This window comes from Glycine soja, chromosome 14 (assembly GCF_004193775.1).
Source record: "Glycine soja cultivar W05 chromosome 14, ASM419377v2, whole genome shotgun sequence".
Lineage (NCBI taxonomy): Eukaryota > Viridiplantae > Streptophyta > Magnoliopsida > Fabales > Fabaceae > Glycine > Glycine soja.
This window is the reverse complement of record NC_041015.1, coordinates 43,991,142-44,135,320: the sequence shown is the minus strand read 5'-3', so window position 1 is coordinate 44,135,320 and position 144,179 is coordinate 43,991,142. Positions and strand designations below refer to the sequence as shown.

The 144,179-nt window shown below is 33.1% G+C and overlaps 8 protein-coding genes, 3 long non-coding RNA genes and 1 pseudogene across 21 annotated transcripts; 5 read left to right on the top strand and 7 right to left on the bottom strand.

Annotated features, from left to right (window-relative positions):
• Nucleotides 1-12,111: 12,111 nt before the first annotated feature.
• On the bottom strand, nucleotides 12,112-16,573 carry LOC114383311 (agamous-like MADS-box protein AGL104). Its single transcript, XM_028342960.1, has 11 exons — nucleotides 16,290-16,573; nucleotides 15,160-15,213; nucleotides 14,960-14,992; nucleotides 14,840-14,858; nucleotides 14,187-14,248; nucleotides 14,053-14,080; nucleotides 13,796-13,857; nucleotides 13,568-13,667; nucleotides 13,428-13,478; nucleotides 12,705-12,802; nucleotides 12,112-12,560 (listed from the first exon to the last, which is right to left on the bottom strand). Exons 1-11 carry the CDS (start codon nucleotides 16,535-16,537, stop codon nucleotides 12,272-12,274), a joined length of 1,044 nt encoding a protein of 347 aa, XP_028198761.1. The 5' UTR covers nucleotides 16,538-16,573; the 3' UTR covers nucleotides 12,112-12,271.
• A 32,098-nt stretch (nucleotides 16,574-48,671) lies between these two features.
• LOC114384102 (protein MAIN-LIKE 2-like) lies at nucleotides 48,672-49,767 on the bottom strand. The gene is made up of 2 exons (XM_028343772.1): nucleotides 49,452-49,767; nucleotides 48,672-49,270 (listed from the first exon to the last, which is right to left on the bottom strand). The coding sequence occupies exons 1-2, from the start codon at nucleotides 49,765-49,767 to the stop codon at nucleotides 48,672-48,674; spliced, it is 915 nt and encodes a 304-aa protein (XP_028199573.1).
• A 2,553-nt stretch (nucleotides 49,768-52,320) lies between these two features.
• LOC114385438 lies at nucleotides 52,321-63,982 on the bottom strand (annotated as a pseudogene). The gene is made up of 10 exons (XR_003660874.1): nucleotides 63,282-63,982; nucleotides 56,738-56,876; nucleotides 55,840-56,081; nucleotides 55,501-55,728; nucleotides 55,252-55,390; nucleotides 55,107-55,174; nucleotides 54,925-55,024; nucleotides 53,869-53,935; nucleotides 53,303-53,374; nucleotides 52,321-52,741 (listed from the first exon to the last, which is right to left on the bottom strand). The product of XR_003660874.1 is annotated as an aspartic proteinase-like protein 1 (transcript).
• Nucleotides 63,983-71,137: 7,155 nt separating this feature from the next.
• On the top strand, nucleotides 71,138-73,450 carry LOC114383277. Of its 4 annotated transcripts, none has more exons than XR_003660451.1 (6): nucleotides 71,138-71,380; nucleotides 71,518-71,607; nucleotides 71,798-72,104; nucleotides 72,629-72,811; nucleotides 72,925-73,005; nucleotides 73,083-73,450. It is a non-coding gene; the product is annotated as an uncharacterized LOC114383277 (long non-coding RNA). The 4 variants fall into 4 exon arrangements; XR_003660452.1 differs by having other exon boundaries at nucleotides 71,518-71,678; XR_003660453.1 differs by lacking the exon at nucleotides 71,518-71,607 and having other exon boundaries at nucleotides 73,189-73,450.
• Nucleotides 73,451-80,782: 7,332 nt separating this feature from the next.
• Nucleotides 80,783-82,695, bottom strand: LOC114384101 (photosystem II protein D1-like). The gene is made up of 5 exons (XM_028343771.1): nucleotides 82,657-82,695; nucleotides 82,405-82,450; nucleotides 82,193-82,248; nucleotides 81,342-82,016; nucleotides 80,783-80,878 (listed from the first exon to the last, which is right to left on the bottom strand). Exons 1-5 carry the CDS (start codon nucleotides 82,693-82,695, stop codon nucleotides 80,783-80,785), a joined length of 912 nt encoding a protein of 303 aa, XP_028199572.1.
• Nucleotides 82,596-107,937, bottom strand: LOC114383431. Its single transcript, XM_028343110.1, has 17 exons — nucleotides 107,111-107,937; nucleotides 105,674-105,764; nucleotides 104,289-105,568; nucleotides 104,119-104,193; nucleotides 103,898-104,010; nucleotides 100,993-101,098; nucleotides 91,242-91,285; nucleotides 85,637-85,934; nucleotides 85,344-85,556; nucleotides 85,001-85,261; nucleotides 84,159-84,902; nucleotides 83,814-84,067; nucleotides 83,546-83,713; nucleotides 83,363-83,467; nucleotides 83,197-83,269; nucleotides 83,005-83,100; nucleotides 82,596-82,905 (listed from the first exon to the last, which is right to left on the bottom strand). The coding sequence occupies exons 8-17, from the start codon at nucleotides 85,919-85,921 to the stop codon at nucleotides 82,798-82,800; spliced, it is 2,307 nt and encodes a 768-aa protein (XP_028198911.1). The 5' UTR covers nucleotides 85,922-85,934; nucleotides 91,242-91,285; nucleotides 100,993-101,098; nucleotides 103,898-104,010; nucleotides 104,119-104,193; nucleotides 104,289-105,568; nucleotides 105,674-105,764; nucleotides 107,111-107,937; the 3' UTR covers nucleotides 82,596-82,797.
• LOC114383432 lies at nucleotides 87,373-88,872 on the top strand. The gene is made up of 2 exons (XR_003660506.1): nucleotides 87,373-87,511; nucleotides 87,874-88,872. It is a non-coding gene; the product is annotated as an uncharacterized LOC114383432 (long non-coding RNA).
• Nucleotides 89,434-90,979, top strand: LOC114384100 (probable disease resistance protein At1g61300). Its single transcript, XM_028343770.1, has 2 exons — nucleotides 89,434-89,518; nucleotides 89,817-90,979. The coding sequence occupies exons 1-2, from the start codon at nucleotides 89,434-89,436 to the stop codon at nucleotides 90,977-90,979; spliced, it is 1,248 nt and encodes a 415-aa protein (XP_028199571.1).
• LOC114384099 lies at nucleotides 93,243-94,790 on the bottom strand. The gene is made up of 2 exons (XM_028343769.1): nucleotides 94,346-94,790; nucleotides 93,243-94,276 (listed from the first exon to the last, which is right to left on the bottom strand). Exons 1-2 carry the CDS (start codon nucleotides 94,788-94,790, stop codon nucleotides 93,243-93,245), a joined length of 1,479 nt encoding a protein of 492 aa, XP_028199570.1.
• A 2,921-nt stretch (nucleotides 107,938-110,858) lies between the features above and the next one.
• On the top strand, nucleotides 110,859-113,978 carry LOC114384649. 2 transcript variants are annotated; one of them, XM_028344357.1, is made up of 2 exons: nucleotides 110,859-111,028; nucleotides 113,144-113,978. In XM_028344357.1, the coding sequence occupies exon 2, from the start codon at nucleotides 113,216-113,218 to the stop codon at nucleotides 113,726-113,728; it is 513 nt and encodes a 170-aa protein (XP_028200158.1). In that variant the 5' UTR covers nucleotides 110,859-111,028; nucleotides 113,144-113,215; the 3' UTR covers nucleotides 113,729-113,978. The 2 variants fall into 2 exon arrangements, with proteins under 2 accessions (XP_028200158.1, XP_028200159.1); XM_028344358.1 differs by lacking the exon at nucleotides 110,859-111,028 and adding an exon at nucleotides 112,462-112,793 and having other exon boundaries at nucleotides 113,153-113,978.
• Nucleotides 113,979-115,489: 1,511 nt separating this feature from the next.
• Nucleotides 115,490-129,540, bottom strand: LOC114383338. Of its 6 annotated transcripts, XR_003660492.1 has the most exons (13): nucleotides 129,108-129,540; nucleotides 128,894-129,020; nucleotides 128,036-128,233; nucleotides 126,324-126,373; nucleotides 126,170-126,239; nucleotides 125,681-125,746; nucleotides 125,118-125,481; nucleotides 124,869-124,932; nucleotides 123,209-123,393; nucleotides 123,043-123,127; nucleotides 116,043-116,480; nucleotides 115,782-115,848; nucleotides 115,490-115,574 (listed from the first exon to the last, which is right to left on the bottom strand). It is a non-coding gene; the product is annotated as an uncharacterized LOC114383338 (long non-coding RNA). The 6 variants fall into 6 exon arrangements; XR_003660490.1 differs by lacking the exons at nucleotides 115,490-115,574; nucleotides 115,782-115,848; nucleotides 116,043-116,480 and adding exons at nucleotides 122,119-122,958; nucleotides 127,707-127,903; XR_003660491.1 differs by lacking the exons at nucleotides 115,490-115,574; nucleotides 115,782-115,848; nucleotides 116,043-116,480 and adding an exon at nucleotides 122,119-122,958 and having other exon boundaries at nucleotides 128,036-128,293.
• Nucleotides 129,541-136,960: 7,420 nt separating this feature from the next.
• Nucleotides 136,961-139,894, top strand: LOC114385477 (F-box/kelch-repeat protein At1g22040-like). The gene is made up of 2 exons (XM_028345582.1): nucleotides 136,961-137,020; nucleotides 138,233-139,894. The coding sequence occupies exon 2, from the start codon at nucleotides 138,244-138,246 to the stop codon at nucleotides 139,675-139,677; it is 1,434 nt and encodes a 477-aa protein (XP_028201383.1). The 5' UTR covers nucleotides 136,961-137,020; nucleotides 138,233-138,243; the 3' UTR covers nucleotides 139,678-139,894.
• The last annotated feature ends 4,285 nt before the right edge of the window (nucleotides 139,895-144,179 follow it).

The following is a 144,179-nucleotide window of genomic DNA, read 5'->3' as shown; positions in this document are numbered from 1 at the left end:
GAGTGAGGGAAAAACTAACAAAAAAGAAAGGAAGAGGTATAGTATATTTTGGTGTGCTTGATACTTCAAAGAACTTCTATTCATTTTAGAGGTTTATTTACAGACATTTTTATCAATGAAGTGTATGGAGTAACTAATAGTCTTAAAATTCAAGTATTAAGTATATGGAAGTGGGCTAAATACTTTAAGCAAGAATTTTTCCACTTATAATATATGTATTCAATTTGACTTAATCACTACTAAAAGAGAAGGCCTTTAGTTTCTTCTACATTTCAAATTATTTGTACCCCTAATGGAGAAATATGAAATAATTAGATTTTTCCTTTCACAAAGAATGGAGAAATAGGCAACCAAAGCAAGATTTTAGAAACACTTCATTGTGATGCACAGGAGTTGAGAAACCTCCAAATCACCATACAAGATTTGATGAAAAAAGTAGACATAAATGAAAAGAGCACAAAAGGAAAAAGTGTTGAGTTTGGTGAGGTGAAAGGGCATCAATCAAGATTGACATGGGTGCATTTAATACCAACTTACTGTATTGCCAGTAAGATTGCTGAATCAACCCCATGGTAACCATTCAGTCCACATCTTACTGTATTGGCAGTAATATTGCTGAATCACTTGGCAAAGCATCAATCAAAATTGACACGCATGCATTTAATACCAACTTACCAATCAACAAAAAAAAATAAGATACACAAAGTTACCAACCAATAACAACCCATAAGAAAATTTTATATTTTTAATCATTTCTAAACGCACAAAGTATATTTAATAAACAAAAAGTACCTTGTGGTTGTGGCAGCAATAGATTCAAAAGCTTGTTCCGTCCTTATGCTTGTGGCAGCAATACGTTCAAAAACTTCTTGAGTAACTCTTCCAATTGATATAACTTCCTCTGAAAAAATGTAACGAAATTAATTCAAACCCACAATAAGAAGCTTTGTTCACTGCAGTTTCAAATTTCTGCTTTATTAGTCTTCTTTTTTTTTATCAGCAAAGATAAATTATATATATATAACCTGGAAGTACCAGAGGTACTGATTACAGAGTTAGTCACCATAAAAATGGTTCCTCAGTCAGACATCATAAGTCTGATTGGGAACCAAAATATGGGAAGCAAAGTATACATATATTGATCCCTACTCCCTAATGAAACCCCTACTACTGCAAAAAATGATGTCTCAAGTTACTAGACCATTGACTAAAATGTAATGTAAAGTCCTTCTCCAAATTATGGAGCCAAGTCCACATTAAGAAAGTCGCGTCTTCAAATTACCGAGATTGAAGTTCTTCTAATAATATCCCTAATCATATAACAATATTTAATTGTTTGTTGTTAAGCACATTACTATTTATACACTTTAAATTTATGAAGCTACAAAGTATAAGATTTTTATGATGATATGTTAAAAATAAATTCTGAGTCACTATATGAAAACAAAAACAATGGTATCAATTTTTATTTTGATCAGCAAAGATATTATTTTATAGATATGTAAAGAGTTACCAGAGGTACTATATTACAGCAGTATGGGTACCATAGAAATGGTTCCAAAGTCAGACAAAACAGGTCTGAGAGGGAACCAGTATATGGGTACAGTAAATGTACATCTATTAGTCAAAAATATGTATCCTCTACTGATGCAAAAGCCGTGTCTAATGCTACTTGACCATTGATTAAAATGGATAGTAAAATCTTTCTCAAAGTGCCTGAGCCACGTCCATAGAGTGAATATTGCATCTTCAAACAGTTTGTTAGCATTAAAGGTTGCATTAGAGAACACTATGTTGTTCCTAAGCTTCCAAGTGGACCAAGTTAGAGCCAACCACCAGCATTGCCATCTCTGCATCCTAACACTATGCTGTTCCTAACACTATGTTGTTCCTAACAATGGTATCAATTGAATAATAACTACAATTAATGACTCTAATTTGTTAGGACTAAGCTCAGACATATTTCTTTCTCAAAGTTCTATTCCAGCCATGACCCAAGAGCATTTCTTTTAGACTTTTCCAAAACCTAGTGCCAAATAATTATCCAACTCGAATAGCAGTTGTTGGACTCTAAGTTTCAGTTCAAGCTTAACAATCAGTGTCATACTATTGATCAAAACAAAGCAGGTATAAATATGCAATACTAGACTCAAAATATGCAACAAACACTAGACCTAAATCAGTGTCACAGAAATTGGAAGAAAATATTTTATCCAAGCACAAACTTCAAGCCTTATTCCATGTATTGGGGGGAAGTTATGGCTGGCCATATGGGTAGAGGTGTCATAGAGGAGCAGGTATGGAGGAAGGGACCTTGGACTGCTGAAGAGGACAGGTTGCTTGTTGAGTATGTCAGGTTGCATGGTGAAGGCAGATGGAACTCTGTTGCTAGGCTTGCAAGTAAGAAACACCAAACTTTTTTCATTGTTTTGTTTCTTAATATATATGATTGGATTTTCACATTTATAAGTGACAATATAGCAAAAAAACAATTGAAATTGTTTTCAACTTCTACTGTTCATGTTGGCTACATTCATGTTCACCGGAAGCTCTTCATTTTGAAAATTATACTATTGTCTGGTAGAAATTATGATATGATCTATGTATCTATAGTTTTAGTCAATCTCTACGTGATACGTAGTTGAGTTTTTCAATTCACAATAAAGACTAGATAAAACTCAATATGTATCATGGCTGAAACCATTAATCTGACACTATATATATCAAGACTAGATAATCCTTTTGGCATATTCAACGATGACATTGTTAGGGCAACTCAACACATTAATAATCACATTTTAAAAGTCTTACTTAAGTAAACCCCTAATACTATAACACATATATATCAGCAAACAAGAACTCTGAGTACTTCGACATCCTTACCTTGACAGTAGCAAGATCGCGACACCACTCCAAAGAGCACGACTTCGGCTATGGCGGTGGTGGGAACAACAGGTAGCTAGGGTGGGCACGACGGAGGTCAGGGAACGGCGATGTGAGGGTGGGCACAAAAGAGATCGAGTGGAATGAGTAGAATGTGCGCTAGGTTTTAGGTTTTCGTCGTACAGTTTTCGAATACAGGAGATGAAGTGTTGAATCAATGGAAAGACGAGTATATATAGTACAAAATTTAAGACGGTGTATAAGCAACACCGTCTTTGTATCCTTTTATTTCTACGACGGTGTATTCAAAAGCACCGTCTTCGATAAGTTGAACCAAACGTACAAAGCCGGGGTTATATTCAAACGTCATCGTTTACGAAATGTATCGTTTAAAAATCGTATATAATTACGTAAATGCCACCGCGTTGACTACTACGTCGGCTACTGAATGACCGACGTAGAATGTGCGTCGTAAAATAGGATATTTTTAGTAGTGGAAGCCAATTAGGAAGGATTCAAACTATCCACATATATTCGGAGAGTAGTGGATCACGAAACCACCAACCAAGTCTCTGTCGAAGGGAGGGAGAGATAGGATTAGTGCATCATGTGACCATATTAAATGAGCCCCCCCATCCCTGCCTCCTCCCATTTCTATCAATCTCACTCCATCATCACCACTCTAATTTTAATCTTAATAGTAACAAAATTCAATCATTTATATACACTTTTTCATGTCTCAAATAGAAAAACTATCTTTTCCATAATATTAATCTTTCTTTTTCATCAATATTTTTAATAACTGTTATTTTAACTTTTAAATTTAATATTAATATTATTTTCTTTTCACCTAGTTAGTTTTGTAAAATTATATATATATTTTTAATTTATTTATTAATTTTTCTGCATCTAAATAAAAAAAATTAATACTACACTTCTTTTTAAGACAAATGAAATAATAAATTAAAATAAATCTTAACATAATTAAAATTTTAATTTTTTTCCTTTTCTATAATACTATTACTAACCTTATACTTTCGCTTATAATATTAATGAGACAATTGTTAATCAATGTCTATCTTAAGAGTATTGATTAAAGAAGTAAAACAAAAAATATATGGATGAAAAACACTATCAAACAATATGTAACCAAAAAATATTTCATTCCATTTTAGGAATACCAGAGGTAAAACATGAAGAGAATTCTCTCAATAAGAGTAAAGCACGTATGAACTAGATACCGTACTTAATATTAGATATATAGGACCAGAAATAAATAGTTGAACATACCTGTATATCTTTCTGAAATTCTTATTACAGTTACATAAAAACAAGAAAGTTTATTCCATTAAATTCTATCGATTCAATAATAATAAGTATTTGCACGTGACAGCAATATCTATAAAAGTGGTGGGTGCACTTACAGCCACTAGCAGACCAACTTCCACTGACGCAAAGAGCACACCGAAGAAGGCTCCAACACAAGCAAGAAAATCAAGCTTATCAACTTTTCATATTTTGTAAGCTTCATTGATGTCAATGAGTCCCGGGAGAGCAGAAAAGATTATTGAAGTGAGAATAGTAGTTGGGGTAAAAGTACAATAGCTTTGTCAAACATTCTTGAAAGAGGAGGGAACCGCAATTGCAAGTCCAAGAAATTCTGCTACGCAATAGCACTGTAGCAGCTATTTAACAGCATTGCCTCCGGTTAAGCATATGTTTTTTTATTAATTATTATGATGAATAACTTGTTAGTCTCCAATTATTTATAACATAAAATACACAAGAGAGAATTGAAGACTACAAAAGAAAATAACTACCTATCTTCATAATATTATACAACATTAGAACTTACTTTTTCACAAATGATGAGTGAACCAAAAGAAACAAAATTGGTTAAGAAATTTTTTCTTACAAGAGGAGCATGGGGTGCAGTAAAATATAAGCAAAACCATAGTGTGGAGACTAGAGACAAGGAGTTGGCTCATTATGTTATATCGTAAAAAAAGTGTGAAAAAATTCCGAAGAATATTTTCTTTACACATGACGGCCAAAAAGAGCCTCTACTTCACTTAAAAGATCATGTCAAATGAAAGCCTTTCTTTGAATGACAACCTGTTGAGGTCCGAAACGGAGTTGCGAACCTGTTGAAGGAGTTGAAGGGGTTGAAGGAGCGGCACTTGACAACCTTGCCAAACCTGTTGAGGTCTGAAACGGAGTTGCGAACAGCCTCCGTGTTGTGTCCAATTTCGTCGGGGCCGTGCGCCTCCAAGAGAGCGTAACCCGACGCCGACTTGTAGAGGAGGAACAACGCTATTGCAACCCTAAAACGGAGCAGGGACACAATGTGGAACTAAGGAAAGTGAATGAAAAAAGAGTAATGTTCAATACCGTAAGCCTAAACCCCTCTTTTGCTAGGTATTGGGTTCATGGGCTTCACTGGCCTGTGGAAAAAAGATTGAAAAAAAAAAGTTGATAAAATATAATTAAGAAGGGATAATTTTTTTTTTGAAAGAAGGAGATAAATTCGTTAAGAGAATAACCTTTGAGAATTACTTTTTACACTATTTTTTTCAATTTCAAAATTATATCTGTGTAATTTCATGAATGATTATAAATAGTCCCTACAAAATTAACTTTGAGATCATCGGTAAATTTTTAAAATATAAAATTTGAGATTATCTATATTTTTTTTTTAAAAAAGTATGTTTAATAAAATTTTAGATCATCTATATTTTTTTTAAAAAAAGTATGCTTAATAAAAAATTTAGATTATCTATATATTTTCTCTCACTTGTATATTATAACTTGACTTTAATTTTAACTTTGAATTTTTTTCCAAAAACATTTTCATGAATCTATACCGTCAATGAATCTTGTAGTGAAGATAAAGCTGACCATAGATCATAGCTTGCAGTGGATATCCAGTTCAAAATCAGAATGTACGTACTTTATACATTGCGCCATTATGCACATCATATATATCTTGAATGTTATAGAGTTACTTTATTCTCCAAGCGTCACATCTTCCATTGATTCTTAATATTGGATTCACCATTTAATGTTACATCTTTTGTTGGCTGAACAAAAAAAAAAAACAAAACCATTTAATGTTACTTTATTCTCCGTTTCGGAAGCCTTTAGAAATACTATTTCAATTTTTAAAATATTTATTTACAGTATTTTTATCTATATTACAATAAATAACATAAATTTCTTAATATAATTAAAAAATGTTGTCATTAAATTAGAAATATTATTTTAAAAGATAAATATAATATAAAAAATAAAAAAATTTATATAAATATACACATGTGAATAATATTTTTTACATATATTAAGATTAAGATATTTTTATTATTTATTAGAATAGTAAAATTATTTATATTTAACTTTATTTCATCAAGTGGTTAATTTTTCTAAAAGAATTAAATTATATATTAAATAAATATAGTTAAATAAAATGAGAATATTTTTTATTTTTAAAATATTTATTTATGTAATTTATTGACAATATTTGTATCTATATTACAATACATAACATGAATTTCTTAATATAAATAAAAAATATTGTAACTAAATCAGAAATATTATTTTAAAAGATAAATCTAATATAAAAATAAAAAAAAACTTATATAAATATGCATATTCTAATTTATGTGAATAATTTTTTTCATATATTAAGATTAAGATATTTATTATTATTTATTAGAATAGTATTTTTTTATTTATATTTAGCTTTATTTAATCAAGTGGTTAATTTTTTTAAAGAATTAAAATAACCGATGTTGTTAAAATCGATTATTTGAAAAATTTATATTAACATCGGTTATTTGAAAACCGATGTCGTTAAGCACTTACAACATCGATTTTCAAATAACCGATGTTAAAATTTAACATCGGTTATTTGAAAATCGATGTTGTAAGTGCTTAACGACATCGGTTTTCAAATAACCAATGTTAAAATAATTCAGTTTTAACATCGGTTATTTGAAAATCGATGTCGTTGAACACTTACAACATCAGTCTTCAAATAACCGATGTTAAAATCACACTAAATATAGTTTTAACATCGGTTATTTGAAAATCAATATTGTAAGTGTTTAACGATATCGATTTTCAAATCACCGATGTTAATAAGGCGATATTAAAACTCATTTTTTTAGTAGCGTCTTTATCTCTTTTACAACTTGAAGACTTTTATGGGTGGAGTTTACATGACATGTTTGTACTCATGAAAAATTTATATGTATTTTTATTAATGAAACTAATTCAAGAGATTTAAAGGGACTAAAAATGATTTTTTTTTTTCGTGCTAAAGCCTTAGTGTTTCGTGTAATGGCATTTAGGATCATTACAATTGCTAACTTACTCCTTAAAAACTAGTGAAAGTTAGTTAACAATCTGCATTTTTTTTTTTATTTTCAAAACTGATTATCTAATAAATTGTTTAAGCAAAGACAAATGAATATTATTAAAACAAAAAACTCAACTAAGGCCACAAGGCATGACCAAATTGGCAAAAAATGGTACACGTGAAAAGTTCTAAAAGCCTTCGTAACCTTGCCCAACCAAAATATTAGCACCTACATACCTTTTATGTTACCCAACTACATATAGAAATAATTTCAGAATTTGAAAGCTTTATAATTCCTCAAAGAAATAACTACACATCCACTACGGCATTTCATATGTGCCTGATAGCCGCTTGGTTCTGGTCCCTTATTTCAAGTTACCATAACATCCATACTTTAATTTCACACCAAGAATATCTTAAAAAAAATTGTGAAGACACAGGTTAAATCTCTTACACATAACTAAAATATAATTTTTGTCCATCTATTTTTCATAATCCGTAATTTTAATCTTCTTATTTTAAAATAAAGACATTTAGTTTCTTTATTTTATCAAATTTAGGATTTGGATTCTCACATTCAATTACTAATGTATGCTAAGTGAAGGACATTGACTTTGACTTGACCAAAATTTGATTATGTGACACGAGATTATTGATTTATTTTTTTAATTAATGTCTATGAGAACCTATTCTTCTTTGTCCTTCCATTTGTGGTAATCGGGGTCAACCCCACCTGTAAAGACCCGCATTCATTACATAACTATCCTAGTTAAGGTTTAGATTTTATTTATTTCAAAAGTTCTTTCATTAATTTACTTATAAAAATATTGCGTGAACTTTTTTCTTTTTAATTCCCAAAACCAATAAATTAAACTCAACCCTCAACCCTTAACATACAACCCGTGCATTTACAACATAATACCTTAGGGAACTTCACCTACTAAAAGAATATAAACTTCACCTACTAAAAGAAAATAAAACTTTAATTACATACAACTCTTTCAAAATGTAGTTAATACAAACTTAAGTTGATCATATCTATACATGAAACTAAAACATCAAAAAAGAAAAAGAAGAACGTAGCTTCATGTTTCATGCTCGCTCTATCTACTATTCCTTCAAGAAGAACATTGAGTACAAAATCATCACAGACGCAAATCACACATGCAACATGCAAAGGTAAACTCACCAAAACAAACATATAAATAGCAATAATCCAAAACAAGTTATTGAAGAAAAGAAGAATCATGAGTTATAAACATCATAAATTACATAAAATCACAGTTGACATCAACTATCACAAATTCTCATCATACTCAATCATCACAATGGACAAACAGTAACAACCAACTAGATTATGGTCATCACTACCGACATACTCCAATAGGCAACTAGCCTACCCCAAACTCAGACATCAATACTGAATCTATTCCATGGAGAATCAATATAATAAGTTGTCCCCCTTATACTCACACTCTCACCATTCAGGGGGGGGGGGGGGGTTGGGTTGACCCTACGGAGGAAGTGTGGTTTTATCAAATATAAATAAGTGTTGCAAGACCATACATTTATAGGAATTCGTCCACTTATCTATTCTATAGATCCATTCCTGTTAGCCACCATGAAAGCTTCCAACACTAGGTTGAGAGCCCACATAGCATCCTCAACTTACATGCCTATTTATATGTTTGCACACCAATTGTGCGCCTGTCATCTACCTACGGCAACAATATATTTATGTGCACCCACCAAGTACTAGAGACAATAACAGTACATTTCTGTGCACCAACTAAGTGCCCACAGTGTACCTAACGACAACAACCGTACATTTTTGTGCACACACCGTGTACCAACGATAACAACAACCCATTTCAATTCTCAAAATATCATATTCTTATTAATATTTCATTCAACAATTAACCATATGTCATCATGCCAACCATGACATTTATTCACCTCCTCAAAGTATCAATATCTCAATAACAATATAATATAATGTTCTCAATAGTTAAAGAAATAGTCATAGACTAATAATCAATATATTTCAACATCAATTCCCAAACACATTCTACTTATCATCACCTCATCAATAATTTCATAACCTTCACTAAATTTATATAAATATATATGTATATTTCATCAATAAAGGCATTTCCCACCTAAAAATCTTGTCATTGTCTCACCAAAATCGCTTATTAATATGAATCACTTCATCTCATCTTCTAATAAACTTTAACACAATAATAAAAACTCAGAATCATATTATATGCACTTGGAATTGGTTTAGAGACTCTCTAGAAAGTTTTAAAGATAAATAAAACATTCTGTCTAAATCTAGTTAAAGCCACAAAATTTAGCTTACCCAAAATTTTTAGCTTGAGCTAAATTCATGCAAACCTCATTCTATCGAATTTTAGCTTAGTTAAAAATCTTAGCTCAACTAAATTCTTGCAAACCCAATTCTATCAAAATTTAACTTCAGCTACAAATTTTAACTCGGCTAAACCTTAAAATTTTGTAACAAAAGTTATTTAAAAATTTGAGTTTTTAACCCCATTAATGGCTACCCAAACATCCAAACTCACAATAAATGTATCAATAATTAACCCTTGGGCTTCTAATCAATAAACCCCTACAAAAGAATGCAAGATTTAAACCATACAGTCCACAATTGTCATAAAACAAGGAAAAAAGGGCGAGCTTCCCTTACCTATAAACATCTCCAATCTAGATTTGAGAGGAAGAAGATAAGGAAGATCTTGAGCTCAACCAAGGGATTTCCTTCAATCTTCAACACCACCAGATCATACTCATAAAACACAACAAAAACAATACCCATGAAGGTTTCCTCATCAAAACCCATTATGGGTCACTCCAAGGATAGGAAAAAAGAAAAGAAATGGAGCAAGGAGGTCAAAGGAGGAAAGCTTACCCAGTCCATGGCATATAAAGAAGCTCTAAGGAAGAAGAAAAAGGCCACCAAAGATGTAGGAACTCACACCTCACACTCAAGAGAAAAGATGAACTTGAAGAGGAAGAAGTGTGAAATGAGAGAATAAGAGAGAACAAGAAGCTTCCTACGTTTGAAATTGGGAGTGCCTGGGGTTTTACTATTTATCCCTATACTTTATCAACCACACCCCCTTTGCATAACTAAAACACACTTGTAAAGTTCAAATACCATCGAAACCTAACCATTAAACAACTTGTAAACCACTCACTCCACATAATTTAATTTTTCTTACATTTTAATTAAATCACTTATCATACATTGTGGAAACCGTACTGTTACACCAACGCCACCAACAACCAGATCGAGGAGGATGACGAGGAGCTTGAAGTGGTGGCTCACTTTGCTAGCTCCAACGACGATGATAAATCACTAGATGAAGCCGTGGAAGATAACGACAAGGACAAACATTCTCTTATTTTTATTTGCGCAAGGTTTCTCCGATTTTGCATCAAGTACCGCATTTATGTGTAATCGTTTGCACTAGTTTCGTGCGTTAGGTTTTGAATATTGATGCTTTTGTTAGCTACTCGTTTGGATTTCACCGATTATTTGGAGCTTGCCCGCAGAGCAGGACAGATGCAACACAGGTTGCCACATACATTCACAACCCACCTGGGCATAACCCCCATTTTTCAGTGATTGGTGTAGAGTTCGAAAACTGCCTCCACAATTCACATTCTAGCAACAACATAAATCTACATGTGTTTATCAACCGTCCTTGTTCATCAGGCTTAATGTTACAACTTAATTAAAACCTAGTCAAATCCAGAGTTCAAAAGGGTTAATGAATTTAGGCCAAAAAGAAAGCAAAGATTATTGAATTTCTCAACAATCCGTTGCATAATCAAGGCACTCTGTCTCTTTAGTCGCGATCTGGATTAAGTATTGAACTCTAACACAAAATTTCAGAAATCATTCCAATTTAAGGCTAGGAAAATGGTGGAAAACTGAAGCACGACTCTCAAATTCAACATCAAATTGAAGAAATTAAATGAGGAAATAACAAAGCAAAATAATCAAATATAACTAATCTATTCTTCTTCTAATAATAATGGCAATGTGTAATCTTACTACTGGCATTTTTGCTGTTTTCAATTGGATATTAATCTTATTGTAAAATAATGTTTTTCGTTCCACCAATAATTTTGTATCATGTGATCAAAGTTTGGCCAAGTCAAAGTCAATGTCCATGCACATAACAGTCAACACTAGTTTGATGATCAAAATCCTTAATTCGTTAAAATAGAAAGAGATTAAATACTTTTATTTTAAAATATGAGAATCAAAATTATATTTTAGTATTTACTCATGATAAAGATATGAAAATCCACCTCTAGTAATTAGCCATCTCCCTGACAAAACCTTCAACAAATCTCTCATATAACCATCATCTCAGTCAATTCTTGCTTCTTTGTTTGGAATACACAAGAGTTCCTGTTTTTTCATATAACCCAAATAATCACAAACCCAACAACCTCCCATATATATCTTTTCTTGAACTGCTGATAAGTCCCCTAAAATGCTGATAAGTCTCGTTCGTATATTTTAGTTATAATAAGTTATATATGTAACCAGTTTTGAATATATAACTGGTTTTATAATCAGTTTTTAAAAAATAAAAATTGATTTTATAAAATCATGATCGGTTATAAAAAAAATGTTATGGTTATGATTATTTATGTGGTTATTATATTGTTATGATTAAATTATTTAAATAACTAATCATGAGCACCCCTTATTGTCGTAGTAAAATTTGGTGCAGTGAATATAAAAAAGAACAAAAGTATTGCTTGTTGTTTCTTGATAGCTATTCTATTTTTTTTTTTCTTTGGTAATACAAGGACCATCCGAATTACAGTTTCTATGCACATGATCATCATGTACGTAATCTTACACATACCGTTAATAGGGCATCTGGCATGCTTCACTTTTATAACTAAAAAAATGAGTAAGAATGAGACTAGGCATCTCAATAGTGATAGCATGGGCCATTATGGTATGTGTCATTGAGCATTAAGTCAATGATGATGAGGTTGTTTGGACTGGTCATATTCTACAGGTTCATTATTCTTAGGTGGTTCCAAGGCAGTGATTGGGAGGTTCACTTGCGCATGTGGCATCATATCTGGCATGTCGGGTCCCACCATGTCATGCTGAATATGATGAGGATACAATGTGTACCCTTGAGGCCATGCTTGAAGGTTCCCATCACTTGGATTTGACACGTGGCACTCCCCCATGCCTCGTGGATCAGCATTTGAACTTCGCCCTTGGGAAAATGAACCATACATGGTGGAAGACAAGTCCCTGGATATGTATCATGGTCATTTTATTACTATATTAATAATATTATTCAAATGATATTTGTTTTTTTTGGTTAAGAGAAATGCTTGCAATTTTATTAAAAGAAATCATCATTATTCAGAAAGTATAAAAACATGAAATTGAAACCTCAAAGGATCTAAAGGAGCAGATGCATCAAAAATCTGGGCTTGGTTCTGACTCCCATCCTGCAACCACCCTACATTCTCGAAAGAGGTCGGTATCCCCTGCCATAATTATATCATCCTAATTAATTAAAATAGTAGAATATTAAGAATTTAGCAATAACAATATTTTTATATTGTAAATCAAACAGAAATCATTTTCTTTATTATTAAAATAATTATTAGAAAATCTAACAATCTTATTATATATTAGATAATTGTGTAAAAAAAATATATTGTCAACATATTTAAATTAAATCTTTTATATAATAAAAATATATATTATCAGTTAAAAATTGTACATTGTTAACGTAGATATCAAACATCATCCTTAGAATGACTTGAAATAGCAATTATAAAATTCGATTAACTTAATGACTGTATATTATGATAAAATGAATGTGTAAAAAAAATTATATCGTCAATACATTTTAATTATTAAATTTATATAAAAGAATTAATTTAATTTGAGAATGAATAAAGAATAGAATAACAGTATATAGAATAAATTATTAGAATTAAATATTTTTCTTATAACTACATGTTCACACAACGTTGTTTAAAAAATATCATATAAAATTTGTATTCTAAACTTACTTATTGTAAAATTAAATGGTTAATATTCCTTAATAATTTTGGCTTTTCCAAAAAAAAAAAGTATTCCTTAATAATTGAATTCATCGATTACCTGAATACCAGATGGATCATACGAAGATAGATGGTTGCTCAACAAGTATTCCTGCAACCACGGTAAACAAGTTTTCCAAATAATATAGATTTGTACAAAGTACTGAATTACTGCCTAAAGAATGATAGATTATTATAAACCTTTCTTTGTATGACACGTGTCAAGACATCTACAAGGTGTTTTTCACTGTTTTCAAGATCCGCCATAGATGACATCTTTAATGGGTCGGGTTCATATAACCTGTGTTTATCCTTCCAGCATTAAAATAATTATTGAGAAAAATAAAAGAATAAACAAATACTATGTGGGACAGTAATAATATTTTTAAAATGAAAATTAATTGTGGACTAATTTTATTGTCAAGGAACCTTATTTGCTCCTCGGCCATTTGAAGTTGCTGTTGTAACCTATTAACTTCTTGTTGGAGTTCCTGGTTAAGAAAAAAATTTCAATAATTTTGTAAAAATGAGAATAAAATAATATCTATATATATATATATATATATATATATATATATAAAGTCTTATTTCACAAGAATGAGTTGTATAAATCAATATACATCGCTATAAACATAACCCGATTAAGAAGTTAGTGTTTAACATAAAATATAATATGGTTTGTTTACCTCAATCTCAGAGTTAATGTCTCCCGGACTTGTTTGGAGCAGTAGGAAAGAATAAACAAAAATTAATACTATTAGATCATCCAAAATGCTTTAGAAAATGATAATTAAAAGAAATTTTAAAGATTTATACGAACTTAGCCAATTGAAGAGCTATGTCATTTTCACTCCTCAGTTGCTGAAGGGTCCTAAGTAGATACTGTAAAATGTCCACAAACATTTATGGAGTAGTCACGTTAGCAATAAAAAACAACTAGGTGTTTTAATTTGAAGATCTGTAAAATGTATCACATCCTACTCTAACTCATCATACAATAATTTCATTTTATAACTTAAAACAGGTGGTTGGCTAAACTTTTGAAAGTGACTCATTATTTTTATACAAACTCCTACAGATGATTTCTATTACAAAAAAAAATTATTAAAATAAATTATGAATTTACATTTAATGTATTTTCAGTATAGACATTGTGAATCAATTAAAAATCATTCTAAGTGTGACTTTTAAAATAATTATTATAAAAATCAATAAATTTAACATATATAATAATTTATAATTGATTAATTGTGAAAAAATTAAATTGATAGTGTATTGTAATTAATTTATAAATTATTAATATTCAAATTATAAGCTATGAATTTTTAATTAAATTATTTAGTCAAACGTCAAATATACCTGCTTGAGATATTGTTTTTTTTGGAGAGGATGCTTGAAATATTGTTGTGAAATAAATTCTATTTTTTCGGGAAAAGGGTTTAATTTTTATATAAATGTAGTAGGTGAAAATACCTCCTTATTCTGAATACTCCTGCAACAAATAAATATGTCATATCAGAAACAAATTAGTGCTTGGAACAAATTAAGTATTAAGTAGGAAATAAAGGAACAAGAGAATTCTTGAAATTATACCTGCGATAGGGTAGCTCAGGAAAACTTACAGCGCTGCACGAAACAAATTACAATAAATAATCAAATTAAAACCCGGAATGTGATATATATATATATATATATATATATATATATATATATATATATATATATATATATATATATATATATATATAACCACAATATCACGTGAGAAACCAAGTTGCATGTTCAGAGCTTACTTATCTCTTTCTTGATCAGGAAGATTAATGTAACGAGTGAAAACATCCTCAATCCTGATTACCAGAACAATAACAATATGATTATAGCTCATTATATGATCAAAGGATGAATCTCACATTCATTAATATGACCAAAAGCTGGCAAGATGTATATCTCTTAGAATGTTTAAGATCGTATCCGAAAGGCTAGTTGAATATAAATAAAACAAAGCTGCGTTTAGGTTGATGCCAAACTATATTTCCATCTGTCAAACATAAATATAAATATATCTCTACAAGGTTAATCAAGAGTTAAAAAAAAAAAACCTATTGGATAGTTTAGCCTTAAACTTTGCATATCCGGTTCCTTCTTTTAAAAGAATAATTACTTAACATTTTTTTTTATTTATTTTGGGAAAAAATATTAGTTGCTGTTTTTCCACAAATTGAGAAGGTCACGATGATAAGGGAAAGATTCAACAAAATATATCTTGGTCAAGATCCTAATCCTCAGGGCAGAGATATCCTCATTCAGCTAAAAATGTAGAACACAACTTAACAATCTAACTGCCAAGAAGAAAACAAGCTAACTATTCTTAAAAAAAAAAAAAAATCTAATTGTTCAACATAACAGGGACAAATATAACTATTTTTGTTATCTAGCCACGCGCCATCGCATCTAAAACATAAACAAGACATTGTTGAGGAAGAGAATTAAGAGAAATCCTAATTCCCTAATGGGCAATATAGAAGTTAGAGGGAAGCTTAGGAAAAGTTGTTGTGTTCAAATTAAAGACGAATTTCATCCTGCAAGTTAAAATAAATCAGCAAATACCATGACAAGTTATTAATTGCACTCATGAGTTAAACCTTCGAATGTGAGAAATATAAGAAAATGGAGAAAGAATAACTCTTAACTTTCTTTAAAAAAATGGATTGGAAGCAACCAACCCTTTCAGAAGCATTAGTTAATTTCCTTGTTATATTAATTCAGGAGATTTCAACCTATTTCGTTCAAAGGTCGACACATCATACATATCATTATACATAATTAACAAACAAAATGTAGGAGAAAGAAATCAAATCAAACCCAATCCAATGTTTGCACATTAGAAAAAAAGAGATTAACGTATGATCAAGGAGGAGCATACCTCCTCCTACCGGAAAAGTGGTTCAGACGTCCTGATGGAGAAAACATTATAACAGCAATATCAATGTCACATAGGATTGATAGCTCATATGCTTTCTTGATGAGGCCATTTCTACGTTTTGAGAATGTAACTTGTCGATTTGTGGGGTTCTCTATTCTCTTTATCTCGAGTTTAACACGACCCATATTCTTGATCGATGATTTATTATTATCTATAAACTGTAAAGTGTGTTGTATATATGCAAGCATGCAAAAAAAGGAAATGAAGAATCTGAAGGAGGAAATCCAAATTGCCCTCTCTTTTTTTGAATCGGAAAACATGAAAATTTTAATATATGGAAACATGCATGACGAACCTTAAAAGAAGGACCCGTTGGATAGGAGAGAGAAAGAAGGGAATGGCTATAAACGGGAGAGAGGAGAAAAGGAAGGGAGGCGGAGAGATTGGTGAGTTTATAAGGAAAGGGTCGTAGTGCTTTGGGTCATTTCATATTGTTTATCAAATATAGAGTAAAATTATGCAAAGCAAATCATTAGTTTGCAACATACTTTGGTTCATTAAATACGAAAACTTATCGCATGATTCGACATTATAATATATTTGTATGATTCGACTTTATAACACATTTATCACGTAAATATGTTTTGGTATCTTATATATACTTGACTTTTGTGTTTGATCTCTAATAAAAAAAAATCTTTAAATTAAGTCTTTGATATTTTAAAAGTTTTATTTGAGGTTTTTATCATTTAATCGGGATTCATTGATTGTTTACGTAACCGTTAAATGAACACGTGAACACGCTACATATGATGTCATGTGTAATCTTTGCCTGAGTGGGATTACACAGAAATTTTTTTTAAAAAAAAGTGAAAATAGCATCATTTGGATTTAGGTTAAAAAAACTTTTTAAAAAAGGTCATAACCATGGCACCGAGGCCGACGACTTCCTATTTGGGTACCAATTCAAGGCCCCCACTCCTAGCATCCAGCATCTACTAAAAAAGGGCACCAAGGCCGAGACTAGGCTCATCCCTATCTTTCTCACCCCTCACCTTCCCCAACCACTACTCCATCGTCAACGGGCTCTACCCTCCCCACCATGCATCGTCAACAACGTCTTCTTCGACCCCCTCACCGGCGAGAAGTTCACCATGAAATCCCACTCGTGAGATTCTTCCTATGATCCTTACAATACATCAACCTCAAAGTCTCAATGTAAACCTCAACATCGTTGCAATCGATGATTTCACCTTAGTATGGCACCGAGGAGCATTGTTGCTGCTAGTTGATCCAGCTATCGGAGAGCTTGACCAAGAAGAACCTATTGTGAGCAATCACTATTAGAAAATAGCCTTTTCACGTCATGGTATCTACATCGGTTATAAAAAAAACCGATGTAGTACATAATACGGTGGCATTTTTGTAATTAAAATCAATTATATATGGTTTTTATAAAACCGCCTTTGATGTTAACGTTATCAAGGCGGTTTTATAAAAACCGTCTTTGATCCCAAAGGTCTTTTTTAATTACTTTATTTACTTTCTCTTTCATTTCACAAGTGAACCTAAAGCTAAAAAGCTTCGAGAAATGGAATGCTCCTGAGGAGAATTATAGAGAAGGACATCGAGGAAGATTGAAGTTCTTTTCGGAGAAAGAAAACCAAGAAACACAACAACCACACCCTAGAGAAGGGAACGCTCCAGAGAAGAACCCTCACTATGTCGCTGTGGTGTTGCCAGGGAAGGACGCAAGGGGTCGTCAATTTCTTTTGCTGTTGTGGTGTTGTCAGAGCAGAAGCCCGTTGAGGCCGTGCGACACAGAGTGGAGAAGACCATGAAGCGGTAACCTCTCTCTCTATTTCCCCCCTTTACACTTTTACTTAGGGTTAGATTTCTCTCTCTCTCTCTCTCTCTCTCTCTTCAATTCTTTAGGTTTTTCTTTCTGTTTCTTCCTTTTCATTCAATTTTTAGGTTTTTCTTTGTGTAACTGTTTCTTCTCCGCTCCAAAACCTAAAGTCCCCCCCTCCTTTTCAATTTCCCCAATCTTTTGAAATCTTTCTTAGAACCCTAAAAACATCTTTCCCCGATTTTTGTTTCCCCTTTGGAAATTCACCGTTTAAATTTAATTATTTTGCTTAATTTTCAGGTTCTTCTGAAAAGATGTCTCGTGTGTATGTTGGTAACTTGGATTCAGGAGTCACCAAGAGAGATCTCGAAGACGAATTCCGTGTTTTCGGAGTTATTCAGAGGTAAATTAACACGCTTTAATATCTTACCCTCTCAATTTCGTTTTGGATACTTCTATTTCTCTGTTTTGGTCTATGATTTTTGTTTTGTTTTGCTGATTAGGTTTATTTTGAAAAGAATATTGATTTTGTGTTAAATGGATATTATGTTGTAGACACATTAAATTTTCCCCCTCAAATTTGTTTGGGACACTTCAATTTCTCAGTTCTTTGTTGAAGGGATTTTTCTTCTTCTTTTGCTATGTATTTTTTAAAAAAGTTGATTTTGTGTTCAATAGATACTATGTGCCTGGATCATTAGTGAAAGTGCAAATTCATTTTTAGTTATTATAAGATTGCATTCTTCTGTGCTTGCATTCTTGTGTGCACTAATGAGGGTTTGAATAGCCTGTCCACAAAATTTTGAAAGTGCAAATTCATTTTTAGTTTTTATAAGATTGCTTGCTGGTGGTACAATAATCTGCTAATTGCTTTAAAAGCTTCGGAAATGCTTATTGCTTCCTATATGATAGATATAAAACCACTAATGAGTTTTAGTTTATGAGCCTTATTATTTGAGTTGGTCATTGATGTGGTCTTAGAGTCTCCTAGACCAAGCAATCTACAGTTTAATTTAATCCTTGATTGAAATTGCAGTCTAGTCTGCCATTTGTTTTTGTAAATGGACTGAATTGCTAAGAATCTGTAAATCATGAAGATATTTGTTGGGTCATTTCTTTGTTCTGTTTTTTTGTTTATAATTTGTAATGACGAAAGGACATAAGTGCTTTGGGAGATTAATTTTCTTGGCTGGTTTAATTCTGAATAAGGAACTCATTGCTGCATGTTCTGAATAAGGAACTCATTTGTTTTTTGATTCTTCATACTTTTGTGAACATAAGATGTGCAAATAAAGTATAAGTGACAACTGACAAGTGCCCACGAATGGCATTGTTGCTCCTCTTACATAGAGTTTGAACCCACTCTATTATCCGGTTTTAGAGAAAATTGGTTGTGTTAAGTAGTATTTCAATTGACTAAAGTATGAGTTTTGCCATTGTCTTCATTTTACATCTTCATGTGTAGGAACTTGTTGCCTTTTGGCTTTGGCTCACTGTTGTATATTCACATGTTTTGGTTGCACAGATGCTTCTTTTAATTCTGTTATGAGTGGTGCCTGATGGAAGTCCATTTGGATTGATTGCTAAGTGTTTCTTATCTAGGCTACCTGACAGATGGCCAAATGGGGATCTCATCTTTCCAATAAGATTTATATGTTGAAAGTGTTAACTGTTAAGCTTTTCCAAAATTTAGTCCTTTTCTTTTTGTGATGCTTTTGCGGTGATTTTAAATTGGAATCGAGTCAATTGTTACTAAGCAGCCAATTAAGCGCCTAATTAAAGCGGTTAGTCTAGTGGATCTTAGGATGGCCTGATCAATGGCTATGGCCTTTAATTTCCCCTTTCAAATGCACATTTAATTTAGCGCTGGTTAATTGCCAATTTAGTAATTGTTCTTCCCATGCACTTGCCATTTTGTAATTTCCATTTTAATTTTAATGTTTATGTATGTAATTTTACTGAGCAATGAAAAGTCCTTGAGCCTTACTGAGTTTGAATGCAAACTCACTTCAAATTACTGCAAATTGTATGAAAAATAAAGAAAGAAAACCCGCCTGTAGATATGTTTTGTGCATTTTATATATATATATATATATATATATATATATATATATATATATATATATATATATATATATCATATGCTCTAGAAATTACATGAGTCTGTCATAGCTGATAATCTAACACATCTATTTTCATATTTTTAAATTGTTTGTAACCAAAGCTCAGTGAAATATAAATTCCCATGGTTTCCTTTAAAAGTTAATAAATTGAAGATTTATTAAAGTTGACCCGGTAAAATCAAAGGGAAAATAATTTTGTGAGTGGGCCAGGGGTGGAGGGATTAAAATTAGTCAAATAGACCCGAGGTTCAGTACTTCATCAGTTAAATTTTTTAAAGAGATTTTATCCAATGCAAAGCAATTCACTGTTAAAGCTTACATATTAGTAATTTAAGACTGATACATCTAACTCAATTGATTAATCTATGTAAATTATTATAATAAATATTTTGATTTTGATTTTTTTAAATTTATAGATAAAAAAATAAAAATAATAAATTTATAAATCAGGTATCTTTGTTCTTTCTATAAGAATGCTCGAATTTTTACAACCAAAATAATTATTGCACCTACAATTGCTTGTCAGGTTTTTATTTATTTATTTAAACTTTTAATTTAATTCTAATACTTTAAAAATTAATCTTTTTATACTTGTCTTGAATTTCTACTAATAACAAAAGTCAAGAAAAAATAAAATAAAAAATAATACTTGTCTTTTTATTTATTTATTTAACATTTCAAGTTGTAACAGGAAAAATAAAATAAAATGACTTGAAATTAGGACTATTGATTAAGATGTGGAGTATTCGTATTTGTATATCAATTGATTTGCATATATAGCTGATGATTTATGATTTATTTAAAGACAAAAAAATTAAATCTGATTAGAGCCAACATTAGTTAAAAATACTTAATTACAAAATTATTTCAATGTTTTATCTAGTTTTAATTGAATTTCTCCTTTTATTATTGATCATGATTTTTTAAATTTTTTAATTAGAATTCTTGTTAGTCCTTTTTTATGCTCTCTTTTTATTTTTTAGAGTATTTGTGCTTTATTTGCTTTATAGGCTTTATTTGCTTTCACTTTTATACTTTCCAGTGAAGGACTTGGGGAGGCCTATGATGGAGATATTGCATTTGCAAGTGCCTTGGAAACTTTTGGTGGTGGGCATAATGACCCAATTGGTGTGGCTTTGGGAGGTATGCTCCCTTTTTACATCAATATTATGATGGTTGATGAAAGGTTCTCTGTCCCTCTTGGTAGTTGATTATGTTTCCATTTTTAGCACCCCAGATGAGCTGTCAATCATAAAATCAATGATTTTTAATGATATTTTTAATTTTTTATGTGATTGGTTGTGATTCTTTTAAGTACTATCCAGACTTGCCAATAGCGACCTATAGCTGCATAGTAGTTTGTAACTTCCCTTGGCCGCAATATGCACAGCCATGGTGTTGCACTTCACTCTAGTGGTATTCTGCGGCACTATAGCATCCTTAATAATTATAATAGCTAGATCTTTAAAGTTAAATTTGATTGAAGAATATCAGTAAGAATACTACTTATTTGCAAATAAGTTTTAAGTCTCTACAATCATTCATAATAATTCATCGAATCTTAATGTAATTTCCATCGTGTGATACTATGAATCAAGCAATGTAATTAGTCACGTGCAGATAAATACATTTCTAGATATATAAAATTACATTTTAAAAATATTATACTTGAGCTTTTTTATAGTAATTAATGAACAAAAATTAGATATAGTTATTAGATAATTTTTTATACTGTTTTTTAATTAAAATTAAAACTTTACTTTGATAATTTATGGAATTTATCCTTATTAAATAACTTAATTCTTATACTTACCCCAGTAGCAATGATGTATTAAATTAGAGTATATTTGAAAAAATATATATTAAATTAGAGTATCATAATTTGTTACAATATAGAAAGAGTGACTTGTCAAATCCCAAGACGCAAGAACACAGTGTTTCCAATTTAAAAGTAACTTTAAATTAATTTAAAAATTTTGATCTAACCATTCATACAAATTCAAACTTCCTTTACATAGATAGATATATTAGATAGATTCAAATGAGTTAATTATTTTTCACAACTAATGATAATAATTTTATATCACTAGTTAACAACTCTAATTAATTCGTGTCATACACAAGTAAATAGTATTCATGAATATTTTAAATATATAAATATTTTTTAAATTTATAGTAGGAATTATTTATAATTAATTTTTTTAATTATTGATTGTAAAGTATAATATTTTTAATTATTAATTATTGTTGTCAATTATAGATATATAATTTATTAAAGTATATGGTAAAATATAGTTTTTAAAATACAATAAATGGGAGAAATAAAAAACATTTTAGTTATGTAAGGTAATAATATTTAAATAATTGTTGAAAAATAATATTTCAATCAATCTAAGATAAGAGTTCTTAGTTACAATATAAATAAAACAAATCATGAAATAGTGACATTTTATAGGGAGTTAACTTTGAGTCAAAAATTGTCAACTAAAGTTTGCTTTACTTATGGGAGTTAACTTTGGGTTCTAGTTCTGGTCATTGACACGTAAGTTGGGTAGTTGCTCCTATTATGCCATTAAATAATGACATTGGAAAAAGAAGTGATTGGTTGAACTAACAGATGGCAATTAAATTTAATTGAGACTTATGTAGCCAAATCATATATGTAGCTTATCATTTTTGGAGAGCATCATTACCTGCCAAAATCAACATGTTAACGAATTTGACTCAATTAAATAATTCTTATTTGACTCAATTAAATAACATGCTAACGAACATATATGTAGCTTTCAATTTGACAACAGGAATATTAATTAATTTATTTTATTCTTGGTAAGGGACTAAGCTAATTATTAATTATCATATATTTACTTGATGAGCTAATTCAAACAAGAATATAGGATTAATTAAAGGATGAATATGGTTAACTGATCGTAGTTGACTAATTATCAAGCTTAAATTAACTATCCGGTCAAAAACTGTATACGATGTATAAGATCAACACTGACAGACGTGGGAGCATGGAAGAATTAGTAGAAGTGTGTTTTATTGTTGGATGGGTTAGAAATAAATTGCATTGCTCTTTTGTAGGAGGTGTTTTTATGTATCAACTGAACACATAAGCATGTATTTTGGGGTTCTCTTTTTCCTCCTTGAGTCTTTTTCCCATAGGGTTTTGGCTCTTAGAGGTTTTAATGAGGCCCCCCGTTTTCTCCCGAGTACACCTTGTACTTTGGATGAATAAATCTTCGCTTATCTAAAAAAAAAAGGTGTGAGAATAATATAATTAGTTGTTTCATGTGTCTCATGAGTGATACTTCATATTGTTTCATGTACGTAGAGAATTTTGAATTTTTTAAACATTTTTTCAATATCTTTTATTTTATTTTTGTATCAAATAGTATTTGTTTTTAAAGCATTGTGAAACATAAGAAAAAGTTATTGAATAATTAATAAATATTAAAAAATTGAACTCAACAACTCAACCGTACGCGAAAACTTTTTTTTTTCTTTTTTGAAAGCTGCAGAAACTATTTTCTTAAAAGTGTAAAACTGAAAAAAAAATATTAGGAAAGAAATGAGATTTCACTTTTGAGACAACAAAATTGTAGACTGAGTGTGCATTTATATAGGGCATGCATTTTCTTTGATCTAAGTTTTTTTATTTTTTATAGAGAAATCTAAGTTAAAACCTGTTATATGTTTGATTTTGACTATCGAATATGGTACATAACTCCAACCAAGTGAGATAAGCTACATATATGATAACAATTTAACTCATAAGTCTCAATTAAATTTGATTGGCATCAAAATTAAAAGTGGGTAATACACAATGGTTCTTTAAATAATTTCTATATTTTTCTTGGAGAGAAAAATGATTTGTATCAGCCAAATGATTTGTTAGAACATATTTTTCTACATATATGATAACGAATTTGACTCAATTAAATAATTCATTCCATATATATTCATTTTTGACCGGGTTAGTGGGATAGTACTCCTATATTCAACCATCCCAAAACTTTCAAGATTATTCTTGTACTTTAATTTTGGTGCATCTTTGGTTAATTTTGGTGCATCTTTTAGAAGGATGACAATTTCTTATTACTTTGAGCATTGCTTGTAGTATTTAGAGGGAAAAGAGCTTGAGGAATTGAATTGGGAACAGATGAAGAGGGAAATGAAACAACACCTACAAAGTCAACCCCTCACATGTTTTGCAAAACTCTTACAGCCTCATATACCAGCACTCACAGGGGGTTCTTTGTCCCTCGCAGAGTTGCTGAAGACTGTTCATATCTATTAACAGTGTAAATTTTTTTACACTAACTGTTTATATCTATTAAACTCTTGTTTTAATTGGTATTAATATGTATGTTCTTTCTATACTTTTTTAATAATCAATGTTATGTTGTTCTTTTATTAAAATGAATAGTGTATACTCTTTATTGATTATTAATATTAAGGAAACTTCTTGTCATAACGGCTAAAATACCAATTAGCATGAGAAATTCGTAGGGGAAACAAAAAAAAAACTTGTAGGCTGGTAGCATTTACCGAAGTAGCATCTTAAATATGTATGTTTTTTCTTGTATTATTTTATGCATGGAGTTTTTAAATTATGACTTGTTATCAAATCCATAATTGTATTTTAATGTCTGATAATTTTAGTACGTACTAAATTGGATATCAATTTTAGTACCTAGATATCAATTTTAATGTTTGATAATTTGTCACTTTTGATGTCCTTTCTTGTCTTTGAAAGTTTATACTTTTGACATTTAAAGACGGTTATTATGAAATAACTGTCTTTAAAACTTTCTTCTTTTTGACAATTAAAGACGGTTATTTCATAATAACCATCTTTGAAAGTTTTCTGGTTTTCTCATTCAAAGACGGTTATTACGAAATAACCGTCTTTAAATGTAAATACTGACACAGCATACAAAGACGGTTATTAGCTAATAACTGTCTTTCAAAGATTCGTAGATTCAAAGATGATTATTATAATAACCGTCGTAAAAATCAATTTTGTTTTAACGACGTTTTAAACAACGACGGTTGAAAATCGTTGCTAAATACACTTATTAACCGTCGTCAAAAAACCTTTTTTTAGTAGTGAATGAGGATTTAGTGATGCACGTTCATCGAAACACTAATTTTGTGTTTGGAGCTGAGAGTGAGCTTGATGTCGCTAGAAACGATTTCATTGAACTGTGTGGTCTAGTGATCGAAGCACTGATGTTGCTGGTTGGTCCAACGATCGTAGAGCTTGACCGAGAAGAACTTACTGTGAGCAATAAGGATTTGGTATTGCACATTCATGGAAACACTAATTCCGTGTTTGGAGCTAAGAGTTAGCTTGATGTCGTTGGAAACGGCTTCGTTCAACTGGTTCTCGAGGCTGCGAGACCCTAGGAGCTCGCAAATCCATTGGATCATTAGGGCCTGTCGATCCAGAATTTGGGGTTTATAGTTAGCGTTGTTTGTGTTAGGGTTCATGTGGTGGACGTCAGGCTCAATTTGTGGATGCGGGTGGTGGGCCTATGGTGGACGTCGAGCTCATGTTAGTCGTTATTTATGACTAACTTTTGTAGTTAATAGTTTCATTAAATTAGCATCTTTCCCCCAATTTATGGTTCTTTTTGTAGGAACTGTATATATTTTTATGTTTAGTTTGATTTTACCCAATAGATACTCTCATTTTGTGAATTAATGTTATTATCACTTCAGTTTCAGGCTAAAAGAAGAGAAGGTCTAGCAATTGGTGTCTCATTAAGCGAGCCATATGCGCTTAGCGAGTGACATCCACTAAACGAGACACTCAACTCACTTAGCGCATTTGGAAACCCTAAAAGAGGATCAGTCACAAATGCTCGCGCCCAGCGTGCCGCCTGCTCGCCCACCGAGTCATTTGTCCCTTATCGCGCCCAGCTCACTAAGCCAGAATTCACTAACTCGTGCTTAGCGAGCCTTCAGAATCTGAAACGTCAATGAGCCTTTAAAATACTGAAGTGGGCATAAAAATAGGGAGGAGTCGAAAAATAGAGCAAGAGAGGCAGCTAGAATGACAGAGCCTCAGCCTCCAAGAGAGTTTAGGTTAGAGGAGTGATTTTAGGGTTCTAGAGGTTGGAGGAAACATCCTCAACCATTTGTAGCCTTTATCTTTTCTCAAAATCTATCCTTTGTGCTGAAAGTTGCTAACTTGTATTGGAAGACTAAATCTCTCGTTGGGGAGTTCTGCTTAATCTTTGATGTAATATTCTCTTACTATCTATTTAAAGTTGCTTTTATGTGTTCATTGCTTCTATCTGTACTTATTTTTATATGCTTGTGGCTTGATCACCCATTTGTATGCATATTTAGGATTTTTAGTACTGGGAAGTGCTTTAAAGCCTTAGAACTTGATAGAGTAGGCTGGAGAACTGTATGTTTGGGGACGGAGTGCAATGATTTAGTTTCTATTATGCTGTAATCTTAATGCGACTCGTTTAGACTAAGTTTGTTGAGGGATCAAGGATGAAGTTTAGATAGAGTTAGGCCCATTCACTCGAGGGATCTTGGTTTGGGTAATTTATTTTCAGTATAAGAACACTAAGATAACGTTAAATAAAGAAAAATATTTAGCAACATCAAAGTAAGTTCAGTAGAATAACCCAGCGCTTTCACTTGACTGTTTTACTTCCCAACATTTAGATATTTTAATCTGTAGTTAATTAGACTTTTAGACAAAAACCTTACTCAATATTTACTTGCTTTATACAAATGTTTGCTCATTGAACATATATTTTCTGAATGAAACAAGTTCCATGTGATTCGATACTCGATTCTTACCGTTTTATATTACTTGTGCGACTCGGTACACTTGCTAATTAGCATCATGGATTATTATAAAAAAAGATTACTCCCGAACAAGTTTTTGGCTCCGCGAACAGCTCACTGGCCATCATTTCGAAGAGGGTTGGGCTGGATCGGGTCTTGTCGAGAGGGGGGAACTTTGGGTTTAAGAGGCTCGTGGTGAGGGTGGAGTTAAACTTGGAGAAGTTGGAAGGGAACGGCTCATGGTTATGGTTCCCATTCGAGGTGGGGGGAAGAGTGAGTGAATTCCATTATTGGAGAGAACCAACCTGGGGAGAATCGGATCCTGTAGCTGGAGGGAGATTCGGCCAATGCTGTTGCGGGTTCAAGTTCGGCTGAAGCAGAGATGGCGGTTTCTAGATACTTGTGTCGTTTGGGCTTGGTGGGCTGGTTTTAAACATGGCATCACACATCGCATGCTTACATGTCCAATTAATAGCCACTTAAGTAGTTAACGAATTCCAATTAACGACGGAGACCTCAGACAAAACTTTTAAAATATTAGGGATTTGATTCGAAGGAAAAAATTATCAAGGATCAAATGTAAAAGTCAGATATATATATATATATATCAGAGATCATCATATATTAAAGCCTATATTTATTGTTTTGGCCAATTTCTATGTGTGATATAGAGAATGTCATGTATTTATAATTAATTTCATCGAAGTTTTATTAGTTTTTTTTATAAATTGAAAAACTCAGTAGCATATTTGATATGGAAATTGGTGGGAACTAATAAACAGATTATGACTCCAAGTAATACAACAAGGATCTCAATGTTTTTTTCAGAAGGTGTGTAATCGGAGATGAGAGGTTAAGCCTTAGTATCTTCATATTTGCAGTATTGTTGTATATATCAAGATTCTAGTGGAGTTTTTTCCTTTACTCGAGATATATAGACATTTGAACCCAAGATGGAATGCACATTTGTACTATCGCACTACTTGTGCTTATCTTTTATTCTCCCTTTTTTAAAAAAATACAACAATTAAGGAAAGAAAGAATTCACCTCAAAGTATTATAAATAAAAACATGCAATAGCAAAATATATTTTACATTATTTTTTTAGAAAACCAACATTCAAAATTCCTTACGTGTGCAACTGTTAAAAATTTTAATGAAATATTTTTAATTAAAACAAGATATTTTTCTTATTTTAAAAAGTTGAAGCACCTATGTTTAAATAAGCCATTGGTGTTTATTTACGCTTGAAAAGTGTAAGCCTGGCCTCAAACACAAATTTTGTTACATGTCTCAAAAGCGGGTTAGTCTTCTCTCAATTTACTGGAGATTTCCAATAAATGGAGAGGATCTTTATTCCTCAAAAGCATTGTCATGGGAATACTCTAACATAAGAAATCAACAAGATAGTTAATCGAAATCAAATTGGTTCATTAAAATAATTGTTCTTTATTCGAAGGATCATCTTTCATGCCAACCAAAAAAGCAATAACATAAGGTAAAAGAAAAGCAAACACCGAGACAGTAAGGCAAAAACCAACTAATGTGAGTCGCATAGAACAACAAGCGCAACAATTTTATTTTTTTTTTGTCAGCCAAAATAAATATATGTGTGTTTAAAATCATTTGTCTCATTTATATAGATTAAAATCGATGTAATATAAATATTTTAAAATAAAATAAAATATAAATTATTTGATTACCTTCACGTTGTTATTTAATTTTAATAAAATTTGACACAAATAATCTTGATAATATATACATATAATTCAATAGTTGAATTAATAAAATTCACATTTTATATCAAATTATAAAAATGATATAATAATTATTAAAGTTACATCAACATAATTTAGTCTCTCCAAAATATTATATATATATATATATATATATATATATATATATATATATATATATATAATAAAAGTCAATACCACCAATACCAAAAAAGCATAAGTGTCGACAACAGATTAAGTTACAGAGTAGAAAGGAGGCAACCTATGATACCATTCCCCACATAACTCAATCCTAGAATTGAAATCTACCAACAACAAAACACACTACCCTCGATATCCTCGCCACCAAAAGAAGCATAACATTACACATATACCAATCATTTCTTGTCACAACTATAAGGCATTCTCATTGGTGCACATGAGGAGGTTCATCAACCATGCATTCCACGAAGAGGTAAACTCCTTGTCCTTAGAAGATAATCACCACCAAGATTTGACTTTAACCAATTCAATAACCTTTTGAATATCCCCCTCTTCCCCCTTAAATACAATTAATGTTGTTCCTATGAATATTCCAAATGCTTCATGCCTTTGCATGCCAAATGTTTTTCCACCTTTTGCTTGAACTTGGGCTTCACGTGCTGCACAAAATGTTGTTGAAGCTCACAATGCTAAGGTTCAAAAATCCCAACCCATCTATAGCACGCTGACCAGACTTCAAAGATGAAATTGCAATTCAAAAGATGTTAAGTTGTTTCCATATGTTGAGAACAAAAAGGACATGAACTCTCTTCTAATAGCACAATCTTCTCAGCAAATTCTCCTTAGATCGTATTCTATTTAGCAACTCCCTCTACATGAAAGCCTTCGCATTTGAGGGAGCTTCTCCCATTGGAAGCAATTTCATCTCCATTTCTCCCAACACCACGCCTTTTCCCTCCAAGTCCCCATCTCACCAATCACACACTTTTTTTGTTTGAATATTGTATAAATTCTTGGGTATTTTCTAGGCAAAGCCTCAACTCCCACAATTTTATTATGCCACAACTCAACCATTCTTTCATCCCTAATTTTGCCCTCTATGTTGTTCTCGAACCACCCTACTTGATCTATGAGCCACAAGCAATTTCCACATCTCTCCACCAACTCGATGGTTTAGACACCAACTCCCTTCTCCCTCCTCTATGTCCTAACCCATACTTAGAAACAATAATCATACCCCAAAGAGCCTTCTCCTTAGAGAATAGTCTCCACTTCCACTTAACTAAAAGAGCTACGTTAAAAAGATGATTATTTTTTACTCTTAAACCTCCTTCCTCCTTTGGCAGACACATCCTCATCCACTTTAACCAAGCTACTTTCTCTCACTTCTCTCATTTCCCCCATAAAAACTCTCCTTGAAGCCTCTCCACACTTTTAACCACCACATTTGGCATTTAAAAGAAAAAAAAATGGTGACGCTGTTAAAACGAAACTAAGTAAGGCAATCCTCCCTCCAATGGATAAATTTCTATGTTTCTACCTACTAAGTTTCCTATTCATTTTTTGTATAATAGGTTCCCAAGTACTTTCTTTGGTCAAACTAGCCCTAATGGGCATACCCAAATACTCAAAAGGAATAGACATTACCTTGCAATTCAAGAAAGAAGGATAGATCAAAGCATCTTAGAATTCTCTTCAAAGTAAACACATTTTTTGAAGACAGTTTGGAAAAGAACAAAGTGTCATTTCACAAATTAGAGTAAATTCACCTATACTTGCTTCTTTCCTACTTTCACCCCCTCAAACATTTGTTTCGCTTTCACTTCCCTCATTAGGCACGCTAAACCCTCCACCACATAAAGGAAGAGAAAAGGTGAAAGTGGAACACCTTGCCTTAATCCTCTATGCATCCTAAACTCCTTTATTGGATGCCCATTAACCAGAACCAATAAGGAAGCTGATTCTCTGCATGCTTTCATCCACTTGATCCACACTTCACAAAATCCCAATTTCCTTAGCATGTAATAGAGAAAATCCCAAGAAAGGAAGTCATAAGCCTTCTCAAAATCCATTTTAAAAATCACGCATTGTTTATTTTTGTCTTTCTTCACCTCATCCACCACTTCATTAGTTACCATAACTCCATCTAGCATAAATCTCTCACCAAAAAAGGCACTTTGCCTTTCATCTATCACTTTCCCCAACACCCTACCAAGACGCTTAGCTAGTAATTTAAGACTTTGAACACACATCCTACTAGGGAGATAGGTCAAAATTTCCCTAACCCTTGAGGGTTGTCTCTCTTACGTATTATAGAAATAAAAGACGCATTCCTACCCTTCGAAATTACTTCATTTGAATGAAAATCCTTCAAAGCCTTAACAAAATCAAATTTAAGAATATGCCAAAAGGTTTTTATAAAGGAGAAATTGTACCTATCCGGTCCCAGGCTTTTGCCTCCTTCGCAATCCCACACCACCTACTTGATCTCATCTTTTTCAAAAGAAGCAATAAGAAAGCTTTTTCCGCTTCTTTAATGGATTTGAATTGCACACCATCAAGTTGTGGTCTTCTTCATTCTTCTTCTATGAATCTTTCTTGAAAAAATCTCTTTACATCTTTTCACCTTTGTTGGATCTTCTTCCCACACCCCCTCTACATGTAGTCCTCTCAAAGAATTCCTTTTCCTTCCACCTTCCACCATTGCATGAAAAAATCTAATGTTTTCGTTCCATTCCTTCAACCACTTACATTCAACATTTTGATGCATAATGGATTCTAACATATACAGATGAGACTTTCCAATATTCATTAAGCACATCCTTTCTTCCTAAAAGCACTTCCTAACTAGCACATTCCTCCTCATCCAATAAATCAAATTCATTAATCTTCTCCACCAACTCCTTCTTCTTCTCTGGAATTCACCAAATTGGCCTTTGTTCCACTTTTTCAACTCACTATTTTTCATCTTTAGTTTTTCTTTCAAAACAAATCTTGTCCATCATCTTACCCTTAGTCCTCTCCAAGATTCCTACACAAAGGATTTGAATTTTCCATCTTGTAGCCAACAATTAAGTATCCTAAATGGTTTAGGGCCCCAACTAACATGGAATTTTCAAGCACAATGGGGCAATGATCAAATACACGTCAATTCTTCACATTGGTGGTATTATGCTTCCCGGCCAATTCTCAATCCACTCTTTGGAAACAAGAAATCTATCAAGTCTACTCTTACAACAACTATTGAGTTTGTACAATGTGTACCTCCTCCCCACAAGTGGTATATCTTCAAGTTCCATGTTTTGAATGAAGCTATTAATCTCAATCATTTCCACTCCTCCTATTTTCATGTTCAAGCTTCCTCTTCTTTCCTCCATTTTTCTTACCGCGTTAAAATCCCCAAGTATACACCAATGCCCCCTACCAAATTGATTTTTTATTTGAAGCAACTCCTCTCATAACATCCTTTTTTTCCATCATGACACAAGGTGAGTAAACATTTGTTATCACACATGGAATGTTCCCTATCTTCCACACCCTCTTCACCCTTAAAAAACCACTTCCTAAGAAAGAGTCTTTCAATTAGAAACATTTTTCTTCCATGCAATAAAGATTCCTCCTGCTGCATTTATGGCCTCCCTCCACCCAAGCTCCTTGAATTACTCCTAACAAAGAATGAAAAAAATTGATGTCCACTTTTTTTAACTTTTACTTGCACTCAAACAACTTATACTCCTACCTCCTCAATTTTTTTTTCAACTCCCTTACTTTAATCCCCCCCCCCCCTCCTCATCCCTATGATATTGTAGCTTAGGATTTTCATAAATCAACTTCTTTTGCACCATTCACATCCTTCTCACTAAACATGTTCTTCCTGTCTCTCTTCTCTAAATCTTCCAAATTCTCTTCAGGTTCCATTTCTTCTCCATGTTGGTTACCCCTATATTCACTCCTAATCTCCATATCTTGCTTGCCTCTACTTTCTCCTTCTTCCACCACCTAATTTTTTGACAATCAAAGCTTTGTCATTTGAGTGATCACCATTCCTTATTTGACTTCCTTTATTTCCAGCTTGGTCTCCTATTTTTGTTGTTCAATCTTTCTGGTTTGTTTCCTTCCACTCTGTTCCCCTACATGTTTGATGCCCTTCATATCTTGAATATTGGTTTCACCTTTCTCAACTTTTCATTCTTGCTTTTTCGTTTCTCTAGTGGCTCCTACCTTGAGGGCTTTAGTATTTGTACCCCCAAAGTTTTTCTTTTCATAATTGTATTTGGGTTTAGTAGGCCCACAAATATTAGCATTATTCTTCAGTGATTACTATTGGCCCCAACAAAACTGCTCTTGCCCTTACGGCCAAGAGAAATTACCAAACTATCCTTTCCCACCTCCCCTATTTTCATTCTCCTCTTCCTCTTTCCCTTTCTTCATTCATTCTCTCTCTTTTCTCTTCCTTTTTCCCTTTCTTCATTCATTCTCTCTTTTTTTCTCTTTCTCTTTCTCTTTCTTCCCTCTCTTCAGTCTCTACACTCACACCCTATTGAGTATTTTTTTCATTTCAATAGTCAAAATAGAATCATGATTCCGTTGTGTAATTTTTCACATCGGAATCACAGTTCCATTTTTCAGTTTTATTGCTTAACGAAATCATGATTTTGTTATGCAACAAGTTTTATTACACAACAAAATCAAAATTCTATTTGCAGTGCAATATGTAACACAACAAAATTACGATTTTGTTGTATTGCACAGTTATTGCACAACTAAATCTTGATTTCATTATGTAACAAAATTATCTGTTGCACAACGGAATCGTGATTCTAGAAAAAAATGTAAAACAAAAGTGCGATTCTATTACACATCATACAGTGGAATTACATTTCCATTGTACTATCATCTTTTAACCCCTCCCTCCTTCCTTCTTGCACAATAGAATCATGGTTCCATTGTTCATTTTTTCTCCCACACCAAGATCATTACGGAATCATGATTCTATAATGCTTTTCGAGGATGGGTAATTTTGGAATTTTGATGGATTTAAGGGCCAATAACAACTTTCTTCTTATTATTATTATTGACTTCATGAGCCTTACTGTCTAGGCCCACGTGCATCTCCTTTCCTGGCCCAAACTCCACATTTTCAATTGTATTGTATAATGACTCACTAGGTTGGTCCCTTTGACTTCCAAGAACTACTATTGGCCTCTACCTTTTTTGTTGTTGGTCCCTACAAGTTTAAGAAAAGACCCCCTTACCCCTCCGTGCAAACCTTCCTTTTTCCCCTTTCCCCTTCCCCTATGCCACCAACCCTTCTCCCTTTTCCCCTGCGTCGGGCACTTAACCTTCCTTCCCCTTTCCATTCCCCGCGCATGCCACCTTTTTCCCCTTCCCCTTTCCCTACGAATGCGACCCTCATTACCCTTCCCCTTCCCTATGCGTGCCACCCTCTTTCTCCTTTCCTTTCCCATGCGCTCACAACCCCCTCTACCATGATGCAGCCACCACTGCTCTGCCACAAAACCACCTTTGTAACTACATCCAGGGCACACACCACCATCATTGAAGTAATAACGGAAATACGATTCCATTGAAATAGTACAATGGAATTGTACTTCCATTATTATTTTTTTAACATTCCCTCTCATGAACAATGGAAACACGATTTCGTTGCGCTGTACAGCAAAATCATATCTCTGTTGTTATTTTGTTTCGATCCCCTTAATACAACAGAAACACAATTCTGTTGTACAATTGTACAATAGATTGTATTTCCATGAAAAGGATATTTGGGGGGGAGGGGGGAGGTATCGGCCCCTTGGTAGGCCCATTAGCAATGACAATGAGGCCAATAGTAACTCCCGTGACTTCCCATACCACTTTTCACATCCTCCAAATTTCTTTTCCTTTCTACCAGCTGGTCCCTACCACAATTTGTCCTTTTTACCTTTACTCCACCTCCTTCTTGCTCTGTTGCCTCCTTTTCCCTAACCTCCTCTTCCCCCAACCCAATTGTCCCCTCAACAAGCACAACAATATTAATCCCAAAATAGTGTCGGCAATAAGGAAAAAGACAAAAATAAAACATAGCATGAAAAACAAAGAATGTGAGTGTGGGAGCCTTGTTCTTAAATCCTGCCACCTTAAGTATGCAAAACTAAAGACTAGTATACTGGGGCAGAAGGTTGCCCTGACTAAAAAAAAAATAAACTCTTATACACATCTTAACAATAACAAATTTTCTTTTTTATTTATTTACTATTATCCGATAAAAGAAATTGATGGGGAAAAAACCTTGTTTCAAATTATATTTGGACTTAACTGTTTTTAATTTAAAAAAATCATTTTAAAGTAAGTTTTTTCATATTTGTGAACTACTTGAACTTGGATATTGCTAGGCTTGGAGTCAATGACTAATCCTTGGATATGTTAAGAACCATTCAACATTGAGGATCAAATTCCCAATCACATACTTAAGAAAATGGATTATTTATCCATTATGACACACCATTGATCACTTTAAATATGTATAGTAAATACCAAAAAAAAGTATGTATAATAGTGCAATAACATATCATTTTTATATGTACGCAAAAAAATTTAAAATATAATCCAACTAGGGTATGCGATTAAACAAAAAGTTATCCATTTATTTAGTGAGTTTCAAGTTTTTATCTTTTTAACACTTTCTTTTATGTTCTACGAGCATTTTTAAAATCAAACAAGAAACAAATAACTTTGGAATATCCTGTTATTTACTTTTCAAAAAAATAAACGCACCCTTATTTTAACTTTCATTAGCTTTTTTCACTTCAAACTCATTTAGTCTAACTAAATTTGAAAAACTTAGATGCTTAAAACTTGGGTATAAATCAATTTGGAATTAACCTCGTTTATATGTACCTTATGTGAACTTTATAACTTAAGAAACTCATCAAACTTGTTTGCAAAAGACTAAAATAATACTAACAATGTGTTTAATCATACCATAAGCAAGCTAAGCTACTCTTGCTATGAATGGATTTGGCAGAAATGGTATTCAATAAGGTATCATATACGTTTTGAAAAAGATGAGATAAAAACATATATATGTTGAATTGTGTTTTTAAATCTTTTAAAAAAAATCGTGTTAAGTATAAAGTAAAAATATAAATTACTACTATCATTCCTTCGAGGATTTGTTCCTAGTACCAAATCATAAATTTATCATTATTTGAATTGATAATTGGTTAAAAGGGACATACGAAATTAAATGATTCCAAAAATAATATATAAAAAGATTACGAAAATAGAACACACAACACTACAAATCACAATGATCATAATTGAAGTAACAACAATGAGTAACAATGACTAGGGTTTAGGTTTCTCTATATTCTCCTCTCAGACAATTCAACTTAGCTCTCAATCCAAGTAATTACCGACCAATTAAAGAACAAATCCGTTGCTTTAGACTAAATCAATTCCTTCACATTTAACTCCTTTGCTTTAACCAAGAATCCTAATTTCTTAGGTGTTCTCTACTAAAATAAGCATTAAGCATGAGAATTCTAGATATCACAATAATTAAGTTATATTAATTAATAGGACATCAAAAACTATGGTCAAATTCCTTAATAAGATTCAATTCAATAACCAAGTTTCCAATTAATAGATTGAATCTAATTCCAATTATAAGGTGGCTCGGATAAACAATCAACATATTAATAGATTAAAAAAAAAGAGAGAGAGAGAGAGAGAATACGGATACCTACATATGAATAATACAATTAAATAAGAGGAATCAATCATTCTGCTTTCCCCAACCTATGAATTTAGTGATACATCTAAAAAGAACCAAAAACTAGATAGAAGAGATCATAAAGTGGTATCCATTAGCAATTTCATGAGATTGATCCTTTGATTTTTTTTTCCTAGTTTGATATGCAAAAACCTGTACCCCCGAAGCAGAGAATAGCAAGTGTTGTGTTACATAATGTTTTCTACCTATCAAAAGTCTACAAAGTTAGGAACAATTTTTTACATCAATCTACTGAATGAGTACGTTTAAACGCCCAGTCGGATGACATTTAAATGCACACAGTCAGTAGCTAGATCTTATCAACATAACATGGGACGTTTAACTGCACTGCTGAGCATTCAAATGTGCACTAACCAATAATCTCATCTTCAAGTCTAACCTGAAAATAACACTGTTGAACTGCGTACGTTTAAAAGCACCATAGCCTGTTTAAATGGCTTCCAAATCTTGTGTACTTGTGCTCCAAACCAAATAAAAGTCTGCTCAATTCATCGCCAATTAGTCTTTTAGTGACCCTCTAACATCTCATTTTTCGTAAGCTCATTTTAAAAAAAAATTATTTATAAATAAATAGAGTTTTCGAAAAATGATGAGATTTTATAAATAAATAAATATAGAGATATAATTATTAATTAAAATAATGATTTGAGAGAAAATAAAAAGGGTATTTTATTTATTTGTTTGATAGAGAATAAAATAGAGTTTGTTTTTATAAAATAATAAATAGAGTAAACCTAGCTATAAATAGCGTTAGGTCAGTTTTTACACTGACGGTGCCTCTTTGTCTCATTTTCGTTTTTCTTCTTCTCCTCTCAAAACCTTTTTTTTTCCGTCAACCAACCCTGTCTCAGAAAAACAACGATCTCGGACTCATTCACCGTTGGATCGTCGTGAAATTTGAGCACCACGTTCGCAACCCAATTCTAATCATTCTCACCGTTGGAAATTGCAAAAACATCTCAGAGCTAAGAGAAAAACCCTTCGCATCGTAGCTTTCTCTTTTCCCGCAGAAACTCAAAACGGTCTTAGCAAAACTACGATCCCGATTTCGTTAACCGTTGGATTTTCATGAAATTTTTATATGTGGTTTTCCATTCAATTCCACATAACTTCACTGTTGTTATTTGCGACATAATATTCATGGAGAGAGAAAATGGAATCGCACAAAGACAATACATATGGAGGCTTCAATCCCTTTTTTGTCTCTCTGACGTTTGGGAACTCTATCAGAACAGTCGGAGGAAAAACTGGAAGAATCTCAGGAAACCGTTAGAGATGTCGCTATCGCTATCGGAAGACATGTGAGTCCACTTAGAGGTAAGGGATGAGTTTATCGCAATTGGGGGTTAGAATGAACATGTGTAAGGATCCTTAGAGAACTAAATTTGGGTTTATTTTGGGATGTTTATTGAATTATAATTTTTTCTTTATGATTATAAATACAATATTGTTGTATTCTACGTACCAATTGATGTTCTGGTGAGAATTAATTAATAAACTTGAGTGCTCTTGATGTTTTTGTGTTTTGACCCATGATTTTGATATAATTGTGTGAAATTATTTGAAGGGTTTTATTGTCCATGTTGTGACAAACCTTTTGTATAAATTATTATATTGAGATTATGAAATGTTGATTCAAATTACGAGTATGTGATAAATTGAATCTGTGATAAATGATGAAATAAATGTATATTGATGTGTGTGTATTGAGTTGTGAGCTATGAACTGTGCAATCACACAATTATAAGACCCTTTAAGGGCGACGGGTATTGTGATGGGATCCACTATAGGAACCCGACGGGTTAAAATGATTTTGAAAACAATTGAGTAAATGTGTGTATTGCATAATTCATAGGTAAAGTGTATATGATTCATGAGGTGTGATAACATATTAAATTGAGATTATACCATTGTGATTGGGATTAAGTGTATGTGATAAATTGAGTATATATATGATTGAGATATATATGTGCATTGAGTTGTGAACTATGAATTGTACAACCACACGACCATAAGTCATTTTAAGGGCGATGAGTTAATGCTAAGTCCCTTTTAGAGCGACGAGTTAATGCTAAGTCCCTTTTAGAGCGACGAGTTAATGCTAAGTCCCTTTTAGGGCGACGAGTTAATGTTAAATCCCTTTAAGGGCGACGAGTTAATGATAAGACCCTTAAAGGGCGACGGGTTAAAATTATTTTGAGAACAATTGAGGAATCGTGTGTTTTGTACAGTTGATAGATAGAGTCAGTGTACTAAAATGTTTTTTGGGTTGGACCTGAATCAGGAAGGAGAGGCCCTGACGGACTCTTCGGAGTGTAGGCCTTGGGGGTCACCCGGTTTGAGTGCTCTTTTAAGCCTATGTTGATCTCATATGGTTGGAGCATTCTCGCAAAACACTGTGACCCTAACTGGTCTCCCTATGATATTACCCAATGAGAGTGACTTGACTTGCTAGTGTGTGGTTTGTCTTGTCATGTACTCCTAGGCGCCCGACGAGGTTTTTCACTGACATGGTACCACATTGCATATAAGATTGAGTCTTAGTGTATCTACTGCATAACGCTTGTGTATTGTTCTATATTGATTGATTTGATGATATTGTGTTTTGACTATTGAGTATGCGAATGTTGTGAAAACGAATGAGACGTGTGATGAAATAACGTGAGTTATGCTCAAGTAAATTGTATTTTTTTATATAATATTTATACTTATATGTTGTTTTATTTTTCTCTATTAGTTAGGAATGTGATAGCTCACTCTCTGTGTGTTTTTTGTGTTTGGATCCTGTGATGATCTTGAACCTTGTGTTCGGGGGAGTAGATGGCTAGGTGAAGTGCTTTAAGGAACCTTGTGTTGAAGGACGTCAGGACGCAATGCTCTGATAAGATGTGACAGTGGGGCATAAGTTTTATATTAATTGCATGATGTTAGTCTATTTTATTTTATTTCATTGATTCAACAAAATATTTTTATAAATTTTGACGGCCTTATTTTGAGCCGAATATGTTTTAATAAGTTTTAATTAATAATAGTGAAGTGAATGTGAACCTTTTATCCGTGTGAATTTGGTTACCGATATTTTTATATAATTTATTTATTTATATATATGTCGGGATAGAGGGTGTCATAGGCCCTACAATCAAGACTGAGAAAAGAATAAGTTTTCAAGAATTTTTTGGTGAAACTTTACTAACATACACAAATATACCAGCCATATGCTAATCATGAAACAACAATTTTTCTAACTATTTTATTTTATATAGTTTACAAATATATAATTATAAATATTACACATTTATCACACCACCAAATTAGCCATCAAGCAAATCACTTTTCAAGACCAAAATATATACACAAACACCATTGGCATCATACTATTAAAAAAAAAGGTTTGACAGAGACAGACATTTTTCGTCTCAGATTGATCACTTCTATCGCTAACTACATTAGACATAAAACGAGTGAATAGACAATTTAGTCCATGAGATTGTATCCATTTTGCATATTAGTCCCTAACTTAATATTCAATTCAAAATAGTCACTATCTTTGCATAAGTGTTGCAAAATAGTCATTCCGTTAAATTTTAAAGTAACGTCGTTAGTGAAGTCAATTTTAGTGCCACGTGGATCATCCAACGTGGCACTAAAGGATGATACGACATGACACGTGGACGTGCCTCTTAAAAGATGCCACGTCATTTGATGATAACAAAACGAGTAAATAGGCAATTTAGTCCCTGACTTTGTACCTCTGTTGCATATTAGTTCCTAACTTAATAAAAAATTCAAAATAGTCTTTATCTTTTGCATAAGTATTGCAAAATAGTCCTTCCGTTAAATTTTAAAGTAACGCTATTAGTGAGGTCAATTTTAGTGTCACGTCATTTGATGATGATAGAACGAGTGGCATTTTCAAATTTGATGGTTCTGAACCAATTGATGCATATATACAAAAAAGAACCCACACACACTTGCATAAGTAAAAAGAACCAAAAATCCACAGCAACAACCTTATCTCTGTAGCCGTCAACACCAATGGGCGAGGTATGCATAATCATTCTCTTTTCCTCTTTTTTTTTCTTCAATTACCATCAATGTATCATTTTGGGTTTTATTTTTTTGTGTGTGTTTTGAATAGGAAGAGAAAAAACCAGAGGAAAACAAAGTGGAGGAGAAAAAAGCAGAGGAAGAAGAAAAGAAAGAAGAAGAGAAAAAACCAAAGGAATCAAAAGATGACAAGGAATCCAAGGAGGAATTTGTGCCGCCAGAAATCATGCAAGGCACAACCTTTGCAATGCATGGACACTTTAAGCACGATTTCTGTCATCTTTTAAGTTATGGACTATTTTGCAACACTTATGCAAAAGATAGAGACTATTTTGAATTTTCCATTAAGTTAGGGACTAATATGCAACAGGGATACAAAGTCAGGGACTAAATTGTCTATTTACTCGTTTTGTTATCATCAAATGACGTGACATCTTTTAGGAGACACATCCACGTGTCATGCCACGTCATCCTTTAGTGCCACGTTGGATAGTCCACGTAGCACTAAAATTGATCTCACTAACGGCGTTACTTTAAAATTTAACGGAATGACTATTTTGCAATACTTATGCAAAGATAGGGACTATTTTGAATTTAACATTAAGTTAGGGACTAATATGCAAAATGAATATAATCTCAAGGACTAAATTGTATATTCACTCGACATAGAACTATAAATGGATTAATATTTATCACTGAAATTAGAATTGCATAATACTTAGAGACGAGAATATGTATCGGCGGCAAATTACATAAAAATATTCTGTCTCTAACTTAACAGATTCTGTTATTACAATTGAATGATAAAAATGGCAAAACATTATTCTATCTCCAAGAAACGTATCCATCAAATATTTAAAACAAGGTTTATTCACATTTCACACTAATCTCTAAATTCAGCCTCTAATTAGAGACAGAATTGGCATTCTATCGCTACCTACAGACAATCCTAAATCTGTCTACTTATATTAAAATTGGTGTTCCCCCTCTAATTTTTTTAAATTTTGCAAAAATAAATTGCTCTATTTTTGTACCTTTCAAACTGAATTGCATGTAACTTGGACAGCATACACACACACAAAAAAAAAAAAAAAACAATGTGTAAAAAACATGAAAATAGGACCAGTTAGTTACAAAGGACAGAAAGTGAATAAACAGTATATTAAAAACTTGTACACCAAATGACGGAAAAATGCTGTGACCCCAGGATCCTCAGAAATAATCGACAACCACATGATATTAGTCCACTGCTAAATAATGGCAATTTTTTTCCATTGCATCCCATTCTATCATTTAATTACCAAGACATCCCATTTAAAAGAGATAAAAAAAATTACCAATCATGATGGTTTTGATTTGCGTCCAGCTTTTCAGATCCGACGAAGCTCTTGGGTTCAACTCTTCACGTCACTACAACTTGCAAAATAGCATCATGAAATATTGGTGTAAAACCTTGAATGTTTAAATCACATTTAAAAATATAGAAATGGTACCTTTGTACCAAATAAAGAAAAAGTTGGAACACAGGAAGTAGCACCAAGATCAATGCTCCAGCAGCCAGGCGGAAGAAACTACTTTGATCCTGCAGAGGCAAAAATACCAGGATTGACAAATAACAGCTTTATTGATAGGTATTAACTATCATAATAAATTAGTTATAATGTACCTAAAGTCTTGCGAAATTGTGGCATAAAGAAATTAAAAGACATTATAACTTCAAGTTTTGATAGGTACTGTGAGTGCAAGTTTTGACATTAGAAGATAATCTGAGCTAGCCAAAAAAGGCAAGCATTAACCTGATGCCAATAAGGCTTTTTCTTTTTACCAAGGGACTTTGTGAATAGGAAAAGGCCAAAAACTTCACAAACAAATCATCTGAGAGGAAGTATAAATCTCCTTATACTAATAGAGTTAGCAATGACACATTTCTAATAAAAGGCATATTGATAATAACTTATCCCAATGAGTCAGGCTTTACCTTGCCTCCTCTAGAGAAGGGTTTATGTTTCTCTGAGCAAGTGTCACAAATTTGGTGCAGAAATAATTCTACCAGTGTATCAGGAAAATGGGTAAGAAATAAATCAACAAAGACCTCAATATAATTAAATTAAGTGGGAAAAAAGTCACAAGAAACATCATAATGGAACAATATGGGGAAAACTGTAAAAGAAAATACAAGTATACCGTGAAGGCAGCCTGCTGATGGACCCTCACTTTAGGAAAACAGTTGTCAGCAAGACTCTGAATAAAGAGTGCATATGGATTAGGTAGAATAGTTGACAATACAGTGAACAGTGAAATTGAAAGAAAACAAAATAAAAGCAACCTCACATAGACGACGGTTTCTTGCAGCAGCTACCGGATTGCACTTGCTTCTAGAGGATTTGAAATTCATCACAGCATCACAATGCAATGCCCCACATAAATCAGCCAAGCACTTACCATGACTCTGCATTTAAATCAGCCCACCCATGAAAACAACAATTTCTCATAAATAATAAACCATAAGAAAGAACTGCATGTAAAATTGATGTAAGACTCAAACTCATTGAAACTCCTAAAAAGTTTATTTTTGTGTCTATTGATTCCATATCCAATAGAGAAATTACTTAAATGATCATACAGTAAGAAATACTCAGATGAGACAACTGTATTCCCTCATGTTATTGGAAGCCATCAAAGAAATTAACTTATTCTCAGAGGCAAAGCATAAAATTATATCTATGTTGATGTTGTAAGAAAAATCTTTGTGAGGAGTTGGGGGTGGTCCCTGCCACCAACCCCCTCCCCCCCTCTCTTCTGCATTCATAACAGGCGGGACAAACTGAGTGAACAAATCAGATAGCTTAATGTGTGTTTGGGTATATCTATATTAGTAATTTAGTATATCTTGGATATTGACCTCATTGAGTATTTAGATAAAAACAAAAACTTCAAGTTAACAGGAACAAGGCATGATGATAACAAAAAGGACACTTAATTAAAGCTTCAGATTACAGAGCCAAATATACACATAATAGAGAAAAAAAACAAGAAATAAGAAGCATGACTCAATATGACATACATAACAGTAATAGCTGTAAATTGATTCAACATGAGCATTCGAGCCAAAAATAGGAAACGTGACACTTAATAAGAAGCATGACTCAATATGACATACATAACAGTCCCTGGAGCAACGCACTTCTTGAGCATGTTCCTGTTCCTGTTTAAGATCTCTATAACTGAAAACACAACTAAGCCATGCACAAGACCGAATCATGAGAGACAAGCTAAAGTATAAAGACTACTGGAAAGCAAAAACAATAAGTTCAATACTTATTAATAGCAAGGAATGAATCTGTATCTGTTAGATATAAAATCTAAATATCAAAATAAATCAAACCATCTAGATATTTGATTGGAGTGCTATTTAACAAAGAATAAATTGTGAATCCAGTACAATACCTTCCACCAAAAGACTCCTCATGCACCTAGAGCAAAATATAGAACCAAACGAGTATAACTTCGTAAATCGCGGCTCAAATGAAATGTAATCTTAAAATATTTTGTTTGATATTGAAGCTTAATAAAGATTCTAATTAAATAAACCAACACTTATAATCCAGCACTGAACTTGAACCATAAAATCTCGCTATTCCAATTTCCACATCCCAAACTCGAAATCCTTCCTAGTCAAGCTATTTGTTCAATTGCAAATTCATTCACTAACAAGAAACAAACCTCGATTCTTCACTATTAATAATAGAAGCACAATCTCACGCTCATCTCAATTAAACATAATGCGTACTCTCTAGATTTCATCTTAAAATCAATTGTCATTAAGTGAAGTTGCCCAATAGATATATAAGCTGCACTCCAAGGAGTGAGGCAACCGATGTGGGACTTGGGTATTTCCCAACACTATCATTATTCTTAGTTTATCTTTAAGCTTGTAATCCTTTATATAAGCTAATGATGCTTAACGAAAGGGGAGAGAAAAATATTCTTTCTCTCATCCCTTGAGCTAGCTTTTGGGATTGAGTTAGACCCAAACTCACATTCTAAAAAATACGTAGGCATGCGCCATTACTTGGTTTGCATAGAAGAAATGTGACGAATAAACGTGGACAAGTTCTTGGAAAGAGAGCATCGAGATCACGAAGATTGAAACGATTCTTGTGATCTTCTTCATCTGTTACTCTCTCTATTCGAACTTGTGCTCTTTACCAAGGTTATCGAGAGTTTACGTAGACTCGTGAGAGTTTCATAGACTCGACTCGTAGACTCATTTGGTATAATCTGCTTCATATAAAAATAATAACAAAATATTTATAAATAACATACTAATTAAACATTTCAACAATATAATAAAGCAAAACAGTAAATCATAAAGTTCAAAATATTTAAATAACCAAGTCTAGTAATACATCACCACTAGACAATAACTTGTAGAGGTTATAATAGTGGTAGATCATTCTCATCGAGGGTTTGATGTTATTAGAGAACAAAGGTTTGATATTATTAAAGGTGAGAATTTTGTATTTGAGAATAACACGCTAAATGAAGGTATATTGAATGCTAAACAAAAAAATAATAAAAAAGGACTTATATTTTGGTCTAATTTTTTTAACTTGCTAACTCGTTGACTTGGTGGTAAACTCAAGAGTCTACCGAGTTTATTTAGAGTTTATCTAGAGTCTATTAAAAAAAGAGTTTACTCAAGAGTCAACTCGTAGATGACAAGTGGACTCGTAAACTCGTAAGAGTTAACGAGTTAACTCGAGAGTTTGATAACCATGCTCTTTACTGTGCAAAACAAAACGTAAACGTGAAAGAAATTTTGAAAATGATTAGGCTTGGATGATAGCACAATGCATATTATTAAACTCCTAATTAGGGCGTAGAAATCGTTAATCACGTTGTTGGAGACATAGTTCAAAAACCCAATCAAACCGGTCCAACCGGAACCCGATAGCATAATTGGGTTGTTTTAGTTATTAAACTGGTCATACATCTAACTTGGGATGACTCGATCAAACTCGATCGGTTTAGAATAAATCCAGCCAGATCGATTTTTAAAATTTGTTTCGTGTAAAAAAAAATAAAAAAACTCTCTAAGACACTCCAGAAAAAAAAAACCGAAACTTTTTTAATTGTATTATTGAATTATTATTTGTAGACTTATGTTATCAACTTTAATACTTGAATTGTTATTTTAGATTTTGGAGTATAAATAAATTTTTCTTAATCCAATAATATTAATTATATACTTATGATAGATACATGTATTAAAAAAATTAAGGACCGTTTAACATCAAACTTTCCAACACATTTTTGCTAGCACTCTTTAATTCTTTACTATTTATAAACTTATTTAAAACTAAAAAATTATGAATTAAATTTATTAAATAGGAAATGAGACTGGTATTTTATTATTTTTAATAAATTTCAATGAATAATAAACAATAGGTTTTAAAAAATATGTTAAAAAATGTAGGTTTAAACTTTAAATACTCTTTTGATGCTTATAGTTGTTCTGACTTTTCAATTTAGTAACTATAATTTAAAACAGTTCATCCATCCCAACCTTCCATAATTGCAATCTACCACCACTCAAAACAATTGTCGTGGCAGACTAAAGACAACATTGATAGAACAGATGACGTTAAGGGTGATTTTATGGGGAGGACAAAATTGACAAGAGAAAAAAAAATGCAACTACAGAAATCAAATTGGGGAGGACAAAATTGACAAGAAGAAAAAAAAAACGCAACTACAGAGATCAAATTGACATGCTTTAAACAATATGTACCATATTGGAAATTACAACTATAGAAACCAAAAGAAAATTATTCTCTTGATTTTCTTTCGTATTGTAAAACAGAGCATCTTGTTAAGCTTGTATGTTCTTTTTTAGTACAATATACTTCACTCTTGGTAGATATTTAAATTACAATGTCACATTTTTTCCCTAAAAGTTAACATATTTTAATGTAAAAAATGTCTGTTAATAGTTATAAACTACTATGGATGGACCTTGTAAGTTCAAACAATATTTTTCTTCTTTTTTCCAGCTTCAAGACCACTAACAAATGTAGAGACAAAGAGAGGAATGTGGTGAAATGTAACCGTAGAAGTGAATTGACATATTGAAGGCCGATCCATAAACAGGAACAAAACCAAGTCAGTAAATCCGCAACAGAAATTTAGTGGAATTGGAATGAGTGTTGCTAGGTGCACCCAGCATTATTGCTAGTGCACCCAACATTCTAAAAAACTGGTAAAATTGTCCTTGTTTGGTTTTCCTCTTATAGATCAAGTTGATCTGTAAGAAGAAAAATAATAATTTATTAAATATACAACATATTTAAAAATATTGTTTAAGGTTATTTTATACATATTAATAAAAATCAATAAATACATAAAAGATAATAATAATTTTATAAAATTAATATTATCATCATTAATTTATTTTTTATTTTTATAATTAATCATATCATTAATATTATAAAGAATATAAAAAAATAATTAGTATTATATTAAAAATTAAAATACTGACTACTTTATAATACATTTTTTTACATGATCATTAGTATAAGTGGGAAAATAGTAATTATAAGAGAATTTAAAAATATTAGTATGTTATATAAAATAAGGATCTTAGATAACGAATGATGTCCATTTTTTGTTTAATTTTTTTTTTACACCCTTTTCAACTTCTTTATTTCAATTATATTTAAAGTTATATTTCAAATTATTTTTTATTAGTTGGTAAACTAAGTTAACTAGACCATTTATAATAATTTACATATACTATAACTAAGTTAACTAGACCATTTTAATAACACGCGTGTATATAGACACAAATGGAATATGCAATCAATGAAAATAAATAAAACTAACATTACTAATGAAAATAAATAAAACCAACAATACTCATGAAATGAGTTCATGTACAATATATGTATATACATGGAATATCAATATAAAATATGTACATAAACTACGCCTGATCTGTGCGCCGCCTGCGTCTAGACCTAACATATACTAGATGGTCATGTGTCACACTCCTGGCCAATCTGAGGCATTCTTCGATCACCTCATGTGTCGATGAGCCAGGCGTGACCACCCCTAGACTCAGATGGCGCTCCAACCTCTTAGCAATTTCATCACAAACTTCATGTTACATACAAAACAAACTGATTACACAAATTATTATGCAAATATTGAGGTAAATGACGTAAATTATTAGTATTACTTACCACTGCATGTTTAGGCTCCTCCGCAGATGTTGGCGATGCTCCTGGCTCCGACACGTGAGGGACGACTCGGGGCTGCGGGGCGTGAAGGACGACTCGGGGCTACGGGGCATGACCATGAGACAGAGGATCTAATGCGTGGCCTGGTGTCATGAAAGGATGGGAGATGCAGAAGAACCAGCTCATGTAGTCACTGGAATACGCCCCTGGCACAACGCACACCTCACCTGTTGGAACGATATGATCCTCATAGTGCATCCACATGTCATGTATATCATCATACGAGACCCATGAATCGACAGGAGGAGCAGGAATGATCTGCGTGTATCGAAATTGTCACACGACCCTCTCTGGTTGGTAATAAACAGCAACAGGCCCCCAGCGCGAGAGACCGGAATAGCACGATCTGATGTGGAAGTTTCGGACCTCCCAGTGCTCCCCATAAGGGATCCAACAGACATCCGGAATCCGAAGTCGGTCCAGGCGCTCCCTGTACGCCGATGTACGAATGCTCTTCACGGTCTTTTTGGTCGCAATCCACCTACACGCACGCGGAGAATCCTCTTCGTACTTCTGATCAACAATGGAGTCCGCGACCGACGGAAAGTGCTTGTAAATCTAGCACTACAAATGTAACATCAAAAGTATAAACATTAATAATGAAAGTGTAACAAAATTTAAAGTTGAACATTGTTGAGGCTGAACGAATAAAAAACATATTTGTTACCTGCAGCAGTGTGATGTAACCGCCAAGCTGTCAGTTGTGGCTCATAGATGCATCGTTCAGCTAGTCGTACATATGCACCAAAGCATCTACTCCCCAAGCGTACCTCTTTGTCATACTGAGGTCATGAAGGGCCTCCAAGTAGACAACATGGACATTGGTTGCACTCTTGTTAGCAAACAGAGTGCAACCCAGAAGGTGAAAAAGATATGTGCGAGCCGTAGCTGTCCAATGACCTGCATGGCATCGGCGCTCATATATATCACGTACCCATTGCAGGCGTACGTACAGTCCACGACACTGGGCTGTCTCAGCCCAAACAGACTCTAGAGAGACCATCAACAAGTCCACCAGCATCTGAACCGCATCGTCCACGTGCAAGGGCTCAAAAGCGTGTAAGTCGCCAATCACGGGAAGATGGAGAAGCGAGGAGACGTCGTCCAACGTGATGGTGAGCTCTCCCACCGGGAGATGGAAACTAGACGTCTCCCGGTGCCACTGCTCCACAAACGCAGACAAAAGTCCTCGATCGCCGGTGTCTACCGAACACGCGATTAGAAGACTTAGTCCTGTACCAGCAACAAGTCCCTCATTGGCAGGGACTGGCTGCCTAAACTGTGGACCTTCCTCCCATGAGAGGATAGCTTCAATTGAGGATACTCCTGAATTGAAGTATAAAAGAACGAAAAATTTGTTAAAATCATCATTTAAAGGAAAACTAATTTCAATCATAAAGTATAATTTACAAGTAACTAAAAATAAACAGTATAAATACCTTTCCCGTCCATACGCTGCAAGCAACGTGATCCGCATACAGGATCAACAGGGATGGGTCGCTCGGACCACCCAGAAATCCCTCATGCTCATCCTTAGCAACCTTTGCGCCTGTGTCCGCAAGAATGTCCTCTACAGCAGCTGGTGCCTCCATCGGGTCATCCTGAACATCTGGCGCAAGGATGACTAGCTCATCGTGCGCCGCAGTCACAGCGACTCGCTGCCTCCGTGCGGATGGAGTAAGCCGTCGACGCTGTGGAGCATCATCGGAATCATCACGATCTCTTCTGCCCACACCTCTGTCAGTGACCTGACCTAAGGCACGACCTAATCCTCTAGTCCTAACCATGATCTGCAAATGAGTACCGCAAAATCCATCACTCATTTCATTTTCTCAAATTTCAAGCATTTGGTTAACTCAATTCAATTACTCTAACGGCCACTTGTTGTTTTATCATATGTTTTACTTATTAGAGAGAAACTTGTTGAGCTTTATGAATCTGACAAACAATGGTCAACAACATCTCAAATGCTTAGTGGTATTGACCTTGATTCAGGAAGGTGTTGTTTTGTGGTCAACAACATCTCAAATGTGTGTGGATAAACAAACTAAGCATAAACAATGGTCAACAACATCTCAAATGCTTAGTGGTATTGACCTTGATTCAAGAAGGTGTTGTTTTGTGGTCAACATCATCTCAAATGTGTGTGGATAAACAAACTAAGCATAAACAATGGTCAACAACATCTCAAATGCTTAGTGGTCAACAACATCTCAAATGCTTAGAGAGAAACTTGTTGAGCTTTATGAATCTGAGAAACAATGATTCGTGAAGGAATGATGTGTGTGGATAAACGAAATAGAATCAAAATTGTGTTTGATGTGTGTGGATAAACGAAAATTAGGAATTAATGCTAAGATAGTGTTTGATGTGTGTGGATAAACGAAATAGAATCAAAATATACCATTTCTCAACACAATATTGTGTTTTGTTCTATTTTTATAATTCACCAAAGCTAGAATAGAACCCATTGGTTATGTTCCATTTTGTAACTTCTATTCTAATATGTTTACCAAATGCTACCTAAGAGTGTAACACTTACCAAAAATATATGATTGGATTCCTAGGATTCCTAGGAAACAGTATTTAGGACTGTGGAAGGTGTTGGTGGGGGTGGCATCTTTGTGTCCGTGCTTACTCTAGTTGTGATTTTTATCTTTGTAATAATGAGACTAGTTTTACTAGCAATATTTGGTTTGTAATATTTGGATAATTTCATACAAGCACTAGGTATCTCTTGGAATTTTTTAAATGAAGTAATTCATGCTAATCATTCAACGCTACTAAGCTGATGGATGATGGACTGTTTTTGCTATGGTCTTGGCTTCGAGCATCGGAGAAAGACTTTAATATGCACTTTAACTATTGGTCTACCAACCTAACAATATGTTTTTCAGCAGATTAGGAGGGCTCATTTTGTGGGGCATTAATTTAGGAGGGCTCACAAGCCAAGGGGTATTGTTGATGTATTCTGTTTTGTAGGATGGATCACATCAGTCTGAAAGTAGCATCACATGTGGATCCACTAGGATTTTTATAACACCTTGTAATTATAGTACCTCTGGTACTCTTTTATTAATATATATATCCTATTTTGCTGATAAAAAAAAATGCTAATCAATATATACTATTTGGATAATTCCCTAAAAGAGGATATATTTATATATATAGAAAAGTTTATCTAAATAGACCCATAAATGTAACCACTGAGTGTGTTTTATTCTATTCATCATATAAGGGGGAGCATCCTAACTAATATGTATGTCTACGAAAAAGAGATATTAGGTGCTAATCGGGACAAGATTTTTTTCTAATGTGTCCAAGAAACAACCAAAAAAAGCTAATTAAAGGGGGAGCATTGTCAGTAATTACAATGTTCAAGTTCAACAATATTGAAACAACCAAAAACAAAATAAGGCAAGCAAACCTAATTAAAGGGGGAGCATTGATTTGCAGAAAATGATTGTACAGTCTAAATTAAAATACCCTAATTTCAAAAAAAGCTCACAATGTATCAAATATTTGGCATTTTTTCAATTAAAGTGAAACTGTTACTTTTACGGATCAAGTGATCCGTAAACTGTTTGTTAGTAGTTTACGGATCACCTGATCCGTAAGCCTCTTACGGATCAAGTTGATCCGAAAGATGCTTACGGATCACGTGATCCGTAAACTACTAACAAACAGTTTATGGATCACTTGATCCGTAAGCCTCTTCCAGATCAACTTGATCCATAAGAGGCTTACGGATCAAGTGATCCGTAAACAGCTCAGCAACTTCCCGATAGCAGTTTCCGCCATCGCCGACAACAATGGTGGAAGAAGCAAAAACGTGAAAGAGAAACGTACCTCGAAGAAGAAGCAGAAATGCGAAGAAGTCTTCCTCCTAATCACGACAACAATGGCGGCAACAAAGATGAAGAAGCAGAAACGCGAAGAAGCCTTCATTTGGGAAGAAGATGCAGAATCACGACACGAAGAAGAAGAACGAAGAAGATGCAGAATCTTGAAGCAAAAGAATGAAGAAGCAGAAGCAAAACCATCCGAGGAAGGAAGAAGCAAGCACGGGAGAGAGGCGAGAGTTATTTTTTTAAAAAAAATACTGAGACTTTTAAGTCTTTTCCCACAAATTGCTGGGTGCACCAACAAAACTGTTGGGTGCACCTAACAGCACTCAATTGGAATTGACATGATTGGACATCACAAGTCCTACATTAACTAAGTTTAAACCTTATACTCAATATGATTATATATTTATTTTGCTTTATTGAAAGAAGAAAAAAAAAGGTTCTAACGTGGTTCTTTTTTATCAATTAAGTATTTTGACTATTTTTCCAAAAACGCTCATAATCAGAAAAGCCCAAAAGAAGAGGGAGTGCACTAGCAGAACAAAAAGATACATAGGAAAGAGAATAAAAAGGGACTACAACCGAAAGAATATACCAAAATAAATAAAAGTACCTCACTAACACACTAACCCCAATAGATACAACAGCCTACAAAATTGAAAAACTAAACCTCATAGGTTTTAAGTCTGGACACGAGATAAATTTACAAGCAAATAAGATAAGACTTAACAAAATAACCAAAGCCAAAGGTGACATATCAGTAACAATGAAACTAAGGAATGCCTAGAGGTAATAAGTTCAGGTGTGGCTGCAGAGGGTTTGGAGGACGTGTGTCCAGCAATGGCAGGCGGTATGCCATGAGCATTAGGGAAACTCTGCTGCTGATCCACCGGTAAAGGGTTTGGTGATCCAACACTGTAAGGTGATGAGAAACTTGCTCTATCTTGGCCTGCAGATTCTGAGCGATTAGCATGAAATACAAGTTCATATACTAGAAGCAAATGAAAAGGGTGGAGAGATAGCAATAGAACACATCATCGTGTGTTTTAGATATCAGTGGAGTTGATTTAAAAAAAATTGTGTTTTGAGAATGATATTTTAAAAGCAAAATGAGATGACATTTTATAATATCTTCTTTGAATAATATTTTTCATAAGTACTTATAAGAGAAGAAAAATAAATTGAACTTCATTATTTAAAATCAACTTATGCACTTTTCTTATTTTCTTTTCCTACAAGTGTTTATAGATAACAAAACATGATTGTGCAGAGTTTCCATGTCTATCAATTACTTATGTAGTTTATACCCCAAAACAGAACTTTTGAAAAATTATCAGGTCTATCAATTATTCTCATTCTTGTTTTGCAAGTCCCACTCTTGACTCTTCTATATGGCAAAACAAATTACCAGTAAAAAAAGAAACCAAATTAAACAAGCAGGAGATCTTTTACACTAAAGATTTGCAAAAATTATAGGTTAAAAGTTTTAAGTCAAAGAAGAAAGACTCACAATTCCATCTAGACCAGCTAAACCTTAGATTCTCCCGATCAAAGACCATTCGATAACCCATCAGGAAGTTCTCTGAAACAAAAGTATCAATTAAAAGGCAACAATCATTGTCAGCCAGCACAAGGATGTATGTTCATGTGCATATGATAAAAAGTGGAGCAGAATTATTGACAAATGGGGAAATTCCCCTGATTACAGTATGATTGCAGAACTTCAAGGGTCTGCACCTCACAATGCTCAAAGGCACTAACTCTTCTCAATTAACAGGATACAATCCCTCATTGGGCCTAATCAGTTGCAGCCACATTCCCCTTCTTTCTAAGATAACCCCTTGTGTTTTTTTTACTACCGAATTACTATAATAACTACCAACTGACCTATCAGCATACATATGTCAAGTCTGAGCAGTTACATGCATCTGCTCTCACAAACTTGTTTGAGCTACCAGACAACGAAAAGGAAAAAGAAATATTTTGAAAATTTGAACAGAAAAAAAAATAGAGGAGTTGTCGAGATAAAAGGAAATGTGATTAGGTTTCGCGTATGGCAGGCAGTGATATACTCACGTCCAATGGCAGCATAGTCGTCATCAGAAGGGCTTACAGGCAAACAAAAGATGGTGTATTCCTGTTCCTGCACCAGATGTTCATATTTCATCAAAATTATAACCAAGTCAGGAAAGACAAGAGAAAAGATTCTGCAAGGAAAACTAATAAATTTAGAATTTTAAACCACAAAAATATCCCTGCTGATCAGAGGAGAAATTTCACAGTGGACACTTGAGAATTGTTCATATGATATAATGGTCGCTTGTTCAGCACCATGACAACAGTTTTCTCCTCTAAGAGTAAGAAGAAAGACAAGAAACCATGTAGAAAAGCAGAAACTTGTTTTAGGACAGACCTAGAACATTTATATCCTAGAAGTATTGTAGAAAACAACCAATATCAGGTGAAGCATATATATGCTCAGTTAGCCATCATTGAATCAGAAAAGAGGTTAACATAAAATGTTTTCAGAATCCACTTCAACTTCTATACAACATATGTTGGAATTTGGAAGTCAATTTCTGATAGTAGAACATACTGGTTACATCACATTTTTTATTCACAAATGACCAATGTTCCATAATATCAGATCATTCAAAAGCTCAGTTTCAAAACCATACATCACTTTCTCTATATTTCTTACACTCTCTCCATGGATTCTGCATGCTAATTATTTGCTCTGAATTTAATAGAAGAGATTTTCTTTCATCTTCAAATTTTTAAGCAGCTTAGGAGTTAGGAATGGCAAGGTGGTTTTTCATTTGGGGTTTGATTTTTCTCGAGAATTCAGGGAAAACAAGGAACTTTATTCAAAACAATTTATTATTTTTACATAATTTTTAAGCTACAACCAAACTCAGACTCATCATAAAGATTCATTTTCTGTCAATGGCAGTCTCTAGATGCCAAAGTACTACTCATCAAAATACAAAAATCAACTATCACTGCCCCAGATACAAATGGAAGATTAATTTTTTTTACATTATTTTTTTATCAATATCTAAGATTCAGTCAAGTTTCAATCAAATAAACACACACACCAGAAGAGGGGGCAGGGTTGGAGGTTTAGCTCACCTGACTGGCAGGATCAATAAAAATAGGATTTTGAATTAAAAAGGTTTGATTCCTAGAGAAAGCGAGATTCAATGGGGGAATGCTAATCAACTCCTGTGAACTTTCACATGAAAAACAGCCATGAGTTACAATGAAATGTAAGATGCTTATATGCCTAAATGACTGATCATATAGTATCTTACCTGGCATTATAGCAGTACTCCCATGAATTTTGGAGAACAATCCTGGTTGCATTTACTTGTTTGTCAAACTGTATCCAGTGAAGATTTCTTTTAGACCAGTTTATGCATGACCATACACCACTAGATTTATGGTAAAAGGAATTACCTCAATTACAACTTTTTGATAAACTTCATTGGGAAGAAATGTGAAAGAAGATCCACTGTCAATAAGTGCTTGAAACCTAGTTTCCTTGAGACATAAGCTCCCAACACAAAAGCTCTCTACTCCAACAATATAAGCATTACTGCAACAACTAAAACAATTAGCATGCAACACAAAGCAATAAGATTTGGAACATGTAGAAATGGCATCTAAATTAAGCAGCAGGCCAAGGGCATTATATAAAATACATACAATTTCCCATCTATGGGTAAAAAGGGTGTTGAATGTTGGGTGACATGACCTTGGTCACCAAAGATAATTCTCCCAGATTCATTCTCTTCGAAACAGATTGAAAAGGAATTCTGAATAAGTCCTGCCTTTGCCAGTAAACTTGGGACTGAAATGTTTCCAGGTCCTAGCCCTAGAACACCATCAGGACCAGCTCCGCGTAAATATTCACCAGTTTGTTTCCTTCCACAACTGCACTCATAAAAATCAATTATCATTAGCACTTGAAGCTTATAAGCTTGACCAACACATCAAACCTCAAAGAACAAAAAACTACAAAATTTTAAACAGTAATAAACATACCCTAAAATGATAGAGGCTTGCACCGAATTTTGTTCTGCATGTTTTCCATTGGATGTCAAATGTAGTTTGTCTTCGAAGACATATCCAGAACTTGAGGTATTGGCTGAGGAATACTGAACTGCATAAGGGCAAGGATCCTTAGAGCCTTTGCAAACGGAATGGACATCACACAACTTATGACCACAAGGTAGATGTCTGCTGGTGTTGGATAATGATGGTCTATACTGATTCAGATCCCTGTCCTGCATTAGAGATGCCCCCATATAAAAGAGAGCATCTGCCAATCAATCATTGAAATTAACAGCTAAATTTCTTACCCCTCTTGCAAGAACTGTTGTTGAAGTCCAAATATGAACATTCAAAGTATATTATTATTTACTTGTAAAAAGTTTGATCCTATACTTTAAGGGAGAATGTCATTAAAAGATAGCTAAGAAGCATGGATGCAGTGACACAGGACATGGCACAGATACTCATACTATGATAGTGATCCTACAGTATTTCAAGTGTCATTAGAATTTTGAGTTGCTACATACAAAACAAGCCCTTGTTTTGAAGTGCTCTTGACTTGACTTACCAATAACAATTTTTATAGGGCACATTTTAATTGATAGCAGAAAAGATGCACATACACAGAATGGGCTTCTTCTGTTATCCCCTAGCATATTCTTAACCCTCTACCTCACCTGTGTCCGTATTAAAGGGCTGCTTTGCAGCAGAATCCCACACACTTATGTAATGAATGATTAACAAAATGAATATTTCAACAAGAACAACAAAGACAAAACTTGAAGCAAAATGAAGTGAACATGAAGGTCGTCAAAGCAATGAAATAACACAAAATAATTGAGAGATGAAAAAGTATTACAGGTAAATGGAAGTCATATCACAGACTTACCAACACATTGTAATTACCGGCAGACAGGGAAGCACATTCAATGCAGTCACAGGGAACCCAAAGCATGTCACTTCCAGCATCTAATGCTACAAGAAATGAAACATTTGGAGTCCCTATATCAATCCATGTGTAATGCAACCTGAAATTCAACAATGAACAAGTTCATACACACCATCCCCAACCTTCTTCAGCATCCACTCTGTTAGGAATGAAGGGAATAATGGTGGACCTAGTGGAACGATGGAACCAAATGATTCCTTACTCAATCATGAGGTGGGCCCTAGAGAATGGAAGGTATATTCTAGAAGGGGGAAAAGAGTCACAAAGGGGTAGCTGTACTCTGGTGACGTGTGGAGAGAGAGATGAGCTAGTAACTAATTTCCCTTGTTATAAGGAGTGAGAATGAGGGAGAGAAGGGGGGAATCTAGTGAATTGATAGAATGGTTAGGCAGCAATAGCTGGCCTATAGGAGCCACTGCTCTGTGTCAGATTTAGGGATTTCATTCCTCTTATTCTGTTAAATCTCCATTGTCATTATAATAAAGCTCATTTATACAGTATTACTGTTTCATTCCTTTACATTCTGCTAGTTGTGTTTTCTGGTTCCTAACAATTTGGTCCGACCTGCCGGATCCGTTAACAGGACCAGTGAATGCCACCAAAACAAAACCCACTCACACTGATCAGAAGAATGGATGCTAGAGTCGCATCGTTAGAAGAAGAAATCGTGGGAGTCAAAACCACGCTGTCATCCATGGAAAGAAACCAAGCTCTTCTCATCTCAATGATGGAGAAGAGCCTTGGGAAATCCATACTCACGGAGGAAGAGGGCGAAGATGGGGACGGAGGTCCAGCGGAGTCAGGCGAAGACGGGTCGGGGAAGAAGACAGCGAGTTCTGCTTCGCGAAAGATGCCGAGCGACGTGATTTCTGAGTTTCGACAATCGGCGAAGAAGGTGGAGCTACCTATGTTTGATGGAGAGGATCCGGCTGGATGGATCTCTCGAGCAGAAGTGTACTTTCGGGTGCAGGACACTACTCCGGCCGTGAAGGTAGATCTGGCCCAGTTGTGTATGGAGGGGCCAACTATACATTTCTTCAATTCCTTACTCAATGAGGAAGAAGAACTGACCTGGGAGCGATTGAAGGGAGCGTTGGTGGAGAGATATGGAGGCCATGGTGAAGGAGATGTGTATGAACAGCTGACAGCCCTCCGGCAAGTGGGGACGGTGGATGAGTATATCACCGAGTTTGAGTATCTCACAGCTCAAATTCCTCCATTACCGGACAAACAATTTTCCGGTTACTTTTTACACGGGTTGAAGGCGGATATTAAAGGGAAAGTGAGGAGTTTATCGGCGGTGGGAAATTTGAGTCGAGGGAAATTGCTACAGGTGACAAGGGTGGTGGAACGAGAGGTTAGGGGTGATGCTGGAACGGGTATTAGTAAACACCCCAAATCGGGTCATGGGTCACCCAAACCCGGGTTTGGTGGGTCCAGTAAGGGAGGTGGAGCTGACTGGGTGATGGTCAAAGGGAAGGAGAATGGGCCTAGTGGAGGTAGTAAGGGAGGTGGTTTTGGGCCCAGAAGTGAAAAAGGAAGAAACGGCCCACGTGATAGAGGTTTCTCTCATTTATCTTACAATGAGTTGCTTGAGAGGAAACAAAAGGGGCTGTGTTTCAAATGTGGGGGTCCTTTTCACCCAAAACATCAATGCCCTGATAAACACTTGAGGGTTTTGATAACAGAGGAGGAGGAAACGGAGGAAGGAGGAGGAAAACTATTGGCAGTAGAAGTGGAAGATGAAGAAGGGGGGTCTGAAGGAGAGATGAGCATATTGAGCTTACTCCAATTGGGCCAGTTGGGCACTGATAAGCCTCAGTCTATCCAGTTGAAAGGTGCAGTGAATGGGGTGCCAGTAGTAATTTTGGTGGACAGTGGGGCTACCCACAACTTTATTGATAAAAGATTGGTGCAAAAAATGAGCTGGGCTGTGGACAATTCAACTTCTATGTGTATCAAGTTGGGAGATGGGACTAAGGCCCAATCCATAGGGGTCTGTCCAGACTTGGGCGTTGAGGTAGGAGAGGTGCAGTTAGCAATACGAGCCCATTTGTTTGATTTGGGTGGTGTAGATATTGTTTTGGGGGTGGATTGGTTGAGAACCTTGGGAGATATTATTATGAATTGGAACAAGCACACCATGAGTTTTTGGCATAACAAAAAATGGGTGACTCTTCAAGGGTTGAATGATAACATGGAAACCTTGAATAGTATTGTGGGAGGCACCAACAGAGGAGGAAAAGGGTGGATGTGGAGTATAGAGAAGAAGAGGGGTGATGAGAATGATCTCAATATTGGGCAACAAAAGGAGTTGGAGGGGTTGTTGTCTAAATATGAGGACATTTTCAAAGAGCCTAGGGGGTTACCACCAAGGAGAAAGAAAGAGCACGCTGTCAATTTGAAAGGAGGGCTGGAGGCTGTCAACGTGAGGCCTTATAGATATCCTCATCATCACAAAACCGAGATAGAGAAGCAAGTCAAAGAGTTGTTGGCAGCAGGGGTGATAAGGCCTAGCACGAGCTCTTTCTCTAGTCCGGTGATTCTTGTTAAGAAGAAGGATGGTTCATGGAGAATGTGCATTGATTATAGAGCACTTAACAAGGCCACAATTCCGGACAAATTCCCAATTCCGGTGATAGAGGAGCTGCTTGATGAACTTCACGGAGCAACAATTTTCTCCAAATTGGATCTCAAATCCGGGTACCATCAAGTCAGGGTCCATGAAGAAGATATCCATAAGACGGCGTTTCGCACCCATGAAGGACATTACGAATTCCTAGTGATGCCTTTTGGATTAATGAACGCTCCCTCCACATTCCAAAGTTTGATGAATGAGGTATTTCGAGTACACTTAAGGAAGTTTGTGTTAGTGTTCTTTGATGATATTCTTGTTTATAGTAGAGATTGGACTACACACTTATGTCATTTAGAAGAAGTGTTGAGAGTCTTGAAATTACATGGTCTGGTAGCTAATAAGAAAAAGTGTCATTTTGCACAAAAATCTGTGGACTATTTGGGGCATGTGATATCTGGAAAAGGTGTAGCTGTGGATCCTAATAAAGTAGAAAGTGTGGTGAAGTGGCCAACTCCCAAGAATGTTAAAGGGGTGAGGGGATTCTTGGGCCTAACGGGCTACTATAGAAAATTCATAAGAAACTATGGGAAGGTAGCTAGACCCTTGACTACATTGACAAAGAAAGATGCTTTTACATGGAATGAAGAGACTCACAAGGCTTTTGAGGCTTTGAAAGAGAGTCTTACAACTGCCCCTGTTCTTGCTTTACCAGATTTCACTAAAGAATTCACCATTGAATGTGATGCTTCAGGTGTGGGGATTGGAGCTATATTGATGCAAGAAAAACGACCTATTGCTTACTTTAGTAAGGCATTAGGGGTGAGAAATGTGGCCAAATCAGCCTATGAGAAGGAGTTGATGGCTGTAGGGTTGGCTATACAACATTGGAGGCCTTATTTGTTAGGGAGGCGTTTTACAGTGTCCACAGATCAGAAGAGTCTCAAACAACTGTTGCAGCAGAAAATTGTAACAGTAGAGCAGCAAAATTGGGCTGCAAAGTTGTTGGGGTTTGATTTCAATATTGTTTACAAACCAGGAAAATTGAATGGAGGTGCAGATGCACTATCTAGAGTTCATGAAGGAGGTGAAGTATGTGTGATGACTTCTAGTTTGCAATGGAAGGATGCAGACATTTTGAGAGAAGAATTTGCCCAAGACCCACATTTACAAAAGATAGTAAATGATTTACAACAGAATAAGGACTCTAGGCCAGGCTTTGAATTCAAGCAAGGGGTGTTATTGTATGACGGACGACTGGTGATTTCAAGTAAGTCAGTTTTGATTCCTACTTTGTTGAAGGAATTCCATGAAACTTCACAAGGTGGACATTCTGGTTTCTACAGAACATACAGGCGGTTGGCTGTTAATGTGTACTGGGTAGGCATGAAAAATGTTGTTCAGGAGTTTGTGAGAAGTTGTGATGTTTGCCAACGCCAAAAATATTTGGCTAGTTCACCTGGAGGACTGCTACAACCTCTTCCTATACCAGACAGAATTTGGGAAGACATTTCTATGGATTTTATAACTGGACTACCCAAATCTAAGGGGTTTGAGGCTATTTTGGTAGTGGTAGATCGTTTATCAAAATATTGCCATTTCATTGCTTTGAAGCATCCCTATACAGCCAGAACAATAGTAGAGGTGTTTGTGAAGGAAATTGTTAGGCTCCATGGTGTACCTTTATCAATTGTAAGTGATAGAGATCCCATATTTATGAGCAACTTTTGGAGGGAGATGTTCAAACTACAGGGGACTAAGCTGAAGATGAGTAGTGCTTACCACCCAGAATCAGATGGCCAAACAGAAGTGGTTAATAGATGTTTGGAAACTTATCTAAGATGCTTCATAGCTAACCAACCGAAAACATGGGTGCATTGGGTTCCATGGGCAGAATATTGGTTTAACACCACTTATCATGCTTCAACAGGCAAGACTCCCTTTGAGGTGGTTTATGGAAGGACTCCCCCAACTATTACACGATGGATCCAAGGAGAAGTTAGAGTGGAGGCAGTACAAAAGGAGCTTTTAGACAGAGATGAAGCTATCAAACAATTAAAAGTTCACTTGTTGAGAGCCCAAGATAGGATGAAACAGTTTGCTGATAAGAAGAGATGTGACAGGAGCTTTTCCATAGGAGAATGGGTGTTTGTCAAGCTAAGGGCCCATAGACAAAAGTCAGTAGTCTCACGTATTTATCCTAAACTAGCAGCAAAATACTTTGGTCCTTATCCAGTGGTCTCATGCATAGGGGCAGTTGCTTACAAATTAAAGCTGCCTAAAGACTCCCGCGTGCATCCTGTATTTCACGTGTCCTTGTTAAAGAAAGCTGTGGGGTCCTACAATGGAGAGGAGACTTTACCAGATGACTTAGATGGAGAGAAGGACAATACTTTTGAACCGGACACAGTCTTGGCACAGAGGACTGTACAAGTACAGGGTGAAGAGGTAAGGCAGGTCCTAGTGCAATGGAAAGGACGAAATATAGAGGAGGCTACATGGGAAGAGGCAGTGATAATGACAAGTCAGTTTCCAAACTTTAGCCTTGAGGACAAGGCAGTAATTTCAGATGGAGGTGTTGTTAGGAATGAAGGGAATAATGGTGGACCTAGTGGAACGATGGAACCAAATGATTCCTTACTCAATCATGAGGTGGGCCCTAGAGAATGGAAGGTATATTCTAGAAGGGGGAAAAGAGTCACAAAGGGGTAGCTGTACTCTGGTGACGTGTGGAGAGAGAGATGAGCTAGTAACTAATTTTCCTTGTTATAAGGAGTGAGAATGAGGGAGAGAAGGGGGGAATCTAGTGAATTGATAGAATGGTTAGGCAGCAATAGCTGGCCTATAGGAGCCACTGCTCTGTGTCAGATTTAGGGATTTCATTCCTCTTATTCTGTTAAATCTCCATTGTCATTATAATAAAGCTCATTTATACAGTATTACTGTTTCATTCCTTTACATTCTGCTAGTTGTGTTTTCTGGTTCCTAACACACTCCAACTCCCTTCTATCGCATATTTCTACTCATTTAACCAATAAAAACACAAGCAGCCAAGTCCAGTGAAAAAAACCCATCACAGCAAACCATTTCAAATTTGACTCTTGAGCGTGCACCTCAATAACAACTCATAGTCCTAGTAAAAGCCAGTAATTTCAACCAAAGTTACCTTTTCAATTCTTTTTTTAAAAAAATACTCTGTAGTTTCCAGAGATTGCACACGATACCCGCCTTTTAAACCCATACATTAACTCCCTTAATTTTGAAAAATACATGACACCTACAACCCTGAAACCCAAGAAACTCATTACAGCATTTACCCCTGTAAGGGGTTCCTGTAAAGTGTAAACATAATAGAAAGACAGTATCGTGTACAATCTCAAAAAACACTGGGGAGTCAGTATAATTGGCTCCAAAAAAGAGTCTTTTCAAAAGAAACTTAGGAGTGTCAGTATAATTTTTTCTAAAAAACAAAGTCCTTAAAAAAAGAGTCTTCATTTGGTCCTACATTGTCTCCATTTTCAGTTTTAGTGAGAAAACCGCAAGTTTCAGTCCCTAAACAGTTTCTCTGTAGCGGTTTGCTAAAAATATGTTCTCTAGTGTTAACACTTAACAACAAAGACCAAAACTTAACACTTATGCATGTGCAAGACTAAATCTTACAGTTTTCTATGTAAGGACTACAACTTAAAATGAGGGCAACTTCAGGTAACAAAAGAATAGTTTAACCAAAACAATAAATCGAAGCTTGTTAATTTCATAGTTGGCATAACATTCTACACCTTTATAAGATCATACAACAACAACAACAACAACAACAACAACAACAACAACAAAGCAAGGAGGAACAAAAAGACTCAAACTTTATATTTTCCAGAGAACATTCCATGAGACCAAAACTCACTCACTCACCAATAAAGCGCATTGCCAAACAAAAAGGTCTGGCCACCTTCAAAAGGGTACAGCATCTCATACTGCGAGCCAAGCCTCATCCTCTGCCGTGTCACGTCACTTCTAAGAAGCAACCTGAAATACTCAGAGCTGTTCCTCTCAGGCCACGCTTGAAGAAGCACAGAACCGTCGCTGCCCCTTGAAGCCAAATGAGCCTTAGCCTCCTCAGAGAAACGGTGAATGAGCCTAGAAGAAAATGTGACCCCCACAGCACCCTCCATGGCAAGACCCTTGGCCAGTAACAGCCACAGAAGAAGCCCAATCGCCATGAAAAAGAAGGAAAAAAAAAAGCTAAACACAAAGAACCCAAATAAGGTAAAAAGCTCAACTTTAGTTCCAGAAGTAGAAGTTACACGAACCAAAACCCAAAATGGGTAGCGAAAAAGGATTTAAATTGGGGAAAAATGAGTTCTGGTCCTTGAAATTGGAGGTGGGGTGGTGCAAAGTTTGAAACTTTGAAGCTTGCTTTCTTTATTTTATTTTATTTTTTCTTCTTCAGGGGAGAGACTAGAGAGGGTGGTGGCGGGGATCGGGTGCGCAGTGTGCACCTTTGTGGGTTCCAATAGTGTTTTCCCGTGAACGTGGCGAAGGGATAGAGGGGGGAGGCATGTGTCTAATCTGTTGTATGTACTCTGTTGCATAGAGTTTGTTTATTATAACTTGGGATGCCTATTCTATGTGATGATTAATATTTATTATAAACTTATTATAAATTTATGAATAATAGTGGTCCATAGAGTGAAAGAGAGAAAATGCAAGGTACTAAAAGGCAGTGTGGTTAGTTGCAAGACAAATGGCTAGAGTTTCATTATAGATCATTCCAGAGTACATATGGCTAGGATAATTTATTCGAATTAGTTAGACGAATGTTGGTGCTTTTTAATTTTTTTATTAGATTTAAATGCAAATGTTTGTATTTTACTTAATTTATAATTTTGATTTTTTATTTTAAAATTAAAATATTTAGTTCTCTTATTTTTAAAAATATGTAATTTTAATTTTTCAATTTTAAAATATAAATATTTAATTTTCATATTTTAAAAAATATACAATTTTAGTCCACGTATTTTAAATAATTTATAATTTTTGTTTAATATTTAATTTTTTTCTACATTTTCTATTTCATTTTTTACTTTATAATTAATTAAATTATTTTTTGATAATATCTTAAATAAATAGGTTAAGTTTAAGGTTTGAACCAAAGGAAAAAAATAAAACATAAAAAAAATTCATAATTTGACGAATATTATAATTTTTTTTTAAAATAGAAGAATGAAATATATTATAAATAGAAACATCAAAATTACATAATTTTTAAAATAAAAGAACTAAATATATCAATTTTAAAATAAAAGAAATAAAACTATGGATGATATAAAATAGGAATCATAATTTCATTTTATTGTGAAGATAGAACTCATGTGAGGTTGTTGATGAAGAAAACTACATGAGAGCCAGATTTTATTTGCAGGTATTTATGGAGGAAAAAAAATAAGAAAATAAATTAAATTAAATTAGGATTTTGGGTGTAGAACTAAATTAAGTTAAAATTAATTTATTTAATTAACTTGTATAGAAAATTTGTATATAAATTTTTAAAAATTGATTTAATGTTTGATAATATAAATTAATTTTACATTATTATTTAATTATAAATCATCGTTTAAATAACTTTAAAATAATTATTTTAAAATTAATAAATTTATCATATAGGTGATATATTACAATTGAATAACTGTGTAAAATTTTTACATTGTGAACGTATAACTTTTTTTCTCTCTCTGATATATATATATATATATATATATATATATATATAATCTTTTTATTTGTGTTTCAGTTAGGAGAGATCTCCAATTAATAACCCAGAGATAACCTATGATTAGAGCCTTTAAAATCGAGACACCTTTAAGAACACTGTAAGGATTCATTGAGTTTCACAAGGAACAATTAATATCTAAAATGTGTTTACCTTAACAGCATTGATGAACTTGAGGTTAGAACAATCTTGCTTCTCAGCTTTGACTTTTTGAAAATTTGTTTTTTACACCAAAAAGACTATCATCACTTATGGATTGAGGCTAAGTGTGATTTATAAACACTCTTCTTCTTTAAAGCCGGAAGACATCTTATAACGATAAAATCATGATTAGCCATCAAGTGCCAAAATCCCAAAACAGATAATATATCCTTTGTGGTGATCCTAATTTTACAAGTGAATTTAAGGTTTAAATAATTTTATTTTCTTATAAATATTTTTGAAAAATATCTAAATAATACCTTATTACGTACATAATTTACTATTTTAGTAAATTTTATGAGAATATTATTTAATAAAATAACTATTAAAAATGTTTATCATAACATACATCATATTTCTCATATCATTATTGGAGAATATTTATGTGTTTATGTGTTTTTTTTTTAATAATATTTGGTGCAAAGACTTGTAACATTTTTGGATGAATTACTATAAGAAGTTAAAGATTAACTCCTTGTTATACTGAGATTATTTAAGGGATTGATCTTTTCTAATAAATAATATATCTGTTTTACACGCACAAATCAAATCAAGATGGAACTCCTTTGCACATGTTAAGGGACAAGGTTTTATAACATTAATTTATGTCATTTTTGTTTTTTTTACAGAATTTATGTTATCTTTGTTGGAGAATACTTTTGTGCTTATTATTTTAGTAGTAACATTCAGTGCATAATTGAGAAGGAAATAATTAAGGGATTGAAAAAAAATGAAATTTGAAATGAATAAAAATTTTAAAGAGATATTTTTTTTTTACTTTAAAAAAGTTATTTTTCCTCTTTTTTATCATTTTATCTTCAAGCAAATAAAGAAGTATGTAGCATTGTCGGTACTCAATAATTCTCTTGTCATATTTTTTATAAGACTTTTTATGATAGTTTGAATTTTAATAAATTTATATCGTAAGAATTTAAAAGATTTGAAAGGATTTTATAAAATTATAAGGTTTAAAAAAATTGTGAATTTTTAAAAACACATTCAAAATTATAAGAATTAGTAAAAAAAATTATAAGAAATGTTGAGGTTTGAATAAAAAAAAAAGTAAAATCAACAGAGTTTTTTTTAATCTTTTAATAACTACATTAATTCTAACTTTATGTCTTCCTATACTAATATTTATTGTAATAATATCTTCTCATTGGCAATCTTGAATTTGAATAATAGATTTAAAATCATACATTAGTTTTTCTAATTTTTTTATTACTACAATTATTTTATAATAAATATAATGAGATTAAATGGGGTGTAATAATAAATATATATAGGAAGGGGTAGTGATGATGTAAAATCGGTAGGAGGGTTAGTTGTATGGATGACGAAATTAAGAATGATAATCATAAAAATATTGTATTGAGCATACGATGAACATAGTTAATATAAGAAAATTATCATTAGTCTTATCACATGAGACAAACATTAGTTTAATTTAAAAAATAAAAGAGAAAGTACATAGGAAAAGGATATATTTGATATTTTTTATTACAAAAGAATAAGTGAAATATACAAAACCCACGCATCTTGAAAAATATTAATTAAAGAAAAGATATGTGAGAAAAAAATGGTCTAATAATTAATAAAAAAAGAAAAAAAATCTAATAAAATCTCAAGAATATAGGTGAGATTGTTTAATAAATATTTTATAATAAAAAAATTGATAAAATCTATCAAAATCCTTTTTAAAAAAAACAATTCATCTAAATTTGTATATTTTTTTAATATGAAAAGACTTTTTATAAGTTATAAAAAAATCTTAATTGAATATCATGGGATTTTGTTGTATACCTTAAAAAATCATAAAAATTTTAATTAAATACCACAATATTTATTTATACTATTTAAAAATCCTAAAATATCACAAAACTTTTTTTATAATTTTTTTTTAAAAATCCTAATTCAATACACCCTGCATACACCATAAACATAACATGTATTAAGTTCATATGCAAGATGCATAAAAAAAAAAAGTTCATGTGCTAGAAACATTTTTTTTACCAGCGGGTTCAAAAATTGGCTGTACTTACAAACTCCTACTAGGTTATGTTGGATATCACATTTCAAGTGACTTTTAGTTTTTTTTTTTTATGGTTAAAAAATTTATTTAGTTGTTTGATGAATTGGTATTTTTTTATCTTTTAATGTTTTTTAGACGTTATTTAAAATAATATTTTTTTAAATTTTAATTTTTATCTTTCTATATTTTTTTTGTTTTATTCTTAATATATTAATTTAATTTCTTAGTTATTTTTAAAATAAATTATGATTTTATTATATTTTTTATTTTTTAAGTTATTTTAATAACTAATTTTACTGAATATTTATAATTTAATAAGTTATTTTTTTAACTTTTAATTATTTTTTAACTTTTAACTTACTTTTTTAAGAGTTAATTTTATCCTATAAACTAGCATGACTTGCTGATCTAACCCTCCAGTTGTACATGTCTTTTTTCTTTCTTGTGGAGTAACTAATCGTTCCAATCTTTTATATCTACGTTTAAACTTTTCGTAATAATTAAGCGTTCTTCCTTAAATAGTATCTTATGTATATAAAAAGAAGTTGGTAATGATGTATATAGGTTGATAAATATGTAGAATTTGTTTTTATCATATTGATAGTTTATAGTTTTAAATATTCGTTATATAGCTCTATAATACTATTTAACAATTATCCTAAAAAAGTATTTAACAATTTCATAAGAATATTAACATTAAAAAAAGTATGAAATGCCATTACAAGTTTGAGGTCCCGAATTAGTTAATAAGTAGTAAGTAGCGAAATTTCGCAGTGTCAGTCAAGTACTATACAATTTAAGGTTAAGAATAGTAAATGCTGTAAAAAAAGGCTTAGAATAATAAATAAGATAAGATTTATATAAAATAATGCCATTCTGTTTTTTTTACACAAAAAATGATGACATTCTTAAAAATTAGTGAATAAAAATCGGTATTGTTAATTTAATTTTAAGTATATTATAATTATAAGTTAGGTTTAATGGCATTTTTAGTTCCTAAAAGATTTATAAACATTTACATATTTTCTCATGCAAAAGTTCAATAAGTATTTAGGTATTTAAAGAATAAGCATTCCACTATTATTTTTTTTTTATTTTTTCTCATCATATCATAAACTCTATTATATTTATATATTTTTTTATTTTTTTCTCTTTTTCAAGTGTAGAATAACTAATGAGATGTCTATCAAATATTTGCCTCAAAGAATACTACTATAAGGATTAGAATCAATTTTTTTAATAGTTGAAAACTAAAATTAAAATTATATTTTTTCAAAATCTAAAAACACGATAAATAATCCTTTAATTTATTGATATTTAAATTTAATATATTCATTTATATATAAAAAAGTATCTATTTTGAAACGAAAATAAGATGAATAAGACATTAGAGTAGGCAGTAAGTATGTTGGACAATGACGAAGCGGTTGTTAACGAGATTGAAAGCACGAGGAACGAGGTTCTACCTGAAAACACGTAATCGATGTCACCACGTGTCTATCTTAGAAAACAAGATGCTTTAGTTGGTGGGATTCTCATTGATTTTTCAATCGAGAAGAGGGAAAGAGTGGAAACTACCAACTTTTTTTAATTTCGTTTTCGAAGAGGAAAAGAAAAGCCCATAAACAACAATCATGACGCGAGAGGGAACAGAGAGAAGCAAAAGTTCTTTCTTTCTGCCCAAAGCAATGGCCACGATGCTCCTAGTCTCACACTTATCCTACGACGAGTAGAGGTTACTTGTGTTGAATCATAGGAATATAAAATGTAAGTGAAAGTGACTATTATTATGGTACTATTATTAGAGTTTGATTATTTTAGTTATTGAAAGTACGTAGAGTTTAACTCCTTTTTTGTGCAAAATAGAGTTTAACTTTTATGTATCATTAACATAAATAAAAAAAATCTATATTATTGTTAATAGTAAGTTTGCTTCATGATTTTTGTGGTAGTTTTGAAATGTGCTTGTGTTGATAGTAAAGTTTGTTTTAAGAATATACTGTTCTGTTTGAGTATACCGGGGACATAAAATAAAAATCTACTTTGAGTTCTATTATGTTAATTAGTTGTAGTGTCTAATTTTTAGTTGAATCACTTGAATGACATGTTTATGACTCAAAAATCTTAATTTTATATTTTGATAAATACTTTTATTTATAAATGAAAAATTAAATTTGATTTTGTTACTTCCTCTTATCTTTTTTATAAGAAAAAAATATACTTCACACTTATTAGGGAATTAGTTAATTTTATTAAATTATGTTAATTTTAAAACAAAATATTTTTTAAATTATTTTTTATTGGAATTTGATATTAAATATAAAAAATCTTTATCCGTATCAAATAAAAGATACTTTAAAGATAGTTTTATTAAATAATAAATATTTTATGAACATTTTTTTTTTATCATGAGATAGATATATAATCCATAAAGTTACTTTGTTGGCACTCAACTTCTCTTCTTTGAACTATTTGATCTGTGGCCACATCAATGAGGGTTACTTGCATCCAATCTCAATTCTTTGATATATTACAAAAGAAGCAATTTTTGTCCTCAAATTCACAATCATCAATCATTCCATTCCCTGTTATTGGGACTTGTCAATTTCATCTCTCACTTTAGTGATTATTCAATTTAGAGTGTGTTTGGAATATCATCTTCACATACATTACATTCGCAAGAAAAATCTTGTCATAAATTCAAATGACGCAGAAACTACTTCTTGTTACTTTTGATAGAGGTGGATATGAAGTATATAAACATTGAGAGAGAATCTCAATTTGCATTGTTGATGAAGTTCCAAATATGCACTTATAATCATTGAATTTGATGAGTATAAGATTTCTAACATTAGGAACCAAATTGGTTTATGCTTGTCAAATAATTTAGGAATCAAACTTACTAATGCATAAGTATTAGGGACTAATGTTAAGGGACCAAATTGGTATATAGTAGTCAAATTCAGGAATAAATTTGTCTGATGCAATTTTATTATTTAGGGGCCAACACTTGACTGGAGATTGTTAATTTTATGGCTAAATTGATTAGTGATCATAATTCCAGGCATAGTGTTTATTCTTTTTTCCCCCTATTAACTGTACAGTCGTGATGAGCATTGAGAGGGAATACCATATGTTGATCCATAAACAAAAATTAAAGCCTGCTATTCATATGTAAGAAGCCAATAATACTAAGTCCTACAATATTCTCAACTACATCATTAGATAAACGATACATAATTATTATTATTTCTGACAATAAACTTTTTCTGTTGCGTTTTCAAACAATCTCTGCCCTTCAGACACTTCTTGGGAATCTTCACCTCTTGTTTAACATCTTTACGAGTCTCTTATATGAAGAATGGAAAAGCCAGATTAAAGAAGTTCAAGCACTCAAGCCAAAACCATGGGTTCGATCAATAGCATCCACACACACACATATAGTGCACTCATGGTTGTGCCACTGCTACAAAAGGGTTTTTTTACGTCGCCGTATCTACATCAATTATAAAGAAACCGATGTAGTAAATGATACGGTGGCATTTTTATAAATTAAGCAAACTTTTTAAATATAACTACGACGGTTTTTATAAAACCGCCTTCGATGTGAACGTTACTAAGGCAGTTTTATAAAAACCGTCTTTGTTAGTAGATCTAACTCTTTGATGGAGGTTATAAAATTTTAAATTTTTATTTATTTTATTTTTCCCTCTGAATTAATAAAAACAAAACACAGTCAGGAACAACGCAACCCTAACGCGAACCGAAGGAACAACGCAACCCTAACGCGAACTGAAGGCCTTCGCAGTCTCTTCCCCTTCCTTTTTCTCTTCTCCTTGGCTCCTAATCGAGGTCCCTCCGCACTCTTACTCTGGGGCCTTTGCTCGACCTCGCTCCCGCAGTCTCTCTACTCCGTTGCCACGGAGGTTGATTTCGGCCACCATAAGCCTTATCTTCTGATTTTGCCCAATCCAAGTTGCGACCATCAAAGCTATTTCCACCCACAGAGTAAGCATCTTACAAATCTACTTTTTCAGTAACTCCTAATTTCAAATCTCGTCAAGTACAACACCGAAAGATTGTTGTATATCTCAAATCTATTAGATAGAACTACTATTGTAATTTTTATTTCCATTTTTATTTAGGGATTGCATGTTCTTTGGATTTGAGATTGTGTGGATGTACTATTGGTATTCAAAGCCATTGTATTTTGCTAAGAGATTGGTAGCACCAAGGTACAATCAAGGTTTGAAGGGTTTTTTTGCCAAATGACATTTCCAAACTTCATAATCTGCAAATCCTTTGAGTATGAAATAGTTTCCTTTCATGAAAACATTATGATTGTAATTGCAGAAAATGATATTTTTTTAGTCCTTTCGTTTTGCATTCATTTTGGATTATTATTATTATCATTATTATATGCAGGTTTCTTCTCCTACAATAATTGTTGAAAGAGCAGGGTCCTTTGCTTGGGCACATAAAAGCTGGAGAGTCAGAGAGGAGTTTACACGCAGCTACAATTAATCTATTTGCAGCTACTGAGCTTCCACTTCAACAAGCTATCCTCCCTCCTTATTGACTTTTACAAATAAGCAGTACATATCTTTTGTACATTTAAATATTGTTGGCATGTAATAATAACTCCTTCCAAAACATGATTGATTGTCAGGTTTTGCAATTGCTTAATGATCCAAATCTTGCTGTTAGGGAAGCAGCTATTTTGTGCATTGAGGTAAGCATGCTTTATCTTTCAGTCATTTAATATTTTGTATATATTGGCTAAAGGACTCACTTGCATTATCATGTTACTTGCCAAAAACGGGGTTCATGCCATAGCAATGGCTAATTTCAAGCTCAAATAACCTCTTTCAAATGTAGGAAGACTATTATTAAGTTACTGTTACAAGTTCAAATAACCTCTTTCAAATGTTTCATATTAAATGAATTTTTAATATAACATATTTGTTTGTTTATTTGGGAAAATTATCATATTTTTTTTCTTGTTTTCAAATTCATATGTACTGGAAATTTTGGATTTCAATTTCTATTTTCAATAATAACAGGAGACAAAAAATTAAATAAAAAAATTAAACTAATATGACATTTTATGTAATTATTCAAATAAAAAAATATTTTCTTAATTTCTTGTACATCTTTTATATCTATGAAAATCGGCTGTTAATTTCTCAAACTCTTCGAATTGTGCAATAAATTAAAATCAAACAAATAATACTAATCACTTTCTCTGCTTCACAGGCAATTCTAACTTGTTCTTTTATTGAGAAAGACTATAAGAAAATAACAGTAGCTGCAACAAGGACACTCCAAATGATCAAGAAAGCCAAAGAGCTAGCAATCTTCTGCACTACACAAGTTGGCCTTGTCATATTCTCCAGCACGAGAAAGCTTTACGAATATGCTAGCACCAGCTTTACAAAGGTCCCCGTTTTCCTTATTTTTTTAAAATATTTTTCCCTACATGAACTTGTGTTTTATTTTTAAATAGTGTATAATTGCTAAATGTTGCTCCTGTATTCCATTTTTTTTTTTAGAGGCCTATTGAAGGAAATGCAACAATGAATCAGGATTTAAGAAGCTGACTTCACATATTGGAATATAGTAAAGCCCTGCCTGTAAGTACTTCAATGCATTTTGTTTTAATTGTGGCATAATTTCAAAGACCTGTTTTTATACGCTTGTTTAATTTCAGATGCGACGAAGTGGACCACGAGAGAAACAATTCAACTGCAGTTATATTTCTTACTATTATTTTTAGCTAGTTCTTATAATTGAATTTGTGTTCAATTCTTTTGTAGAATGCGCCTTACTTGTGTAAAAAAGATGGGATTGTTCTTCAGTGCCTGCATGTAAGTTCTCTAAATTAAAGGACCAGTGTTTTGGAGTTTCGTTTCTCCTTCTATATTGTTCATTGCCAATGGTGTTCTTTCCCATTCAGGACTTCCTTCAATATTCATCTGACCAAAATACTTGTGTTGTTGGTTAGCTTGAGTACGTTGGATTATTATCTCAACTTGAAAACATCTAGCTGAAAATATTACGTGTTTAATAAAAAATTAACTTTATTAAAAAAAGTTAAAATATTATTGAAAATAAATATAATATATTTTCTTGATTATTCATAAGTATATTATATTAAATATTTTTAAGATAAATTAAAGCACCTAAAATTAAAGTACGTGTAAAATAAGACATGTGAAGTATATATAGAGTTAGGAATGGGTATTCAATATTCAGGATTGCAATGGATATCTTGATTACCTTCTACGTACCCAAAATGTATTGACCGCTAGTGATGACATCACTTTTCTTCCCTTCATTTTTTATAGAAAAATAAAAAATAGTAATGTGACTTTGTACAGATAAATAAACTATTATTTCGATTTTATATAGAACAACACTTTGTGTAGCTTTTGATTTTATATTCTAATAAACTATTATTTTAAGAATCTAAAAATTATAATAATTTTCTCTTAGTGCATAAAGAAGATATTACAACTTGAAGTTAAGATATGTTCATAAATCCTCCTTTAAGCCAAATGTATAAATAAATTGACACAAGATTTTAATTTAATTATTAGTTTTGACTTTGAATCTTTAGAGAAACATTCTCACTCACACCAAAAGCCTATGCCTTGATCCCTAGCTACGCAGCCAAAATGTGTTAATTCAAACTTCCATGCTCAAGGTAAATATTGTTTATCTAAGATGGAAAGCTATAGAGTTCTGGTTTTGCTATTTTCTTGTTATAAAATTGACAAAAGGTTATCAGGGTTGAATGCTTGGAATTTGGAAAGCAAAATAGCAAATATGAAATCTTGTCAAAGTAAAAAAATTAAAAATAATTAATAATTCTACATCGGTTCAGGCCATAATCGATGTAGAATGTCTAGCATTCTACATTGGTCAATGTTGAATGATGACTTTCTACATCGGTTATTAGGACAACCGATGTAGAAATCTGGCATTCTAAGACAGGTTTGGAGACCGACCCGTCTTAAAATGGACAGATTTCTACATCAGTTGTCCTAATAACCGATGTAGAATGTCAGAATACAACATCGGTCACTCAACCGTCGTTGTGTTTCAACGACACCGGTTACAACAACGCGTGATAATCGATGTAGAAAGACGCTGATAACCGATGTAAAAAACCTATTTTCTAGTAGTGTGCACTTGTGCTCTATAAAGGACCTACAATCTTAAATGTCGCATCTCCATCACAATCTCCTCCACTTAATTCTCAACTTGCATCTTCACAAACGGTATTAGGTTCTAGGAGGTTTTCTACTTATTGTTGCATATTTTCAAATAACATTGTATATCGTGATGGTAAGTTCACTAGACAATTATGCAAATGCACTAAGCATATATGTCAAGATTTAATTAGATTGAGAAATTTCCATAACTAAAGTTAAATTTGTTGCATTGAACATGCCCATATTATCAAATTGTATTTGATCATATCAGACTGTGAAATTCCTAGTCAACTTGTAAGAGGCTATCATAGCTGCCCTAGTATGTTTTTAAGCAGAAGAAAAGCTTAGATAGAAAACTAAAACTTGATATAACACTACTACAGTAGCGGCTATTTTATACTCAACAAGAAAATGCAAAAATTTTACAATGAAAAATGTCACATTCTTGTTAATTATTATTATTATTTTTGAAAAAGGAAAACCCGGCCATCAATGCTAAGCCAACCTAAATTTATTAATAAACCAGATAAAAGAAACACAAAACACATGGAGATTTTTTTTTCCCTAAACATACAATGTTTTTTTACCAAAACATATAACTCTTCTTATTATTTACCAAAAGATACACTTTTACTACTCACAGTGTAAATTCGGGTTAGGGGGACCCAAATTTACACTGTTTTTCAAAATTTTTGTGAAAACCCGTTGAGAATTTAGGTCCCCCAAATTCTCAAAGAGATTTTTTTTATAAAAAACTTATTTTTTTAAAAATATTTTTTAAAAATATAAATAAAAGAAATTAATAAAATTAGAAAAGATGTTTAATCTCTAATCAACACAAGTCAATCAAGAGTGCATACAAACGACCAGACAGTGGGTGGACAACAAACAACTCATCAAATGTGTTTTGTATTCGTTACATTGATCAAAATTACAAAAAAATAATTCAAAAGTGAGGACAAAAGAAAAAACGTCTTGAATATGAGTAAAATATTTTCTAAAATTATAATTCATATTATTTTATTATTTAAAATTAAATTGACAATCATATTTATATTTTATTTTTCAAACTACATGGTATGTCATGGCCTAACTAGAGTTTTTTTCGTCACTACGAGTAATTACAATAAGACAACCCACAAGACATTGCCTGACTTGATCGAATACCAAGAGAACAATAAACCTTGGCATAGGATGATGGAAAGCGGTGGGGACACATGACCACTGATTTTTCAAAATCACTCAACTCAATGCTAAAAAAATGAGAAATTTTCCAATTATTGCCTTGGTTAGAGCCACAATATATATGAGAAGTTAAACAAATATTTCGTTGACCGAGGGACTCAAGCTGATGCAATGATTGTCTCCGTACAAGTTTACACACTCATTGTGGTCAAGTTCATCACTGAAGAAGAAACTAAGTCCAACACTCACTCCGTTCAACAATTTGATCGCCAAAGATTTCAGTTTCAAGTTGAGAAAAGAGTGAATTTGAGAGAGGTGTAGAATGGAAAAATCACTGTGAAACTGGATTAAAGAATATGCAATTGTGGGAAGTCTCAAAAGCTACACATGTCATGTACACCTGTCATTGTTGCATGTAAGCACATCAATATAGATTACTTGCAATATGTTAATCCAATATACACATTGGATTACGTGTCAAGTGTCTACAAAGTCCCATTAGCATGCATGCGTCATCGTGATTATTGGCCACCATATGAAAGACCACAATTATGTGTCAATCCTGCCATGAGAAAAAATAAGAAAGGTCGACCAAAATCAACAATACATACTAATATGGATGAGAGAGAAATATGTTAACCAAAATGTTGTTCAATCCGCAAGCTAGTAGGTCATTCAAAAAATAGGTGTTCCCACCGTCTCGAAAGTTGTAGTCAAGCAAATTAAATTTCTTTTTTTTTGTTTACTACCAATGTATTTAATTTCATACTATATATAAATTAGAAAAAATTCTTCAACGGGAGTGTTTTTAACTAATTTTTTTTTTAACTTTATTATCTTCTATAATTTTATTAATTTCTTTTATTTATATTTTTCTAAAATCTTTAAAAAATTAATTTTTCTTATAAAAAAACATCACTTGAGAATTCGGGTTGGGGGAACCTGAATTCTCAGGAGGTTTCCCTAACCCGAATCTACATTGTGAATAATAAAAGTGTATCTTTTGGTAAATAATGGGAGGATCAGAGTTGTATGTTTTTTTTTTTTTTTGTATGTTTAGAAAAAAAAATCAACACATGAAGGGACCAAGGCCCATGTCAGGAAAATCTAAACCTATATTGAGGTAACATATGAGCCACCAAAAAAAATCTGCCAATAATCGGCAAAAAAATTAGCAAGATTATCAGCACAATAATTGCCTTTCCTGTAACATATTCATAAGACAGGTGAGAGGCTACTAGCCCTTGAAGATGGCTTTTTCTTAGATATCTTAGAGCTTTTGGAATTTTTATTTTTGCTGGATTTAGACACCACGGGGATATAATAAGGCGGTTCCTTTTCCGCTGCTAGATCTTCACCTTCTGATTCATCACTGATGGCATCTCCCCAAAATCTAGAGACCAACTTCATGTCATTCACCACCTCAATCGGAATGTTGTGAAGATTAGAACTAGAGAGGGGGATTCTTGTGAATGAAGTACAATAACATGTAAGAAAGTCAAGCACACTTCTTGCAGGCATTCTTTAGCACATTCTTCAACAATGTTGTTCACACATGGACCCCCATTTGAAAGGTCTTGTATTGTGTCAATCGTTAAGCCCATGCGATCAATTGCCATAGTTGCAACCGATGAGTGTTATATTCCTTGGAGAAGCTTTGTATCTAAGAAGGTAGGAATTAAAACTCAGTCTTTGTCTTCATCTCTCTTCATTATCTGTCGATAGAACTCTACTATTTCTTTGATTTGACTTCTCCACAACTATTCCTTTCTTAAATTTTACAGTGTAATTGGGCTTTATGCTGTCACATGGGGGAAAACAAAAAGACGAGGAATTGCATGAGGATGAGAACTACTGCTTAAGTAACTAATTAGGATCCACTACTAGAAAATAGGCTTTCTACATTGGTTATCGGCGCCTTTTTACATCGGTTATCACGCGTCATTGTAACCCAGTGTCGTTGAAACACAACAACGGTTGAGGGACCGATGTTGAAATCTGACATTCTACATCGGTTTTCAGGACAATCGATGTAGAAATCTAGCAGATTTCTACATCGGTTGTCTTGAAAACCCATGTAAAATGTCAGATTTCAACATCGGTCGTTCTAATAACTGATGTAGAATGTCAGATTTCAACATCGGTCATTCTAATAACCGATGTAGAATGTCTAGAATTCTACATCGGTTTTGGCCTGAACCGATGTAGAAAGCTAGACATATCTTTTAACTCTTCATGGTGTTTTGCCAAATTCTTTTTAGTGTTTTTATATGACTGCAGAGTAGCAGACACACAAAATTGCTGTCAACGAGTGTACTCCATAATATTTCACAATAAGGCCAAACATACAAGCCTTCATGTGACAGCAAATGCACAAATGTGAAAGAAGTGAAATTTTGTTATAATTAGTAAGCAACTCAAAGCAGTAAAATAATCAATTCAAAAAAATTATTTCTTTCTATGGTTTCTACAAGTTGGATTTTCTCTATATATCTCTGTCTCTTTGGTTTCTACAAGCTTCATAATCTCCAATGTGATGTATTTTGCTGGGTAGAATCAAAGAACTTGCCTAATAGAGGGTTAGTCCATAGAGGAGATCAAGCAATGATTTCTAAATAACTCTTAAAATGGATTCAGTTCTTCCTTTGTTTGAAGCATGGTATTCTTCTTTTTAAGTTTGAAAACTTCTCACTTGTCTTTTTTCCTAGTCCTAGATTAGATATTTTATGTGAGAAAGGTGTTCCCACCATCTGAAGCTATATAGTAGTTTACAAAAATATAATTTATTCATAAAAGAGAACAAAAATGAGAATTATCAATCATTGGTTCCATAATATTATATAGTAGGCTGATTTAATTTGACCGTGTATTTCGTCCTTGCTGAAATTCCAGAGGAGTTTATCATCATATGAATTGGCTATTATAAATTAGTTTCACTCACAAAACTAAGTTCTCTAAAATTTTTGAGAAATAAAAATAATAAAACAAGTAAAACTTAAGTTTTAGTCCTACCGAAAATATATACTTTTACTAGCTTTTATAAAGCAAAAGAAAATCACTTGACAAAAAATCTAATATATATCTTCTTTACCTAAAGTAAAAAAAAATTAAAATTCATTTTAAGCATCACTCATCATTTTATCAAATCATGGAAAGAATGACAAATCAGAGCAATTAAAACTTAGCTTTCATCCATTGTCATTATGTTAAACTTTTTGTTTTCCTAACCAAATCAATTATATGTAGCTTAAAAATGGAGATTCTAGGAGCTTAAAATCCACGTGTGAAGGTAAGTTAACGATGAAAGAAATAAAGAAATAAAGAAATGTTACACAAGACAAATCAAAAAAATTTAACGATGAATAAGATATATTATAACACAATTTATACTCATTATCTTAATTTGTTCTTTATAACATTCAGTGGGATCAAGAATAAATAATGCAGTACTTTGATATAAAAACACCATATAGATCAAGAAACCAAAAAATATTGGTGATATAAAAGCACCATATATTCATGAGAGTTTCACATGCTGGAAGCATCTTTTGTTGCATGTAACCATGTCCTATATGTAGATTCCATCCTTTAAAAGCACAATGATAACGAAGAAACTTCAAAACTTCAAGGTTCTCAATTCTTTGTATTCAATATTCAATACTTAAAAAGGCACAAATTTAGCAAGTTCTACTTCTATTCCTAAATTTTGTGTTCTGAACCAAATAAATTACAAATTACATAAAGGCACATTGTGTCCTTCTATGTAGGTATAAAACATGCCAGTGTGTAAATTAGATTTATGAGTCACCATAATGAATGAATTAAATCACTATTCCTTATAAAATTATAACTACTGCCCAAAAAGAATTATTTTATATGAAAATGAACTTCTTAAAACTTAATTGAGTTACCAACAATAGTTATAAAAACTAATTCCCTTTCAATGTTCATTTTTCTCAATCACAACTTAAATTAATTATTATAATCCAAACTCAAATTTCCTCAATAACATTAACAGTTTTCTCCCAATTAGTTATGTAATAAAAATAAATTTATTTCTCACATGTGTGAGTGACTACTACCTGAATTCAGAAATCATTTTTTTATGTAGTATTATCTATTTGTGCTTAATGGAAAGAATTGTGCTTATGAAAATAAATTGATGCTAATTCCTAGGAAAACATTAATTTTTAAGTGGTTCTCCCAATGTGGAGCAACGGAGATAGCACCAAATATATTACACAAACTGGATAGGAAGAAATTGGTTGAAGTGATTAGAGGATAGGACTGACACATGTACCTAGCAATTATCCAAAGTCCAAAAATTAAAAAATCCCAATCAATAATAAATTTTATACATGATAATATTAAATATAACAAAATTAAAGACTAAAATATTTAAGAGGTTAAAAAAAAGATATTTAAGAGGAAAATGAAATGAAACGTATCACTAATTAAAGATGCAAAGAAAAATATTAAGAGGTTAAAAAAAAGATAGTATATGTACATCCTGTATTTTTGTTGACTAGTGTATGTCGGTAGCAGAATAGTATTAGCTGTATTTTACATTGTTTATTAGCATTACTAATTAAAAGCAAATGGATTAAAATACCAAATAGAAAGCAAAGTAAACCATAACACTAATCTATGGGTTATATAACAGTTGATTAAAAAATTGCGATATAACAGTGACTTTAGGATTATTATAGACAATTAAAAAATACTAAGGAATTTGCATGCAATTGCTCTCACTTAATCAAACACTACTACAAAAGCAGAATTCAACGTCGGTTAAAAACAGTCTTCTACGTCGGTTGAAGACCGTCGTCGTCTGCAACGACGTAGTAAATTCGATTAATTTCAACGACAGTTATGCAAAACCGTCGTAGACATTCTACAATTCTAAGACGGGCTGCCGGACAGCCCCGTCTTAGAAATTAAGAAAGACTACGACGACCGTGTGGACATCACCGTCGTAGACACAACCGTGTTTTACGACGGTTATGTCCTAAGGACCATCATAGAATGTCCCTGATACTACTACGGTGTTTTGCAGACGACCGTCGTAGCTACTTGGGAATTCTATGACGGTCTTGTCCCAAGACTGTCGTAATAGATTGTGAATTCCATTGTGAATGGCCTTATTACTACTACGGGGTTCTGCAGACAACCGTCGTAGCTACTTGGGAATTCTACAACGATCGTATCCCAAGACTGTCGTAATAGATTGTGAATTCCACAGTTAATTGGCGAAATACCACTACGGTGTTCTGTCAATGACCGTCGTAGTTATTGTACATTCTACGACAGTCGTGTGGACAAGACCATCGTAATAGATTGTGAATTCCACTGTTAATTGGCGGAATACCACTACGGTGTTCTGTCAATGATCGTCGTAGTTATTGTACATTCTACGACGGTCGTGTCTCATGACCATTGTAAGATATGGTGAATTCTACTACGGTGACGTGGCAGTGACCGACGTAGAAATTTGCAGGTTCTACGACGATCGTGTCGAAAGAACCGTCGTAGAAGATTTTTTTTTAAATCAGCACATTATGCAGTACCATCGGATGCCTGTTCAAGTTATATATGATACGTGCACAATTGTGTTCTACTACAGGCCAAGCAGCTAAGAAGAAATGTAAAGAACGACAATTGTTGAAACTTGCATATTGGAAGATCAATCGGCCAAAATAACCATGAGTAGCTACAATATTATAGGTTTCTTCCTCTTGACCAAATCTGTAACCTTCATTAGCAGATTCATTTTCTGTGGTTTCCCTGATCAAACAAGAAGTTACCAAGGAACCATGCATATCACTGAATAGGGAGCCGCCGAATACACCAGCTACACCTAACATGTGAAATGGATGCATAAGAATATTATGCTCAGCCTGAAATACAATCATAAAATTGAAAGTACCTAAAATTCCTAGAGGCATACCATCTGAAAAGCTTCCCTGACCAATAGGATAGATAAAGAAAACAGCAGTAGCGGCTGCAACAGGAGCTGAATATGCAACAGCAATCGAAGGACGCATACCCAAACGAAAACTAAGTTCCCACTCACGCCCCATGTAGCAAGCTACACCAAGTAAGAAGTGTAGAACAATTAGTTCATAAGGATCGCCGTTATATAACCATTCATCAATAGATGCCGCTTCCCAAATAGGATAAAAGTGCAAACCTATAGCCGCAGAAGTAGGAATAATGGCACCAGAATAGTGATGAACATGATCCTAAAAATGGGGACAAATATACATTTAATTAGTCAAATTTAATCATAAGACCACATAATTAAGGAATAAAAACATCATCATAATTACTCATTATTTTAAACTCATTAAATTAGGACAGACAACTTAATTAAGGATCCCTAGTCACTACTCAAGCATTTCTCTATTGACCTGATTACCTTATAATAAGATATGTTGAAGGCCATGGTCATCACAGCTTGGTTGATGTGTCCCCCTGTAGCAACAACAACAAACAAACAAAAAAACCCATGAGAATTAAGATGGCAATTTAGAGGAACAACAAACTTGCCACAAAGTCAGCAATTCTAGCTCTGTAGAAGAATCATGATTTGAGCTGACCTGCAGGTTTAAACAAAGGAGCTGGGGGTACCTGCTAGCTTGTAGTCCTTGTCACCACCACCTTGAGCAGAAGTTACCTGTGTTTAAACTCAGCAATTCTAACTTTTAATGTTAAACACACCACAACATTATGATAAACAATTAAGTCCAACTTAAGAAGTTACTTATCAAATATTAAGTCAAACAAAAAGCATAGAGAAAATTAATTTCATTCTAGTTACTTATCAAATATACAACTCAAGTCAAAAAAATATTAAGTCATACAATGTACTGTTCAACGCACGCCCACAATTAAGGGCTGGATATAGGAAATTGGTTCCATCACTACAATTGAAGTTTAATCATAAAATAGATATGAAAAAGGAAGACTGCGCATTGTAGTTAAAAAAAATTCTGCTTAGAATGAAAATTGTTCTTAAGTTATCTAATTCTGTCTTGGTTCGCCTTTCTTCATTTGGATAAAATATGCCGCCCATTTATGCCGGAGTGTGGTCATGGTCTCTTCTGGTATCGGTGATCGATCAGAAAACCACTGCACATGTATATATGAAATTAGTAAATCACATTGAATCAGGTCAAAACTAATGATGTCTAATTACATTAACAAGTAAATCAATAATGAGAAACATACGTCAATCCAGCCATCCTTCAATCCACCACTTACAATGCACCATATCCAATGCATAACATAGTATTCACACTCGTAGTTTCCTGTTTGAACATGACTCTACAGGACATACGCACACACATAAGGTAGTGAATTCAGTCAACGCATGAGTGTAATGACATCCATATGGCATTTTGAATTTAAATAAACATGTACCTTTGCTTCAATCCACTGAGGCCCATGCTGAGGTGGCTTTCCCTCTGCAGTTTTGGTGACTGATTTCATTGCACTATTATAAATATAGAAACAAAGCATTACGATCATTGGTGGTTTGATTTTGGATTGCATTATGTCATTGAGGCATGGTAGAGGCAACACTAACCTGTTTACTGCACCCTTGATGGCAGCATCCAGCTTCTTTCGCAAAGAACAAAACCAAACCGCTACATTGTCACATGGGCACAATACAAGGAGCTGCCAATGGGCCCTGAACAGATAAAGGAACTTCATTCAGTCAATATGTTGAACATAACCGTAGTTGACCAACATTATTTGCTCAACTTACTGATTTAAATAAGGTGTTATATAAATTTGTTTTGCTGCTTCCTTCAACCACCTTCCAATGTAATTTTCACACTCTTGACGTCTAGTGTTTGCATTGTGGATACACTGAGGTTCAAGGAACCCATACAATGCTCCATAACCAATGCTCACACTCCAATCATGAATAAACCTATGTAAAACATTTTTTCATAAAATTAGAAAGTAGGTTATTTAAAGTAAGTGATTTGTACAGTGTAGAAATGTTTGACCTAATAAACATATACACTTACATAAGCCATAACTGTAGAATGGAGATGTTTAAACACTTGTCTCCTAAAATGATCTCGCTCACATCAGCGTGTGTGATGAAGAAGCCATCTTTGACATTATTGATCCCAAATTTAGCACCATCCCATGACACCTCAACAGGCCTTTGGTAAATGTCGAACAAGTTCTTCACCAACTGTCCTAATGGATCAATAACCTCAGCTAGCTTTTCCTCCTCAACAGTCTTCAATGGTGAGCTGACATCCTTATGTGGTTCCTTTTTGAATTACAAAACATTAAAAAAATAGTTACGTCAGTAAACATTTTAGAAAGTCATTAATGTTACTATCCATTAAACAATTACATACCTTAGCCAACATGGGTTTGACCAAGTGTCTTGGCCATGAAACAAAACTCCCTAAAGCTTCATTGACAAACTTTATTTCTGATGTAGGGATCGGAACCTCCGCATCTCCGAAAATAACTTCCACCACACTCACCCGAACAACATCATCAGCGTAGGGCACGTTGTGAATGGTGCCAAAGCTGTCGCACTGTATGCCCACTGCCACTAATTTGTTGGAGTTCTCGGCAGTTACATGCAGGCCGACGTTGTCGCCATTCAAGTGAGAGGGTTTTTTACCTAATGCATTTGTCTCTGCTGCTGCACAGCTTCCCTTCGTGCTTACCCTTGCTGCCAGAACTTGTATATCATGTGGCTGAAGTGAGGCTGAATGTTGTGATGCAATTTGAGACAACTCCAACTTGATAGCTTGTTGTATTTGTCCTTTAAATGTGTCCATAGTGCGCTGTTTTTCCTCTTCTACCCTCCTCATCCACGCCTCCTCTCTTTTAATGTTTTCTTGTTCAGCCTGTCTTTGCCATTCTTCCTTTAGGTTACCAATTATATCAGCCAACTGTTCTACAGTGATGGAGTTTGAAGAACTGGTAGACCGACGCGATGCTGGACCAAAGTACCGTGTAATTGTCACCCCTGTCCCAGCCCCACGTACACGACCAGGATGCTCCGGTCTTCCAATAGCCATGTTCAAAATATCATCTCGTCCCGAAGGCACAATGCTGCCCTGTCTGCTTTGCTCTTCCAAAGAGTCCTGTTCAAATAACACAAAACAAGATCAACGTATAAAGGAAGTTGTCATTGATGTATTTGATTTGTTTGTGAGTAACAATTATTATGTTAGTTGCTTACAATTTTGTCTGCTATTTCTTTGGCGGCTTGAGATGTCATCTGGCCATATTGTTTTGTGCGTGCACTCTTCCACTTCTCGTGTCTAGAAATTGGTGATGGTGGGAGGTACAATGAAGGGTCCTCAGTAAATGCTGCTTGTTCTTCTTGTATCTTCCTTTTTTCAACCATTAATTTTTTTTCTAGCAGCTCATAGCCTCCCCTAGACAACAAGTGTGGAGAGTCATTGTATTTTTGAATCTCTTGTGCCTTTTTTTGTATCCCCTTGAAATTAAAAAAGAAGCATTTGTCAACGATGATGCAAAACATGTGTTGCAAGGAAAAGCATGAACAGTTTGTAAGATACCTGCCAGGTAGGGGTTTGCCTAATTTTTGTAAACTCAGCCCAATCTTTTGCATCAATGCCATATTTAACCAAAGGATCATCTTTTGCTTGCCCGTCAGTGTTACCATACACATATTTTGTTGTCAACGCCGACTTAAATTGCCGCCAACGCGTTGCCACCGTTGACATCACCTTCTTTTTGGCATTATCACCCTCGGGGATGTCGAATTTTTCCTACAAAACATGTGTGCAAATAAAATGCATAAACATGAATGTTTGTAACAAATTTTAAATTACCAGCATGAGGGACTTACCAATATGTCATCCCATATCATGTTCTTCAGTGTTTCAGGTACATCATTCCAGGTAGAGTGAACAATTGGAATCTTGTCTCGTGCCACAACTCCAAGATAACTGTTAAACTGATCCTTGTGAGGTCCGGATCCTCTACCAGTGGCTGGATTCACACTCATTGTTGCCCTTGCTTGATCCAATGTTCTTGCTGTCAACCTTCTTAGCCGAGTGGCTTGTCTAGCTTTCCTAGACGTCCCATCAGAAGGAATCTCAGCCTGTGTGGGTAATGGCGGGGGTGTCGTCATTCGAATGACCGTGCTGAAACAAAATACATCAGGACAACAGTCAGCAAGTAACCATTACTGCACACAAATTATTACCATTGTTTGTCTATGCATTCAGTGATTATAGCAGCACTTATGATACAGATAAACACAAACACACAAATTGTTGCAAGTGTAATTGTCTACTATATTTGGAATATTGTACGCTGTCCTTTATTAGCAAATATGAATGTGCTTGCTGGTTCATCTCTTTGAAAGTAAACAAAGATTACAGTTCACACAACACAAGTGAAATTCAGAAAAAAGGGTAAAAACTATTTATAGAATATTTGGTTCCAGTTCATCTCAATCTCACATCATGCAATCAGTCCTGCTCTTAATTCAGATTTCAAATTTTCAATGCCCAAGTGATGATCAAAATCACAAAGTTAGGTCAATTCCAATCCCTTGGTAATTATACCTACCTGTTAATCGAAAGTCCTATTTCCTTAGGTGAGTTCAATTGACACATGCAATAGGTTTAGGAATTAAAAAAATCACATAACAATCAATCGCAATCCTTATTTTCTTTTGAAACAACCCCAATCCTGTTAATGAGTGTGTTGTTTACTTCAGACCCAAACAATTCACCAATTTTTCTATTGTGAGATAAATCCTAAAATGACTTTATGAATGACGAAAATGAATCAAATTGAACATAAAAAAACCATAGATTGAAATTGCAAGAATTGGATTACACGATTTCAACTTCAATTTGGTAGTGTTCTTCCCTTAACCTAATTATTTAGCAAAACATAGCAAAAAGAGAATAATTAACAGAAGAGAAGTGGAAATCCAGCACATGAATTGAAGATAAAATTTCTTATTTTCACAAGGTCTCAGCCTAAAAATTAAAGAGAATGAGTCTCTTGATTCCTGTTAAAGAAAATGACATAGGTGCCAAAATTTGAGGAAGACATGTATTTATAGGCACCGGGCATGTACATAATGAAAATAGGGTGTGTACACATGGTGATATAACAGTAACACTTCATGATTCAAGATTGATGCACAGTGAAGAAAAGGTGTGCTAAGTCAAATGCTGTTTAAGCTTGTTTAAGCTTCTTAGCAGATTTTAGACCTGGTTTCCAAAAGGAGTTTGGTGTTAAGGATGTACACCTTGATGCAGAAGACTCGTTGATTGGAAAGCAGTGAAGCAAGGACAGGGCTCTGCATTCCTCAAGATCAAAGAAAATACATGCATAAAAAATAAAACTATATAATAAATTAACAGATGGGATGTCTTGACAAGTATCTTGACAAGGATCACATTCCATGATCATATGGAAAAGACTATATTAAGACATAAAATATATTTCATCCATGGGATGTCTTGTTTTGAGCAAAAATAAAAAATAAAACAGAGAATATTATTTACATCTGTCACTTTTATGGATAATACTTAATAGACCTAATTAAACATATTTCGTAGGTAAAATGTTTACGAAAATACTATCATGAACATTAATTAGAGTATATGAGAAAAATGTTTAATTCATTTTCCTCCTCCATGTATAATAGGAAGAGCAGTGGTTTCTCTAGAGGGGCCTCTATATACAGAGGAGTAACGAGGTATTTGTCTAGTACTTTCACGTTTTAACGTTATGTGGCCTCTTTTTCATTCATTTTGGCTGCTAGCGGATATCTTTTTGATTCTGAATGAATAAAAATAAATTGATTCAGACACCACCAGCATGGCCCAAAATCAATATTTTCCATATTTTGTCATCAATTATTTTGTTTGTTACTTTTCCATCCTCTACACATGTGCTTTTTTTTAAAAAAAGGAAACAAGTCCCTTATTTTTTATACACAAAATAGCCCAAAATCCCTTACCACTAGTCCAATTTCATGTTTATTTATTTTAATAGTTTGTGATTTAATACTATTAGTAAAATTAACTTGGGCATTTTTTTTATTGTTTAAAAAATTAGGCACCCAAGAAGAAGCTGCTGAGACCTATGACATTGCTGCTATCAAATTCAGGGGATTAAATGCAGTAACAAACTTTGACATGAGTCGCTACGACGTGAAGAGCATTGCAAATAGTACTCTTCCTATTGGTGGTTTATCTGGCAAGAACAAGAACTCCACAGATTCTGCATCTGAGAGCAAAAGCCATGAGCCAAGCCAATCCGATGGAGATCCATCATCGGCTTCATCGGTGACCTTTGCATCATAGCAACAACCTTCAAGCTCCAACTTAAGCTTTGCCATACCCATTAAGCAAGACCCTTCAGATTACTGGTCCATCTTGGGGTACCATAATACTCCCCTTGACAACAGTGGCATCAGGAACACTACTAGTACTGTTACTACAACTACTTTTCCATCCTCCAACAATGGCACTGCTAGTAGTTTGACACCCTTCAACATGGAGTTCTCAAGTGCCCCCTCAAGTACCGGCAGCGATAACAATGCCGCGTTTTTCAGTGGAGGAGGCATCTTTGTTCAGCAACAAACTAGTCATGGTCATGGAAATGGAAGCAGTGGTTCCTCCTCTTCTTCTTTAAGCTGTTCAATCCCATTTGCCACGCCCATATTTTCTCTAAATAGCAATACTAGTTATGAGAGCAGTGCTGGTTATGGAAACTGGATTGGACCTACCCTGCACACATTCCAATCCCATGCAAAACCAAGTCTCTTTCAAACGCCAATATTTGGAATGGAATGAGCTCATGCACGAGCTGGGATGAGAATCTGTGCATATAATGATGAAAGGGGAAGAAGGACAATAGTGGCGATGTTGTTTTAGCATGCAAAGAAGCAAAGGACGGACTAGTCCCTTTAGCTGATGCAGTATTTGAATGAGTTGGACTGACAGTCATAATTTCATGAGAATCGTAGCTATACCTAGCAGCTGACACTGTACTAACTCAAACTTCCTTTGTTATGTTTTGAATGAATTTTCCTTTTTCTTTTTCGCCCCTTTATTAGCTTTTTGGTCCTGTTAATATACTGACATTATATCAAATAAGGATAATGGGAAGAAAAAAAAAATCCTTTTGTAATCCCTTTCATCTCATTTTTTGTTACTATCAACTTGCCATCTATGTGAAACTAGGCATTCAATGCCTATATATATTTATGTACCTTTGGTATGTTTTCTCTTAACTTTTTTTGGGTAAATTCGCATCAAATTTGGTTTGTACTTCGAACAGCTTTTTGGTTTCTAAAAATTATTTAAAGAAATAACAAATGTAATAATTTGCTAACGGATTTATTTTATGGTTTTAAATTTGACTCGAATTCTCAGTCCATATTTATCTGATGATCTATGCTTAAGTTAAGTGTTTAATCTTTGACTCGAATTCGCGTCATATTTTTTTTTTTCGGGGAAAGGGACAGATCTTTATCCTGGTTGCAATGTTTTTTGTCCATCTGGAGTGACTAATCACTAATGTGCCACGGAAAAAGCTGAGATTATATTCGTTCAGCAGCCTCGGGAGGGGGTACTGTTTTGAGAAGCAAGGAAGAATTGGAATCACAAAGACATGATTGCAAAGGAGATTCTTCAGAAGAATTGGAATGACAAAGACATGATAGGGTGGTCGTTCTCCAGAAGAATTGGTCAATTGTGTATATTCCAGCAAGTTGAGATGAGTGGAGGCACAGTGAGATAATTATTTCAGTTAAATTAATTCCTTTCAGTTTTTAAATATATTCTTTATTTGGGTAAAATAATTCCTTTATGAAATTCTTTTAATTTAATATATTTCTAAATAAATTATTTTGACGTAATATATTGTAAATCAATTTAAAAATAGGATTTTCTGTCTAAAGACTCATTAAAACACACGAGAGAGTTGTGTTATTCTACAGTGAAGGAGCAACAAAAAAAATTTAAGAATGTAGCATAACCAAAACAATGAAACAGGTGATGTAAAAGATCATACTGTGAACGGAGGTAGCAATGGTGATGATGCTTTGACTATAAATCAGTTGCTATCCAGACTAACAAGGGCAGAAGACAACATTGATAAAAAATTACAGTGGCTGGAGTTCCAGGGCAATAAGCGCAAGAGACAAGATGACGATTGGTTGGATAAACTAAAGGACCTGAAAAAAAGAGCTATTGATGTGAAAAACTCACTGCATCAGTCTGGGTCGACTAATGAATTCCCCGAGCCTTATGAATTGGGTGATGAGTTTGATGAATTATTGCTAATGAAGCCTTGGATGTTGCTAGATGAGCGAGATGAAAATATGGAGAAGATGTGGGATCTTCTGGAGCATGAGGAAGTTTTGATTATTGGCATAGATGGAATGGGGGGAGTTGGAAAAACATTCATGGCAACTCATTTCAAGAATGAGATTAAAAGAAAGGGGACTTTCAAGGATGTCTTCTGGGTCACTGTTTCCGATGATTTCACCACTTTCAAATTGCAACATGACATTGCAGCAACAATACAGGTTAAGCTTTACGGAGATGAGATGACTAGAGCAACAATTTTGACGTCAGAGTTGGAGAAAAGAGGAAAAACACTGCTTATTTTGGATGATGTTTGGGAATATATTGATCTGCAAAAGGTGGGGATTCCTCTTAAAGTGAATGGCATTAAATTGATTATCACAACTCGTTTGAAACATGTGTGTCTACAGATGGATTGCCTACCAAATAATATAATAAGAATGCACCCTCTCTCTGGTGAAGAAGCTTGGGAGTTATTTTTGCTAAAACTTGGACACCGTGGAACACCTGCAAGACTTCCCCCTCATGTACTAGAGATTGCAAGATCTGTTGTAATGAAATGTGATGGTTTACAACTTGGAATCAGTGTGATGGCTCGAACCATGAAAGGGAAAAATGAGATCTATTGGTGGAGACATGCATTGAATATACTTGACAGATTGGAGATGGGAGAAGAGGTCTTAAGCGTACTAAAACGTAGCTATGACAATTTAATTGAAAAGGACATTCAAAAATGTTTCTTACGATCTGCACTGTTTCCTAATGAGACTAGGAAAGAGGAATGGGTTATGATGGTTGTTGAGAGTGGTGGCACAGTGAGTTTGTTTGTGATATTCCAGCAAGCATAGCACAAGGGGAGAAGAAAAGAGTAAGAAAGTTGAGTGTTGAATATATTTAAAATATTATTTAAAATATTTTACTGGAATTTTGAATATATTTAAAATATTATTTATTTTATTCAAATAAATATTTATTAATAGAAATAAGTTTAAACAATTGTAATTTTATTTCACAGAATGCAAACACAAGAGCATGGTCTTCAGTGATAAAAAAATACTATTCGTAAGGAGATGCAAACACAAATAAAGTATGTTAAGCATGCATACTTACAATGAGCACTGTTTGCTGGTGATGATCCCTCACTTGCTGTAATGCTGCTGTTCCAAAAAAATCCATAGATTAGGAACATGGAATGTGTTACTTAAATATCAGAGTACAACACACAAAAAAAAAAAATTTTAAAAACATCATCTTAAAATTGACATTACAACTATGAACAAAAAAATAAGGAAAGCAACACCTTAAGACAAAATTTTGATACCCATTATTGGTTCCCATTTACACTATCCTACTCTCACTAAATTAGGCAGTTATGCAGGTTGAGTGTTATTGAAGGTGATAATTAAATCAAACCCATAACAATACAAAACAGTAGGTGGAGTGGGTTACCACATAAATGATAGGAAGTTAGGTGTCGTTATTTTCCCATAGCCCTTCGTGATGGTCATGTCTAGTTGCATGTTCAACATCATCTTTGTCGGTGGCCTCCATCCCAGGTATTTGGTCATTGACAGGTGGCATATCAGTCACATCGAATGCTGCATAATGACTATAGTCGGTCATATAAAATTTTCTGCCTTGTATAGCCACAGACCAAGTAGGGTCAGACGGATCTTCAACATAAAAAACTTGTATGGCCTGCATTGCCATTATAAATGGGTCATCATTGTAACCACCTTTTTTGAGGTCAATTAAAGTGAAGCCCATTTTGTCTTTGTGTACCCTTGTATTCGCATTAACCCATCGACATCTGAACACAGGAACTCTAAATTGACCGTAATCCAGCTCCCATATATCTTCGATGACTCCATAGTACGGCATTGACACGCTAATGGGATTGTTATCAGAAACGCTACTAAAGTGAGTTGCCTCACCCTCAACACTAACCCCACTGTTTTGCATGGTACTTCGTGCATCCTTAGACTTTGTGTAGAAAGCATAGCCGTTGATATCATATCCCTGCCAGGTGGGCACATTAAGATTTGGACCAAGGGCTAACAGTCGGAGCGTATCAGAAGTTGTATCATCCGCAAAAATACACTGCCTGAACCAGTTCACAAATGTTCTATTATGTTCCTGGAACAACCTCATCTTGTTCATTCTTAGGTTTTTAGCTGACAATTCATTTTTGTGAGAATGTATGTACGGCATGACCTCTGCTGTGTTGTTTAAGACATATAGATGAGCTTGGGACAGCCTTTGCAAATTCATGGTGACAACATCAAATCCTTGACTTCCCCTACCTTGAGTTGTGGGTTGATTCCGATTTTGAGGAACCCCGACTGGCTGTGCGTTACTTATATAATTTGATGAAAACTGTATTGCTTCTTCAGCAACATATCTTTCAACTATGCTTGCTTCTGGACGATATTGATTTTTTGTGTATCCTTTCAGCACCTTCATGAACCTTTCAACCGGATACATCCATCGTAAATAAACCGGGCCACACAACCTAATCTCGCGAACCAGATGAACAATTAAATGAATCATTATGTCAAAGAATGACAGGGGAAAATACATCTCCAATTCACAAACAATAATGGCGACTTCATTCTCCAAAATATCCAACTGTGATGGGTCAATAACCTTGCTGCAGATTGCATTAAAGAAAAAACACAATCGAGTGATGGCATTACGAACTTTTTCAGGCAAGATTCCACGAATGGCCACTGGTAAAAGTTGTTGCATTAGTACGTGGCAATCATGGGATTTCAGCCCAATCAATTTCAATTCCTTAATTGACACAAGCCTCTTTATATTTGAAGAGTATCCTTGAGGAACTTTGACATTTACTAGACAATGACAAAAACTTTTTTTCTTAGCTGTGGACATTGTGTAACATGCTGGAGCCAAATATGTCCTAGCACCTCGTAAAACTGGATGTAGTTGCTCCCGTATACCCAACTCAACCAAATCCAGACAGGATTTTACACCATCCTTGATCTTCCCCTTAATGTTAAGAAGGGTGCCAATCAAACTATCACACACATTTTTTCCACATGCATAACGTCCCAACAATGCCGAACATCCATATTGCACCAATATGGGAGATCAAAGAATATTGACCTTTTTTTTCCAAATGTTCTTCACAGACAAGTCCTTTTTCTGTGTCTTACCAAAGGTAGTATCTATGTCTCTGACCCTTTGGTAAACATCATGTCCACATAATGGTTTAGGCGCTATTTCAAGCTCACTATCTCCATTAAATGCTTTTTTCAAACGCCTATATGGGTGATTTCGGGTTAAAAATCTTCTGTGCCTTGTATAGATTGTCTTCTTCCCATGGGTTAGTTGAATGTAACAAGTATTTTTTTCACAAATAGGACATGCATGGTGTCCTTTGACACTATATCCGCTCAAATTACCATAAGCGGGAAAATCGTTAATCGTACAGAAGAGCATTGCACGCAAGTTGAATGACTGTTTTGCATTTGCATCATACACTTCAACCCCCTCAACCCACAGTTTGGTCAGGTCTTCTATCAAAGGAGCCAAGTACACATCAATATCATTTCCAGGTTGTTTTGGACCAGCTATCATCATAGAGAGCAACATATATTTGCGCTTCATGGACAACCATGGAGGAAGGTTGTAAATCATTAATAATACCGGCCACGAACTATGATTGGTGGTCAAGTTACCAAAGGGGTTCATTCCATCCGAGGCAAGCGCAAGCCTTAGGTTTCTAGGCTCTTGTGCAAAAGTTGGATACAAGGAGTTAAATGTCTTCCATTGTGTACAATCAGCGGGGTGTCTAATCATACCATCCATTCTTCTTTCATCTACATGCCACCTTACGTATTTAGAATCTTGTACACTCGTAAACAACCGCTTCAACCTAGGTATTATTGGCAAATACCAACAAACTTTTGCTGGACGACTACTACCGGTGGCTGAACCTTCAATACCTTCCCCGTCGTTGCCCTTGTACCATGAAAGTCCGCAAGTGGGGCAGAATCGCATATCCACAAACTCATTTCTGTACAGAAGGCAATCATTCGGACATGCATGGATTCTTCGGTACTCCAAGCCAACGGGATATAATATTTTTTTTGCCTCGTAGTGACTCTTCGGTAAGGTGTTATCTTCAGGAAACATATTTTTCAATAACAAAACCAACTCAGTGAAGCTTTTGTCACTCCACCCAAATCTACCCTTTAGGTTAACCAAAGCTAGCACAGCTGATAACCTAGTAAAGCTTTTGCATCCAACATACAACGGCGTCTGCGCATCTGTTTGAAGAGCATCGTAAATATCTGCATGACATTCCCGAAAGCCCTCTTGCCCAAGATCACATATCATGTCTTCCATTCGATCTCCGCTTTCTAGCTGAACCGGATGAGGTCGACTTGTTGCTGTATGACCAACCAACTCACCATGCCATATCCACTTTGTGTACGTGGGGCTAAAGCCATCACATATCAGATGCGATTTAATGTCATCCAACGAGTGACGCCTGCCGTTCACACATTTAACACAAGGGCAGAAAAACTTGGCATCTGTGGTTGCTGAATTTATTTGGAAAAATGACAAAAACTCTTCAACCCCTTGTTGATACGCTTCGCTTATGCGAGGTGTTGTAATCCAAGTTCGGTCCATGCTTAGTGTTGTGTAATAGTAAGTACGATGATGGCAGCGAGAACAACAACAACTTATTATGAGGTAAGAAGCTGAAATTCGTTGTTTGCAGAAAATTTTCCTAAGCCAAATGAACAAACAAACAATGAAATTTAACAAATGGAGAAAATATTTAAGAATAAGAATGTGCAAATCATAATAGGTCCATGAGGTCGCTGAAGTATAAAAATTGGCATGAGAACCCGTGTGCTGATTTTGGTTCTACTAAACACCAAATTATACATCAATCGCAACATTAAAAAGGAGATTATAAACGAGCTAAGTTAATTATACATCTCAAGTTAATTATACAACAAGCTTTACCTCCTCTACACTAAACAAAATAAGCAACCGGAATTTATGGGACTAAACAACAACATATGGGATCCGCTCCTTTTGACCCGAGGATTGGAATGTTCTGTCTTATTTTAGTTTTAACTTGCTCCTATGAAGGAGGGGAAGGAAGTGTGTCAAATAAATTGAAGGTTAGCGAAGGAATGTCAGTGATGATAATGCGGTGGAAAACATAGGTTGAAAGTGAAAACAAAAAAAAAAGAATTGGAAAGGGAGTGAGGTAGAACCAAATTCTGTCACCCTTCATATTCCTCACCCTCCATGACTGATGCCACTTTTTCCTGATTTAGATTATAATGAACTTCTTAGTAAGCTATTTGAGGAACTTGGTGTGGCTGTTGATGATGTGACAGAATTAATTGAGAGTTGGCACCAATTTTCTAGCAAATTTTACTATGTAAGTTCCATTATAATATGTCTTAATTAGTAGTTTGTAGATATAGAAAGAAACTAATGCATGGTAACATCTCTTTCTGGGTATAATATCAAATGTTATTGATTTGATTTGTTATCAAGCAGGGAGTAGATAGAGACAGGGAAAGAAAGACATTGTGCCTACAAGGAATTGGTTCTGAATGACATACAGGATACTTTTGAACTCCTGACCAATTTACAATGAAAAAGATGGGTAGATGATTATCTTTAGTAGTTTCCCCAAGCTTGCAAAAGATATGAAAGGGACAATTAAGGCAGTAAAATGGTTGGATGTCTAAATGTTTAGATTAATATTCCTATGATTAATGAATCCATCCCTTCTATAATGGAGGTCATTTATCTAGGGATAAGTGTAAATGTTTCTGTAAGTTTGTTAGGGGCATTCGAATGTCACAAAATTTCATCCCTGCAAGCTGCTACCGCAATATGCTCATTGTGTATTTGAATAGCTCATATGCTTCCTCCCTACTGGATGTGAAACAGATATTAATGTTTACTTGGATGGCCTTGAAGCTTATGGAATGTGCAGCAACTTTCTACATTATTAAAGTGTATACTGTACTTGACAAGAAACTTGAGCAAGTTGATTCTACTGTGGCTTTTTGGTCTCAGGAAAGATTTGAAGCTTTTTCATCTATTTTTATTTTGAAAGGGAGTGGAAGAAGCAGATTCATTCTTTTGTGCCTTTATGGATCTGCTTTTTATGAGCTGAGCTTACATTTTTCTGTTTTCTGGAACTGAAGGCAGTATTTTCATGCCTTTACAGCAAATTACTGACAAAAATATTTAAATTATAGAGTGAATGGTTATATTTTTAATATTCGATCGTGCTATAAATCATTTGAGTTATGAAAATAAATATTTATATATGTGCAAAATTTGACATAAAATTATATTCATATATAGGTTATATGTTCGGAATTCAAAGTCAAATAATGATCTCACAAGTTTATCACGATTGACAAAATGAAATTAAGATAATGCATGTGATGAATTAGAAGCATCTTCTGTTTTCTTTTATTTATTTTTTGTTTTATACTAGTAGTTTTATAATTTGTTCAGCATCATATTTCGATATTCCATTTGAATAAGCTTTTTACTCACTCTTGCGTACCTAGTAAATAGCTTACCCTACAAAGAACTGAGAGTAGAGAGAGATGGGACCATTTCGCAGCAGATCGAGAAGTGTTTAAGAGCTAAGTCTAGACTCTTGATGAAAAGGATTAGCAACATGTGTTTCAAGTATTCTAATTATTTTACATTTTCGGTATATTACTTCTTTTCAAATGAATTTGCGCTCTACAGAATTGCAGACCAATCTAAATCCATGACACGGTAGCCCAACACAAATACGAAACCTAGACCAAAATTGATAAAGACACACAATAAACGGGGGTGCTATTTTTTTTCACTCCCTTCTTATTCATCATACTCCCTGTTTTTATTTTATTTATTTTCTTAAAGTATTTTTTTTTTCTGAATCAGAGATCAAGGTGTTCCTCAACACATTAGATCATATAACACTTTATTTTTTCTTCTTTTAATTTGTTTGACATTAGCTGGCTATTTATCCCCACTACATATACTTTCAAAAGCAACGATTCTTGAGCAGTGACAGATTAGAGATTCAAGTTGCGGGGGACAAATTTGGTTGGATGCTGGTTTGAGTAGTTCAATAAGTAATGGAGTGCACAGAATGCGATGATGAGGATGATGTTCGAGGAGGGTGAAGTTCCAAATGTCACCAAAAGAGATAAGCACCAAAACAGACTTAAATTAGGAACATAGAAATCTTGCTAGTTTTTTTTTACCGCAATATTCTCAATTTTGTTATGGTGCGGAAAATCTTAGTCCTGATATTGGGAGTGTTAAGATCCTATCACGCTTGGCTATATGGTAATGGTGTCAAAAATCTTTTAGAATTCTGGTTTGCAATCATGGATAAAAGGTGCAATATATATTCTTGCGATATTTAGTAGAACATCCAGTCTAAGTTTCTTCCTTTTTTTTTCTTCCTAAAAATATGCTTCCTTAGCTGTACTTGCTATTGATAGAGCTACCCTTGGTTTTTGTTGATATGGAAAATTTAATTTTGTTTGACTAAATTTTCTATAGCATTGAACCTCTAATTCTCTCTTCTCATTCTGTTACCTCCGGAGAAGAAAAGGAAAATAGAAAATTATACGTGACTGAGAAAAATGGATAATGTTTTGCAGACACTCAAGCTAGTAGTCTACATCTTAAGGTACGACCACTTTTAGTCTTTATATTTACCCTATAAAATTTTGTAAGCAAATATAGAGGAGTGTTTTGTTGGTACAAGCACTGATAGGCTATGGATGCAGGAAGAAGAACATGTAGATGGATCATGTAGGGGATCAAGAAGTCAGAATACTGAAGATGTTTATACCAAAATTAATGCATATGAACAACAACTGATGACTGTGAATGAGAAGTTAAGACTTTCAGAAGAAGAAATTACTAAACTGACGATTGAGCTTGAAAAATAAAGACTCTTCAATAAAAAAAAAATTGGAGGCTGGTTTTGACTGATATGCATGATGAATGAAAGAACACATCAATGAAGGAGGGGAAGTCCTGGAACACAAGACTATAGAGGTGGAGGGAAGCATTGAAGGTGTGGATAAGGAATTGTTTGACCAAAATGGTGAGATCGAGACAGTTGTGAGGGAGCTAAGAAATACCAAAGAAAATCTCAAAGCTTCATAAATGCAAATTACTTCACTGAAATTTGAGGCCAATAAATCATCTGAAAGACAATCAGTGATTATGAGAGAAGCATTGGACAAACACCGACCTATCACTAAGGGATAAATTTCCTAGGTTATACTAGATTTCATGCCATCAACAGCAAACCATACAGCAGTTGGGGACAATCACAAATTCAGGTTGGGAATGGCAGCTGAATTGGAGGAGACCACTCTTCGATTCTGAAATAGCAATGACGGATAGCTTTCTTGGGGAGATAACTCAGCAGCAAATTCATCCTCAAAGTGAAAAAAAAAACTAAATTAAACAAGCCTAAATTTCTTATTTCATAAAATTAAACCAAATTCAAAAAATTCAGTTTATAAAGTATATCAATTACTTATCCTAAATTTGATTTTGAATATAAATTTTCCTATTAGTATAATGAATTGAGTTTATAAAATAATATAAGAACAATAACAAATATGTATTTTATTTTTGAAGAACATTAAAAACTTTTAAAAAATATGAAGTCTATTAAAATTTATTATGATTTTTTTATATTTATATCCAACTAACAATAGTGATGTAAATTTGTATAAATTTTTAAAAAATTATATAATATATATAAATTTATAATTATTTAAATTTGAGTATCCTTTTTGTCATTGTGAATACTATGTTTACATGTACTTGTGTTTTTGTGTGTTTGTATTTAATATTTTTAAACTTTTCATTGTAAAAAATAAAATTTATGTGTTAAAATGATTAATTTTTAATCATTTTGACAATATTAGTTTTACATATGTGATAATATAGATTTTTTAAAGTCTGAATTTATAAGAATAAAAAATCATACTCTTATAATGGACTATATTCAATGAACTATTATATTATTATTATTATTGTTGTCGTCGTCGTCAATTTTTTTAAAAAATCTTTTAATTCTTAAGTATTATCACGATACAAACTTTTAGAATAAGGTTTCATCACAATAAATCAACATTATAGTAGGCAATAAAATAAAGCAAAGGTTTACCTGGTCCTCACTTTCTCAACTTGTTATATTTAAGTTCCACTTAAACAAGTTTCTTTATAAACACTTATTAAAAAATTAAAAAAATATAAAAAAACTTCAGAAACAAAAATAAAATAAAGTGTATTTCATCTTGTTGAATTGAAGTTAAATTTTACCCGACTCAACCATACTCCTACTATCACCATGGAGATGGCTTACTATTGTATATTTCAAATTACTAACGACTATTAACGTTCAATTAAGCATAAATCTTTTAACATTCAACAAAATTCTGAATCAATAAAATAAAAATATGCTAGCTAGAGTCTTGTTTTCTCTTTGCATGAGAGATTAGGGTTTTGTCTTCCTTTCTACTCTAAGAGCCATATTAGAGAGGGAGCAAAGTATTATTAGGAGGTATGGAGGACGAGTTTGAGAGACTCTTGATAGTGGTGGAGGAGGAGGAGGGTTTCACCTTCAATCTAGAAGAAGCCAATGAGGCGACAACAGACATCTCCTTTTGTCTCGCTGGACACTTCCTGACAGATAAATCGATCAATGGACATATAATGAAGGAGGATGGCGGATGCTTGGAGGTCATGAAGGGAGTGGCAATCACAGAGATCCCACAAGGGATGCATATGTTCTAATTCTACCATAGGTTGGATGTGGAGCGCATAGTAGAAAGTGCGTCATGGTCGTTTGACAACCACATGCTAGTGCGGGGAAGATTAAGCACAGGGGACATGTTGACACAGATTCCTCTGTTCAATATTCCATTGTGTGGTACAATTGCATGATGTGCCAACAGGTTTTGTCACGCCAATGGTTGGGAAACACATGGAGAATTTCATTAGGGAGTTCTTAGAATATGACTCTAAGAACAACACTGGAGGTTCGAGACCGTTTATGAGAATTAAGGTGCTAGTTGGATTGAGGAATCCACTCAAAACTGGGAAGAAGCTTATCAAACCTAAAGGAGAGTGGCAGATGATTGAATCTAATTGCGAGAGACTTGGTAATTTTTGCTTTGCCTGCGATGTGATTGGCCACAGGGAGAAGTTCTATCCTAGGATTCAAAACTCACTACAAAGGTCCCAAAACCAAAATCACTTTTAACTGTCCAATTTCTCGAATTCGGCTGCCCAAACCCTATTCAGCCAACATCGAGTGTTTTGGTCAGTTTACTTCAATTGAACAAACGGGCCAATTTAACTAATTAGGAAGATTCAAACTAGAAGTTCTTGCCTTCAGTTGAGGTTTCAGTTCAGCTAACACAGCAAATTAGCCGAATCTGAAACTGATTTGTTAATGGCTGGTTTCATTATCATCAATTTTAAGTACATCTATGGTATTGTCAGCAATAGTTAAGCTCTATAAACACCATTGGATAGTTGTGGTTTGAAAAGACTCCACTTGAGGAAACATACCATGTGAGTCACACTTAATTAGGAAGGTTATTAGAGTGCAAGTGTGAGTGACAAGTTTAACATTGGATAGAAATAAACATGTTGATCAAAATCATGACTACAAATAGCAGAACACGCAACAATACCAGACATCACACAGATAACAGCATCACACAACAATTCCAACCAAGAGGAAATCATGACTACAAATAGCACAAGCAATAACACACCAAAACGCAACACACACAGGCCCAAGTACCTCAGTGACTTCGTATAAGGACCAGGGGAGCTGCAAGCTCGATAGAAGATTGTAGAATTCCTTCCACTTTGCGCTAAAAGCTTTTTTTCCATGTTTTACTTGATACCTGAGTAGTTAATTAATTTCAAAATTTTGTTATAACAACTTACCAAAATATCTTGTATGAAATGGCTATAAAAAGGATAGTGATGAAATAAAAGAGGTATCAGAATTATTTCCTGCAATTAAGCTTTTTCTTTTATTCCAGTTAGCTATCAGCTACACAAAATCAAAGAATTCCCTGCAGCAACTACCACCAGAAGCTTATCTAATTGTCACTCTCACCACCTTTTCAACACTAAATGAAAGGAACAAAAGAATTTACCATGTGTCTATTTTCTAACATGCTTCCGTTTTCCAGAAATATGGCACTGGCACTTATTCACTGAAATTTACTTCACTGAAATTTACCACTGGTACTTATTCACTATTACTAATTACTAGTTTAAAATATAACTGAGAAAAGGGTTTTAAAATAAAGAAAGGCCAAAGCAGACCATGATCTCTCTCTTTCTCAATGAGGGAGTTTTTCATTTAAAGAACTCACTGCAAATTCAATATGATATTAGTAGAACATTGTTTATTTTGAGCTTCTCTGTTCAATCTTCTTGATCAAGCTTTTGTATATTATTCTTGTGATTTGAGTTCCCTTCTATTTTATTTTTCCATTCTTGCTTTGTTGTTGTGCAAGTGGTTGGCTTGTAAAATGGGGTGGGGTGTTTCATGTGGACACCGTGAAACTGGAATTTTTGTTTAAAAAAAAAATTGAGCTAGCTGGTCATAAGGTTACATGGTTCTCATACTGGTTATGTTACATATGCCTTTTTCAATTCAGGCTAATTATGGACTCCAATTATGATTGGCAAAAAGGGTAACCTTTTCCAGTATATTTATGTTCTTTTTATTACTCCAATTTCCTTGTGCTTACTTTATATATATCCAACTATTCAGAAAAGTCCTAAAATTATTACTAATTGAAAATATATAAATGTATCAAGTGTGAACATACATAATTGGTTACTATTTGAAAGCATTTACTCTATCATTAATACTTTTACCAATTTATTAATCTATAAAATAAATATTCGCATGCTGGCTTTCCACTTTAAATTGTCAAGCTCTATGCTTATGTGCTTATGGTCTTATTGATTCTACTCATCTAGACAAGTATACAAATAGTGCAAGAATACGCTTGTGGGTTAAAGTATTAAATATTTCCCTAAATGTTTTTTAATATAATTGTAGTTTAATATTTATTAACAAAGTCCCAATAATTTTTAAAAATATTAAATAAATCCTTTTTCATTTACATTCAGTAATTGAACCAGGTAAGTAAAAATATCAATAATTTGGATGTTTAAGATAAAAATAATGATCACATCTAGAGTAAAAGAAATATAATATCAAGTATTCTAAGGAACAAAAATTGTAAGAGCAGAATTAGAATTAAAATTACAAGCATTTGTGAAGTATTTATGTTGTAGGTCTAAGTCCGGGTTCTATTTATTCCAATAATTGAGAAGCCCAATTACATATTTTTAAGCATTTGCACAACACCAATGACCAGTGAAATAACTTGCAGTAATGAATGGACAAGCATACAATTAATTATTTGTTTGGTATGTCATTCTAGAAGGAAAGTAAGGAAAATACATTTTGATCAGACACCATCTCTATTTCAGTATCAAGGATGGAAATGGAGAGACTGTAATGCAGAAACAATTAATGAGTCCCACAACGTGAAGTGGCCCAACATGTTTTTTATCCATCTCAATGTTATTAACTTGCATTTCCATTATTTTTCATGATGAAACCAAACAAAAGGAAGCATCCTTTCTTTTTCATTAGACAATAACAAACATGGAAATAATATCTCTTTCTTTCCTTTCTTTTATTTAGTTTGTATCCCTTCCTTTTATTTTCCTCCTTTACACCAAAAAAAGCCTGGAGGTCATCATAAATCACAATAGTTGATTCTTATAGTTTAAACTACAACTCCAAGGGTCAAGAAAGTACAATTAAATTTAAAAGCTGCAAATAGTTGAATAAAAAAGTGGCCACATTATGGTACCACTTATACTGATTGTCTGATTATCTCAGACTAATATCAAATAGAATGATCTAGAATCTCTATACTACTAATAATCTTGGAGGTAAGCAAACCTTAAATATAACCTAAATAAATATATGATGTGTTTGGAAATAACTGTTAGTATCTCCATTAGTTCTAAAGTGCAGAGTCCTATGGGTTAGAGTGTGGTGTTCTTGCTTTATGTTTACTGTTTAACTTTGGGGTTATCACTTATCATTATCAATATGATTTGCAATAAGAAGGTTATTTCCATTAAAATGCTTGATCAAATATAGTGGGAACAATATTTTTATGTTTCCAATCCTTAGTAAAGAGTTCTATTTGTATTCTACTTAATTTTGCTTGCAAATTTCATGGCTGATTTTTTTGTCCATTTGTGAGAGAGAGAGGGGGGGGGGGGGATTTCAATTAGGATTTCAATGTGAGTGAAGCAGAGGCAGTGGCCACAAGGTTAAGGAGCCAAATAGAAAGAAAACACTGAGTGTAGTGCTACAGTATGCATAAGATACTGAATTTGCTTCAGTTGAAGAAATGAAAAAAAATCTAAAAAGGGGAAAATACAACAAAGGAAGAAAATTAGTGTCCTAGATAATATTAAACAAAGAAATATCAAAAGATTAACTCAGACCAGCAACTACATCCAAGCCTAACCCTAAGAGTGAATCACACCATTTGCCTCACTCAAACAAGATCAAGGAGACAATAGCAGCCACCATAGCCCAATAACAACCTTACAACATGACGGCTTTCAACAAGTTCAGTGTACTAACTTACACAAAACGATGCTCAATGAAAGTGATGATCTTCCCGTTTAGTCAATGCCCGCAAGGAGGCTGTTCCCAAAGGTCGTTCAGTCAATGCTCACAAGTCAGCTTCATCAACGACCACTGAAACGCAAAAAAAAAAGAAAAAAAGTTACATTTAACAGCTTCAGATTACATAACAACCTAAACAAAAATCACAGTTTCTCTCACAAAACACACAATGTATCTTACCTTATGGAAACAGCTTACAAACGTTAAAGACTACAATGTACACCACGATGTAGAGCACCAACAACAACTAACGACCTGAGACGACAAGGAAGCAGAATCGTCAAATGAATGAACGAATATAACACATGCAAATGAAGGGATACACAAAGAAGACCAAAATGCGGCTTTACCTTTGTTGGCAGTGCCTGCAAACGGAACAACACGCGATGGACAGGAGATGGTGTTTGTCGGAGACAATGCTCTTTGTCGAAGACGATGGTCTGTACGTCTACCTAGCTAGGGCGCCAAACTAAGAGTATTTCAGACGAAATTTCGACAAAAGAACTCTTACCCCGTGCCAAAAAAAGGGAAAGTAACAACCACGTGCCGGAAACGTGATACAATTACGGATACAACGACGAGTCCTAGCAACGACCGTTGTTGAATGACAACTACGAACAAAACATACAACGACGGTTCTTCGAGTAAACCCATCTTTGTATGTTAACGCATTAAATCACGTGGCCTCCACGTGTAACCACCAACAATACAAAGACGGGTCTTGGGCTAAGACCGCCTTTGTATCTAAATGACAAAGATGATGACGTGTTTCTACTTTAACAATACAAAGACGGGTCTTGAGTTAAGACCGTCTTTGTATTTCAACGCCTCCAATCACGTGGCTTACACGTGAACAACCAACAATACAAAGACGGATGTCGTGTGACGACCGTCTTTGTATTTGAACGCCTCCAATCACGTGGCCTACACGTGAAACCATAAACAATCCAAAGACGGGTATCTGGATAAGACCATCTTTGGAATTTACATCCTCAAATCACGTGGCTGCCACGTGAAAGTTCTAACAAAAACAAAGACGGTCTCACTAGAGCACTGTCTTTGTATTGTCGTTGGCCCACTCATGTGCTTGGCACGTGCTACCGTTAAGGATACAAAGACGGTTTTTGCCTAACAACCGTCTTTGTAAGTTACCCCCTTAAATATCCATTGCCACAACAGTTGCATGTCTACGACGGGTAGCGGCAAACGTCGTCGTTCTCATGCCCTTAATTACGAACATGTCACCGGTTCACCTTCTACGACGGTTCTTCGAAACCATCGTAGAATTCATGACATAGAAAACAACTTTTGTAGTAGTGAAAATGCATGCTAAAGTAACTTTGGTGTGTGTGAAGAAGAGATTATTAGATAATATCAAATCATTACATATCTAACTCTGAAAAAATTTAAAATACTTAATTATATGTTACATAGAGATTAGTCGAGACATGATGCTTCCAGACAATATAATAATAATAATTTATCAGATAAGGGGTTTGAGTAGATATAAGTTCTAACCTCCATTGAGCCAAATGACCAAAGGTTTGGTGAGAGGATTTAGGGCAACTTCAGTGAGCCAGTAAAGGAAAGCTCTACCAGCAACCTTGTTAACAGTAACATAGCCAGAAATCTGTGTACAAAACAAACATAAAAACATTAGATGTTAGCTTAGTTAATTATTATATATATTGTTAGTTTATAATAAAAGAAAGAGAATAAAAGAAGTTATATGAACCTTTGTTGGGTTTGCGAGGCTATTCTCATCTAATGCATTCTTAGATGTGAGCATTGTCTTTGTTGCCTTAGTTGCATTTGAGCTCTCAAATCTATTAAGACCAAAAATATAGAAAGGTATAGTAATTTAATTGCCCCTACAATTCCTTTTTTTTATTTTTCTTTGATTGGTATTTTTTTTCTTCTAATCATAGTTGTTAGACTAGCTCTCAAATAAGTAGTGATTAAATAAAACCTTTTGTAAGTCAGATTCTAAGAATCTAATCCCATGCCATTGTAGGTAAAGTTTGTCTAAGATCATTTTCTGCTTCCACAACAACCAATCATAGTTGGGCATCTAGCACCTTAAGAAAACAAATATAAATAACTAAAGCAAAGAGTATGAATCACCTTTATTTTTAAGTAAGTTTTTTTATCTTGGAGATTTTTCCAAAGAATTGCAGATGCATCAACTGAATCAGGGTCAGGCGTTTGAAGTTGTGATTTTAAAAATGTTGCTCCATTTGACTCTCTAAACATAAACTGCACCCTATAGTTGGGAGTTCCATAAACCTGATTGGAAAAATCTTTTTATTTCTCTTTCAACAAAACGAGTTTTATTTCTCTTTCAACAAAAACTGCACCTGATTTTAAAAACAAATTCTCCATGCCTAGAGATCATCAAAATGAGTTTTATTTCTCTTTCAACAAAGAGAATTAAATTCCTATCTACATACTTATGAAAGTCAACCATTTAAGATCTTATTGGTTAAACATAAGTCTCATAAGAAGTGATTAACATATTTTGATTTTTTTATAATAATAATTATTTAAGCACAACCTTCATTCATCTCAATTTTGGATGATTCATCTTCAAACACAACAGCAATAATTACAAGAGTATCAATTAATATAAATTAAGCAACAATTAACTTGTTTCTTTCTAATCCAATAAGGAATCCAGCTTCGGACACAACTCCCAAAAGGACACTTTCAGCATATAAGAAGCTACAATTTACCCACTCCCAGGGAGTTGGAACACATGGATCACCTTCATTCTTTAGGACACTTTCAGCATATAAGAAGCGAAATGCATTTATAAAATTTGTTGTAAAATAAGAGCATAGTTAGTAACCTGTTCAATCAGTACAACAATGCAATTGTTGTAAGTTAGTGATCAAACTTGAAATATTTAATCTTTGATGTAATTACCGTTCCTGATAAGATATTTTGGACATGCAAGAAAAGATCAATTTTCCCAAATATAAATTGATATTAAGCCACTGGCACCAAATATATTGATTTTTTTCTTTTCTAATCAAGCTATCATTAATGCAAAATTTTAAACATAGATTCCCTTGAGACTTTGTTCTATCATGTCAAATATTTGAAACTTTCTATTCTTGTGCCAAAACTTTAGAAGAAGTAGAAAAGAAAATACTAAGGGGGAGTACCATACCTGACAACATCCTTCACTTGGAGCACCAAAGTTAATTCTTGCAGCCACTTTCAAGAAAAAACTGCCTTCAAAATCTGTGGCATACACAGAAAGATTCAAGGACCTGAGCTCAAGGGTAGATATGAAGGGAGAACCAGTGGTAGCACAACACATGCAAACATCAATATAGTTTGAGGGTGCACTGAAGATCATTTCCTTCACATAAATTCTCAAGGCATCATAGATTGACACAGTAGCCCATTTGGTTGCATCCAAATAGAGCTGAAACTGAGGGTATGTGTCTCCATCATCCAAACTACCATACTGAAACGTTGCTCGAACCAGATGCCTTCTTCTCTTCGGTTCACCACTTTCAGCTCCAAAGAAACCCTAGAAAACACGTTCCGTCGCCGAAACCTCAGAATTCCTGGGATTCTCCCTAGCAGAGAGGGATCGATGGTGCCAATGTGGGGGAAAAATGGACGGCGCCGAAATTGCGGCCAAGGAATCCGAGTAGGACGCGAAAAACCTAACCGTTTGGGGAGAAGTTGGGGTCGTTGGAACTGCGGCGAAGGGAATTCGAAGAACGATAAGGCGTTGGTGTGAGAAGGAAAGTGTTGGCGAGAGACAATGTCAATGGCTTTGGGGTTTTTTTTTCTTTTTTTTTTGGTTTTGTTATTCTGAGCTAGAATTCTTGGTTTTGAAAATTTTGGTGAACATGCCAGCGAAAGGGAGGTGTCTCTCTCGAAACCTGTTGGGAAGAGGAAATTTTTTTTTTTTTACAAAAGAATGCATTGAGAAGAGAAAGAGGTGGAGAATAGGAAGAGAAAGAGGCATCTGATAGAGGGAAGAGAAAGAGGGAAGAAGGGTGCATTGCACGATGCGCTAGAGAGAGAAAGTCACATAGCAAGAAAATTAAAACTAACAGTTGTCTAATAAATGAAAAAGAGAAAGCAAAAAAAAGTATAAAGATATAAGGGATTACGATGATTTTTTAAATAACCGTTTTTAAATTCATAATTTTAAGTCGATTTTTAAAAACCGTTTTTGTTATTAATAAAATTATTACAATATTACCCTCAGATTTTTTTTTAAAACGGTTTTTATCAACCGTGGTAGTTTACACGTTGTAGTAAATGGTTTTTTTAGCAGTGATCTCATTTAAACAGTGAGGTTCCTTTGTTGCACAAGAAATCATTACATGGTGCCCAGTTATTATTCACATGACACCTGATCCAATTTGTTAATTAATTCTTTTTCTTAAACTGAAAACTTGGTTATATGTTACGTATAGATTAATTGAGACCGAGACCATGACACATGGTAATCCGAGATTATGTAATAATTTCTTGAAAGGGCTATTGTATTTTTGGCCATGCAATGTTTAGTTATATATGTTACGAAAAACAATTCAAATACCTCAAAAGACTTGTTAAACTGGTTCGGAGTCGGAGAAAAGTTCCATTTTGCTTATCTGTTGTCTGAACTCTATGTGAGCTTCTACATATACTTCACTTTACTGGGTGGAACCGTGAAATGTAGATCAGTGTTTTCAGTGAATTTCACCTGAGCTTTATCTATTGGGAATAATGTGTGGCAAGTGTGAGAGCCAACAAAGATAAAATCATATAGAAATGTTACAACACGAATCCAGTCATAGAAAAAACGATACCGACATATAAATTGTATCACTCATATATGATGATGTCATTGATGTGGCGGCAAGAATAAAATGACTATTAAAGTAATACCGATATCAACTACCAATAATGTTGCAAGGTTAATTATGTGCGTTAATGAAGAATGAGTAAAAATTTAATCTTACTACAGTTCTAATATAGATATTAAAAAAATATTTACCTTAAGTTAATTGAGCAAATTAAATAATCTCAAATAATTATTTCATCCTTTTTTTTATTAAAAAGGAAACACATAAAACTGAAAATTTAATTGTAGTTCGACAATAAACTCACTCTACCACAATTAATTTTCTATTTTCTATGTTAATTAAAATTTATTAAAAACTACAAACTCAAAATTCAAAACTAGAGTTCATTAATAATGAGTGAGATGCCTTTTAGTCAATAAAGATTATTTTGGTCTCATTGAATGTTGAGGCTACCTTGATCTTGATGAACTCTCTGACCCAGCTCACCTTTTTTTTTTGTTTAAAAAAAAATGAGCAAGACACAATTTTGTGGTTTTTGACAAATTAAAGCTAATAATGATAATATATATTACTAGAAAAAATGTGTTTCTTTTTTTTTATGAAAAATATTAGAGAATGTGTTATTAGGGTTTTTCAAAAACTTCTACATTGACTTTGCATACCCATTAAGCTTTTATTTTAAATAATAATCAATTTATAACATTAATAAAATAATAGATGTCCCCATCGCCATCGCCATCGCCGGACAATGCCATCGCCATCGCCGGATATGGAGTGATGAGTCTGGTTGGCGTTTGCTGCGTCCTCTTAGGTTCCAGAGTGTTTTTTTCTTCTTTTCTTTTTAACCTTTTGTCTATTTTCATCTGTTGGACCTTGCGCCTCAACTTGCATTTTGTCCAAAAATTGAGTCTAAGGTGGGTTTTGAACAGTTATTTGTGAAAGATTGTCCAAAAATTGAGTCAAAGGTGGGTTTGGACAGTTATTTATGAAAGCTAAATAAATTAATTCTGACAAAAAATATAATAAACATACTAAATAAAGCATGATATAATAAGTTAAAATAATTGTAATTAAAATATAATAAACCGACTAATAATAGTAATAAAACTAAATAAAACATTATATAATTTTAAGAAGGTGTATGCCTATAAATGTAATTTTGTGTTATGAGTTATATTATGAGTTAATTTTTTTGTTTGTATTTTTTTTTTTACGTTTGTGTATGCCTATAAATATAATTTTTCATATATGCATATAACTTTTATGAGTTGTATTACCATCTTTAGTTACGATCTCGTTCCTCTTCCAAGTTTGACAACATTCTTCTCCCGTCCCATAAATACCTCGTGCTAATTAATTACCGATTATGTGGATGACATACGTGGTAGTGTAGGAATTGAAGAAGATAAGGATGTATACTAAAGTTCTGGTGGAAATTCAAATGCATTAATTATCTCCAATCTTGTGTAGTACTAGTATTATTTTAAGATGAAATTAAATAAAACTGAAAAATAATAAAGAAATAAATCAAAATAAATTTAAATCCTCCTATAATTTTCATCAATATTTTCATTTCTTAGCATATATCTTATTTAAATGCTTAAATAAATTACAAATATGTATTCTAACTCTTTGACTAAGTCCTATAACAAAAAATCTGACTAATTAAGAACATTTTGAAATTTTTGTATAATTAATATTTTTCTTTATATTCTCTTTTATTTCCTGTTTAATAGATTTGCTTTCACACTTTTATTTATTATTAAGAAAAAAAAAAGGATAAAGCTCTTTCTCATTTTTTTTGTTACATTAAAAAGTACAAGATAAAAGTAAGTTTTTTTCCCTTCATTTTAATACCCGAAAATTTTGGCAGAATGAAGTGGCAAAGTTATCAGAACGAGAGCCACATAAGCTGCATTTTTTAGTATTATTTTAAGAATAATTAATTGATAAAAGCATGCGACAAGATGATATCAAAATTAAATCTTGTACCAATCGTTTTTCATTTTCTCCTCATATTTATTATTTAACATGAGAGATATATATGCCACCCCTTAAAATTTGTCCCCTTTTACGAGTACGTTATCATTATTTTGATGCTTATCTGTCATCTTAACCTTATTATATAAAAGGATCCCTGTTGGTGTGCTTCTTCCATTTGTTTCTTACTCCTGTTTTGTCCCAATTGAGTACTTGCTTCTGTGCAAAGAGTTATGTATACGCTTCATCCAAATTGAATTGAACTTCCATATTTCTGGGTTGATAGGCAGGTATACATAATATTATAGCCCCCTTAATTCTTTTAATTTTATTTTATTTATTTTCATATTAGTAATTTTTATAAAAATTATTCCTTCTTTTCAGGTAGTTTTCATTGTGTCCGTTTTTCTGTTCTTTTCTGGATCTCTCTTACAAATAAATATCAAAATTGATTGCATTCTTATGTACTTTTAGATTTTCTTTTATGTCAATTGTGATTTTTACTTGTAAACTTTGGAATTTGGTTTTTGAATTTCAATTATGCTCTTCTATCATATATAAAATTGGGGGCATCGATTGTGTGAGAACTGGCAATGCCAGCACTATTTTCTTCAATGCGAGAACAAAAGCAAACCTTTCTAACCCGTAAATGCTTCCCTTTGTTGCATTCTCTTTATTATTACAAATTAATTAAAATGATTGTTATTTAACAGAGAGGTAGTTCCTAGCAAAATATTATGTCTTGTAGGATAATCCTAGGTGTCATTTGCTTTATATATATATATATATATAATCAAATTACACCATATAATTTTTGAAGTTATTACACCATTTTTAAAACAATGTGATTTTTATTAATCCAACTATTGAATTATATTTATATATTATCAAGGTTATTTATGTCAATTTTTTAAAATTAAATAATTATATTTTTTAAAATTAAAAAATAATATAAATATAATCAAATGATTAATATATTGTAGAATGTTTATATCCCATAGATTTGAATTTATATAAACAATATAAATACTTTTGGATTAATATAACATTTTATATGTGAAATTTTTTTTCAATTTAATGGTAAGTTTTATGAAAATATTATTTAGTAAAAAATTATAAAATAATATAATAATTGTTAAAATGATACCAGTATAATTTGATCCTCCTTTCTGCATATATTGCTATTTAATAAAAGAAATACCAGAATTACATTTGACGGCACAATCATATTAATTTGGAAACTGCCATTGCCACATGAACAATTGTATTTCATGGAACTCAGGATTATTAATTGATGACCAATGCGTGAAATACCTATTAACACTTGGTTCAATCCACATACCGACATACATGTCCCAAGTACATTTCAATGTTTCATGTTAAATCTATGCCCTGTTCATCGAAAACTACCCACTGCATAAATAGTATCATATTCTCTATCTTACTTTGAGAGGTTTTGTGTTATTTGCATGAGTAAATATATAGTCTATTTACTTATATTGGCATTCAGCTGAAATTCTTAGAGTAAATTGTTGACTTTGTTATTGTCAGTAAATTTTTTGACTATGATAATGTATAAAAATAAACTCTTTGCCTATTTTCTTTGCTAATTAGTAGTATATATGAATAATGTTACTTATATATAAAATGCTATATGTAGTTACCATGATAACTTGAGTTTGATATGAATAAGGAATTTATATACTAGCTAGTACTACCTTAATTTTTGTCCGAATAAGAGTGTTGTTTTGGCTAAGCTAATATAAATCTATTTTTGGCTATTTTACTATTTCATTCTTCATATGAAATGTGGTGATATGTGTCTTGTGCCCTCTTCTGTTTGTCCTTTAATTTGTCTTCTGATTTGAAATATTCACTGGCCACTAAGATGAATCAGATTTTGATACTCATAAAGCCAGAGAACCACACTTGAAACTCAACCTTGACGTCAATAGCGGTCTTTGTTGAATATTTTCATCGATCCTCTCTTCATAATATCGTCACCAACCCCTTCACGAAAACCTAGCCACTTGAACTCCTCGCCTTGCTGTCCTGGTAATTTATTGTAACATACATAAAACATCATTCACACACTCCTCAACCCCATCCCTTTCTCCTAGCTCCAAACATCATTCACTTTTTTTACTTTTACACTTCCTCCCCCTTCTCTATTATATTCATCCATTCCCTTCTTATAATTTTGAATTTCGGTAATGATATTTTGATATCTTAATATTCCAAATATCTCATTGACACTCTTTATTTGTTTTTATCTCTTTTTTTTGTCACATCAAATTAAGTATTTATTACATCATCTATTTCAATGACTTTTCTTCATTTCTTTCAATTTTTCACTCTAGTTTTTACAAGGACTTATACTTCTCTATCTCTCTATTTGTTCCTAGTATATAAAGCCAAAGGGTATTAAAGGGTACCAAACTCTTGTCTTCATATTTTCTACACCTTCAAAACCCATTATGGTCATGAGCAGCATCACATTTCCTCCAAACAGTGACGACTACATTGGCACTGAGAGCTGCACGGACCTCCAAAACATAGACCATGTCATTGATAACCACCAGTCCTTTAAATCCAACGATGCAGGAAACAAAACCAAGGTCAAGAACAACATCAAAATGAAAGAGAACAAAGTGTTCCCTCCCCCTATACCCTTACTAGCTCGAACTCAGAACCTGGCCTCACACATGCCATGGGTGTTGAAGAGGTACTACACAAACGAGGGAAGGTTGATTTTGAAAGAGGAAAAGGTGAAGCACCATGAGTACTTTCGTGCACATAGTGCCAATGGCAGACTCACATTGCAGCTTGTTAACGTTCCCTTTGATGACCATGATGAGTACTTTGAAGAAGCAACACCTAGTCCACATGAAGCGGCTGATATTATTGATAACGTTACTCATGATAATGATATTACTAGTAATGGTAGGTTTGATGAAGATGAAGAGAATGAGGCTAGGCATTGTTGCTGATGAGCTTTCTACGGAACAGGGTAGTGATGTTGTTGTAGCTGGTAGTGGTAGAGTGAAGAAGTGTTTGAACAGTAGTAATGTAAGATCAGGTCCAGCGTGTAACATTTTTGGGGTGCCTGGGCATCCTATTAGAACGGTTCGTGGTTGATTAATTAGTCATTTTATAATTAATTTAGTCGTTTGTAGTTTTGGTTAATTTTGAAACGTTAGAAATGCAATTTAATTTGTTAACTTTGTTGAGCATTTTGCTTCTCGTAGCCACCTAGCTAGGGATTCTATAGAAATAAGTAGAGTACATCGCTGAAAGGTATCCTGCATATATAGATTAATTAGATATTTATTTATTTAATTTTCTTCAAAAACATATCTTAGCTAACTTTCATGAACTGGTTTGAATACGAGATAATTAAGATAATAGCTACAAAGTGCAACTTTAATATCTCTAATATAGATTCTTAAATTTAAAACAAAAGAATCGTTCCAAAAGACACATCACAAAATGACTAGCACAACAAAGCAAAGTTTGAAGTATCTCTTGGTATCACTAATATTTTTCTCCCATGTTTGACTTGAAAGAAATTAGATATTTTTGTAGGAAGCAAAATTAATTTGTGTTTGAGATTTACTTTGTTTGAGCTATTGAAATTGGAACTCTAGACCACTTTGAGATAGATGAGAAGAATTAACTTGCACTGACCTGACAAACCTTAAAGAATAATACCCTCTAGGAGTTAAAGAGTGATTGCATGCTATGGGATTAAAGCTTCCACAAATGACATCAAGAATATAATATAATCATTAAAATTACTAAAATAAATATATAAAATCAAAATATATACCCGATCTAGTTTCATCTTCCTAAACCCAAAAATGTGAGCTGTGTATGAAAAAACAAGGAAAAACCAAACAAAATATTATGAGAACTGCATACTATGACTATTGCTTGAACTTATAAACCACAGAGCACCTCAAAACAGGCAAATTTTATAAATCTAGTCACCTAAATCAATTAGTATATTTTCATTCATGTAGTGCCTAATCACATTATCTGGTATTGACAGATGGTATTGCAGTCAGAAAACAAGCATGAATTATTTCAAATATAGAAATAAAAATTTAAGCTAGGTATTACTATAAAAAGAGAAATCCAATAGTTCAAGACAAATTCAGGCTTTGACAAATTTCTCCTAAATCAATTAGTATATTTTCATTCACGTAGTGCCTAATCACATTATCTGGTATTGACGGATGGTATTGCAGTCAGAAAACAAGCATGAATTATTTCACATGTAGAAATAAAAATTTAAGCTAGGTATTACTATAAAAAGAGAAATCCAATAGTTCAAGACAAATTCAGGCTTTGACAAATTTCTCCAGAATGATAACGGGATAGAAATAATGATACAACGATAAGCAAGAGCTTTGGAAATAAATAAAAAAGGAAAAACAAGAAATAATAGAAAGAAGCAACAACTTAAAAGGAAAGAGAAAGATTATGTTGCAAAACTTGATAATGATACAGACAAAGACCCCCTAAATCTGAATCTGAATTGAAATCATAGGTTTAAGCCCTGAATTGAAGAGATAAAAATCCCAAAAGTAGAGAGAGAGAATGTGATGTCAGGATACTTCTGAGATAGAATTTTCATACTTTAATTACTCAAACATTGAACTGTCAAGGAATATGCCAGAAAAATATTATGAGGAAAATTAATCACCAAGCATCTAAAAAGAGAGAAAGGAATAAAAAAAATATTCAATATACCATTGAACTGTCATTCACATTGTGAATATTTCAAAAACCTTGTCAGAGCACTCTCCAATTTCAATCCAGATTCATCATGTCCTAAAGAAAAAAAGGGGACAAGTAATTTCATTGTTTAGAATTTTAATAATTTTTGTTTGCATAATGGCCTGTTCCAAACATAGTGTATGAATGTAAAAGGCAGTTTCAAGTCAAGCAAGATTAATAAAAAAATTATTAGCAAACTCTATTTATTAAATAGAGTTGGATCATGTGCTATGTCAACAAAATAGAGAAGAAAAATGAAACCTATGAGCAAAGGTTCAATCCTATCCAGAAGCATCTCAATCTTTACATTTTCTGCTTGGGATGCCACCTGGATTAAAGAAAATAAGAAATTAAAAATATTTGAAACCTCACCAACTTCCTAACAGGAAAACCTTCCATCTCTAAACACCAACTCATTCATCCACTCAAACACACACATACACAACACTAATAATAATTATTAATAAAAAACAATAAGGAAAATTGCTAAAAGTTATTATTAAGGAAAAGAAAACTACATACTTCCTCCTTGAAGAATATTATAGAACATGGCCTCCTAAAGTAATTGCAGATAGTTTGTTTTACCATTCTCCTGCAACACCAAACCAAAATCAACAAAATAAGTTTAGAAACAGAATCAACAAAAATTGATATTTGATCAATGTCACAATAAAGGTGGACAATTTTAAACTTACAACATTAGGAAAATCTTTTTGTGTGCTATGCGATTGGTTCTATAAGTATGAAAACAAGGCAACAAGCTATTGGATTGCAACTTGTCATTCAAAATTCAGATTAGAATTAATGATGAAATTAAAATAAGATGAAGTGCTCAAACTAAAGCTAAGAAGAAATAAGACAAAAACACTATTACATTATTTGAGCACTATCAATTGAATCAGAACAACAATTGCTTTCTCAATGTGAGCTATATGGGGGCTTCCCTCATCATAAGTGCTGCTGCAATGTTCAAAAAATAGTTCGTGAATAATGAAGAAATCATGTATTGACTTAATTACTACCTATGTAACAGAGCCAAAGAGAAAAGCTAATCAGAGACACATTTTTGAACAGTAAAAAACTAGCACCTTAAAATGTTGAAATCAATATAAATTTGAAAAGTTTCCATAACAACTGATGATATTGTTTTCTCTAACTTTACATATTAACTATGTTCTGGTTTCATTATATGTCGTACTTACATTGGGTAAAAATGAACAAAATAGAAAATTGCAAGTTAGGTTGAGTATGTTCCTTAATTCTTTTCAACCTCTCATTTATAATATGCTTCCAAGTTAGTTTCAACTTTATGAAACCTTCCATATGCAATGTCCTCAATTGGAGACCTCACTTGCATAGAAAAAATAAGCTAGAGAGACTTAGAGCATCAAAAGAAAAGCCAGGTGCATATTTCTGGAAGATGAAACTCTTCTAAACTCACCTTATATGCATCGAGAACATGAGTTGCACATCTTCCATGACCTTTTAGGAATAAAAATCTACATAGTTATTGGCAAGGCAAATTTCCCAAAAGGGGCTACTTTTCCAAACTATTTCCTCAAATGGTGTTGTTTTGGAACTTATTCTTACATGGGTCCATTTTTTACGTAAAATGCATGAGGTTTGAAGGAAATCGCCAGTCCCATTGGCGAGTTTGGGCTGGCGTCGACACGTTGCATTGGTCTCGCCAGTCATACTGGCGATTTGACCATGCAGGGGACTAGCCAGTTTGATTGACGAGTTGCGCTAGGGGGAGCTTTTCAGGGTAGGGTTGCAGGCACGCGTAACAGAAGAGCAGGGTGCAGTGAAGGCATTAGATTTTGGCAGCGTTTTTTCCAGGGCATATAGCCAGTGGCATTGGCGAGTTGCTCTTGGAAATAGCCAGTGCTACTGGCGAGATCAAGGATATAACCATTGGCATTGGCGAGATCATCAGGTTTAAATAGGCACTTCTTCCACATTTGCTATGCGTTTTAAAAATTGCTCAGTTTTTAAAATTGTTTGCTATCGGTTTTTTATAATTACTGGACCTTTTCTTCTTCAAGGTATGAAGTTCGTAATCAAATGTGTGTGGCATGAAATTAAATTTTTTGAAGTAATTTTTTTGACGCCGGAATAAAGTTTGAATGTGAAGTTTTTATTATGATTTTTTTAATTAAGTTGTATTTGATGTTTTGTTGTTGTTAAAAATTTGTGAGGGTTGAAGTAAAAGTCTGTTTAAAAAAAAATGTCTCATCATATTTATTTGAAGAAAATATCTAGAGTTGAAAAATTGTTTTGAATATAAAGTTTGTAGTCATTTTATAATTACATTAGGTTGGTGTTGATGTTGTGTTACTGTCTTAAAAATTTATGAGTCTTCTTTGAAGTGTGTTTAAAATTCAAAATTTTTGTGGCATCATATTTATTTGAAGTAAGTATTTTGAGTGTGGAAAATTTTTTAAATATGAAGTTGTAGTATTTTTTAATTAGATTAGGTTGGGGTGTTCATGGTTTGTTCGTGTGTGTTAAAAATTTATGAGCCTTGAACTTGAACCCTGTTTAAAATAAAAAAAATTATTTGGCATCATATTTATTTGAAGTAAGTATTTTGAGTGCGGAAAATTTTTTCAATATGAAGTATGTAGTATTTTTTTAATTAGATTAGCTTGTTGTTGATGTTTTGTTGGTGTGACTTTATAATAATAACTTGGTTGATGCTTTGTAATGTAATTAAAATGTCTACTTTGAAAGTGTTCCTTGTTCTGCCTTTTTTAATTTTTACTTTTTACTTTTAAGTTTGTGGCATCATATTTAATTAATGACCTTTATTTATTTTTAAGTTATTATTGTTAAGACTAATTACTACCTTTTGCTTCGTTGATGGATTATTATGCTTTTAAAATTAGTACCTTCAAATCATTCAACTGTTTTAAGTCTCTTTCATCATATTTAGTTGAAGTTAATAATTTTTATTTAGAATAAAGTTTTAATGTGAAGTTTCAGTAAAGAGGTTTTTTGTGATTAGATTTATTTATTTTGAATTTATTATTATTATGATTAATTATTTACAATAGTGTTTTTGTAGGTACATGATGAATTCAGTTATAACAGTGTTGTATTTCAATGGAAGAGTATATGAAGAGAATGATGGTATAATATTTGAAGGCAGTAAAAAAACGATTCAGATTAAACGTGAAATTAGTTTCAATGCTTTGAAAAAAAAAATTGGAGATAAGGTAAAGTTAGAAAATAATGAAATTATTTCTACTATTAGTTGTAGATTTTTAGTTTCTAGAAAATATGTTGCTTTGCAAATTTGTGATGACGAAGATGTTGAAATCATGCTCGAAAGTTTTCAACAACAAAATCAAATGTCAGTTTTGAAATTGTACATAGAAAACGATGTGGCTGGTGGTTCTATGTTTCATTCTGCAAATTCTCTTATATCATGCGGAAATAATTTATCTAATAATGAGGCGCAACCGCCAACAAATGTAAGCAACTTACATGGTGATGAAAATGATGATGATGATGATGATGATGATGATTTTGTGTCTAACTTATACGTTGAAGAGTCTTTAGACGAAGATGATAATATTGACGGTATATCTAGTACAGACGATGAAGTCACTGACATGATTCAACCAGTAAGAATTGTTCACCCATCAGAAGGTATAATTTATCAAATAAAAAAATAGCTGAATACATTTATCATTTGATGGCAATTGTATTTAATGTTAAATAAGTATGATTTGAATTTTTTTTGAACTATTAGGTGTACAAGGAATTAAAAATCCATTTTGGAATGATGTTTTGCATTATAACAATATCAACTGGAGTCATCCTGATGAGGAAGACATTTGTGGTTTGGAGATGTCATTAAGTTTTAAAGTTGGGCAAAAATTATATGTTGGCATGGATTTTGAAACTAAAGATGCGGTAAAAAATGCACTGAAACAATATGCTATGAAGGTGCATCAAAGTTTCAAAGTTGTTGAAAACAAATCGAACAAATATGTTGTTTATTGCTTGAATAAAAGCATAGAGTGTCCTTGCCCGATCTATATGAGGACAATTTTATCTAAAAAAACTGATTCATGAAAAGTCACACAATGGGGGTGGACCACACACATGTCTCAATATGACCATGACACAAGATCACGGGAAACTTGATTCAGATTTAATTGTCACTTGTGTAGTAGGTACGTATTTTATATTCATATTATGCTACTTTTGCGTTAATTGTCATTTTAATTTTGTTATTTTATTAGCCGGCATGATCAGAGAAGATCCATCAATAAAAGTTTTTTTGATTCAAGAGAGGATTAACAGTGAATTTGCCTACAAAGTGCCGTACAAAAAAGTTTGATTGGCGAAGCAAAAAGCCATTGCACTTGAATACCGCAATTGGGAAGAGTCATATGCGAAACTTTCGTCGTGGCTAACACACATGCAAAATCATTCTCCTGGATCATATTTTCAAATACATGATGATTTTATTGTTGGGAATACGATTAGTCGCAAACATTGTCAATTTCGTAGAGTGTTTTGGACTTTTGATCAATGTAAAGAGGCTTTCAAGTTTTGACGGTACACATTTGTACGAAAAATATCAGGGGACCCTCTTAATGGCCACATCACAAGATGGAAATCGTGACGTCCTTCCGCTAGCATTCGTCGTGGTCGAAAGTGAGACGTTAACAGCGTGGTCATGGTTTTTGACACACTTGCGTGAACACGTCACAGATAAAAATGATATTTGTCTCATATCAGATCGTCACGCGAGTATAAAGTCTGTTGTGGCTAACGAAGCAATTGGTTGGCAACCTCCCCATGATTATCATGTTTACTGCGTCCGACACATAGCAAGCAATTTTAATCGCAAATTCAATAATGCCAAACAAAAAGAAATGTTGAAGAAATTGAGTAAGATTTCATTTATCATGGTCACGTTAATTTAAGTTTCATGTATACTTCAAATTATTGTTGCTAACTAATTTCATGCAGGCTACACTCTTTGCAAACATATTTTTGATCAAAATTTAGAAAAATTTCGCCAACTGAGTCCAGCCATAGCAATATGGATTGATCACATTTCAAAGGAAAAATGGACCAAGACTTATGATAAAGAAGGACGTCGATATGACCACATGACAACAAACCTCTCAGAATGTATAAATAAGGTATTAAAGGATTATCACAACATACCGATAATAGCGTTGGTCAAATCAACATATAGTAGATGTCGAAAGTACTTTGTTGATCGTGACCGTCAAGCTCAAAGACACTTAAATGAAGGACAAGTATATTGTTCTAAGCTTGCTAAAGAACTTAGAAAAAATCAAGAACAAACTTGTTCGCACATCGTTCGTGTGTATGATATGCACTCGACAAGGTTTGAAGTAGAGGAGACCTTCAGTCCTATAACACAAAGCGGCGGACAAAAATGGACAGTTAACTTGAATGATCATTATTGTCAATGCGGAAAGTATTATGCGCTTCACTATCCATGTTCACACATTATTGCAGCTTGTGGTTACGTGAGCATGAACTACTACCAATATATAGATGTTGTTTACACAAATGAGTACATCTTAAAAGCTTATTCCGCACAATGGTGGCCTCTTGGGAATGAAGCGGCTATTCCTCCTTCTGATGACGCATGGACACTTATCCCTGACCCAACAACAATTCGTGCGAAAGGTTGACCAAAATCAATAAGGATAAGGAATGAGATGGATTGGCTCGAACCATCTGAGCACTGACAAAAATATAGTAAATGTAGAGCAGAAGGCCACAATAGGCATCGATGTCTAATGTAATCTGACCGTGGAAGTTGCTCATTTAATTGATTTATGTATGTTAGACGAATGACTTGTATTGGTTGAAGTTCTCTTGAATGTATTTACTTTGTGGTCTTCAATGAAATCATTAGTTAGAAACATTACTTATTTTGGTTTGTGTAATTTAGTTATTTTTTTAACATTACTTATTTTGGAATGTAGTAACTCTTAATTAACCCTAAACCCTAACCCCTAAGTCCTAAGCACAAAATCCTAATCACTATCCCTAAACCCTAAACTCTAATCCCTAATCCATATACCTTAAACCCGTAAAATCCTAAATCCTAACCACTAACCCCTAAATCCTAATCCATATCCTCAAAACTTAAACTCTATACCATAACCCCTAAACCCTAAATCCGTAATCCCTAAACCTTAAACCTCATAAACCCTAATTCATATCCCCAAACCATAAACCCTAATCACTATCCCTAAACCCTATACTCTAACTCCTAAATCATAAACCCTAAACCTAAGCCATAACCCCTAAATCGTAAACGCTAACCATTGAATTCTATGTTGTTTCTGATGATGAACCTTATAATTTGAGCAAATAGGTAGGTGGAAAAAGTCCAGACTGATGCATCTAATGAAATAAAATTACATTTAGAAATTGAAATATATTCTTTCGATCAATCCAGGTCGAGTGAGTGAGGAGTCCAATGAAGTATCTGGATCATAGTGCACATATGACATTGGTGTTCATCGTTAGTTAGTACCATCAGTTATTTTCGTTTATCTACTTCAATTTTTTTTTAAACTTTATCCATTAGTAAGCCTTAATAAATGAGATACGATAGATTAAGTGTCAAATTCAAATGACAAACATACAACAACAAATTTAAACAGAGACATGAATATCATTCATTATGATGTTTGTGATGACGTGAGGAAGTGTCACATGGTCAATCCTATCTTTGCGCTTGACGATCAGGATTTCTTCTGTCGCGATATCTCCTTGCTTCTACTTACTCAGTCTCAACAGAAAACTCGTGACGCAAATCAACATCTAATAAGTCACACATATCAGGTATTGCTCCGGATACATGTCATTGCGGACCTAATGGGGCATTAGGTGTTGCAATTGGAATATCATGTTACTGTGAAGGAGTCATAGTCGATCATGAAAAATGAGAATGTGTTTTCGCAATACCACCAAATGAATGTTCGCTTGCAGACATATCAATGTGACATTCAAAAACAAATAAATACCAATGTAGCTGTGTTTGCATTCTTCAGGTCAACAAACATCTTCATTTTTTGCTTATACCAGACCATGTAGTCGAAGTTAAAACTCAATAAACCCTTTTGTCGAGGATAAACGTCGACCCTGAACTCAGCTCGATTGTTCCATTGACTGATCATTGGGGCCAACAGTGGTCCCCAATTTTCATCTGGTTTGCCTTTTAGCATTATGCCATGGATATTCAGTGGTTGCGGAGGACCCTCAGGAATAGATTGTTGCATTCCAAATTGTCGCAACACTCTATCGGATTGGTGCCACTCAACATGGAAACAAATGAGTGGTACCACCGCCACCATGCTACACTTCCAACCAAACAAATTGAAGGCAACAGTGACATAACAGTTGCTGTGTAAGGCTTCCACAGAAACTGTATACAACAACACAGTTGCTAATTTTCACTGAGACATGACATATTATTTATTATTTAACAAATACATTATGATCTTCTTACCTTATATCGTTTCATGATATCCAATTTGTGACGAAAAACTATCAGATCATCATTGTCAATATGTTGATTTTCACGTCGCAACCACCTACAAAAAAATATGAAATATCATTGCCGGCACGTTACATTAATTATTTTCAAATGAAATATTATTTTTTAAACAACTAACCTGTGTCCGAGTGATTTATTTTCTATTACGAGAGGAGTCCTCTTTGGAGCCAAAGTCGTGCATCGTTCTCATGTCCACATTTGGATTAAGATGCACATACCTCCGATTGATTTAGTTTTGTAATCGGTGGCGATGCACATCTCTTTATATACAAAACAAGCACGAAATGTCCCCATGCATACGTCCTGCACGGTCCAAAGTCACGTAAAAATTACATTTACCTTCGGGAAACTTTGTTATTGCTTTTTTCAACAAATAGGACACCTCCTATGAATCTAAGGATCCATGCACGGGTAAACCTTTGTTGTACTTTAATGGTGAAAAATGGTGAGTCAACCAACTTAATCTAACCACACTGCCTTAAAGTTCATCTTCCTATGGTCTGACTCCTAACAATTATACACATAAATCAGCCCAATCAAGATTTGTTGAACCAATTAATGGTGTCCCGTCAACACGCATACCTAATAATACAGAAACATCTTGAAGAGTAATCGTACACTCTTTACATCTCATGTGAAACGTATGTGTTTTGGGTCTCTATCTTTCAATCAAAACAGTAATTAATGACGCATTTATTTTTAGGTAACCCATCTTTATTATCCAATAAAAATCAAATTGTCGAAGTAGAGGAATAATTTCCTCTGGTATTTCTTCTTGACCTTGATAAAAATTAGGACAACTCATCTGATGTGTAATTTTCTGTCTTTTTTCACATTCCAAATATGTTCTAAAACATGCTTGACTTGCATCCATAAAACGTCACCATCTATTAGACCAGACTTAATTTGTATATTTGATGAACATGACAACGAAAATGTCATTGATACTATAAAATAAAATACAAAAAATTGACAACGAAAATGTCATTGATACTATAAAATAAAATACAAAAAATTGACAACAAAAATTTTACATAAAAAAATTAAGTACAATTACAAAAAATTAATTAAATATACATACCAAATAATTAAAATTTGAATAAATAACAAAATACATAAATTTGAACAACAAAATCTATGATACAAATAACAAAATTAAAAATTAAAATAAATCAAAAAATTACTATGAAAACAAAAATTTAAACAATATATATATATATATATATATATATATATATATATATAAAATTAATAACGTATCATATATTTTAATAAAAACTTAAAATAAGTAAACTAAATAATATTAACATTCTAACTAAACCTAACATACCATATATATAACACAAATAATACCATATAAACTTAAAAAATCTAAATCAAATAATAATAACATACCAACTAAAATTAACGTAAACATATATATAACACAAATAATAACATATAAATTTAAAAAATCTCAACAAAATCATATTAACAAATCAACTAAAACTAACGTACCGTATAAAACAAATAATAACATACCAACTAAAATTTATAACATATACATATAACACAAATAATATTAATATTTCAACGTACTACTTAAAATTTAAAAGTATCCATACTAATTTATAAAATTTAAACAAAATAATATTATCAAATTAAATAAAACTAACCTAGCATATATATATAACACAACTAATAACATACAACTTAAAAAACCTAACTTAAATAATATTAATATATCAACTAAAATTAACTTAACATATATATATAATACAAAAAATATTTAAAGTTACCAGTTAAGAAACACTTATCAAGAAGAGAGAAACCACGTAGTAAGAAAAGGAAGGAAGCAATGTCCTGCAAATAGGGTAAACAAACCTAACATAAATAATATTCATATATCAACTAAAATTAACGTAACATATATATATATATATATATATATATATATATATATATATATATATATATATATATATATATATATATATATATATATATAACACAACAAATATTTAAAGTTACCATTAAAAAATACTTACCAAGAAGAGAAAGCACGTAGTAGGAAGAAGAAGAAAGCAATGTAGTGCAAGGAAGGGAGCAGTTGTGGAGTGATCAAGCTTTTATAATGGGAGAATTTTTTTTAAAAGCAACTCGTTAGTTGGACTGGCGAGTCCTCTCTCTCCGCAAACCGCTAATAGGACTGGCGAGTCCTTCCTGCACCTGCTCCGCCTGTTGCACTACATCCTTGACCTCCCCCTACGCCCCAGCTGCACCTAGCTGTGCTTGGAACTTGCCAGTTTGACTGACTACTCCCAATGCATGACGAAATCGCCAATGGGACTGGCGACTCCATGCCACATGTACGAACACAACAAACTCGTCAATGGAACTGGCGGTTTGCTTCTGCATGCATGCATTTTACGTAAAAAAGAGACCCATGCCGGAAAAAGTTTCAAAAGTGCCCCATCTGGGGAATTAGTTTCTAAAAGTGTCCCCTTTGGGGCAATTTGCCCTATTGGCAACATAACCTTTTGAATTGAATTACATAATTAATTAGGATAAAGATATTAACCATGAAATCAAAATCCAACTAAATACTTACTAGCAATACATTCCCTTAAGGACGTTTATCTGTGGTACCCAAGGTCTACAAACATAGTTTTAGTTCCTGGAGATGATAGGAAAATCAGAATAATTTGGCAACAATTAAGATTGGAAAGGAATTTTTGGAGACAAAGGAAAACCACTATATACAAGAAAAGAGTAGAGTCCATGACAGCAAGCAAATAATTTACTAACAAAGAGTTGCAAGCAAACAATTTCTTTAGGAATTTTTATTCAATGTCGAGATGACACCATCTAAAGAACAAGACTTTATAATGAAAGCTGACAACTTTATAACACGTGTTTCGGGTTTTATTTCCAAGCCAATCAATATAAGCTTTATTAGAAATTGGACCAAATTTGAATTGTTTCCTAACTTTCCTCTGTTTTACCAGTCCTTTTTTTTTTTGTAGGCACAAGAAACTCAAAACCATCTTATGAAGAAGGATATTGTTTTACATTCCATTAAGGTCAATAGTAATATTACCTTTCTTGGAATCAGAAGCTCCAAAGGCCTCACTTTATGTTGATTCTGGACAGTTCCTTTTTTTGTTCTCCTATGAAATATGGAAAAATATATATAGAAGTTGAAATAAGAGATGAGTCTCAACTCTCAAGAAGGAAGATAAGGTTGTACATACCAAGTTGAAATAGATGCTCTACCAGAGCCACCATCAAATACTTGCATAAACTGCATTGATCCTTAAGAATGTCAAGAAATGAGCAAACGAAAGAAAGAAAAGATTAAAAATCAATGAAGCTAAAGATTATTGGTGATTTTAACACCATGAAATATTAACAAAGACTTCCTTTCAAAGAGCAGACTATAATTCTACTTAGAAAAACAAACCTCAAGAAATGTAAGCAGTAAAAATAGAATAAGAAATAATACGAACTAATGATTGCTTTGGATTTTGCCCGCTACTCCACACATGATCACTTCATAGAACATCAATTATCAAAAAAGTTTTGATTGGATGTAATCAAACAAAAACACACACTTGCTGCTAAGAATTTAATCACAAAAGCAAAAATATGATACATTTTTTTCAGTTGCATTTTCAAGTTTGCTAGCTGAAATCTGGTCCATAAAAAACTTCATTTGGCAATCGACAAAAACATGTAGTAAGGCCTGAAGTCAACAATAACCTACTAACTATTGTTGTACAAAGTATAAAAATAACAAAAAATAGTACGGTAAAACTATACTCTAATACACCTTGTTTGAATTTCATGAAAATGGAGGGTATAATTTGAGGAATAGAAATTAGGGGAAGCAATTGTGTACTTTTTACTTGTCAAAATATCTAAAATATACATGCCACAATATCATGTATCATATATGCTAGTGGTTTACCTAATATAATTCTACAAAGCTCCACAATATTAACTGTGACTAAACTTGGCAAACTAGTTTCACTTTCACATCAAATTGTCATAATATATTTTCCCTGAGTGAGAACATTAATGAAAAATAAATTCACAATAGTAGAATAAAATAAAAATAAAATTTTATTTAAATGAAACATTGTCTAATTATATTAAATGAAGCTAAAATTCGTTGAACACAATAATATTGCACCATCAACACACCATAAGCTTCCATACAATAAAGACTGGTGGAGCAACGACTGAACCATGAAATTATAAAATAATAATAGGAGAAAATGGTTATTACTTAGCAATAGATCATGATCTTCCATTAGATACAGATCAAGACCAATTTATGGTTCACATTACTTTTAATGATTTGATAACTACCTTTTTCCTTCAGCCTCTCTTATCATAGTAGCTCTCTAGCAGCAGTTGTGCACAAATTCTATTTACAGAATTTATTATCCAACCACAGTTGAGTATCTAGACGATAAATTGAGATTTTGTGTTTGCATATTCTAATGTATCTAGATACAATTGACTTGACAGTAAACTTGAATGCAAGATACAACTAAGAATGGTGCTACTATAGTGAAATTTGAAACCAAGTTAAATGTCAAGCATTAAACCATCGAAAGTGCAGCTCTTACCTGACAATGGAAACTATATCATATATCAAGCTTGGTTGTCTGTCCTAAAATTTAAAATTAAATATTTTTAGGCTAAAGGAAATGGTTATGGTGTTAAAAGGAATCAATTCTTAACCATTTTCTGATCTAAAATTCAAAATTTTACTCATAATCTTAAATGAACATAACCTGTGATTTCATGTAACACAAGTGAGCAACTGCAAATATCAAATCAAGGTTATTGAGTATTTCAAAGGATAAAGGATACTATAAGTTACAATTTAGACTTGAAAGATGAAAAAATATATAAAACTGAGAAGCTCAAACGATCAAGAATAAGAATTTCACACCTTAAATGGACATCATTTGGTCTTCCCATTAAGTTAGTTTGACAAAGAGGTGCGACAACCGGAGTAGCGGAACATGTTCCAACAAACTCAATTTTCAATGTCTTTCCATTAAACCTCATTGTTGTATTTCTTGATGGCTGCTAAAGCATCATAGTGCCTCACGAACACAACTTCTGTTGTTCCCTTTGATCTCCCAATCTGGTCATAATGAATAACCTTTTAAATTCACCCTCCTCCGAGAACAACAACTATGAAAAACTGACACAATTTTTCAATTCTTTGCATTATTTGACTGACCCAAAGAATGACAGGGTTGTCATCAGGAATGACATAAAATTTAACATTAACAAAAATATAGAAACTAATTGAATGCATAACAAACAGTAGCAGGTAATGAAATTTTCTACATCTCTCCACAGACACAAACTTTCAGAATACAGAGATTCAAGCATGCTACACATTTGAAGTTAGGAGCAAAATATGACATGAATAAGAAAAGTTGAAAAGGAATCGCAAAGTAAAACGTGTTTCAGGCCCTTTAATTTTAAGTCCAAATTGATCTTAGTTCCAATACTTTAAAGACAATGACTTTGATTCTCATATTTTTATATAATATGTGAATTTCTTCTCTCTTTATGAAACACAAGCTATTGGGGCGAGAGACAAAAGTAATTTGGACTGAAAACTGTAGGACCTTAAACTATATTTGTATCACCATTACGAAACAACATTTACTAGTATTATCACGATATGTACAAAGAAAAATGGATCATAACACATTTAAAGAAAACAATAAAAAGTAGAGAAAAAAATAAAGCAAAACAGCTTTTCTACTGTAGATGATGATGATGATGATACCTTGATATCATCGTCGGCAACTCCATGATCCAAGTTAAATAAAGAGTTTGGTGTCACTTTCAATCTTGGCTGCACCTGACTCCTCCAAAACCATTTCCGGAAATGCAATCATGCTATGTTGCCTTACCTGCCAACCAATCAAAACTCTCTTTTCTTCATCATAGTAAACATAATAATAAGGAAAAAAAGAGGAACGAATGAAACCCTAACTCACACGTGGAATACGGTACAACATCGTTCTGGCCGAGTTGCGAACAATCGTGAACCGGCAGCGAGAAGCCATGACGGTGGTAAGAGGGAGAAGAAAGAGGGACTCAGATTCCCTGTTTTTGCCATCCCACACACTCACTCAAACTTAAACTTCTTTAAATAGTCAGATGAAGATCGAATGATTTGCACGTTCAATAGAGTGCATATCGGAAAAGTTAGGACTTTTGGTGGTGATAAGAGAAATGCTACAATCAATAGAGTGCAGATCGGAAAATTGTTGAGTCTCCGATGAGGAAAAGTGAAAATCAAAGCCATTTTGAATCATAGAACAACCGCTTTGCCGCTTTGCCACTTTGCCATTGCTTCTCTGAGTTTGGGAAACTTGGGGGAAGAGTTTTGTTTGTTTTTTAAGAACCCCTGAAATTCCACGATCTTCAATCAAAATCCTAACCAGCTATTTGGACAGAGAATTTAAATTTTTTTTGGAAATTTAAATATACAATATTTTAATTGATTTGATTTAAATTTTTTTCATTGTCTGGCTAAAGTAATTTAATTTTAATGAAATTTAAATTTTCATTTTTAAATATTTATTTAAAAATTAAAATTTTAATATGGGATGAAAATAAATATGAACCATTTTTTTAAATAGTTAAATATTCAAAATAAATTTAATATTATATAATATTTAATAATCAATTTTTTTAATATTTAATAATTAAATAATTTTAATACTAAACAATTTTGAATCTTACATAATATTCTTGTAGTAATACATAAAAAAATTTAGATTAAACAATACTTTTAAAATATTAAAGATGAATAATATGTATCTTAGATTATTAATTTAAATTGAATTATATCATTTATGATTAAAACCCCATATATGTAATAAAAAACTTATACAAAAACACTATGCGGCTGAGTTCACGCACCACAGCACTATTTCACTTGAGAAATAGAACCAATGTGTTCACCACTGCTAGTTGATAAGTTTGGAGACTATAGATAACTTGGATTGACAGAGACATCCCCAAATTACAACAACAACAAAAAAATAAAATTATAAAGGTTAAAAAATTTGGGATGAAGGTTCAAAAGACCTTGGAAGAGAGCCTTGATTTCAATCTGCCATCAGAATTTCAATTAGCCTAAACAAAATTTCCGGATGTTACTGAAAAAACTATTCTTTTTATATCATAACTTGTTATTTCCTGTGATTATTGTTTTAAAATTGTGGTATAATGTATAAGACCTCTCTCACTAAGCCAAATAAAATGGTCCTATCAGCTCATAACATTCGATCCGCAGAAACTTGCCCAATTTTTGTCTTCAAAATCTGTTTGTGTGGAGTATGCTGTATAATAATCCCATCAAAATCTTTGTGTGGAGTATGCCGATTGAAGCTTGTAGTAATCCCATTTGACGTCTGAAGTATATGTCTATGTAAAATAAAGAGGAGTCGAGAATTATTTCCCAAAAAGCAGTAAAATAAAAAGCAATCATTTTTCATTATTTTCAATTATGAGCCATTATGCAAGTCTTCAAACAAAAAACCATTATAGGCTTTCAACCCAGAAATCAGAGCACTCCAATCTTGTCATGAAAGGTGGCAGTTTGACTACTGAATATAAATTGTACCGTGATATAGGATCAACCATGCCATCCTAAGCAAGCATTTTCAAGACTAATTTCAAGAAACTTCTATTTACTTCAATAACAGTTTCAACCATCCCAAATTCCAATCCACAGTTAGTGGCAGAACAATAAAAGACATAGGATTTCATTAATTGAATCCTCCTTTTTTGTCTTCCCCCCTCTCCAAAAAGGGGAGAAAAAAATCTTGAGCCTTCTCATTTATCCAACCCATAAATGGTTAAATCTATGCTTAAGTCAAGTATTAGGCATCACAAGAAAACCTTTATTTCCTTTATCCTTTGAGGGCTAGCATTTGAATAGCCGAAAGTAATAGGATGCCAGCCTTTATTCTCCATTTTTGTTGTAGATTGGTTCCATAGGGTATAGGTCAATGTTCTACGTTCAAGTTCACCTTCAAGGTCATGCATCTATAAATCATCCTGCTATGCCATTAAATTTCCTTTATACAAAGAAGAACTTATAAAGTAATTAGATTTACAAATAAATCGCACTAGTTAATTCCAACAAAAGTTTCCTGGTATGCCATCCTATAATGAATAGGATTTTACTTTTTTTCTTGTTCTCATTTCACACTCTCTTCTTTTATTATCTCTTTTTTCCTTTCCTTTAAACCTGGCTTTTATATGTAATGAAAACTTGGTTAGAAGGGTTCACCTTTAACTACCTTCAAATTTTCTGAATGAGATTAATTTCAATAAACATGTTTATAGGTTTATAAGTTTATAAGTCAATGTTTATAGGTTTATAAGTTTATAAGCATGTTTTTTTTATACCACTTTGAGGTAGAAGCCTTTTTGTTTTGCCATTCTTGGACTGAATATTGTTTTTTGTTTGCTATCATATATCATAAATAACCTTTGTTTTTTTAGTTCTTTGTTATTAGTTTGTTATAATGAGTGGAAGTGGATCCAATTCAAGTGGTGGAGATACAACTACGGGTGGCTCTTCTTCGGTTGCTAGAAGTAAATACAAAAATGCCCCTGGGAATAGGACTGATATTGGGTGAAAACATGTGATTGATGTTGATGGCAGTGGTAAGAAAGTCAAATGCAAGTATTGTTCAAAGATTGTGAGTGTTGGAGTTTTTAGATTCAAGCGCCATCTTGCTGGGACTAGAGAAGATTTTGAGCCTTGTGCTATAGTGCCAGATGAGATCAAATTGCTAATGATGAAAATTGTTGCTGAATCTAAAACAACAAAAGAAAAGAAAATGAGATTGAATAGTATTGATGAAGATGAAGAAAGTGCTGAGGGGGCGGAGGAGGCAACCAACTTACATGGACAAAAGGGTTTTGGTTCAAAAGGAAAAGAAGGTAGTGCAAGTAGTGGAAGTGGCAATGTTCAAGCAACTTTGAATCAATTGATGAAAAGAAAAAGAGAAACCTTTAGTTGATGCTCAAGTTGCTGAATTTTTTTTTACACAAGTGCCATTCCATTCAATGCTATCAAAAACCCTGCATTTTTAAAGATGTGTGAGATAATCGAGAAATATAGACCTGGCTATAGACCTCCATCTTATCATGATGTTAGAGAGAAGCTGCTGAAACAAACAGTGTAGAAAACCGATGATAGTTTTCAAGAGTTTAGGGATAAGTGGAAGAGAACTGGTTGTTCAATAATGTCTGATGGGTGGATAGATAAAAAAAGGCGTTCAATTTGTAACTTTTTGGTGAACAATCCAAAAGGAACAATATTTTTGTATTCCTTAGACACTTTTAACATCTCAAAAACAATTGACAAAGTTTTTAAGATGTTAGATGATGTTGTCAAATTTGTTGGAGAAGATAATGTAGTTCAAGTGATTATTGATAATGCTGCGAATTTCAAAGCAGCAGGAGAATTGTTGATGCATACTCGGCCATATTTGTATTGGACTCCATGTGCTGCCCATTGCATTGATCTGATACTTGAGGACTTGGAGAAACATTTGAAGGTTCATGAAGTTACTATAAAGAAGGGAAGAAAGATAACAACTTATATATATGGTAAAACAATGCTTATTAGCATGCTCAAGAAGTATACAAATGGTAGGGACTTGGTTAGACCAGGTATGACTAGATTTGCAACTGCTTACTTGACTTTAGCTTGTCTCCATGAAATGAAAGCATCTTTGATGAGGTTGTTCAGTTCTGAGGAGTGGAAAAAAAGTAAGTTTGGAACTTCACAGGAGGGTAGAAAAGTAGAAGATTCAATTTTGGATAATAGATTTTGGAAGAATGTATCCATATGCCTCAAAGTTGCTGCCCCTCTTATGGTAGTCCTTTGATTGGTGGATTCTGATCAACAACTCGCCATGGGTTTCATATATGTTGAGATGGATCGTGCAAAGGAAAGGACTAAAAGTAACTTCAATAATGTGAAGAAAAAGTAACTTTTTTAAATTAAAAATATAGTTTACTTTATTTATCTATGTGACTATGTCTAATTCTAAATATATTTTATTTTATTTATCTATGTAGTTATGAACATGTTTGGGAAATTATTGATAAGAGGTGGGAGAACCAACTTTATAGGCTTTTGCATGCAGCTGCATATTATCTTAATCCTCAATTGCATTTTGAAGATGATTTTAAAAAAGATAATGGAGAAGAGAAAGAAGGATTGTTTATTTGTATGATGAGATTGGTAAAGGATGTTGGGGGTAAGGAACAAAATTAATGGGCAGCTTCTTGAATTTCATTTTGCCAAAGGTCTTTTTCTATGGAGAATGCAATAAACTCTAGGAAGACTATGCCACCTGCAGAATGGTGGGAAATGTTCGGGGATGGATGTCCAGAATTAAAGTGGTTTGCTATTCGTGTTTTGAGCTTAACTTGCAGTTCTTCTGGATGTGAGCGTAATTGGAGCTCATTTGAAATGGTAATTGAACTTCATGACTTTATTTGTGTTTCTTAATATTTGTTTTTGTTTAGTTTACACTCTAGACTTTAGTTAAGTTATAAACTTTGACTTTTTATTATTTATAGGTTCATACAAAAAGGAGAAACCGTTTGCATAAAAAGAAAATGAATGACTTAGTTTATGTCATGTACAACTTGAAGCTCAAAAATATACAAACAAGAAAAATGGTTGCTCTTCCATTTGAAGATATAGAATCTGATGATGAGTGGATAACAGAAGAGGGAGATTATATTTTTGATGAAGACAATCCCCAAGTTGAGCAAGAGCAACCTTTAGGGGAAAGTGGTAGCGGAAGTCATATTGACTTGGTTGGAGGAAGTTTAAGTGATCCAACTTTGGATGCATTTGATATTGACAATTTGGTATGGAATTTGAATAACAATGTGAAAGATCACTTCTCTGAGGAAGAGCTTGAAGATGATGGAGATGAAGATGGTGGTGGTGATGGTGATATTGGAGATGATTTTATTAGAGGATTGATAGACATTTGAATTATTTTTTAAGTGTTTTTATTTTAAGAACTAATGTTTTGTATTGTATGAATTTATGTTAGATTGAGTGTGGATTGTGGACTATGTTAATTTATTGAATTATTGTTGAAGTTTATTATTTTCATTTATTTTAGGGTTGAAATATTTACTTATGATTTTATATAAAAGAATATTAATATATTTTTTTATTTGAGTAAACTCTTACGATTTAATTATACGAGTCGAGTTTACGGAGCCTCCACGATTCTATCTAGAATCGCGAGTCTGACAACCTTGGTGACGATTTATTCCTGGCAGTTACTATAAACCACTGGAAATATTTTAATTCCTGACTCTCGATATTAGATCCACATCAATGTTTTTAATGTTTAATTAATGAGTAAAGTACCAAATAGTCCCTCACTTTTGGAGGCATTTTCAATTTGGTCCCTGAGATTTAAAAAAATGTCAAAATGATCATCGACTTTACATTCCGTTTGCCACCTTAGTCCTTGTCGTTAGTAGTCTCTTAACACTGTTAGTAAATGTGTGATGTGACAGGTTAAGTGCCACTTGGATGCACACGTGGAACTTCAGATCAGTTTCTTCTACTTGCCACACAAGGAGGGACTAAATTGACATTAAAGGGACTAAAATGACATAATTTAGGTGATCATCTTTTTCCCCAAAATGTTAAAATCCTAACGGCTACTTTAACATTCACACTTTCATTCCATTTTTCCTCCTACTCATACTCTCATCCAATTTTTATTCTTCTCCTATTCATCTTTCTCCATCTTTGTAGTTCTTCTTCTATTATTTTGTGGTCTACCATGTCTTCTAATTCAAGCACAAAGGGGAATGCCACGTCAAACTGTCTTTGCTATTGTCGTAGAAGAGCTACTATTCGAACAACAAGGACGACAAGGAATAATGAGAGACTATTTTATGCTTATCCATTACCACAAGCAGTGAAAAACAAATGAAAAACAAAACCCTTACCTCTACTGGAAAACACTGATTATGTCAATCAACACTGGAGGGTGACGATGATTGATGTGGAACACACAAAAACACTGATTGCGTCAATGAACAATGAAGGGTGACGAAGAACGACAACCACCACCACTGGGAGAACGATGATCGACATGGACCTAGCACAGGAACCTATCCTTCAACCATAGGAGGGAGAAAATGGTGAGAGAAAATTCATCACGTTTTCAATTAGACTGAAAACTATTAGGGATCAATTTGATACTATATACAAAAATTGACTCTTCATTTTCCAATATAACATTTAAAATTATATCATATTAGTCCCTATGACGTGGCATTGCTTATTTCCCCATTGCGCTTGCTAGGTGTGCATCTAGGTGGCACTTAACGTGTCACATCACAAATTTACTAACAGTGTTAGGAGACTACTAACGGTAGGAACTAACGTGGCAAACAAAATGTAAAGTCGAGGATCATTTTGATATTTTTTAAATCTCAGGGACCAAATCGACAGCGCCTCCAAAAGTGAAGGACTAATTTGGTACTTTACTTTTTAACTAATATCTTTAAAACTTTCCTATTTTTCACATCATCTCTCTCCAACGTTTTCTTTTCCTCATTGTCTCACTATGAGTGTTGCAACATCTCTTTTCTTAGTCACAACATTGGCATTCATAGAATTTGATTTTTCAACTTTCATGCTTTCATTCCATTTGTCTCTTCCCAACCCTAAGCAATAATTTCATATTTGTTTCATTTCTTACGATTTGTGAATTTCACTTTGAGTTTCACTAATCGCTTATAGTGTGTTTGGATTGGGAAATTAAAACAGATAAAATATTTCAACAGGGATATTAAAATGCCTTCCTATATTAAGAAACATATTTATGAGAAATTGATTCTAGGAATCATTTTTAACTCACATTCCCACAAAAATATTTATGTGGAGAGGGTGAAAATCATACTTTTCCAAGTTTAATTTTTGTTCTACTATAGTAAAAATATCATGTTATTTTTATTAAATTATTTAATATGATAAATAATCAAAGTTATTGGTAAAAGCTTCATATAACTTTTTGGTACCTAGAAAACTTATTTAAAGATTTTCAATGATTAATTAAACAAATTTTCTTCATTTTCGAAAAACAGATATCCATCATACACAATTCGAATCATGATTTTGAGGCATTTTTTTTCTACCAAAGGCCCTTGAATGAAAAGTCACAATCTTTAATTTAAGAATCAGAGACAGATCTCGCCTAATTTTTTTTAAATCTTTAATACCCGTATTCTTATATGTAATAAAAAAACAAATATAATAAAATATTTCCCGTATTCTTATATTGATTTTTTTTCCGTATAACTTTTATACTGATATTTCTATTTTCTATTTGTTTTTTTACCTCATCTCATTTTTTTCATCCGTTATCTCATCTTATCCAAAGATGTGTAGTTCCCGAAGGTATAAAATCATTTTCAGTCAAATATAGACAGTACAGAAGAAGACAAAATTGAAATCCATTATAAATAATAAGGTGTAAAATAAAAAAAAACTTATATAGCGTAATGACCTACAAATGAATGTGAAATATAAAATGATTTTTACTTTACTTTAATAAATTAATATATTATTGTTGTTGTCTATACTAATAATAAAGAGAAACTCCTATTTATTATACAATTTTATTCTTTGTCAATTTTTATTATTTTTCTCTTAATAATTATTTATTACTCTTATGTTAGTTCTTGTTTTTTTTAACTTCTATTTTTTTTATTTAGTTAAAATCTCTCTCCACTAGTAGTATATAATGATTTCTTAGTGACACTGACTCACACCACACACACCAGAGACAGAGGAAAGAAGCAACTGACGGACGGTCCCTTCTAACCTGTACATCCTCTTTCTTCTGTTTTAATATTAATCATTTGCACATTCTCTCTCAGTTTTAAATTCTTTTTTTTTAAAATATTGATATTGATTTCATTTACTATATGGTTGATTGGCCTCTAAATTTCTCCTTGTGTTCTGTTTTTTTCTTTGATTTTATAGTGTGAATGAAAAAAAAAAAACGGTTGTGGGTTCTGGAAGTTGTGACTCTTAATATGTACCATTTCAAGCTTATGTTTTTTTGCTTCGGTGGATTAGAATTTCTCTTCAAAACCGGTCTTTTATTCATTTGGCTGAGTTTATTTATTTTGTCATTTTTTAAAGTTAATTTTCCAAATAAGAAAAAAGGTGAATTGTGGGGATGTGAAAAAAATATAGTGGTATAGTGTTGTATCTGTGTTTCGTGTATCTAGTTTCAAAATTTGTGTTTAGTTTGGTTATTTGTCAATCACAATTCACAACTGGGTTCTATGCGATCTGCACAGTTTGAATGATGCATCTCTTTTTTTTTTTGTATTGTTAATTTGGTGGGTGAAACTACCTGCACAGATAAAGCTGAAACTGAATCAAAACATTAATACATACCTAATATTTTAAAATTGAATTTACTAATCAAGAAAGAGAGGGAAAAGCACACTCATGAAGCCCTTAAAAGGTGAAAAACGCGGTTCTTGTGAAAGTGGGAGAGGGGTGGAGTGTACCTAACACCCCTATGATTTGGTTTTCTCTGTTTTTGTCATTTTAAGGTGTGCAGGTGTCATATTAATTAGAGGAAGTTTTATTTATTTATAATATTATATTTTCAACTAAGTTTTTTTGCAATTGTACGTGATTTCTTAGCCTCAGGAAGACTGCTACTGCAAGTTAAAGTCATGCCGGGGAGGGACTGTTTGATGTTTCGTCATTTTATTGTTATCAACCAACGGGTTGTTGCATGCTTTTATATATGGCTTTTCTGGCTTTTTTGTTGTTATCAACTTATCATGCTTCCTTTAAGTGTTAAAGATATTCTGGTAGATTTTTTAATTTCCATGTTCTGAGTTGTTTCTGCAGTTATTAACTTAACTCTAATGTTCAATAGATCGGCTATTCGTGTCAACTTCTTGATCTCTCTGAGTATTCTTGTTATCTTAGACATGCTGGATGCTTCCTATGCCTTTAGTTTTACAGCAGCTAGGGGCTGAAGTCAGATTTTCTAACATGTATTTGATGCAGATATTGAGCTTATGGGTTCTTTGTTTAGTATGGCTAATACAAAGGCCAATCAAAGTGAGTCTAGTGCAACCTCACCAAATGAGACCTCTAAGAGGCAAAGAATGTCACCTGCCTCTGTTGAAGAATGTCCAAGACTTATTCCTAATATCCCTGATGAGTTATCCCTTCAGATTATTGCTAGACTTCCTAGAATTTGTTACTACCATGTAAGGCTGGTGTCTAGGAGGTGGAAAACAACTATAACGAGTTTGGAATTATATAAAGTAAGAAAAGAGCTTGGTACAACTGAAGAATGGCTATATCTGTTGGTTAGGATTGGACAAAATAAACTCTTATGGCATGCTCTAGACCCCCGTTCTCGAATATGGCAGAGATTGCCTATTATGCCCAGAGTTGTCGATGAAGAAGATTCCCAAAAGGTTTCTTCTAGGCTTTGGATGTGGAACATGGTCGAAGGTATCAGAATTGCTGAAATTATTAGAGGTCTGCTTGGACAGAAGGATGTATTGGATGACATGCCCTTTTGTGGTTGTGCTTTTGGAGCTGTTGATGGATGTCTTTATATTCTAGGTGGATTCTCTAAAGCTTCAACTATGAAATGTGTATGGCGATTTGATCCGATACAAAACTCATGGAAGAAGGTGAATTCTATGTCTACAGGTAGGGCATATTGTAAGACAGGTGTCTTGAATAACATGCTTTATGTTGTTGGAGGGGTTAGTCAAGGTCAAGCTGGATTGATTCCTCTTCAATCTGCTGAAGTTTTTGACCCCTTCAAGGATACATGGTCCGACGTACCTAGTATGCCATTCTCAAGAGCTGGAGTCCTGCCCACAGCTTTTTTGGCTGACATGTTAAAGCCTATTGCCACCGGGTTAAGCTCGTACAAGGGAAGGTTATATGTTCCCCAAAGTTTGTATTCATGGCCATTTTTTGTTGATGTTGGAGGAGAAATATATGATCCTGAAACAAATTCATGGATGGAAATGCCAAATGGAATGGGTGAGGGATGGCCCATTAAGCAAGCAGGAACCAAACTGAGTGTTGTAGTGAATGGTGAATTATATGCTTTTGATCCTTCAAATTCTGTGGATAGTGGAAGGATCAAGGTATATGATCAAGGAGAGGATGCATGGAAAGTTGTTATTGGAAAAGTCCCTGTATATGATTTTACGGAATTGGAGTATCCATATCTACTAGCTGGTTTCCATGGAAAGCTTCATTTCATCACAAAAGATGCCAATCATGATATTTCTGTTCTGCAGGCTGACCTGTGCAGTAATTTGGATTCTTCACAATCAACCTCGACACCTCAATCACCCAAATCCATGGAGGATGAATTGTTGCAAGAATCAACTGAAACAGATGAAGTTATTTGGAAACTAGTTGCCAGTAAGGGTTTTGGGCAGGCCGAACTTATCAATTGCCAAGTTATTGATATCTAGGCTGATACCAAGCAACAAATCTGACAGCCAAGATGTCAGTTTACTGTTAGTTATGCATAATTTTGATGAATTCTGTAATAGTTTTTATTTAGGTAATATTTTTATCTCAGGTAAATATGTCCCATAGAAATTGTCATCCTTGACAATGATTTGCTTGTTGCTAGGAAAATACTCTAATTTATCAACAGCAGAATGGTATTTTAAACTATTCACTCTACTAGAATTAACATTTAAATGGGCAAGTACTGATACTTGCAGCAGAAATTTAACATACTCTCATCCAAGTCATGATTTGCTTAGGTTTAGGATAACTTCTAAATTATTCAAATTGTGCACATAATTGACATAATCTTTGCTGCTATCTCCTACTAATGTAGAGCAAGTTAAATCAGACATTTATCTCCGAATTAGCCTCTAAATATGTATAAATTAAAATATATTCTAAAAAAAATGTATATATGTATACTATATATATATATATATCCTATCTATAAAAAAAAAGAATAGATGCTAATTAATAAAACTGATAATATATGTTACTAATGATTATACTATTTTTTAACAATATATGTTCTCACTGATTAGAATTTAACCCAAAAAATATTTACCAATTAATAAATTTTATAAGAATTCTCTGACTTTTCATCAACGGTTATAATCTAGGTTATGTATTATTATAAGTCTCATTTTTGATTACCAGATTAGATCTTATTTTATTGTTAGTGTACTTGTTATATCAAAAAAGTCTTTCAAAATTTGAAAAAAAAAAGTTATAAAGATACGTATTTTCTTCTTGTATCGTGTCAAATAAAATCTTAGATGTTAGTTATTTAAATAGTTAAAGTGCAAAAAAGAAAAATTCCAGTTTCCCTGTGATGTTTTGCTGGATCCATCTTTGTTTGGAAAGAAAAAATATTTTTTTTTCCTGGTGACGACAATAATTTTTGAAATTCGATCCCAAAAGGAAATTTAAAACTTTCTATATCCAAACAGATACAATCTAATCTGTTATAATATATACAAGTTGAGACATGAGTTCTTGAGATGCTACCTAAGCTTCTTGAATTTGTATCATTTAGCTACATAAACGAATGTTGGACATTGTTCCTCTCTCAATTGACTGCTTTTCTGACCTTTTTTTTTTACAACTCTTAACTAACTTTACCATGAATATAATTAATTAATTTTACCTTATACATTAATTTTAAAAACTATTAACATTCAGTAAAAAAAAACTATTAACCTTATACATTAATGTCATTTTCAATAGCCCTCACTTTTGTTTTTGTTATTGCATATATTAAAACCTCATATCAAATTATAAATAATTATTACTACATTAAAAATATTCCAAATTATAAACAAGTTTTCTAAGTCGAAATTATAAACAAGCTGAAAGCACTTGATATTGCAATAAAATAAATTGTAGTTTACTAGCTCCATTAAAAAATCTATAGTTTGTAAGATTTTGTTTTAAAGTATTGTAGTGTAAAAGTTGAGATGCGACCTCTTGAAATGTCACTTAAACTTCTTGAATTTCTATCACATATTTAGCCACATAAGCAAATTCTACACATTCTTACTCTCTCTTTGTTTGTCTTTCTAACTTTCTTTTTAACAAATCTCGATTAATCTTACCACGAATGTAAATTAATAAAAAAAAAACTATGAACCCTACTGATAAAAAAACTATGAATCCTACAAATTAATATCATTTCAATAAACAAAATATGTGATTTTCTTTAAAGGCTTGTAGCTCTTTCAAATTTTTTTCCACTAATTTTGTAGGAAATTAATACATTGATTCTAATGTCAAACAAGAATTAAATCCCTTATATCTAACTTTTTCTGAAATTTTTAAAATTTTATTTTCAATTCAATTATTTTTAATTTTTTATCAAACAAGAACATTTTTAATTTTTATTTATTGCAAAAAATATGTTTGAAGTACGTGTAAAATTTAAAAAATATTAATTTAGTTTTCATAAATTTTTTCGTATTAATTTATTCCTGTAAAAATAAAACATTTTTTATGAATACCAAATTAATAGAAAAATTTTATGATAATATTTTTCAAATTTTATAAGGATCTCAAACATATTTTACCCTTATTTTTTCGAATCTATTATGCTTCTATGTTCAAAATTTGTTATTTAATCCCTTAAATTACATATAATGAAATTAAACTAAATTTTATTTAAATAAAAAATTATATCATTGTGATCTCAAATCCTTATCTTTAATCATAAAATTTCTCTTAAATTATTTTTTTTAATAAAATAAAAAAATGTTAAAATTTTTCAGATAAATTTATTATATTTTTTTTTCAAAATATACCCGTGCGAAGGGTTGACATCTAGTAACCTAAAAAATTCAATAAAAAATTATTTTAAGAGTAAGCTAAAATAGAAATAGATAGTACTTATGTCCAAATATGTATAGTAGCTAGTATACCAAAAAATTGAATATAAATATAGCAGCTTAATTTAAAAATTTAAGGCAATTGTTACAAATTCTTCAGTGTAATTTTCTTTTTTATCATTGTCTAGGTAGCTAGTTTAATTAATAATGCATTGTAAATATCTCGTTATACATCTTATTTTTTCCACGTTTCAATCCCGCATCCTTAATTATTAAGGGTATTGGCCACTTCTATTCTATCCCTTTCCATTTTCATTCTATTTATTTGATTTCGTAGTACTATGTCAAATATTTATTTATTTTTGCAAATCCGCATTAGCATTCTTTAGTACTTGTTTACGTTCCATGCACTCCATGCTGGGTCTCTGACTTGCTTGGTGGTGTTTCACTAACGTGCGCATAAATTTTTTGAGAATGACATGCTGGTTCGCAGACTTGCTTGAGTTCACAAAGTTTATCATAAAACTTTCTTTTCTAAAAATGGTAACATTCTCAAATATATAATCCCTCAATGTTAGACGCCCTCCTTGCTGGGTCTTCAACTTACTTGGTAGTGTTTCAATAGAGTGTGAGTAAATTTTGTGAATGTGATATTGGATTTTCGACTTGCTTGACAAAGTCTACCATAAAACCAAAATCTTTCAAAAATAAAAAATAAAATAAAATCAACCAAACATGTAATCACTTTTTTTCTTTTTACAAAAAACTACGTAAGTTTGATTTTCTCATTGCACATGGGGTATAGGAGCAAAGGCAAATCCCTTATCGACCCAAAATAAAAAACATAAAAAAATCTAAAAATAAAAAAAATCTCTTTTGTTTCTAAAAATAAAATTTGATTTCCATTTCTAAATAAAAGAAAATATAACAAAATATAATTTATGTTTTCAAGGAAAGATAAATAATTAAAAGTCACTTTATTTTTTAGCGCACTCGATTAAAGACTGTCGTTTTCATGACGAGCGCGTGGGGTGCTAACACTTTTCTCGTGCATAAACAACTCTCGAATCATTTTTCTCAAACCGTAGACCATTCCTTATCCTTTTTGATTTTTCTGACGTTTTCCTTAAAAAAACGTTGGTGGCATCTCCTCAAGTTTTTCATTTTTTTTGGAAAACAAACAATTTATTTATCTAAATAATTTTTATTTTGATGTCTTGTCGTGGTCCATGTTGCGATAATTATAGATAGAATTGAGCATTTGTACTGATAATTTATTGTTAGTTCAAGAATCCCCTCTTGATGTATGCTTTGCAATGAATATGATACAAGACATTTTGTCCTAAATGACAGTCAGTGATAAGTATGCTTGATACATGAATTCTTTTTACATGATTATTGATACATGAATTCTGTCAGGAGTATTAATATGACAGTTAGCAAGTTAATCTAGAATGCATTTGTATCAACTAACGAAGTGATTTGAAGGTTCCTAAAGAAGTTCAATTCATAAAGATTGGAATGCCTCATGTATAAATTAAGCTAACAAGAATGATAGTCATATGAAATCTCTCATAAAATTTTCCTGATGCGAAATATCTCTATATAATGTTCCAGAATCTTCTATAAGTTAGTTATCCAAAAATTATCATGAAAGCATGATCTAGTGGCGGGATTACACACCACATCATTTGAGATTGCCTCCACCATGAAGTAATATCATCAATTTCATAAGATTTTTTTTATTTGATATGATTTTCAGGTATAGTGTTCCCATTTTTGTGATGACTAATCATGCGGTCTCTAGTTGTGGTGAAACATGACTAGGAGCAGGTGTAGAGATAGCCACAACTATGTTTTTTCCTTTCTAGTTATGAAAATAATATCAATTACATGAAGGGGTATGCATGACTTGTGACAAATTTGTGATCTGTTGAAAACGAAAGAGGCCAAAACTTGAATCAATTTTCAAAGGTGAGGCCAAAAAATGACCAGATATATGTATCCACTTTCATCTAAAGGCACTCACATGTATCAATAGACCTATGAAAGAGGAGAGACCAAGGAGATACATATACCTTTAGAATAGAAATGTTGTCCTTGCAGCTTGGAAGTTGAAATTTACTTGAGAGTGGACTTAT

What these genes read in the sequence shown, in the direction of transcription:
- LOC114383311 (XM_028342960.1), bottom strand. Translation starts at nt 16,537, where the DNA reads ATGCTTGCATATATACAACACACTTTACAGTTTATAGATAATAATAAA. An exon ending in ATGGCCGAGGAGCAAATAAG is followed by an intron (nt 13,668 to 13,795) that starts GTTCCTTGACAA and finishes GGATAAACACAG; the next exon opens with GTTATATGAACCCGACCCAT. An exon ending in GCTCCTTTAGATCCTTTGAG is followed by an intron (nt 12,561 to 12,704) that starts GTTTCAATTTCA and finishes ATACATATCCAG; the next exon opens with GGACTTGTCTTCCACCATGT.
- LOC114384102 (XM_028343772.1), bottom strand. Translation starts at nt 49,767, where the DNA reads ATGAGTGATGGATTTTGCGGTACTCATTTGCAGATCATGGTTAGGACT. An exon ending in GCATGAGGGATTTCTGGGTG is followed by an intron (nt 49,271 to 49,451) that starts GTCCGAGCGACC and finishes ACTTCAATTCAG; the next exon opens with GAGTATCCTCAATTGAAGCT.
- LOC114384101 (XM_028343771.1), bottom strand. Translation starts at nt 82,695, where the DNA reads ATGGAACCAATTTCCTATATCCAGCCCTTAATTGTGGGC. An exon ending in TCCAGCCCTTAATTGTGGGC is followed by an intron (nt 82,451 to 82,656) that starts GTGCGTTGAACA and finishes GTTTAAACACAG; the next exon opens with GTAACTTCTGCTCAAGGTGG. An exon ending in CAAGGACTACAAGCTAGCAG is followed by an intron (nt 82,249 to 82,404) that starts GTACCCCCAGCT and finishes TTGTTGCTACAG; the next exon opens with GGGGACACATCAACCAAGCT.
- LOC114383431 (XM_028343110.1), bottom strand. Translation starts at nt 85,921, where the DNA reads ATGACGACACCCCCGCCATTACCCACACAGGCTGAGATTCCTTCTGAT. An exon ending in TGATATGGGATGACATATTG is followed by an intron (nt 85,557 to 85,636) that starts GTAAGTCCCTCA and finishes CATGTTTTGTAG; the next exon opens with GAAAAATTCGACATCCCCGA. An exon ending in ATAACACCTTATTTAAATCA is followed by an intron (nt 83,468 to 83,545) that starts GTAAGTTGAGCA and finishes TTATCTGTTCAG; the next exon opens with GGCCCATTGGCAGCTCCTTG.
- LOC114384100 (XM_028343770.1), top strand. Translation starts at nt 89,434, where the DNA reads ATGATTGCAAAGGAGATTCTTCAGAAGAATTGGAATGACAAAGACATG. An exon ending in CAGAAGAATTGGTCAATTGT is followed by an intron (nt 89,519 to 89,816) that starts GTATATTCCAGC and finishes ACAATGAAACAG; the next exon opens with GTGATGTAAAAGATCATACT.
- LOC114384099 (XM_028343769.1), bottom strand. Translation starts at nt 94,790, where the DNA reads ATGGACCGAACTTGGATTACAACACCTCGCATAAGCGAAGCGTATCAA. An exon ending in AGCTTTGGTTAACCTAAAGG is followed by an intron (nt 94,277 to 94,345) that starts GTAGATTTGGGT and finishes TGTTTCCTGAAG; the next exon opens with ATAACACCTTACCGAAGAGT.
- LOC114384649 (XM_028344357.1), top strand. Translation starts at nt 113,216, where the DNA reads ATGGTCATGAGCAGCATCACATTTCCTCCAAACAGTGACGACTACATT.
- LOC114385477 (XM_028345582.1), top strand. Translation starts at nt 138,244, where the DNA reads ATGGGTTCTTTGTTTAGTATGGCTAATACAAAGGCCAATCAAAGTGAG.